This window comes from Ranitomeya imitator, chromosome 2 (assembly GCF_032444005.1).
Source record: "Ranitomeya imitator isolate aRanImi1 chromosome 2, aRanImi1.pri, whole genome shotgun sequence".
Classification (NCBI taxonomy): Eukaryota; Metazoa; Chordata; class Amphibia; order Anura; family Dendrobatidae; genus Ranitomeya; species Ranitomeya imitator.
The window spans coordinates 361,837,785-361,958,593 of record NC_091283.1 but is presented as its reverse complement, the minus strand read 5'-3'; the positions used below and the strand labels follow the sequence as shown (position 1 = coordinate 361,958,593).

The window sequence follows — 120,809 nt, the reverse complement described above, 5'->3', positions numbered from 1 at the left end:
AGTTCTGGGTTCGCGTGCGCCGGATGTGACTTCAGCGCACTTTCGTTTTGCGGCCTGGGGGTCCGCGCTGGAATGCACGCTGTCTCCTGTGTCCCATGAGGTCAGTGGCCACCAGGGGGAATCGCCGACAGGATAGGGTCGTCTCAAGCCTCCTTGTGGACCGAAGGGGGAGGAGCACATGATATCGCTGGGGACCTCGATACCTTCATATCCTGGTCTGGGCCTCCAGGTAAGACGCTGTCCCCCTGTCTCTCTGTGACTGTATACAGCTTGACCAGGGACGGCGACAAACCCTCTGCTTCATCTGCAGATCCCAGCATTCACCCTCCTGCCGTGAGTAGCTGGGCTGGTCCATTTAATGTTCAGGCATGTTTGAATGGGTTACTTAGTATACCTCTCTCTCTTCTAGGGAGAAAAGGTCTCTGCCCCAAAAAGTAAACCTAGCCGCAAGTGTTGTGTTTGTGGCTCCCGACTTCCCTCCGCCTATAAGAAGACCCTGTGTCAACCCTGTACGGATGATATATTACGTGCTGAAGAGCCCTCCCTCCTGGACAGCTTTAAAAGCTTGATTAAACAGGAGGCACAATCCTCTATGGCGGCCTTCTCCCAACCTCAAGTGTTGTATCCTCCACCTCCTAAAAAGAGGAAGATGGCCCCAGTTAATACTGATTCGGGTGGGTTCCATTCCTCTGAGGCAGACGATAATTGGGAGAATGAGGGCTCCACATCCACCCCTAAAGCTGATGGGAAAAATTATTACTTTTCCTCTGAGGATATGGATGAGCTGGTCTCCATAGTAAGAAGCACCATGGGGGTTGAGGAAGTGGAGGAAAAACATTCCGTGCAGGATGTAATGTTTGGGGGCCTGAAACCCAAGCCTAAAAAAGGGTTCCCTATACATGAAAATGTTCAGAATCTCATTTTCCAGGAGTGGGCTTACCCAGAGAAGGGCCTTAGTGTCCCTTCAGACTTTAAAAAACAGTTTCCCTTAGAGGGTGATAATTCTATTTGGGAGGTTCCCAAAGTGGACGTTCAGGTCTCTAAAGTCACCAAAAAGACGTCTCTCCCATTTGAGGACTCTTCTCAATTAAAAGATCCAATGGATCGAAAAATAGAGAGCCACCTAAAGAAGTCCTGGGAGTCCTGTTGTGAATTCTGTGGCAGAGCTCCCTCCTGTGGTCACAAGTGGTACTTCGGCTGATTCTCTCTGTGAGCTTCCGTTGGTGGAGGAAAGTGGTACTGCGGCTTCTGAGTTTCCTTCCTCAGGTGATGTGGTGAAGTCGTTAGGTGCTGCTCTATTTAACTCCACCTAGTGCTTTGATCCTGGCCTCCAGTCAATGTTCTAGTATTGGACCTGTTTCCTCCTGGATCGTTCCTGTGGCCTGCTGCTCTGCATAGCTAAGTTCTGCTTTGCTATTTTGTTTGCTGTTTTTTTCTGTCCAGCTTGTCTATTTGTTTTTTCCTGCTGGCTGGAAGCTCTGGGACGCAGAGGGTGTACCTCCGTGCCGTTAGTTCGGTACGGAGGGTCTTTTTGCCCCCTTTGCGTGGTTTTTGTAGGGTTTTGTGTTGACCGCAAAGTTACCTTTCCTATCCTCGCTCTGTTCAGAAAGTCGGGCCTCACTTTGCTAAATCTATTTCATCTCTACGTTTGTCTTTTCATCTTAACTCACAGTCATTATATGTGGGGGCTGCCTTTTCCTTTGGGGTATTTCTCTGAGGCAAGGTAGGCTTATTTTCTATCTTCAGGCTAGCTAGTTTCTCAGGCTGTGCCGAGTTGCATAGGGAGCGTTAGGCGCAATCCACGGCTGCCTCTAGTGTGGTTGGAGAGGATTAGGGATTGCGGTCAGCAGAGTTCCCACGTCTCAGAGCTCGTTCAATGTTTTTGGGTTATTGTCAGGTCACTGTATGTGCTCTGACCTCTATGACCATTGTGGTACTGAATTACCTTATCATAACAGTACTGGAGGCCCAAAGTACTAATGATTCTCAATAGAGGGAAAAAAGAAGTTCTGAGACCATTTTTTTTTCTCTGCACTGTGTTTTGCCTTTTTTTTCCCCTAGACATTTGGGTGGTTCAGGACACAGGTGTAGCGATGGACATTAAAGGTCTGTCTTCATGTGTGGATCAGCTCACGGCAAGAGTACAAAATATTCAAGACTTTGTGGTTCAGAATTCTATGTTAGAACCGAGAATTCCTATTCCTGATTTGTTTTTTGGAGATAGAACTAAATTTCTGAGTTTCAAAAATAATTGTAAACTATTTCTGGCTTTGAAACCTCGCTCCTCTGGTGACCCAGTTCAACAAGTTAGGATCATTATTTCTTTTTTACGTGGCGACCCTCAGGACTGGGCATTTTCTCTTGCGTCAGGAGATCCTGCATTAAGTAATATCGATGCGTTTTTCCTGGCTCTCGGATTGCTGTACGATGAACCTAATTCAATGGATCAGGCAGAGAAAAATTTTCTGGCTCTGTGTCAGGGTCAGGATGAGATAGAGGTATATTGTCAGAAATTTAGAAAGTGGTCCGTACTCACTCAATGGAATGAAGGTGCGCTCGCAGCTATTTTCAGAAAGGGTCTCTCTGAAGCCCTTAAGGATGTCATGGTGGGATTTCCTATGCCTGCTGGTCTGAATGAGTCTATGTCTTTGGCCATTCAGATCGGTCGACGCTTGCGTGAGCGTAAATCTGTGCACCATTTGGCGGTATTACCTGAGCTTAAACCTGAGCCTATGCAGTGCGATAGGACTTTGACCAGAGTTGAACGGCAAGAACACAGACGTCTGAATGGACTGTGTTTCCACTGTGGTGATTCCACTCATGCTATCTCTGATTGTCCTAAGCGCACTAAGCGGTTCGCTAGGTCTGCCACCATTGGTACAGTACAGTCAAAATTTCTTCTGTCCGTTACCTTGATCTGCTCTTTGTCATCGTATTCTGTCATGGCATTTGTGGATTCAGGCGCTGCCCTGAATTTAATGGACTTGGAGTATGCTAGGCGTTGTGGGTTTTTCTTGGAACCCTTGCAGTGTCCTATTCCATTGAGAGGAATTGATGCTACGCCTTTGGCCAAGAATAAGCCTCAGTACTGGACCCAGCTGACCATGTGCATGGCTCCTGCACATCAGGAGGATATTCGCTTTCTGGTGTTGCATAATCTGCATGATGTGGTCGTGTTGGGGTTGCCATGGCTACAAGTCCATAATCCAGTATTTGATTGGAAATCCATGTCTGTGTCCAGCTGGGGTTGTCAGGGGGTACATGGTGATGTCCCATTTCTGACTATTTCGTCATCCACCCCTTCTGAGGTTCCAGAGTTCTTGTCTGATTACTGGGATGTATTTGATGAGCCCAAGTCCGATACCCTACCTCCGCATAGGGATTGTGATTGTGCTATCGATTTGATTCCTGGTAGTAAATTCCCAAAAGGTCGACTGTTTAATTTATCTGTGCCTGAGCACGCCGCTATGCGGAGTTATGTGAAGGAGTCCTTGGAGAAGGGGCATATTCGCCCGTCATCGTCGCCATTGGGGGCAGGGTTCTTTTTTGTAGCCAAGAAGGATGGTTCGCTGAGACCTTGTATAGATTACCGCCTTCTAAATAAGATCACTGTTAAATTTCAGTACCCCTTGCCGTTGTTATCTGATTTGTTTGCTCGGATTAAGGGGGCTAGTTGGTTCACCAAGATAGATCTTCGTGGTGCGTATAATCTTGTGCGTATTAAGCGAGGCGATGAATGGAAAACTGCATTTAATATGCCCGAGGGCCATTTTGAGTATCTAGTAATGCCATTCGGACTTGCCAATGCTCCATCAGTGTTTCAGTCATTTATGCATGACATCTTCCGAGAGTACCTGGATAAATTCCTGATTGTTTACTTGGATGACATTTTGATCTTCTCGGATGATTGGGAGTCTCATGTGAAGCAGGTCAGAACGGTGTTTCAGGTCCTGCTTGCTAATTCTTTGTTTGTAAAGGGATCAAAGTGTCTCTTTGGTGTTCAGAAGGTTTCATTTTTGGGGTTCATCTTTTCCCCTTCTACTATCGAGATGGACCCTGTTAAGGTCCAAGCCATCCATGATTGGACTCAGCCGACATCGCTGAAAAGTCTGCAAAAGTTCCTGGGCTTTGCTAATTTTTATCGTCGCTTCATCTGCAATTTTTCTAGTATTGCTAAACCATTGACCGATTTGACCAAGAAGGGTGCTGATGTGGTCAATTGGTCTTCTGCTGCTGTGGAAGCTTTTCAAGAGTTGAAGCGTCGTTTTTCTTCTGCCCCTGTGTTGTGTCAACCAGATGTTTCGCTTCCGTTCCAGGTCGAGGTTGATGCTTCTGAGATTGGAGCAGGGGCTGTTTTGTCGCAGAGAAGTTCTGATTGCTCGGTGATGAAACCATGCGCCTTCTTTTCCAGGAAGTTTTCACCTGCTGAGTGAAATTATGATGTGGGCAATCGAGAGTTGCTGGCCATGAAGTGGGCATTCGAGGAGTGGCGTCATTGGCTTGAAGGAGCTAAGCATCGCGTGGTGGTCTTGACTGATCATAAGAACTTGACTTATCTCGAGTCTGCCAAGCGGTTGAATCCTAGACAGGCTTGTTGGTCGCTGTTTTTTGCCCGTTTTGACTTTGTGATTTCGTACCTTCCGGGCTCTAAAAATGTGAAGGCGGATGCTCTGTCTAGGAGTTTTGTGCCCGACTCTCCGGGTTTATCTGAGCCGGCGGGTATCCTCAAAGAGGGAGTAATTGTGTCTGCCATCTCCCCTGATTTACGGCGGGTGCTGCAAAAATTTCAGGCTAATAAACCTGATCGTTGCCCAGCGGAGAAACTGTTTGTCCCTGATAGGTGGACAAATAAAGTTATCTCTGAGGTTCATTGTTCGGTGTTGGCTGGTCATCCTGGAATCTTTGGTACCAGAGAGTTAGTGGCTAGATCCTTTTGGTGGCCATCTCTGTCGCGGGATGTGCGTTCTTTTGTGCAGTCCTGTGGGATTTGTGCTCGGGCTAAGCCCTGCTGTTCTCGTGCCAGTGGGTTGCTTTTGCCCTTGCCGGTCCCGAAGAGGCCTTGGACACATATCTCTATGGATTTTATTTCAGATCTTCCCGTCTCTCAAAAGATGTCAGTCATTTGGGTGGTCTGTGATCGCTTCTCTAAGATGGTCCATTTGGTACCCTTGTCTAAATTACCTTCCTCCTCTGATTTGGTGCCATTGTTCTTCCAGCATGTGGTTCGTTTACATGGCATTCCAGAGAATATCGTTTCTGACAGAGGTTCCCAGTTTGTTTCGAGGTTTTGGCGAGCCTTTTGTGGTAGGATGGGCATTGACTTGTCTTTTTCCTCGGCTTTCCATCCTCAGACTAATGGCCAAACCGAACGAACCAATCAGACCTTGGAAACATATCTGAGATGCTTTGTTTCTGCTGCTCAGCAAAAAAGACTGGGTGTCTTTTTTGCCTTTGGCTGAGTTCGCCCTTAATGATCGGGCCAGCTCGGCTACCTTGGTTTCGCCCTTTTTCTGCAACTCTGGGTTCCATCCTCGTTTCTCTTCAGGGCAGGTTGAGTCTTCGGACTGTCCTGGTGTGGATACTGTGGTGGACAGGTTGCAGCAGATTTGGACTCATGTAGTGGACAATTTGACCTTGTCCCAGGAGAAGGCTCAACGTTTCGCTAATCGCAGACGCTGTGTGGGTCCCCGACTTCGTGTTGGGGATTTGGTTTGGTTATCTTCTCGTCATATTCCTATGAAGGTTTCCTCTCCTAAGTTTAAACCTCGTTTCATTGGTCTGTATAGGATTTCTGAGGTTCTTAATCCTGTGTCTTTTCGTCTGACCCTTCCAGATTCTTTTTCCATACATAACGTATTCCATAGGTCATTGTTGCGGAGATACGTGGCACCTATGGTTCCATCTGTTGATCCTCCTGCCCCGGTTTTGGTGGAGGGGGAGTTGGAGTATATTGTGGAGAAGATTTTGGATTCTCGTGTTTCAAGACGGAAACTCCAGTATCTGGTTAAATGGAAGGGTTATGCTCAGGAAGATAATTCCTGAGTCTTTGCCTCTGATGTCCATGCTCCCGATCTTGTTCGTGCCTTTCATGTGGCTCATCCTGGTCGTCCTGGGGGCTCTGGTGAGGGTTCGGTGACCCCTCCTCAAGGAGGGGTACTGTTGTGAATTCTGTGGCAGAGCTCCCTCCTGTGGTCACAAGTGGTACTTCGGCTGATTCTCTCTGTGAGCTTCCGTTGGTGGAGGAAAGTGGTACTGCGGCTTCTGAGTTTCCTTCCTCAGGTGATGTGGTGAAGTCGTTAGGTGCTGCTCTATTTAACTCCACCTAGTGCTTTGATCCTGGCCTCCAGTCAATGTTCTAGTATTGGACCTGTTTCCTCCTGGATCGTTCCTGTGGCCTGCTGCTCTGCATAGCTAAGTTCTGCTTTGCTATTTTGTTTGCTGTTTTTTTCTGTCCAGCTTGTCTATTTGTTTTTTCCTGCTGGCTGGAAGCTCTGGGACGCAGAGGGTGTACCTCCGTGCCGTTAGTTCGGTACGGAGGGTCTTTTTGCCCCCTTTGCGTGGTTTTTGTAGGGTTTTGTGTTGACCGCAAAGTTACCTTTCCTATCCTCGCTCTGTTCAGAAAGTCGGGCCTCACTTTGCTAAATCTATTTCATCTCTACGTTTGTCTTTTCATCTTAACTCACAGTCATTATATGTGGGGGCTGCCTTTTCCTTTGGGGTATTTCTCTGAGGCAAGGTAGGCTTATTTTCTATCTTCAGGCTAGCTAGTTTCTCAGGCTGTGCCGAGTTGCATAGGGAGCGTTAGGCGCAATCCACGGCTGCCTCTAGTGTGGTTGGAGAGGATTAGGGATTGCGGTCAGCAGAGTTCCCACGTCTCAGAGCTCGTTCAATGTTTTTGGGTTATTGTCAGGTCACTGTATGTGCTCTGACCTCTATGACCATTGTGGTACTGAATTACCTTATCATAACAGAGTCCTCTACAAATCTTTTTAAAGCAAATATTGCTTCTACTTGCTTTGCCAGGGCCCTGGTCCTCTGGCTTCGCAAATTAGAGGAACATCTCTCCCTGGGTACTTCCAGAGAGGAAATCCTAGACTCCCTTCCCCTTCTTCAAAAGGCTTTGGGATTCTTAGCTGATGCTTCAGGAGAGTCCGTTCTAGTGGCCACACGGTCTCTAGTTCTCTCGAACTCAGCCAGGAGAGCTCTCTGTCAGAAATCTTGGGGAGGCGACATTACCTCTAAAACCAAACTCTGCGCCATCCCCTTTCAGGGTCACCATGTGTTCGGGCCAATACTGGATGACATCCTGGATAAGGCCTCTGATAGGAAGAAATCAGTTCCTGGACAAAAGGTTACTAGAAAGCGTTTTTTTTTCTTCCCCCTCGTGAACAGTCCTCCCAGAAGGACTTTAGGGGAAAAGGTAAAACGGGTCGTTGGAGCTACCCGAAAGGGGGTAGAGGCAGGAATATCCTTGTGCCTCAACAGCAACAGACTCAGGACAAACAGTGACTCTTCGGTTGGGAGCCGGCTCTCACGGTTTCTCACCAAATGGCAGTCCATATCCACGAATCAGTGGATCCTCCACACATTACAATTCGGGCTGAAATTGGAATTCGAGAGCCCCCCATTGCCTGACAGTTACCCAAGAACAACCCCCAGACCTCCTCGACTCCTTTCTCCTTCAAATCCAGGATTTTCATAGGGGTCAGGATGTGGTTGGTTTTGCCCTCATTTTGTTCAAACCCTTCCAACGAGAAGGAGGAAAACTTCCATACCCTGGACGTCCGCAGGGTAGTTCTCCATTACCTGGAGCAGTCCAAGACTTGGAGAGTCGACCAGAATCTATTTATCCAGTTCTCAGGACAGAATAAAGGGAAAAAAGCGGCTAAGAGCACGATTGCAAGCTGGATAAAACAAGCCTTCTGCCTTGCATATTCGGCAAAAGATCTCCCTCCGCCGATCTTGCTGAAAGCCCGTTCTACCCGGTCGGTTTCCACGTCATGGGCACCAAGAGGGAACACCTCATCAGAACAGATATGCAGAGCCGCCACATGGTCTTCTGTTCATACCTTCACCAGACATTACAGGCTAAATTTCGACAGGGATCTGATCTTCGGCAGACGTGTTCTACAGGCCGTGGTCCCTCCCTAAAGAAATTAACATTGGTATATCTCCAAGGTGACTGTCGTGGAAGGTGACTAGAGAAAATAGAATTAGACTTACCGGTAATTCGGTTTCTAGGAACCTTCCACGATAGCCCTAATTTCCCTCCCTATCTAATATTCACTGGGTGATTCCTGCACTTTAGTGGTAACTATTCACGCTACTATGGCCAGAAAAAACACTGGAGATAGCAGGAAGGGGAGGGTTATTTAACCGCTTTGTGTTCCTGTCCCCCATTAGGGCGGGGAGACATCCTCCAAGGTGACTGTCGGAGAACGTTCCTAGAAACCAAATTACCGGTAAGTCTAATTCTATTTTCAGCCTGTTTAACATGGCCTATGTATGTGACCAAAAGAAGAGATGCCTTGTCTTGCTGGGGTGTAAGGGGGTTGAAATAGTCTTTGTCAGATGGCACCATCCATCGTTGTATGAGCCAAAGTGGATTTCATGGGAGACGACCAAGGAAGACACTGTTGTTGGAAAAAAAAAATCAGAAAAAGCCAAACTGGAATTTTCCAAACTACACGTTGACAAGCCACAAAGCTTCTGGAAGAATGTCCTATGGACAGATGAGACAAAAATGGAAATTTTTGGCAAGGAACATCAGTTCTATGTTCGCATATGGAAAAATGAAGCATATCAAGAAAAGAACACTGTCCCTACTGTGAAACATGGAGAAGGCTCTGCTATGTTCTGGGGCTGCTTTGCTGCATATGTCACAGGGTGTCTAGAATCTGTGCAGGGTACAATGAAATCTCAAGACTATCAAGGGATTCTAGAGAGAAATGTGCTGCCTAGAGTTAGAAAGCTTGGTCTCATTTGCAGGTCATGGGTCTTGCAACAGGATAATGACCCAAAAACACACAGCTAAAAACACCCAAGAATGGCTAAGAGGAAAACATTGGACTATTCTGAATTGGCCTTCTATGAGCCCTGACCTAAATCCTATTGAGCTTCTTTGGAGAGAGCTGAAACATGCCGTCTGGAAAAGGCAAAAGGAGAACTGGAGCAGTTTGCTCTTGAGGAGTGGGCCAAAATACCTGTCGAGAGGTGCAGAAGTCTCTGACAGTTACAGGAATCGTTTGATTACAGTAATTGTCTCAAAATTTTGTGCAACAAAATATTAAGTTAAGGGTATCATCATTTCTGTCTAGGCCTATTTCATGAGTTTTATTTTTTTTTTAAATTCTGTGGAAGCATGGTTGAAAAACAATGTCTGACTTTTATTTGATCATGTTCATAGTTTTTTTTTATTTATTTTTACTTTTTATTTATTATTGCAAGTTATTTCTGTGACCTTTGTGGGTTTTTCTGTCATTAAATGAGGGGTACCAACAATTTTGACCACGTGTGCATATATGTATAGTTTTCTTCGCCCTGGGAATTGGACCAGATGGAATGATGATTTCTAGAGCAATGACGTTTTCTTTGATTTGAAAAAGACCAATACATTTTGGCAAATTGATAGCTAGACATTGTTCTGATTGCCTCAGGATAGGTGCTTTAGTATTTCCTTTGGAGACTGTACTAAAGAAGTTCTTTCACAGTCACTATCTGTGTATGCTCTAGTTTTTTTTTTTTTTAAACAATAAATTTTTATTGAAAGTTTTCGGTTTACATTTACGTGATAATCAAGATAATCAAAAAAAAAATCAGGATAAGTCTTTACATACAATCTGAACAATAGTGCATGTGGTTAACTGACATGCAATCATACAACCTAACCAAAGTAAGGGAAAGGGGGAGTGGGGGAGGGGAGCCCGAGTAAAGAGGTGTATAACGTCTAAAGGGTTTGGTAGGTTATTCTGAATCCGACTGAATGTAGTTAGTTGGGTATAGTACCGGTGTGGCAAAAGGGGTATGGTTGGTGTATTCCGCCCAGGGGAGCCATATTTTCTCGAATTTTCCAACTTTGTCCATTAGTATAGCCGACAATTTCTCATTGATCATGTACCAGGTGAGGCGTGTTTTGACTGCGGAAAAGTCTAAGTTTGGTTTTTTCCATGCCAAAGCAATGATTTGTTTCGCTGCTAAAAATATAAATGAGATAAGGGATCGGGTATGATTAGGGATGTTGGGGATGCGCTTGTTAAGTAGTGCCTCCCATGGGTTTTTTTTAAGGTTAATGTTCGCTATGGAAAAAACCAAATGGTATATCCTAATCCAGAACCTTCTGACAATCGGGCAAAGCCACCATATATGGAACATGTCTCCTGTTGAATTGCAACCTCTGAAGCAATTTGGGGAGTGGTTAGCCACAGCTTTAGCTACTCTAGCGGGGGTCAGATACCATCGGGTTAACACTTTGTAGTTGGTTTCTAACATAAGTGTGTTTAACATTCCTCCAGTAGATGAGGACCAAATTTGGGACCATTCCGAGTCTGTCAGGGTAGATCCGATGTCCGACTCCCAACGAACGGTATATTTCAAACAATGCCTATGGGAAGGGGCATTAATGTATGAGTAGAGGAGAGAAATAATCCCCGAGGCATGTGGGTTTTGACGACACTTTTGTTCAAAAGGGGTCATGGAGTAAGGAGGGGTAGAATTTTTTAATAAGGAGTTGGCAAAGTTTTTTAATTGTAAGTATCGAAAGATTTCTCCGGAGGGGAAGTGGTACTTTTCCTGTAGAGCCGCGAATGGGATTATCCCATCAATATTGAACAGCTGGTGAACCCTGGTTATGCCGGCTTCGACCCATCTATAAAAACTTTTGATAGATCCCACGCCTGGGGGGAATAGGGTATTACCCCAAATGGGAGCGAGGGGTAAAAAGGGTGAGATCAGTTGTGAGGAATATTTTAAAGTGTCCCAGATTGTAAGAGAATGCTTTATAATGGGGTTCGAGATATGTTTGCGTTGAGTTGGGAGGATCCATAGTACTGTGTCTAGAGTACTGGGTTGCATTTCGAATGCTTCCAGGGATAGCCATAATGGGGGTTCGTTATAAGCATGGTATAAAGTCAGTTGGCCTAATTGAGCTGCGCGGTAATATTTCAAGAGGTTGGGGACTCCCAAACCCCCTTTTAGGCGATGGCGGTATAAAGTAGCCTTGTTAACTCTCGGGATGCCTCCTCTCCATACGAAGGTGTCTATAGACCTTTGGGCCATTTTAAGGAAGTGTGAGGGGATAGGTATAGGCAGAACGCGAAATAGATAGAGCAATTTAGGGAGGATTGTCATTTTTAGCGCACGTACTCGGCCCAACCAAGAGAGATGTAGTTTCTCCCATGATTGGAGCAGAAGGCGAAGTTTCCGGAGCATAGGAGGATAATTAGCCGCATAAAGGGAGTCTAGGTTAGCTGTTAGTTTAATCCCCAAATAGTCCAAATGGTCAGTGGCCCATTGGAACGGAAAGTTGTGCTGAAGTAGTGAAACAGTAGGTCGCGAAAGGGATATGTTCATAGCGTAGGATTTGCTGGTGTTTAAGTGGAGGCCGGATATAGTTTCGAAGCTTTCTAGGGTATGTAAGAGGGCCGGCAAGGAAGTCTTAGGGGACGACAAAAGCAAAAGCATGTCGTCAGCAAATAAAAGAAGTTTATGAGAAACTGACGCCACTTCCACTCCCTGAACTTCAGAATTAAGGCGCATATGAATAGCTAAAGGTTCAAGCGCCAAAAGAAACAACAGGGGTGAAAGGGGACATCCCTGCCTGGTTCCCCTACTAATAGGGAAATACGTGGAGGAAAAGCCATTATAACGTACGTAGGCCGAAGGGGAGCTATAGAGAGCGTAAATCCAAGAGAGAAAGTGGTCGGGAAACTTCCATCTCCGCAGCACCGCAAACAAATATGGCCATGAGATAGAGTCAAAGGCTTTCTTGAAGTCTAATGACAGTAGCATACTTGGTATGTCACGGTGTTTGCAGAGGTGCAACAGATGGGAGACCCTCCGTATATTGTCTGAAGCTTGTCTCCGAGGGACAAAACCCACTTGATCTTTGTGGATTAGGGTACCCAGGCCAGAGTTCAGTCTTTGGGATAATATTTTGGCTAAAATTTTGAGATCTATGTTGATAAGGGATATTGGTCTATAATTAGACCAGAGTAGGTGGTCTGTGTTGGGTTTAGGTATCATAGATATTGCAGCAATTAGAGAGGCTGCACCTGGCTTATTGCCTTCTCTCAAAGAGTTAAAGTAATTAGTGAGGTGGGGGATCAGAATTGGAGCATATTTCTTATAGTAGAGGGCCGTAAAACCATCGGGGCCTGGTTTTTTATTGGTTTTCAAGTGTTGAATGGCTAGTTCGATTTCACTTGGCGTTACGGCTTGGTTAAGGAGTTCAATCAAATCGGAGCTAAGAGCTGGAAGGGGAATAGAGTCTAAAAATGTCTCTATCGTTTCTGAATTCGAGGTAATTGGGGCCTTGTACAGCTGCCTAAGTTTTTGTTGGAAAAAGTGGGAAATTTGTTGTGGATTAGATGTGATACCAGCAGGTGTGCGTATTCGAATAGGGGGCCTGGGTAAGGGTAGGCATTTTAAGCGTCGAACTAAATTAGAGTTATTTTTATTATTGAGAGCGTAGAAGCGTTGCTGTGACCATCGTATGGCCCGGTCTGCGATCTCAGTGAGACTAAGATCTAATTCAGTGCGAGCATGGAGAAAGTCGCGATACGTAGTTGGTGAAGGAGTGCTTTTCATCTGAGACTCTAAGGCTGACACCCTGCCCTCCAGTTCAGCTATCCTCGCGTTCCTGTCTTTTTTCTTGCGGGAGGCCTCTTGAATGCAGAGACCTCTAAGCACTGCTTTATGTGCTTCCCAAAGGGAGATTGGCGATGTAGCTGAATGTTGATTCAAGGAGAAATAATCATCAATGTGATTTTTCAGCCTTTGAGAAATATCGGGATAAGAGAGCAGTGAGTCATTCAGAGCCCAGTTGAATGAACGGGGCCGTGGGTGGAGCGTCGAGCATGTGAGGAGATTTGGGGAGTGATCCGACCAGGGTGTAGAAAGAATGGATATATTAGAGATGTTTGGGAGGAAGGATGGGTTAGCGAATATGTGGTCGATTCTAGTGTGCACTAAGTGGCGTGCGGAGAAGTACGTGTAGTCTCTATTGGAGGGGTGGATCTCCCTCCATAAGTCCACCCAGTGGTGTTGGGCGAGAATCTTATTAAGAGCGGTTGAATCCGCAGAAGGGTAAGGCTGCGGGGGATTAGAGGAATGGGGACTTGAGGATTTATCGAGGCTAGCTTTCAGTATGCAATTGGAGTCTCCACATAGTATTGTGGTGCCTTGGGCATGTTCGGAGACTAATTCCAATAACTGGGAAAAGAAGGCAGCTTGGTGGGAGTTGGGAGCATAATAGGAGACTAAAGTGACCAGTTCATCTGATATCAAACCTGTCACCATGATATAGCGTCCTTCCTTATCAGCCACTGACGACTTAAAAACGAAGGGGACAGATTTTTTAAAACAGACCGCGACTCCTTTGGTTTTATTTGGGGCGTTCGCCATGTAGAAAAGTGGATACGAAGTGGACATAAATTTGGGGTAGGAGCTGGTTGAGAAGTGCGTCTCTTGGAGGCAAACCACATCTGCCTGTTGGGATCTATAATAACGAAAGGCCTTAGTGCGTTTGTGAGGGGAATTTAGGCCCCTCACATTGTGTGATAGGATCGTTAATGGCATGATAGATGGTTGTTGAATTTGCTTATGTTGGCAGTAAGTTTTGGGTCGTTGGCGGAGTTAGAGAAATTATTGTTAGGTGGACCAAATTGGTAGAGTGTACTCGGGCGAGTAGTAGGGATGGAAGGGAGGGCAGGTTGAACAATAACTATGATTAGGAAAGGGTAGGAAGAACTCGTTGGGAAGGGGGGGTGGGACTGTTGTTGGCTAAGCACATAGTGCGAAGCATCAGTGTACAAGGACACTGTGGGGTCATGAGGGTCCGCTAGGGGGCACAATGAAACATATTTAAATGTCGTGAAGAACGGGAGTGAGAACGAGATAGTGGGTTAAGTTAAACTGGAAATTCAATTTCACAGGCTAGGAGTGGGCTTTTCATAGTGCCGGGGGAATTAGGGATAGAGGGCGTAGTGCGAGACCTGAAAATAACCATTATATTAAACATAGTTAATTAACGCCTTAATATGGTCTAGTGAAATATTTGAAACCTGGCTGCCCATTTAAAAGGCCTGACAGAATTCTACAACTTAACACGCTATAAAGAGGAGAAAAGAGAAAAAAAAAAAAAAAAAAAAAACACTATGAAAACTCGTGTAATAAACATAGTCACTTGTCTGAAGTGAAGAGCAAGTCAAATGGCGTTGTCAGTCTGGAAGTTCGGTTGAAGCGAAAGCTGTAACGGCTTCTGTAGGGTAGGTAGTGGAGCTGTACGCTCCAAGAACGCCTGTAACAATAAACTGAAAAAGAACACATATGAACTATTTGTTCCATTGAACATTATAAAGTATAGGCTAGCGTGTTGTATCCGGGACTACGCTATGAGGTTGTCCTGAAGAGAAGCCTATGGAGTAGTATAGGCACGAACTAAAGTTAGTGGATATCCAGCACGTCATGGGGGAGCCGGAGGATCACGTGGTCTGGGACGGAGGGTCGCAGGTTGGGGCCTCGAGGAAGAAGGTGGGGGGGATGATGGGAGGTCCATGAGTTGTAGTTTAGACAAGCAACGGCTCGCTCCTTCAGGGGAGAGAACTGTATGGACCATATCGAGATGAGAGAAGATCAGTTTAAATGGGAAGCCCCAGCGGTACTTGATGTTGTTGGAGCGTAGGACCTCCAGGTATGGTTTCATAGCACGTCTTTTGGCGATGGTAGTAGGGGCCAAGTCGGAGAACAGTTCATATGAGTGGCCTTGGAATACCAGCGGTGACGAATTTCTTGCTGCCTGTAAGAGCTGTTCCTTGGTTTTGTAATGATGTAATTTAAGGATGATATCCCTTGGTGGACCTTCCGGTTTGCGTTTGCTCAGGGCTCTATGAATTCGGTCCATTTCTAGGCGCTCTATAGGGATTCCTGGTATTAGTTCTTGAAAGAGAGCCGTCGCCGTGGACTGGAGATCGGTGATTGTTTCGGGTATGCCCCTGATTCTGATGTTGCACCTGCGGGCTCGATTTTCGAAATCCTCCAGTCTGTTGTTGAGGGTGTGAATTTCGTCGTGTAGCATCTCGATGTCTTTCTCGTGAGTAGCAAGGGTTGTGTGGGTAGCGTCCATTTTGTCCTCCAGGTCAGAGGTACGGGAACCGAGTTCTCTGATCTCCTTGGTTAAATCCTTGGTCAATTTTTCTGACATTTTGAGTAATTCTGAGTGTAAAATTGATTGAAACTGTGATAGTAAGGCAGATTGATCTGAGGTTGAGGTATTAGGGGTCTTGGTTGTTAAAGCTGGAATCATTTCAGAGTCCGCACCCTCAGGTATAGACGAGTTAGAGGATTCTGACTGGGAGAAGGGGCCAGAAGACATATCGCCGTCCAGATCTGTTAAAGCGGCAAATCTGTTGCTGGGTTGTTTTGAGCTGGCTCTGCGTGCTTTAGGCATGAGGGCGAGTTGAGTAGGAAAGGGCCTCCGTGGTGCTTATCCCGTTCAAGGAAAGAGGGTCAGTAGGAGGGCATATTGCAGTGCGACCCCTAGCGGATATAGGGGGGGCACTTTAAGGCATTACAAAAGTCTTAAGGTGTATTATAAGCTGGGCTTATTTGGGGTGGAGACTGCGATGGAAGGGTTGGTATGATGGTATATAGCCGAGAGGATGATTTTTAAAGTAATCCTCATAATGTGCACGGAATTAGAGCTCAACATGGACACTAGGTGTCGCTATTGTATCAGTGAAGACGGTTGGTGACCAGCTGAGTCTTTTTTGTGTATTATAGAATGTATCACCAGTTCTTAGATTGAGCACTAGGTGTCACCAAACGTCTTTCTTCTAGGGCACCCTCTTTATCCCACTGTATATGACACTTTAGTGGAATGCAGACAGAATTAGCCTAGCGTGCCAGAGTATACTTGTATAGCTCAATGTAGCTATGGAGCCTGCAGGCTCAGCAAAACAGTGCACTGTAAAGTCAGTAAATTGTTGCAATTATGACCCCAGGGGAGAGGAGGGTCAGGGAAGCAAGGCTGAGAACCAAAAGAGTCCAGCATACAGTATACAGTATCTCTGTTCAATGCACTCCCTTCCTCTCTGCAGCGTAATGAGAGATAACAGTAGCCCCAGCGATAGGAGACAACAGAAACTCAGCAGGGTGAAAGATAAGTTGGATCTCTAGCAGGTTTATCCTCGGTGCAGGCTGAGGGAGCAGAGGGGAGGAGCACAGACAATAATGCAGACTAATGCAGACGCTGGGAGCCGGCCAGTGTTTATGTAGTTAATGAGGGAGCAAGGGTCCCCGTCTCTCAGGGCACTCAGGGCACACACTGCACATTCCCCCTCTCATACCTCCAGGATTTCCAGCTAGTCCGTCCAGAGCCAAGTACCAGCACTCCGAGTCCCTCTCCTTCCAGGTGCACTGTTAGAAAATGGCTGCCGCCTCATGCAGACACTGCTCTCCACCAAGGTATCTCTGAATTAAATCCAGCTGCGGCCGTGATACCGACCTCCTCAGAAGCCGGATGCCTCCAGGTGCCCAGGGGAGCCCAGCGATACCGGTACCAGAACTCTCTGGGTAATATAGCTGCGGGTTATGGTTCAGGGTAATCAGAGCTCCAGCCAGGCACGTCTTTCCTGCTCCACTACAAAGCCTGTGTATGCTCTAGTTTTGATTATACTGACATGGCCCGGTGTCATAGAAATATTAAAAATCTCTGAAGTCACTTCCATCCCCCTTCTTTTTTCTCACACCAATTTACTGTAAGAGTAACAGAAGACCCAATACCAAACTCTTCTTCCTGCTTCCCTCTCCCATTTGCACAAGAAAACAGGAGCTAGCAATCTAAAGCTGCCTTTATGTAAAATGGAAGTGTACAAAGAGATATGAACCATCTTAAAGGGAACCTGTCACCCCCCCCCCAGGGCCTATTAAAGCAAAAGAGCCACCTTCAGCAGCACTAAGGCTTCATTCTATGAAGGTGGCTCTTATGTTTATTAATCCTAAGAACGCTGAAATAATGACTTTTATAAATTTCCCGCCATACCTCTATTGAGTCAGGGAGGTATGTTTTCTCCCCCTGACTCAACCGCCTCGCAGCCGTCCATCATCCCCCTCTGTCCTCCGGGAACCGCCTCATCTCTTTGTGATAACGTCAATGATGCCTGCGCTCTGCAATCAGTTCTCCGGCATTGAAGATAGTGCCGAAGTCTCGCGAGACTTCACAAATCTCGCGAGAAATCGACACTATCTTCAGTGGAGCACGGTGACCCGCTTCACTGCGCAGGTGCCAGATTCCCAGCCCCGCAGTGTGAATACATCATAACACACTGCGGGGCGGGATCTGGGGCCTCCACTACACGCAGGTGCGATATCCTTACATAGCCTGATGTAAGTTCCCGGGCAGGAAATTGCAGAGCGCAGGCGCCGGTGACGTCACGATAATGAGAGGAGGCGGCGCCCGGAGGACAGACGGGGATGATGGACGCCTCTGAGGCAGTTAAGTCAGGGGGAGAAAACATACCTCCTTGACTCAATAGAGGTAAGGCAGGAAATTTATAAAAGTCATTATTTCAATGTTCCTAGGGATAATAAACATAAGAGCCACCTTCACAGAATGCAGCCTTAGTGTTGCTGAAGGTGGCTTTTTTTTACTTTAATAGGCCCTGGGGGGTGACAGACTCCCTTTAATTAAAATACTTGGAGTCCTTTTTATGCCCAGGTGACTGAAAGAGAATGCATATTGTGCATAGACAAATAGTACAGATTGAACAAATAGTTTAGAGAGGAAAAGGCTTTTTAAGTTTTGAGAGGACTGGAAGGAATATTTCACACCCTTTAGAAATAGTCATGGTTGCCCAGCAAGCACATAAACAGGACAGTGGAAACCCTTTTGTCTTCAAGAAATGCATGTTGGATTCAGGTGACACTGGTTTCCTGCAGGAGGAAATGTTACAGTAAGCTAGCTCAGATAGTATGTGTCCGAAAGAAAATATAGATTACGGGAATTTGTAGAAATCCGATATTAATGAGACATACATTTTCAGCGTTGGGTCTAACCATGGAAAAAGATACATATTTTCTCGTAACTATAACCCCTGCCAATACACCCTAAATCCATAGGGGCCAGATAACTGTCAACAGTTATGCCATGTTTGGTCTCTAAAGGTACCTTCACACATAACGATATTGTTAACGATATCGTTACATTTTGTGACGTAGCAACGATATCGTTAATGAAATCGTTATGTGTGACAGCGACCAACGATCAGGCCCCTGCTGGGAGATCGTTGGTCGCTGAACAAAGTCCAGAACTTTATTTCGTCGCTGGATCTCCCGTGGACATCGCTGGATCGGCGTGTGTGACACCGATCCAGCGATGTCTTCACTGGTAACCAGGGTAAACATCGGGTAACTAAGCGCAGGGCCGCGCTTAGTAACCCGATGTTTACCCTGGTTACCATCCTAAAAGTAAAAAAACAAACACTACATACTTACCTACCACTGTCTGTCCCCGGCGCTCTGCTCTGCACTCCTCCTGTACTGGCTGTGAGCGTCGGTCAGCCGGGAAGCAGAGCGGTGACGTCACCGCTCTGCTTTCCGGCCGCTGTGCTCACACAGACAGTACAGGAGGAGTGCAGAGAAGCAGAGCGCCGGGGACAGACAGCGTTAGGTAAGTATGTACTGTTTGTTTTTTTACTTTTAGGATGGTAACCAGGGTAAACATCGGGTTACTAAGCGCGGCCCTGCGCTTAGTTACCCGATGTTTACCCTGGTTACCGGCATCGTTGGTCGCTGGAGAGCGGTCTGTGTGACAGCTCTCCAGCGACCAAACAGCGACGCTGCAGCGATCCGGATCGTTGTCGGTATCGCTGCAGCGTCGCTTAATGTGAAGGGGCCTTAAGTAAAATCTTGATAAAAAAAAATGTGTCACCAATCTCGAACTTCTGCGATCTTCCGGTGAGGAGTTATCACATAAGTTGGGATTTCATAAAATCCTGAAGAACTGAGAACAGCCTACAACCCTGTCCACGTGATGTCATCATGGAGAGGGTATGTGGTTGAGACTCGGGCTGATAAAAGATCAAGCCAAATTATTATCTGGTTCCTGTAGAGACATGCACATTGTGTATGCATGAATCCTGTTTACTGAACTGCCCCAAGGGAAGCGCTCTTCTTTAGCTACACTGAATCGTCTCTGCGATTGGTGTAGCAAGTTCTCTTTTTAATCCCTTTTATTTTCTATGACTGTATATGCTGTAGTTTTGTCCCCTTTGTAAAATCTTTTGTATATTTTTCATAAACACTGACCCCCTTTGGATTAAATATAAAATGCAAAAGTTATGTTCCTTTTATTCTATGAACCACGCTTCGATGCCATACGCTCCCTATCAGGCATCCAATCAGCCCGTATAAACAATTAGTGGTGGCGGCGAGTAGTCTGGGGTTATCATTGAGTTAGCGGTAACCGTATGGGGGGTGTATACATACAGTGGGGCAAAAAAGTATTTAGTCAGTCAGCAATAGTGCAAGTTCCACCACTTAAAAAGATGAGTGGCGTCTGTAATTTACATCATAGGTAGACCTCAACTATGGGAGACAAACTGAGAAAAAAAAATCCAGAAAATCACATTGTCTGTTTTTTTTAACATTTTATTTGCATATTATGGTGGAAAATAAGTATTTGGTCAGAAACAAACAATCAAGATTTCTGGCTCTCACAGACCTGTAACTTCTTCTTTAAGAGTCTCCTCTTTCCTCCACTCATTACCTGTAGTAATGGCACCTGTTTAAACTTGTTATCAGTATAAAAAGAGACCTGTGTACACCCTCAAACAGTCTGACTCCAAACTCCACTATGGTGAAGACCAAAGAGCTGTCAAAGGATACCAGAAACAAAATTGTAGCCCTGCACCAGGCTGGGAAGACTGAATCTGCAATAGCCAACCAGCTTGGAGTGAAGAAATCAACAGTGGGAGCAATAATTAGAAAATGGAAGACATACAAGACCACTCATAATCTCCCTCGATCTGGGGCTCCACGCAAAATCCCACCCCGTGGGGTCAGAATGATCACAAGAACGGTGAGCAAAAATCCCAGAACCACGCGGGGGGACCTAGTGAATGAACTGCAGAGAGCTGGGTCCAATGTAACAAGGCCTACCATAAGTAACACACTACGCCACCATGGACTCAGATCCTGCAGTGCCAGACGTGTCCCACAGCTTAAGCCAGTACATGTCCGGGCCTGTCTGAAGTTTGCTAGAGAGCATTTGGATGATCCAGAGGAGTTTTGGGAGAATGTCCTATGGTCTGATGAAACCAAACTGGAACTGTTTGGTAGAAACACAGCTTGTCGTGTTTGGAGGAAAATTATACTGAGTTGCATCCATCAAACACCATACCTACTGTAAAGCATGGTGGTGGAAACATCATGCTTTGGGGCTGTTTCTCTGCAAAGGGGCCAGGACGACTGATCCGGGTACATGAAAGAATGAATGGGGCCATGTATCGTGAGATTTTGAGTGCAAACCTCCTTCCATCAGCAAGGGCATTGAAGATGAAACGTGGCTGGGTCTTTCAACATGACAATGATCCAAAGCACACCGCCAAGGCAACAAAGGAGTGGCTTCGTAAGAAGCATTTCAAGGTCCTGGAGTGGCCTAGCCAGTCTCCAGATCTCAACCCTATAGAAAACCTTTGGAGGGAGTTGAAAGTCCGTGTTGCCAAGCGAAAAGCCAAAAACATCACTGCTCTAGAGGAGATCTGCATGGAGGAATGGGCCAACATACCAACAACAGTGTGTGGCAACCTTGTGAAGACTTACAGAAAACGTTTGACCTCTGTCATTGCCAACAAAGGATATATTACAAAGTATTGAGATGAAATTTTGTTTCTGACCAAATACTTATTTTCCACCATAATATGCAAATAAAATGTTAAAAAAACAGACAATGTGATTTTCTGGATTTTTTTTTCTCAGTTTGTCTCCCATAGTTGAGGTCTACCTATGATGTAAATTACAGACGCCTCTCATCTTTTTAAGTGGTGGAACTTGCACTATTGCTGACTGACTAAATACTTTTTTGCCCCACTGTATATTCCATGTGTCTGGAATTCGGAGGTGTATATACCATACCCTCACTGTTAGTTTCCCCATAACTCGCAAGTTAGTGCAAATAGTTTGCGGCCTCCTCTGTTATTCATTGGCTAATTTGTAATAGTCTGGACGATAAGAGGCAGCAGAGAGCTGTTCAATAGAAAGATCACAGCTGGTCTCCCGGCCTGTGATATTGTGAATTTGTCTGATAATATCTTGACATGGGGCTATATCTGTCCTAAACTATGTCATGCAAAGTCTGATATACATTTGTGTACTTTTTTTTCCATCTTTTACTATCTGTACTGTGTCTGTTATTAGGAGAGGGTATATATTTTGGTTACAAGGGACACCAACTAAACTAGGTTGCATTACGGCTAGATAAAAGGGATTACTAGGGAGTTGATAGGTCTAGCCATACCACTGCCTGGCCAACGATACTAACCCTAACCATATTACTCACATATATATTTTTTGTCTGCTATGTGTTTCTAAAATTGTGAATCGTTAATACTTTTAAAATATGAATAAAAGTTAATTTTTAGAGGTCTATTTTTCTTTGGTTGTTGTCCACTTTATCAGGAATTATTTCCCTATCTATGAACTGGTGTGTAATTCTGGGGCAGAGAAGTCACAGCTGCTAAAAGGCACAGTACTCCCACAGGTGGGGATGCAAAGTACACACAGCAGCTTTTTGATATAGTACTACCACAGATAGGGGTGCAGAGTTCACATAGCGACTTTTTGGGACAGTACTCCCACATATTTTGGTGCAGAGTACTTACAGCGGCATAACCCCTTCATGAAATGTGCCGTACTAGTACTGTGCATGTCATGTCTTCCCCTGTGATGTATGCTCCAGCACTGAGCCCACATCTTTTCCGTCACAAAAAAGCTGACATGTGCCCAAAACAGCCGCAGGTGGATCGTTAAATGCCGCTGTCAAACTCAGCATTTTTGAATAGTCACTCCACTTGCGGCGGATACCGCGTGGCTCTCGTGTCTCTTCCTCTCCCGCTAGCCGGACTGACCTACCATACAAAATTGTTTTCTGTGCAATTTTTCCAGTAAAACTTACATTTTGATGCGAATCAGTCAATTCTTATCGGGGTTCCACTATATATACCATTCATGCTACATTTAGCACACTGATGAAAGTCCATTGCAAACCGAAACGTTTGTGGTTACTGTATGTATATTAAATACCCCCCTTTTTTGCATCACATTGGAGTGTGCTAGTTGTAACTATTCCTGGAACTTCCTGTGAGACGCCTAGAATGGATTAGGCGGACGCCTGTGAAGATTGGACAAGTCCGGTGAGTGAACGTAGTTACTCTCTCCTGACATCAATGCTTTTTTAGGCATTCCCACAGACATAAACAGTGTAGGGATATTAATGAGTAACAGGTAGATTAGTTTAGATAGCTACACGGTGGTAGATGCTGGTAAATGTATTATTGCACATGTTGGCTATAGCGGGTGGCGGGTAAGAATTATTAATGTGTACTGTCCATCAGGGAAGGAAAAAAAAAAGAGCTACTGGCTCTAATGGAAGAAAATAAGTTTGTTTCTCCCAGGCAAAATGCTTTCAGTTTTAGTTGGGGGCTTTAATTGCATTAAAGAAGGGAATTGTGAAATAACTGGTAAAGAGTTATCCAATTTTATTTGTGATTTCACCCTTCTAGTGCTGCTGTTCTGGAATTTGGCATCCCACCATTGCTGACATACCATGGTGATAGGGGTGGTATTGTATCTAGAAAAGATAAAATGTTATTTTCCAAAAATATGATGTGTATGAATTTTGAACAAAATGTTGTACCTTTTTCTGATCATGAGTGTTTGAGAGTTGTATTTAGTGCGAGTGATGACCGTGTGTATTGGGGTGGGGTATTGAAGTTGAATGTAGGATTTTTAGAAGATGAGGATGTGATAAATTAATTGAAAACAAAGTATAAAGAGCGGAGAAAGTGGAAGGAATTTTGCATGTATGCTTTGACTTGTGGCACTGGGTTAAAGTGTGTTGCAAAACATTCTTTAAAAAATGGGGCTATAAAAAAAAAGCTGCAATTTATTGGAGCAGATTTAATTATTTAAACAGGCCGATAGGCTGGTTAAGAAAGTGTGGAGCAAGTGGGATGGATGTGTCTGATTTGTGGGTTCAGACGAAGATTGAATTAAAGCGTGTTATGGATGAAAATGGGAAAGAAATAATTTATCGTACCAAAATAGAACATTAATGTTGAGTGAGTATACTCGTTGCTCGGGTGACCTCCGAGTATTTGTTAGTGTTCGGAGATTTAGTTTTTGTCACCTCAGCTGCATGATTTACAGCTACTAGCCTGCTTGAATAAATGTGGGGATTCCTTAGCAACCAGGCAACCCCCACATGTACTTAGGCTGGCTATTAGCTGTAAATCATTCAGCTGAGGGGACGAAAACTAAATCTCCAAACACTAACAAATACTCTGAGGTCACCCGAGCATGCTCGGGAAAACCAGAGCAACGAGCATACTCGCTCATCACTATAGAATATCTTGAGAAAAATAAGAAGTGCACAGGGTTCTTTTTTAAGAAAATGAATAGAATGAAGGTTGATATGAATAAAGTCCTGGATAGGAACAGATTATGTGTGTCAGGTGAGAATGTGATAAAGGAGGTGAATAGCTTCTATAGCAAGTTATATGTTAAAAAATGGATTGATCCTGGTCTTGTTACAGAAGTGCTAAATAGGTTAGAGAATAAGTTGGGTAATGGAGGATGTGATATTTTGAATAAGGATGTGATTATGGATAAAGTGGAAAATGTGATGAAAAAGTAAGACATCAGGTTAAGATGGATTTCTGGTAGAATTCTATGTGAAACCATGGGATTTTCTGGGTGCTGATTTGACTGAGATATATAAGTATATGTGGGAGAATGTAAGTTGTGTGAATCTATGAAGGAGGGTGTGGTTGTGCTTGTGTATAAGAAAGGAGAGAGAAAATATTTAGCAAATTGGAGACCTATAACATTGTTGAATTCCGATTACAAAATCTACATCAAATTGTTGGCGAATCATGTGGGAGGTGATGGGTTGTATTGTAGATGAGGTTTAAGTGTGTAGGAGTATGAGTGATATCTTGTTATTATTGAGGGATTTGATTGGAGACTGCACAGTGAGGAAATAGAAGTGTATTGTTCTTGCAATTGATTTTGAGATAGTGTTTGATAGGGTTTTGCATGTGTTTTTGTTTAAAGCTCTGGAGAGAATGGGATTTCCTAAAAAATTGAAAATGGGATAATGTCTTTGTATGGTCGCTTGTCAAGTGAGTTTCTTATTAACGGGTGGCTGAGTGAGAAAGTTAATATTATGTCTGGTGTAAGGCAGGGGTGTCCCATGTTCCCTCTCTTGTATGTGTGCTTGAACCTTTGTTATCTTTGATGTGACGTGACAAAATGATGCAAGGATTGTTGGTACCTGGGAATGGTGGTAAGCATGTGAAAGTTCTTGGATAAATTGATGATGTTGTGGCTGTGAGTGAAAGTGTTACGGCTATGAGTAGGGTTAAGTTGCTTTGGATTTTTTCTGTGGCGTGTCTGGCTTAAGCGTGAATTGGAATAAATGTAGTTTTAAATGTTTTGGGGGTAAGAGGGATATAGTGTGAGGAGGGTGCTATCAAAGTGCTGGGAGTAGTATTTACTAAGGATTTGGAAGGTAATGAGACCTGGGAGGAGTGTGGATTGCTTATAGAATATAAGATACGTTCTTGGTGCCTGAGAGACTTGACCTTGACTTGCAAAATTTTGATCATAAAAGCAGAGATGGAAAAAATATGTAGGAATGAGGTAGAGTGCAATATTGTGGGGTTCCGAGGGAATGAAGTTTCGGTTTCACGGAAGCAAAAGGATATTGTATGGACGGCTTTGCACAATATTTTGCCTGTGAGAGTTTCAGAAGAGACGAAATCTGATGAGAACGGACATGGTGGATGTGAGACTGTATGGGATACGATGTGGGACTGTGATTATGCATTGTGTGGAAGAGTGTAGGTGGTTTGTGTAAGAAGTTAGAGCTTGTTTAGAGTTTATGGGATGTGAGGAACTTAGGACTTTTCAAAGAGAGGCATGTACCTGTGAATGAGTGTTAGGTCAGAGTCACACTACCATACAACACGGCCTAGTGCTATGCGAAAAAACATCACATAGCACTTGGCCCAGTGTTAATCTATGGAGCAGCTCACATCTGCGATTATTTTCTCATGCCGAATCAGCATGCGAGAACAATCGCAGCATGCTGTGACTGGTACCGAGACTCGACTCATTCACACCCATGTGAGTCTATGGATGCGAGTGACACAATGCACATCACTCGTATATCATCTGAGTGTGGAGCGATAAACATTGACGCCGGCAGCGGAGGAGATGAAGAAATTACTTTCTCCGCCTCCACTGTGCTCCGATCCTCTCTGTGTGAGAGGATGACACTTGGCTCCCGCTTGCAGCAGAGCAGGAGCCGAGGGTCATTAGCATCTTGCATCGGATGCTATCCGCTAGTGTAACTCCAGCCTTAGGCTGATACTTTCTACATTATTCTTGATTTATAAGTTAGACAGCAAAGGCGGTGGTGGCTCTAACGCAGAGGGTGTTTGCAAGTTTAAAAAATGGCAGCAACTGATCAAATATCAGTGAGTTAATTGATCTTTAGCGATAGTCTTTTTTTTCCAAGAGATGTGCGAATTGGTGCAAGGAATGTGCGAAGCCAAGTGTGTGCCGTGTGTGCGATGCATGCATTTGAAGACCTTGTTCAGTGACTTTATCCTTGACTTGCCAACAGCTATTCTCCTATTGCCTTCCAGTGCAGTTTACAACTTCCAGTTCGTCGCCGTCCATCTCAGATGTGTCCCGGTCATACCTGATGGTGGTCAATGTCTTTAAATTCTTTTCATGGAGTAGGTAGTGCCATGTTCGAGCTCTGCTCCGCACACGTCATACACGTGGCTCCGCTCCATACACATCATATGCACTCTTCTCCACTCCCTACACCTCGTACACACGGCTCCGCTCTGTACACCTCGTACATATGTGTTGTGAATTCTGTTATCGAACTCCCTCCTGTGGTCATGAATGGTACTTCGGCGAGTTCTGTCCATGGACTCCCTCTGGTGGCTGTGAGTGGAGCTGCTGCTTCTGAGGTTCCTTCCACAGGTGACGTAGTTTATTCTTTGGCTGGCTGCTCTATTTAACTCCACTTAGATCGTTACTCCATGCCAGCTGTCAATGTTCTTGTACTGGTTCAGTTCGCTCTTGGATCTTTCTGGTGACCTGTCTACTCCAGCAGAAGCTAAGTCCCTGCTAGTTAATTATTTGTTCATTGTTTCCTTGTCTAGCTAGCTATCATGATTTTGCCTTGCTAGCTGGAAGCTCTGGGATGCAGAGTGGCACCTCCGCACCGTGAGTCGGTGCGGAGGTCTTTTTGCACACTCTGCCTGGTTTTTTTTGTAGTTTTTTGTGCTGACCGCAAAGATACCTTTCCTATCCTCTGTCTGTTTAGTAAGTCTGGCCTCCCTTTGCTGAAACCTGTTTCATTTCTGTGTTTGTGACTTTCATCTTAACTCACAGTCAATATATGTGGGGGGCTGCCTTTTCCTTTGGGGAATTTCTCTGAGGCAAGGTAGGCTTTATTTTCTATCTCTAGGGCTAGTTAGCTCTTAGGCTGTGAAGAAGCGTCTAGGCAGAGTTAGGTACGCTCCACGGCTATTTCTAGTTGTGTGATAGGATTAGGGGTTGCGGTCAGCAGAGCTCCCACTTCCCAGAGCTTGTCCTATGTGAGTTTAACCATCAGGTCGTTCCGGGTGCTCCTAACCACCAGGTCCATAACAGTACAGCTGGCCCAAAGTATTAATGCATCTCAATAGAGGGATAAGAGAAGTTCTGAGACCATTTTTTTTTCTCTGCAGTGTGTTTTGTCTTTCTTTTCCCCTTAACCTCTGGGTGGTTCAGGACACAGGTGTAGCTATGGACATTCAAGGTCTGTCCTCTTGTGTAGATCATCTCACTGCAAGGGTACAAAACATTCAAGATTTTGTGGTTCAGAATCCGATGTTAGAGCCTAGAATTCCAATTCCTGATTTGTATTCTGGGGATAGATCTAAGTTCCTGAATTTCAAAAATAATTGTAAACTGTTTCTGGCTTTGAAACCCCGCTCCTCTGGTGACCCCGTTCAACAAGTAAAAATTATTATTTCTTTGTTGCGTGGTGACCCTCAAGACTGGGCATTTTCCCTTGCGCCAGGAGATCCTACATTGCGTGATGTAGATGCATTTTTTCTGGCGCTTGGATTGCTTTATGATGAGCCCAAATCCAGTGCCCTACCTCCTCATAGGGATTGCGATTGTGCTATTAATTTGATTCCGGGTAGTAAGTTTCCTAAGGGCCGACTGTTTAATTTATCTGTGCCAGAGCACGCCGCTATGCGGAGTTATATAAATGAATCCTTGGAGAAAGGTCATATTCGCCCGTCGTCATCACCGTTGGGAGCAGGGTTCTTTTTTGTGGCCAAGAAGGATCGTTCTTTGAGACCTTGTATTGATTACCGCCTTCTTAATAAGATCACAGTCAAATTTCAGTACCCTTTGCCTCTGTTGTCTGATTTGTTTGCTCGGATTAAGGGGGCTAGTTGGTTCACCAAGATAGATCTTCGAGGGGCGTATAATCTTGTGCGAATTAAACAGGGCGATGAATGGAAAACAGCATTTAATACGGCCCGACGGCCATTTTGAGTACCTGGTTATGCCATTCGGGCTTTCTTGTTATGACCTGGTGGTCAGGACAATAATGGACCTGGTGGTTAAGAGCACACGGAATGACCTGATAGTTACTGATAATAAGGACGAGCTCTGGGACGTGGGAACTCTGCTGACCGCAATCCCTAAACCTATCAAACACACTAGAAATAGCCGTGGATTGCGCCTAACGCTCCCTATGCAACTCGGCACAGCCTAAGAAACTAGCTAGCCCTGAAGATAGAAAAATAAAGCCTACCTTGCCTCAGAGAAATTCCCCAAAGGAAAAGGCAGCCCCCCACATATAATGACTGTGAGTAAAGATGAAAATACAAACACAGAGATGAAATAGATTTAGGAAAGTGAGGCCCGACTTACTGAACAGACCGAGGATAGGAAAGGTTACTTTGCGGTCAGCGCAAAAACCTACAAAAAGACCACGCAGAGGGCGCAAAAAGACCCTCCGCACCGACTCATGGTGCGGAGGCGCTCCCTCTGCGTCCCAGAGCTTCCAGCAAGCAAGACAACAAATTAAATAGCAAGCTGGACAGAAAAATAGCAAACAAAGAAATACAAGCTGGAACTTAGCTTCTGATGGGAAGACAGGTCACAAGAACGATCCAGGAGTGAACAGACCAATACTGGAACATTGACAGGTGGCATGGAGCAAAGATCTAAGTGGAGTTAAATAGAGCAGCAGCTAAGGAATTAACCTCGTCACCTGTGAAACTCAGAAACACCCACCAGAGGAAGTCCATGGACAGAACCAGCCGAAGTACCATTCATGACCACAGGAGGGAGCCCGACAACAGAATTCACAACACTTTCTAATGCTCCATCTGTGTTTCAGTCCTTTATGCATGACATCTTCCGAAAGAACCTGGATAGATTCATGATTGTATATTTGGATGATATTTTGGTCTTTTCGGATGATTGGGAGTCTCATGTGAAGCAGGTCAGAATGGTGTTCCAGGTCCTTCGTGCGAATTCCTTGTTTGTGAAGGGGTCAAAATGTCTCTTTGGAGTTCAGAAGGTTTCATTTTTGGGTTTCATTTCTTCCCCTTCTACTATCGAGATGGACCCTGTTAAAGTTCAGGCCATTTATGATTGGACTCAGCCGACATCTGTGAAGAGCCTGCAGAAGTTCCTGGGCCTTGCTAATTTTTACCGTTGCTTCATCGCTAATTTTTCTAGTGTTGCTAAACCGTTGACTGACTTGACCAAGAAAGGTGCTGATGTGGTCAATTGGTCCTCTGCGGCTGTAGAGGCTTTTCAGGAGTTGAAGCGTCGTTTTTCTTCTGCCCCTGTGTTGTGCCAGCCAGATGTTTCGCTCCCGTTTCAGGTCGAGGTTGATGCTTCTGAGATTGGGGCAGGGGCTGTTTTGTCGCAAAGAAGTTCTGATGGCTCGGTGATGAAACCATGTGCCTTCTTTTCTAGAAAATTCTCGCCTGCTGACCGCAATTATGATGTTGGCAATCGAGAGTTGTTGGCCATGAAGTGGGCATTCGAGGAATGGCGACATTGGCTTGAAGGAGCCAAGCATCGCGTGGTGGTCTTGACGGATCACAAGAATTTGACTTATCTCGAGTCTGCCAAACGGTTGAATCCTAGACAGGCTCGATGGTCGCTGTTTTTCTCCCGTTTTGATTTTGTGGTTTCGTACCTTCCGGGCTCTAAGAATGTGAAGGCTGATGCCCTGTCAAGGAGTTTTGTGCCTGACTCTCTGGGTGTTCCTGAGCCGGCGGGTATTCTCAAAGAGGGGGTAATTTTGTCTGCCATCTCCCCTGATTTGCGGCGGGTGCTGCAGAAGTTTCAGGCTGATAGACCTGACCGTTGTCCAGCGGAGAAACTGTTTGTCCCTGATAGATGGACTAGTAGAGTTATCTCTGAGGTTCATTGTTCGGTGTTGGCTGGTAATCCTGGAATCTTTGGTACCAGAGATTTGGTGGCTAGATCCTTTTGGTGGCCTTCTTTGTCACGGGATGTGCGTTCTTTTGTGCAGTCCTGTGGGACTTGTGCTCGGGCTAAGCCCTGCTGTTCTCGTGCCAGTGGGTTGCTTTTGCCCTTGCCGGTCCCGAAGAGGCCTTGGACGCATATTTCCATGGATTTTATTTCAGATCTCCCTGTCTCTCAAAGGATGTCGGTCATTTGGGTGGTTTGTGATCGCTTCTCTAAGATGGTCCATTTGGTACCCTTGTCTAAATTGCCTTCCTCCTCTGATTTGGTGCCATTGTTTTTCCAGCATGTGGTTCGTTTGCATGGCATTCCGGAGAACATCGTCTCGGACAGAGGTTCCCAGTTCGTTTCGAGGTTTTGGCGGTCCTTTTGTGCTAAGATGGGCATTGATTTGTCTTTTTCTTCGGCTTTTCATCCTCAGACAAATGGCTAAACCAAACGAACTAATCAAACTTTGGAAACATATCTGAGATGGTTTGTTTCTGCTGATCAGGATGATTGGGTGTCCTTCTTGCCTTTGGCTGAGTTCGCCCTTAATAATCAGGCCAGCTTGGCTATTTTGGTTTCGCCGTTTTTCTGTAATTCTGGTTTCCATCCTCGTTTCTCTTCAGGGCAGGTTGAGCCTTCGGACTGTCCTGGTGTGGCTACTGTGGTGGACAGGTTGCAGCAGATTTGGACTCATGTGGTGGACAATTTGACATTGTTCCAGGAGAAGGCTCAACGTTTCGCTAACCGCCGGCGCTGTGTTGGTCCCCGACTTCGTGTTGGGGATTTGGTTTGGTTGTCGTCTCGTTATGTTCCTATGAAGGTTTCCTCTTCTAAGTTTAAGCCTCGTTTCATTGGTCCGTATAAGATTTCTGAAGTTCTCAATCCTGTGTCATTTCGTTTGGCCCTTCCAGCTTCTTTTGCCATCCATAATGTGTTCCATAGGTCGTTATTGCGGAGATACGTGGCGCCTATGGTTCCCTCCGTTGATCCTCCTGCCCCGGTGTTGGTCGAGGGGGAGTTGGAGTATGTGGTGGAGAAGATTTTGGATTCTCGTATTTCGAGACGGAAACTCCAGTACCTGGTCAAGTGGAAGGGTTATGGTCAGGAAGATAATTCCTGGGTTTTTGCCTCTGATGTTCATGCTGCCGATCTGGTTCGTGCCTTTCATTTGGCTCGTCCTGATCGGCCTGGGGGCTGTGGTGAGGGTTTGGTGACCCCTCCTCAAGGGGGGGTACTGTTGTGAATTCTGTTATCGAACTCCCTCCTGTGGTTATGAATAGTACTTCGGCGAGTTCTGTCCATGGACTCCCTCTGGTGGCTGTGAGTGGAGCTGCTGCTTCTGAGGTTCCTTCCACAGGTGACGTAGTTTATTCTTTGGCTGGCTGCTCTATTTAACTCCTCTTAGATCGTTACTCCATGCCAGCTGTCAATGTTCTTGTACTGGTTCAGTTCGCTCTTGGATCTTTCTGGTGACCTGTCTACTCCAGCAGAAGCTAAGTCCCTGCTAGTTAATTATTTGTTCATTGTTTCCTTGTCCAGCTAGCTATCATGATTTTGCCTTGCTAGCTGGAAGCTCTGGGATGCAGAGTGGCACCTCCGCACCGTGAGTTGGTGCGGAGGTCTTTTTGCACACTCTGCGTGGTTTTTTTGTAGTTTTTTGTGCTGACCGCAAAGATACCTTTCCTATTTTCTGTCTGTTTAGTAAGTCTGGCCTCCCTTTGCTGAAAACTGTTTCATTTCTGTGTTTGTGACTTTCATCTTAACTCACAGTCAATATATGTGGGGGGCTGCCTTTTCCTTTGGGGAATTTCTCTGAGGCAAGGTAGGCTTTATTTTCTATCTCTAGGGCAAGTTAGCTCTTAGGCTGTGAAAAGGCGTCTAGGCAGAGTTAGGTACACTCCACGGCTATTTCTAGTTGTGTGATAGGATTAGGGGTTGCTGTCAGCAGAGCTCCCACTTCCCAGAGCTTGTCCTGTGTGAGTTTAACCATCAGGTCGTTCCGGGTGCTCCTAACCACCAGGTCCATAACACATATGGCTCCGCTCTGTACACCCCGTACACACACAGCTCCGCTCTGTACACCCCGTACACACATGGCTCTGCTCTATACACCTCGTACACACGCGGCTCCGCTCCATACACCTCATACCCAGGCGGCTCCGCTCTATACACCTCATACACACGGCTCCGCTCCGTACACCTCATACACACACGGCTCCACGCTGTACACCCCATACACACACGGCTCCGCTCTGTACACCCCATACACACATGGCTCTGCTCTATACATCTCATACGCATGGCTCCGCTCCGTACACCTCATACACACACACGGCTCCGCTCTGTACAGCCAGTACACACATGGCTCTGCTCTATACACCTCGTACACAGGCGGCTCCCCTCTGTACACCTCGTACACACACGGCTCCACTCCGTACACCCCAAAAACACATGGCTCTGCTCTATACACCTCGTACACAGGCGGCTCTGCTCCGTACACCTCGTACACACACGACTCCGCTCTGTACACCCCGAAAACACATGGCTCTGCTCTATACACCTCGTACACAGGCGGCTCTGCTCCGTACACCTCGTACACATACGGCTCTGCTACATCCACCCTGTAACCCCCTCCTGACCCCATACAGAAACTTCCCCTCATCCAGCACCATGACAACCAGCACAGCAGAGTCCTGCATATACTGAGGCCCCTGATCATGTGACCCCTGACTCCTCCCCTCCTGTGACCTCATCACAGGTCCTGTGCGCACAGAACAGCCATATATGTGGTGTGCGGCTCTGCAGGTGGAGGTAGGTGCTGGAGATTCCCCATTACTGGGCGGAGGCAGTAACCCCTTCAGTACTGAGACCATTTTGATGCTTTTTTTGTTGTCACTTTAAAACAATCATAATGGTTGTTTCCTTTTCCCCTGATAGATACATACCACCCATGTATAAAGACAGGAACGAAACACAAATTCCTCACGTAGTACAATATAGTGATGGGTAGTTCATGAGTGAGTAGTTCAAAATGAACTAATCTTCAGAGTGAACTAGTTCACCATCCTGACAGAGATTAGTTCATTATGAACTAAACAGCAAGTGGGAGGAGACAGAGAGTGATCCCTCACACAGCTCCTCACACTGAAGATCCCTGGTCTCACACTTGCTCTTTATAGCTCCTGATGCTGGAAAAGAAGGTAGTAAAACACTATACCACACATCAAATAGTAAATACAAATATAATAGTAATAATAAAAACTGAAATTGTACAGTAGATAGACACAGCTCATGTGTGTATGAGAGACAGTGTTTCAGTGGTGTGGTTCATGCCCCTCACCAGTCTTTGTGATAAGATCAGCCTCCTGTAGAGGATCAGCCTCCTGTAGAGGATCAGCCTCCTGTGGAGGATCAGCCTCCTGTAGAGGATCAGCCTTCTGGAGAGGATCAGCCTTCTGGAGAGGATCAGCCTCCTGGAGAGGATCAGCCTCCTGTAGAGGATCAGCCTCCTGTAGAGGATCAGCCTTCTGGAGAGGATCAGACTCCTGGAGAGGATCAGCCTCCTGGAGAGGATCAGCCTCCTGTAGAGGCTCAGCCTTCTGGAGAGGATCAGCCTCCTGGAGAGGATCAGCCTCCTGGAGAGGATCAGCCTCCTGTAGAGGATCAGGCTCCTGTAGAGGATCAGACTCCTGTAGAGGATCAGCCTCCTGGAGAGGATCAGCCTCCAGGAGAGGATCAGATTCCTGGAGAGGGTCAGCCTCCTGGAGAGGGTCAGCCTCCTGGAGAGGATCAGCCTCCTGCAGAGGATCAGCCTACTGTAGCCTAGAAGATCAGTCTTGCTAAAATCTTTACCACTGGCTCCTGTTCTATTATCAGGATGCTGAACGGCTTCTCCGCTCCCTCATACACAATCATTATGAGTCAGTACTCTACACACTAATACAGGGGGAACTGCTGCTGGGCTCAGTGAGATGCATCACGTTGAACTAGGCTGTCCTGAGTCATTCTTAACAGAACATCTAGTTCAGCAGTTCATATAGTTCATTTAGTTCACAGGTCACATGACATGATGCATTTCCTATCAGCTCCTCACAGGATAGGGTGGAGAATTATCAGGCTGTCTAATAGGAAGATTTTCTTTGCCCCATAGCAACCAATCACATGTCAGCTTTCTGATACTGCAGTAGTGCAGTGCAGTGTTCTGGCAAGTGAAATCTGAGCTGTGATTGGTTGCTATGGGCAGCAAATGATCCATTTACTGTGCGGCAGCTTGGTAAATCTGTAGCTCTGTGTAGTTTCACCACATCTCTTCCTTTTGCAACCTATTGCAGTGGTGTGAAATGAATACTGTCTGCTCAGTGCTCAATACCAAAGACTGCAAGTGACCATAATGTGTGCAGATAATACACTGAAGAGAAAGAGAAGCCAGGTATGGAATCATTTCACACTTAGTGGAGATCAGAAGAAAGCAAAATGTTCCTACTGCTCAAATGTGATAAGTGTAGCTTGCGGTTCTGTGGGTAATCTGTCTGCCATTTAAATAGTAAGCATCCAACAATGTCCACTACTAGGAGTGAACCCCAACAACCAATCCCCACACTGTCTCATACACCATGTGAAGATGATGTTCAAGACAATCCACTGGAACCACCACAAGGCACAAGTGCAACTACAGATGTAAATCAAGTTGCTGCAATATGTTCCTCAGCTGTACAAACTATCCAAAAGCAACAAACTACCATAGGTAGCTACTTCAGCAGCAATAGACCATTGTCTGTAAGGCGATCCAAACAGTTGGATGAGCAGCTGCTAAAATTTATTATTATGGGTTTCCACTCATTTAGTATTGTGGAGGAGAAAGAGTTCAAAACACTAGTACATACACTGTGTCCAGGATATAATCCTCCCACAAGGAAAACCGTGTCTAGCAGTTTGCTATTGCATCCATACAATAGCACTTTAGAGAGAGTGCGATTTCATTTGCAAGACTCTGATGCAGTTTGCTTAACTACAGACTCATGGACCTCATTAAATAACCAAAGTTATATTGCTGTCACAGCTCATTTCATCAATACAGCATGTGAGCTATGTTCGGTGCTGTTAGAATGCCTTGAAATGCAGGAAAGGCACAGTTCTGAAAATCTTTGCAGGCGATTGAAGGACACAGTCCGTGAATGGGGGTTGGAAAATAAAGTGGTGGCTGTTGTCACAGACAATGCAGCTAATATTGTGGCAGGTGGCAGGATGTCCAACTGGCGACATCTACCATGTTTTGCGCATTATGTTAACTTGGTTGTTCAGGCTGGAATTTCTGTTAATGGCATTAACAGCATTATTAATAAGATTAAAGGTATTGTAGAATTTTTCAAAAGAAGTTCACATGGCCTTTCGAAATTACATGATACCCAAAAACAAATGGGATTACCAGCACTGAAGCTCACCCAAGATATCCCTACTAGGTGGAACTCAACTTCTGACTTGATATCCAGAATGGTCAAAATAAAGGATGCAGTAGTTGCCACCTTGGCTATGCTACACACAGAACTCAGTATGCTGACATCACATGAGTGGACTGTTGCACAAAAAGCAATAGACGTGTTGCAGATTTTTCAAGAAATCACAGTAGAAGTCAGTTCTGAAAAATCTGTGCCCAGATCAAAAGTGATATTATTTGTCAAAATAATGAACAGGAAAATGGAGTCATTGCAGAGGGATTCAACAATTCCAGCAGAAATACAGTCAATGGTCACAACGCTAAAGACACAACTTGCAACACAATTCCGGGACCTGGAAGACAACGAACTTAACAATCAGGCAACACTTTTAGACCCAAGATTTAAAAAGTACGGGTTTTCAGATAATGCTAAATTTAACCTGGCTTATGAAAATCTAAAGCGAAAAGTATGTGGTATGAGAATTGCTGATGAAAGTCCAGCAATATCTGTGGAAGAAGCACAGACATCACAATCTACCTCAAGCTTATGGGAGGATTTCGATACAGAAGTGAGAAATGTCATTACAGTGCAGAATCCAGTGGCAGCGGGAATTATAGAACTGGACAAATATATGCAACAGCCCATTTTACAGAGGAAGGCAGATCCCCTACTTTGGTGGAATGAAAGAAAAGCCATTTATCCAAGACTTTTTCAACTGGCAAAGTGGCGACTGTGTATTATGGCCTCCTCTGTTCCCTGTGAGAGAATATTTTCAAAAGCCGGACAAGTTGTCACTGAGAGAAGAAACAGACTCAAAACTTCCAAAGTTGGACAAATCCTCTTCTTGAATCAGAATATGAACCTATAGTTATTGAAGCAATTATATATAGGATGTAGCTTTTGTTCTACCTTTATGTTTCTGTTCTCTGGGATTCTTGATATTAAATTTAATATTTAACATAGGTGTTACTGTTTTTCTGCTAGGTGGCTTGTAGTAAATTACCTATATAGTGACAAATTAATATGTTAGCTACTATACTGTACCTGTGGGCAGATTGATTTGCTCTGAGGTCAAATGATAACATTTAGGATCTCAGAGCTCACCACTCAGACATAAATATAGTTAAACAGGGTAGTATTGTGTAACAAAATAGGTATTTGCATTGCGGGTACCCAGTAAAGTTTCAGGGGTTGTTTGAGATTAAAAAAATGTGTGCAAACTGTAAAGCGCTGCGGAATATGTTAGCGCTATATAAAAAATAAAGATTATTATTTTCTATATAGGGGGGGGGTTAAAAGCAAAAAATATATTGCACTTACCATGGTCCCTGCAGCACTCAATCTGGCAACTGCTGTTCCTAACATCTGGCTTTATCTGGAACAACACATCAAAGCAGGGCCTTGCCAAAAGGTTAGACTCTGTGGCCATTGTTTTGCTGAGTAGGCAGGTCTTTCTGAGACAGGTTGTCCTGGATGCAACTAGAGGAGCTATGGGGGACTGGGGTCAGCAAGTTAAGTTTATTTTTTTAGCCACACCAACATTCATAACATTTTTAAATCCAGGCTGACCCCTTTAAAAGGGGTATGTGAAATCTGTATATTAATGGCCTACACCCAATAGGCCACCAATATCTGATCAGAAGGGCCAATAGGCTGAAAGAAAATGTTCTCAAATCAACTGGAGAATGATGAAAGTTATACATTAAAAAAAAAGTAATATCCAGTGCTTATCAGCTGCTGTATGCCGGGAGTCATGTAATCTTCCCAGTCTGACACTGAGCTCCTGCTGTGGGACACACAGCAGCTGAGCAGCACTGGGAGGTTTGAATATTTCACAAAGAAAAAAAAAGAAATTACTAACTTGAATAAATAACTTTTGAATTTTTTTTCTCCAGACTGAGTACCCCTTTAACAAGAGTTTGTTATGTAATGATCAGATGTATTAACTATTTCTGATCATTTTAACAAAACTATAACTCATCCCAGGAGCCACAGCTCCTGTGTAACAAACTAGAACTGATCCATCTCTTCTCAGCAGAATCCAGAGAAATACTGAACTAAATGAACTAATCTTTTGAACTAATCTTTTCAGTGAACTAGTTCATGGTGAACTAATCACCAAAATGAACTAGATTTCCCATCACTAGTACAATGCCTCCTTTTTGCCCCCCCCCCCCCCCCCCCACAGTATAATGTTCCCCCAGTCCCACCTTCCCCTTACACACATTATGATGGGGATTTATTATGATGGAATATAGGCTGAACTGGATGGACAAATGTCTTTTTTCGGCCTTACTAACTATGTTACTATGTAAGTTGCCCCCCACAATATGGCACCTTCCACCTCCTAATATATAACCCCTCCCTTCCCCCACTCCTGGTGCAGATACAGATGACCCCCGGGACACAGCACCGACCTCCTGGATCAGTTTCCCAAGGCTGGAGATGTGGCCCCGGGGCCGGTGCTATAGATGTATGAGGGGCTGTTATCTGCGGTGTGAGCTGTACATGTAATGGAGACATTCTGGAGACAGATTATTCCAGCAGTAGAACTTTTTCTCTTCAGTGAATGTAGCTGGATTTTACCTTGTTTTCTCTTTATAATTTAATGACCCCGTTCTAGGACCTCATTGTTAGGCCTCGGCTGTCATGGCGATTTATTGGGATGTGTCTATGGGGAACACAGGACTCCCCCTCTCTGTGCCCCAGATTTAATGGGGGATGCTCTCTGCCTCTGTCTTCTGCCTCAGATACAATAATGGATGTTGTCTCTGTTACCTCAGATATATAGACGATGTCTTCTCTCTGTCTTCATCAAGAATGTAGAATGTTCTTTCTCTCTTCCTAAAACTGTGATCTTTATTTTTTACTTGAAAGCATTTTTAAATATGAAAATACTGTCACTTCCAAACAGAAAACTGGTGTGTACAGGTGCAAACTAGGAGTAGCCGTTTCTATATGTAACTAAAGTAGCACTCTGTAACACTATAGCATGTAAACATGAACTATATGAACTATGAGTTGCATTACTGCTCTAGAAAATAGGAAAAAATGAAGATACTTAGAGCATAATTTGGCCAATTCATGCATGCCCAGCAGCCATGGCAAGGCAATTTCTTTGTTGGGAACCTATCCTAATGTGTATCCTGAAGCCTACATTTATATGGGTAGGTAGGATCCTGCTGTAATTAAGATCACCACAGACTGATGGGTGGAGTGCTCAGTCAGAGAGCCTATCCTATATATAAATAGCAAAAGACTGACCTTGAAAGCTGTTTTAGACCCTCATTAGTGCGATCATACAACATACAAGCCTCTGATTGCTCCGGTGATGCCCTGTACTACTGTAGTGCGGGGTATTATCCCTGCCTGTCAGTGTAAAGGTACCTTCACACATAACGATATCGTTAACGATATCGTTGCTTTTTGTGACGTAGCAACGATATCGTTAAGGAAATCGTTCTGTGTGACAGCGACCAACGATCAGGCCCCTGCTAGGAGATCGTTGGTCGCTGAGGAAAGTCCAGAACTTTATTTTGTCGCTGGACTCCCTGCAGACATCGCTGGATCGGCGTGTGTGACACCGATCCAGCGATGTCTTCACTGGTAACCAGGGTAAACATCGGTAAGCGTCGGTCAGCCGGAAAGCAGAGCGGTGACGTCACCGCTCTGCTTTCCGGCCGCTGTGCTCACAGCCAGTGCAGGAGGAGTGCAGAGAAGCAGAGCGCCGGGGACAGACAGCGGTAGGTAAGTATGTAGTGTTTGTTTTTTTTACTTTTACGCTGGTAACCAGGGTAAACATCGGGTTACTAAGCGCGGCCCTGCGCTTAGTAACCCGATGTTTACCCTGGTTACCCGGGGACCTCGGGATCGTTGGTCGCTGGAGAGCTGTCTGTGTGACAGCTCTCCAGCGACCAAACAGCGACGCTGCAGCGATCGACATCGTTGTCGGTATCGCTGCAGCGTCGCTGAGTGTGAAGGTACCTTAATACTAATGGCTCCATACACATGAGATAACTGTCAGCCTAATTAACATACGGACAGCTTTCTCTCCCAAGTCCCTCATACACATAACCGTTCTACTCGGCAGGGATTACCTGTGGTCTCTTTGAGAGAGTCATTGGCAGACACCTCTAAGGGAGACTTATCTCCCGTAAGTACAAACAGGTTGTGAAATTCTGCATGCCAGATCCTTCTCTCACCTGACATCACCTGCAGTTCCAGCCTACTCTAGTCTAATGTGTAAGGGAGCCTTAAGAGTTTACGTAAACAGAATGTTGTAAAATAATAAAAAAAAAAACACCACCACTGTTTGGGTCCCTGCTCAGTCCCAAAGAACTTGCGATTTCGACAACAAATCAGTTGCCAAAGTCATAGCTAATATAGTCAGTGCTTGGGAGCATTGAGAAATGTCTTAGCAATTCAATTTATTTTTCAGTCCATGGGAGACAAAAAGAGAATACAATATCCACAAGTTCTATCTGCTGATATGTTTTCCCTTATTATCTACAGTAATTGTATTATTACGTGGGAGTTTTTTTTATAATGTTACATAATCTCATCTTCTCCCCATTCAGGTCCCTACAATATCAAATCCTCTCAGTGGAGATCTTCTAAATAAGAGAAGTTTCCTGATTAAGCCATCAAGGATGGATGGGGACAGGGACAAGGACAACATGGTGGAGAGGATATTACACCTCACCCTAGAGATCCTCTTCCGGCTTACTGGAGAGGTGAGAGATTCTGGTGACGTCACATTACATCATTCTTATCTATGGGAATAACAGATGGACAGAACTGGAGAGGTGAGGACTCTGGAAATGTCTGTAGTGAGATTTATTAATGTGTCTGTCCATAACCAGGATTACACAGTAGTGAAGAAGACCTCTAGTGAGCGCTGTCAGGCCCCTGTGTCTGAGGGATGGGGAAGACCCCAGAGCCCAATCATGGGCCCTCCACTTCACCCCATGCTACATGAGGATATCAATGACAAGAAGATCCTAGAATTCACCTACAAGATTATTGAGCTGCTGACTGGAGAGGTGACACTGCTGGGAATGCTGGAACATTACAAAGAAACGCAATGAAGGGATCAGGGGATGACCGTTTCATTGTATGTGTCAGGTTCCTGTAAGGTGTCAGGATGTCGCCGTCTATTTCTCCATGGAGGAGTGGGAGTATTTAGAAGGACACACAGATCTGTACAAGGAAGTCATGATGCAGGTTCCCCAGCCCCTCACATCACCAGGTAATATACAGGACTAAATACACATGACCTATATTTGTATGTAAAGAAGTAATTCAGTCCCTGTATGTTTCCTCCAGATCTATTTAGTAAGAGGACAACACCAAAGAGATGTCCCCAACTTCTTCTTCCACAGAACTGTAAACAAGAAGATCCTAATGTTCCTCAGGATCATCAGGTAGATGGAGAGAAGGAGTCATGAGATCTCCCCTATGATGTGTAAACGGCTGTGAAGGTCTTGTGCTCAGTCTTGTTTTATCCACCAGCATTATAAGTTTTATACTTGTGTAATGAGAACGGTGGAGATGGCAGGATTAGAGCTGATCATAGATGTGACTTCTCCATCTGTCTGTGACATTTACAATATTTGTTTCAGGGTGACGATCTGACCCATTTTAGTGCTACAGAGACATATGTGAGGGGTGATGAGCAGTGTAAAGAAGAGATTCCTACAAATAAATGCTCAGGTGAGTTGTAACTACTAGTTGCAGAGAAGTCACAGAATATTCTCTCTGAGAAACACGTGATGGTGTCTCCGCAGCTTTTCTACATGCATTTGCATATTTCCCATAAGGGATGGGAGCAGTGTTCCGGATCACTGCGTTGAGAAACACGTGATGGTGTCTCCGCGGTGTTGGATGTTTTGATCTCCCCGAGGTCATTCATCCTTATGTTTATAGTCCTTTTACTAGGCACTGCTCCTAATAGCCAGTTTCCTACTCCACACTGATTAGGGGCAAATACCCCGAAACAGCTGTCTGTGGATGGATACCATGTTTTGGCATAGATGGTTTTCCTTTTTGGATGCTGCCCTTCCCGTGGTTGTTCCTTCCCGGTGAAAGACCTGGCTATTTATTGCTTGCGTTGAGAAACACGTGATGGTGTTTCCGTGGCTTTTCCACATGCATTTGAATATTTCCCATAAGGGATGGGGGTAGTGTTCTGGATCACTGCGTTGAGAAACACGTGATGGTGTCTCTGCGGTGTTGGATGTTTTGATCTCTCCGAGGTCATTCATCCTTATGTTTATAGTCCTTTTACTAGGCACTGCTCCTAATAGCCAGTTTCCTACTCCTCACTGATGAGGGGCAAATACCCCGAAACAGCTGTCTGTGGATGGATACTATGTTTTGGCATAGGTGGTTTTCCTTTTTGGATGCTGCCCTTCCCGTGGTTGTTCCTTCCCGGTGAAAGACCTGGCTATTTATTGCTTGTGTTGAGAAACACGTGATGGTGTCTCCGCGGCTTTTCTACATGCATTTGCATATTTCCCATAAGGGATGGAGGCAGTGTTCTGGATCACTGCGTTGAGAAACACGTGATGGTGTCTCCGCGGTGTTGTATGTTTTGATCTCCCCGAGGTCATTCATCCTTATGTTTACAGATTATTCTCTGTCATAACCAGCCATATCACATTCACGTGATCATTAGAGATGAGCGAACCTGAACTGTAGATACAGGGGTTCATACGGACGCCTGTGGTCTGGTGCTGATCTCCAAACACAAACTTCTGTGGAAAGTCTGTGGTACTGTTCAAGCCTGGAGGCCTAATAAAGTTTGGCTGCCCTACAGTCTTTCAACAATCTACTAACTTTTAGGCTGTGAGCACTTCTGGAACCATCACAACCATGCAAAGTATTGTCATGGCTGTGATTGGTCGGTGCATCACATGAAGCAGCCTATGTAATCGCCGGATTATGGGTCGCACCTCCATTGTATTCTGAGCCTGTTACCCGCACTGAGTCTTGTGCAGAGTGCCGAAATACAGCCTTGCACAGAGTGCGATAATATAGCCTTGTGCAGGGTGCTGTAATACAGCCTGGTGCAGGATGCCGTAATACAGGCTGGTGCAGGGTGCCGAAATACAGGCTGGTACAGGGTGCCTTTTTGCTTTTTTTTTTTTTTTTTTTAACTAGGGAAGGCCTCAATACCTTGACTGTTATGGCTGGCAATCAGGCAACACAGCGTGCAGTAATCAGCGCACATACAGAGATCTGGCAATAACCAAAAACAATAGGACGAGCTCTGAGACGTGGAATCTCTGTAGACTGCAGTACCTGATCTATCCTCACACAACTATAAGCAGCAGTGGATTGCGCCTATCACTACCTATGCAACTCGGCACTGCCTGAGGAGCTGACTAGCCTGAAGATAGAAATACAAGCCTGACTTACCTCAGAGAAATACCCCAAAGGAATAGGCAGCCCCCCACATATAATGACTGTTAGCAAGATGAAAAGACAAACGTAGGAATGAAATAGATTCAGCAAAGTGAGGCCCGATATTCTAGACAGAGCGAGGATAGCAAAGAGAACTATGCAGTCTACAAAAAACCCTAAAACGAAAACCACGCAAAGGGGCAAAAAGACCCACCGTGCCGAACTAACAGCACGGCGGTGCACCCCTTTGCTTCTCAGAGCTTCCAGCAAAAGTTAATAGCAAGCTGGACAGAAAAAACAGAAAACAAACTAGAAGCACTTATCTAGCAGAGCAGCAGGCCCAAGGAAAGATGCAGTAGCTCAGATCCAACACTGAACATTGACAAGGAGCAAGGAAGACAGACTCAGGTGGAGCTAAATAGCAAGGCAGCCAACGAGCTCACCAAAACACCTGAGGGAGGAAGCCCAGAGACTGCAATACCACTTGTGACCACAGAAGTGAACTCAGCCACAGAATTCACAACACTTGACAATGGCAAATAGATCAAACAGACTAACTTTAGAATCTCTCCTTTGTTCAGCACACTTCCCTCTTGTAGGTAATTCACACTCTGCTCTGCCCTTCTATTCTTTAGGAGGAACATGAAGCTAATTGATGTCCATTTAAGCAGTTGAGGTCTTAAGGCCCCTTCACATTAAGCGACGCTGCAGCGATACCGACAACGATCCGAATCGCTGCAGCGTCGCTGTTTGGTCGCTGGAGAGCTGTCACACAGACCGCTCTCCAGCGACCAACGATGCCGGTAACCAGGGTAAACATCGGGTAACTAAGCGCAGGGCCGCGCTTAGTAACCCGATGTTTACCCTGGTTACCATGCTAAAAGTAAAAAAAAACAAACACTAGATACTTACCTACAGCTGTCTGTCCTCCAACGCTGCGCTCTGCTTCTCTGCTCTCCTCCTGTACTGTCTGGGAGCCGGAAAGCAGAGCGGTGACGTCACCGCTCTGCTTTCCGGCTCACAGCCAGTACAGGAGGAGTGCAGAGCGCAGCGCTGGAGGACAGACGGCTGTAGGTAAGTATGTACTGTTTGTTTTTTTTTACTTTTAGCATGGTAACCAGGGTAAACATCGGGTTACTAAGCGCGGCCCTGCGCTTAGTTACCCGATGTTTACCCTGGTTACCAGTGAAGACATCGCTGGATCGGTGTCACACACGCCGATCCAGCGATGTCTCCAGGGAGTCCAGCGACGAAATAAAGTTCTGGACTTTATTCAGCGACCAACGATCTCCCAGCAGGGGCCTGATCGTTGGTCGCTGTCACACATAACGATTTCATTAACGATATCGTTGCTACGTCACAAATAGCAACGATATCGTTAACAATATCGTTATGTGTGAAGGTACCTTTAGGTGCAATCTATTAGTCTGTGGTTATTGCTATCTCTGCATCTGCAGGCACCACTAGTGACTGCTAAATCAGGATATCTAGTCTGTACAAGAACTGGAAGGTTCAGTGGCAGTTTTTTTTAGAGTATAACCTATTTTCCAGAGTGAGTTGCTACACAAGCATAACAGTTTATTTTTGAACATACCTGAACATTGCCAAATTAAAAATATCCTTAATTTTCATTAAGTATGCAGTTTAATAAGATACTGATACCAGATAAAATAGTTAATAAATAGTATTTACCATATTTCTAATTTAGGTCGGCAGCTTTTTCCCAACATCCCATTTTATTTTTTAAACATTCTTTATTTATTTATTTTTAGGATGATAAGATTTACAAGTTTAGCAACAATTTTTTTATGTTCAATGAAATTTATAAAACCTATTTTTTTTGGGGGGGGTGGGGATCACTTTTGAATTTACTTTTAGGGGCCTAGATTTTAGATAGAATCAGGAAGTCAGAGAAAATACAAAATCAGAAGACATAAGTACTCTAAATGAGCCAGGATCAAATACACAAAATGGGAGCTGGGCACAGAGGACTGAACCAGAGGAGAACAAGGCTATATGTGTCAGCTTTCGGCAATATGCTTCGAGTTGTAATAGGGTGTGGTGCTTTCCATTTGACAGAGAGCTGATTATTCAAGCTGGACTGCACACACACCCCTGTTGTCTGAGTGGATGGTAGTACTGGTCCCTGCCACCCTATTGTTAGTGGCGAGTGCAGAATGAATGACGGCGGCAACTGGTGGCAGGGGCAGAACACGAGAGCAGTAGAAAACTCGATAAATTGTAACAATCAGTGAATTAATGTATAGGCGTAGCGACTATTTTGACACCTGAATGAGTGGCTTGTTTTTTACAGAATTAGAAAAAGGTTTTATTAGTATCAGTTTCGTCTACATATCATTTTTTGGTGACTTTTTATTGCAAAATTTGGGAGGCAGAATGAACAAACAGTTGAACATCATGCTCCTCTTGTTCATGCTGAGGCCTTTAATTAGACTGTGGATTGTCATTGTCTTAGTGAATAATTCAATTTTGCTACATCACTTCCCATTTCTATGGACAGTTTGAGTAGCAATGTTCAAAAATATGAATTTCAAGGATATTTTATTCAAAAATGATGAATGGTTTTATTCTTGGCAGATGACTGTACCAGAAGATCAGAGGGACAACTGACATCTTCAGTTTTTAAGTCAGATCTTGAGCTCACACAGGATAGAATTGAAGTGAATGACATTACTTCAGATATATCATCATGCCTTCTCAGCAAAAAACTATCATCTGATCCTTTGAAACCTGTCCTATCTTCTGATTCATTACAGACTTCTAAGAAATATAAAAGTCAGAAAAGACGCATTAAAAAACGAACTGCTCTTAAGCCAATTACACATTCAGAATATGGAAGTAGTCTTCCCCTCAAAACCTCTCTTGTTAAACATCAAAAAATTCACACAGAGAAGAGATTTTCTTGTTCCAAATGTGGGAGACATTTTAACCGGAAAGCAGAACTTGTAAGGCATGAAAGAATTCACACTGGGGAGAAGCCATATTCATGTTCAGAATGTGGAAAATGTTTTAACCGGAAATGGATTCTTGCGAGTCACCATAGAACTCACACAGGGGAGAAGCCATATTCATGTTCAGTATGTGGAAAGTGTTTTGGACATAAATCATATCATGTTACACACCAGAGAACTCACAAAGGGGAAAAGTCTTTTTTATGTTCAGAATGTGGAAAATGTTTTGTACGGAAATCATCGCTTGATATACATCAAAGAACTCACACTGGGGAGAAGCCTTTTTCATGTTCAGAATGTGGAAAATGTTTTGCAAGGAAATCAAATTTTGTTAGGCATCGGAGAACTCACACTGGGGAGAAACCTTTTTCATGTTCAGAATGTGGAAAATGTTTTGCAAGGAAATCAAATGTTGTTAGACATCGGAGAACTCACACTGGGTAGAAGCTTTTTTTCTGTTCAGAATGTGGGAAATAGTTTAATCCTAAATCACATGTTATATACCAGAGAACCCATACAGGGTAGAAGCCTTTTGTCTAACACTTTTATTAAAGGACACAAGAGACTATGGGGTGTTAAAGAAATAGTTAAAATCTGCTTTGTCCTGAAATATGATAAAATAACCTTTTTAGAAAGTAACCTTTGTCCCATATGTGGTTATGGCTATGTGGTTACCATCTGTGTCTACATGCACATTTTTGTGGACTGATATCCTCAATATCCTCGATGTCCTTTCCCATTTCCCAGAAACTGTTAGGGACCATGATTGTTTTTTCTGTGGTTATTCTTTGATATGGGATGTTATAGGATGGCCGCCCAAATTCCTCCTTGTTTCTTTCAACTATTGTACAAGGTCAACTCTACATATAGGAAATTCCAATGGTAAGCATACTATCCAAGCCCATTTTCCTCAGGCAAGCAATGTGCAACACTCCATATCATAGATAACCATACAGATCATGCAGCAATTGAAGCAGCATATAGATCGAGTGTCATTAAACAAACAAAAAATTAAATGCAAAAATATTTGATTTCAACAAATAGAAATTTAAGCTTACAAAAGCAAAATTATATTAAAAGGGGTGCCTCAAACCATAGAACATAAAAGATCTGTTTATAATCACAAGACAGCGTATGGGTATCTATACAATGGTGTCCTATTACTGCAGCTGTTCTCCCCATTTGTGTTCTATGGTTTGAGGCACCCCTTTTAATATCATTTTGTTTTTGTATACCGTACTTAAATTTATATTTGCTGAAATCAAATATCTTTGCATTTTATTTTTTGTTTGACACTCTTGATTTATATGCTGCTTTGATTGCTGCATGATCTGTATGGTTGTATAGGAAATTCCCCCAGATCCCTACATGTAATCCTTCTTGTGTCCCAGGATGTGTTTGACAAGTTATTGTATAACTTATATTTCTGCCACGATACTGTGACACGTCCCTATTTTCTATGATCTAACTCCTATAAAAGATGAGCATATCCAAGAATAAACGAGACTATTCAAACAGACAACTGCTTGGGTGTCTTGCTGTTTTATTCTTCATAGCTTGGGTACCCAAGACATATAGAATACCTGAGGATTGGAAATAAAGGAAGAGATCTCGTCGCTAACAGGTGTGTATGCTGCTGCCACTTAGAGGCTGACACTAGGAAAAAAAATAGCTCCTCCTTAGCAGGATACACTCACCAATTGGCTCGAAGCTAATCAGTTTTAACTTCGTCAGCAGGAGTCGGACACCGGTCTGCTCTCAGATTCGTTTCTACCTTAGGGACACGTTATGTGTTATTAATTTTCTACCTTTTTCTTTCAGGCTCAATTTCTGAGTAATAGCAATAGAGTGTAATATCTCACTCTGATTTCTCACCTGGAGACTGAGATAACAGGATGTTCCACATCATACTCTCTTGTGTCTACATGGCAGGACCATACCCCCCAATGCATCTAGTGCGACTCGAGGTATCCCTAAGGATGCTCCTTTGCAACTAACTCCAGCCCAATTGTCCACCATAGCGAGATTGTGCTGGTGGCAAGGCGCACCATTTCCAGTGTCCCGTAACAGACCGAGGGAATACTGTGAAGAAGGAGTCGGGATTGCGATAGGCAGGTACCTCTCCTTCTCCTGGTCTTTGCAGCAAAAGAAGTAAAAAAAAAAAGAAGAGCAATAGGGGGGCTCCTGGCTTACTCTAACTCCCTTCCTCTGGGTCCTGATTCATTCCATAGGACTCACTTCCTCTACTTTGTGCTAGCAGCCTCCCGTGACCTTGGTTCTTTTCTTCCAGCCGAACGCTTACCCAAGGCCTACTTTTCACAGCTACACCCTCTACCTTTCCCTCAGTGCACGCTATCTCCGGCCACGCCTTTTGCTCGGCGGCCGATCCTCACTTTACTTCATCAGAGGTGATTCCTCACATGCTTTGTTCCCGGACTCCGCCTCTTCACCTCTGCTCAGGGTCACTTCCACACCTGCAGAACTATCGCTCCCCACCTGTGGCCATTCCAGGATTGCCTCGAGACCTCACTCCTTGTCACAGCGCTCTTCGGAACTTGTAGACTCTCTGTCTTTTGGGCTCACAGGCTCAGAACTCCTCAGTAGCTCTCTCAGTACACCCTATGTCTATCCTAGGGAAACTCGCTCTTGCCCATTCCCTCCTATTATTCTTCACTTTGCCTGTTTCTCCTGTAAGAAAAAATTGCCCTTAGGTCAGCAATCGGCCCTCTTCCCTGACTGCAGCCTTCCTAGAATGCAGACCTCTCCCAGGAGCCCCCTCACTGCCCAGGAAGAGAGTGCACTCTCTCACGCTTGAGTCAGATGGCACAATATCTAAGTCTGTCGCGGATCTAACCAAGGCTTCCCAGACCCTAGTTTCAGTTCTTGAGCGTAAGCAGGAAACCCTACTGCTACATACGTTCTTTGGGACATATTGAAATCGACGCCATATTCTCTTCTTCATAGCAGATCACATGCGACGTTGAGGGATCAGTCTCATTTGTCTCCCTCTGGGCCCTCCTTCACATCCTCCAGGATGGCCTCTGTCTCCCGCTCATCTTTCCCTGGGCCCCATGCAGCTCTGGGATCTGAATTCCACTCTAAGTCGGATTTAGACCTTGATTCCAAGCAAAGATCCAAATTGCGGGACATGATGGACAGACTTATTCTTGCTATAAATCCGACTGTCAACGTCAAGGTTTGAGACCCCCTTCCCACAGCACAAACAGTCTCTTTCAACAATGTGAAACGCCCAACTTGGGTTTTCTCAAACCATAAGGAGTTTGACAAAGTTTTTTCACACGAGTGGGAAACACCCAGAAAAGCACTTTCAGAGAAAGAGACGAATGGATATCTTGTATCACTTCCCTCCTGAGCTGCTCAAATCCTGGACTGAGTCTCTCATAGTGGTTTCTTCTGGTTTCCCTGATGTCCCAAATACGATCCTTCCTCTTTCGGACGGCGCCTCTCTCAGTGACCTTTCAGACATATATAAATCGAATCGCTATCAAAGTCTGCCTTTGAGAGGGTGAGTGCACTTTCCCTGCCTTTGCCTCCACCTGGGTCTCCAAGTCAGTCTCCACCTGGGATAAGTTGCTTTGTCAGAGCATCCTTTCCGAGGGCACCTTCCGAAGAATTGGCTCATCTAATTGCCTATGCGGGTAAATACCTTCTCACAGCATATCTTGACACCGATGGCTGCTCATCGCTAGTTTCCAGCAACATCGTGGCCTGGGATGCAGACGGGTCTACAGCTGTTGAGAACCAGACTGGACCAAATCAACTCGGATGTTACCAGTGTGAAGAGTGCCTCTGTTCCCAAACAGAGACCAAAACATCCAACAGCTAGGAAATGCACCCTGCTTCTTTCACCAATTTTCTTACTCTGGGACTTCTAACTACCGGGACTGCTCCCCCACACAGCTAGATTAGATGAGACCCTCCTTGAAGCCAGTTACCTCCTGGTGGCCATCAAAGCAAACCCTGCCAATCCAGGTCAAATATATTCCTTTACATAACCAAGCACACCCAACTGGGCACTCTCCCAGGGTGGGCAGCCATCTCCTCCTATTCAAGAAAAGACGGCTGCCCTCAATATTCAGGGATGCATGGCTTTCAGTAGTCGGCGCTGCCTGGTTCAGAGAATTCGTCTCCATCGATTACAAAATAGAGGGCTCATCTCTCCCTCACTATCGCTTCTTCAAATCCTGGCCCCCAAGGGATCCTTTGCTGTTATCCATTTTTTTAAAGCAATTTCCTTCCTCCAGTCAGGCATCATCGTTCCTGTTCCCTCTAAGAAAAGCTTTTCAGGTTTCTACTCAAACCTTTTGTGGTCCCAAAAAAGGATGGTTCTGTCCGTCCTATACCAGAACTACCGAACAAGTGCAGCTCCACCGCTGCAGGACGGCATCTAAGACGCCTACTTTCACATCCCAATCTGTGCATATCACTAAGGTTCCCTTGGCTTTGTAGTTCAGGATTATCACTTTCAATTTATGGTACTCCCATTCGGCCTAGCGTTTGCTCCCAAAGTCTTCACGAAAATCATGGCTGCTGTTGTGGCTCTTCTTCACCCAAAAGGAATTCCAGTCATCCCCTATCTGGATGATCTGTTGAATAAAGCCCTGTTCTATCGGGACTGCTGCGAAAGTCTTTATCTGACAATCGACACACTCTCACGTGGTTTGTCTCATCAACATGGCAAAGTCATCTCTAATCCAGGTCCAGCGCCTAGTTTTCTTTGGCATAATCTTCGATACCTCAAGCGCCAAAGTTCTTCCCTATGAAAAGTCTCCTCCCTCCTCTCAGGCACCCATCGCCCTGTGAGCTTCAGACCTGCATGAGTGTTCTAGACAAGATGGTAGCTGCCATGGTAGCGGTTACCTTTGCAAAGTTTCGCCCTTGACTCCTTTAGTTGGTACTTCTGTCACATTGTGACAAGAAGATTTTATCACTGGACTGTCCCGTTCTCCTTCACCACAAGTAAGACTTGGGCTGTTGGCACTTCACTCACCTCATTTGCCGCTGGATATCCTTCCTCCCACTACACTAGCAGATTGTGACAATCGATACCAGCCTCCTTGTTTGGGGAGCAGACTTTCAACACTTTACAGTCCAAGGCCATTGGAAACCTTGGTAGTCCTCACTCCCCATCAACATTTTGGAGCTGAGGGCTATCTATCTTACTCACAGGCACTGGCAGGTCCTTCTAGTGAGCCGACCTGTGCACATCCAATCCCACAATGCCAAAGCCATGCTTTACATTAATCATCAGGGCATAACATGAAGCAGATCGGTCATGTCTGAAGTTTCTCAAATTCTGGCCTGGGCCAAAAAGAGGGTGCCTGCTGGTCTCAGCAGTTCACATTTCTGGAGTGGAAAATTAGGTCGCTGACTTTCTAAGTTACCAGGGCATCTCTTCAGGAAAGTGGTCCTTGAACCCATTGGTGTACAGCAGGGCCGGACTGGCCATTGGGCAATTCTGGCAAATGCCAGAAGGGCCTGTCTGGTCGTGGGCCACATGAGTCTGGACTATAACATGCCCTTAGATCCTTTTTCTTTCCGGGGTTGTTCCGGGTACTTACTATTGTCTTCTATTCCTGGCCAGTGTGCGCACCGCGCATGCGCTGCTTCGCGCGGTGGTGGGTGGCGCTCGGCTCTGATGTACGCGTCTCCATAGTCGCGGGTCCGGTCACATGACCGGATGACGTGACGTGGTGACGCGTGTCGGGAGCGCCGCTCTCCTCGGCGCGTCGCAACATGGCGGGGGCGCGCCATGCACGGCTGAGGACTATTCTACGGCTACACATACCACTACATAAGGGGATCACGGACATGCCTACTTACCTCCTGACGAAGCCACAGGCGTGGTGAAACGCACGTCGAGGTGATTCAGTGCGGGTCGGACACTTGGGCCAACATGACCGCAGGTAATATATACTATCTGCTGCTCTAAGGTCCTAGCATGTACCTTTCTGATTATATCGGCTTAGGGGTTTGGTGCAACAATAATACTAATACTGTGGACTGAGCACCATTTGTTGCTCTATAGCCATTGGATATACTTTTTTGGTGATATTGGCCGATGGGCGCAGTGCAATATTTATGGCAGCATATTGAGTGGATAGGCGCTTCTTATGCCACCCACTGATACTTACTACTACCTACCGCCCGGACACTAGGACTAGAGCTTTGAGATATATATTGATAGTATCCTGTGTGACGTCTTGGGTCTATGTTTTGCCATGGTGTTCTATTCCCGCTATGTCTCTTTCTCTGCTGACATCTATTTATAGGTGGTTTTTTCCATCTGGCATGTACTCTCTTTCTCATGTGGATTACTATATTCAAATGATTTTGTATTGTTATTTTAACGAATAAATGATGTTTATAATGGAAACTTCACCTCCGATTGTTTCTCTATTGGTACACACATTGTCTGCTATGTTGTTAACAGAATCGGTGTTCTCAAGACACCCATACTGTTAAGAGGTGTGACAAAGCACAAAGTGCCAGCAGGCCATAGGGAACATTAGAAATATTGGTCTTGTAGTAGATCTTGCTTCCTCCACCCAGGGTAATCTTACTAATGTATCTCATCTGGTGCTTGGGGATGGGGACCGCATGGGTCTGTGTGATTTCAAAGGGCTGAATTTGAACCCCAGTCCGTACCTGGTGTACAGGCAGATCTGTCAATGGTGTGGCACACCTGACATTGACCTAAGGATGAACAACAAGGTTCCCCATTTCATGTCCAAGTCTTGCGACCTCCTTGTGATCATCTGTACTGGTTCTTCTGGGGTCGCAGTTTCACCTTCCATACCTTTTTCCACCTTTGCCACCAATCCCCAAACTCTTCAAGAAATTCAAGATGGACGGAATGCCAGTTATCCTTGGGGATCCTGATAGGTCTAGTAGATTGTGGTACCCAGAAGTGGTCGATCTCATCGCAGACGTTTCGTGTAACTTTCGTATCATCCAGTCCTCCTTTCCCAGTTCTTCAATTTAACGGCATAGCTGTTGAAGCTGCAGTACTAAAAGACCATGACTAAAGTAAGAAAACCCTCATCTTCTCCAGTCTACCATTGCTCTTGGAAAGCCTTTTTTGCAGGTGCGAGGCCAACCAGGTGGCCCCCATGTCCTTCTCAATCCTTTACCTTCTGGCCTGGATTCTTCTCAAGTCAGAACTTTCTTACAAGGAGTTGCTCATTCCTTTCCTTCCTATCATCCTCTCGTGGATGGGATCTGGGATCTCAACCTGGTTCTGAATGCTCTTCAATGTTCCCCCTTTGAACCTCTTTGAGATGTATCTGAGCTGGGTCCCTTACCTGCCGGACCTTATTTTTTGTTTTTCACCAATACAAGGTGGTGCTCCGTCCTGTTCCTTTTTTTCTTCAGAAGGTGGTTTCCCCCTCTCGTTTTTCCACTCTTATGTCCTTCTCCATCTCATCCTCGGGAGCAGTCTCTCCACAAGTTTGATCTCGTCAGAGCTCTATGTCTCTATCTTTCCAGAATGTCATCTTTCAGACGCACCAACTGTTTAAGGCTCCCGAGGGTCATCGCAGAGTTCTCCAGCCTCCACGGCCACAATTTCCTGCTAGATCCGTTCTGCCATCCTGGAAGCTTATCGAGCACAGTATAGGCTGCCCCACCCAGTCTCAAGGCTCACTCCACACATGCAGTGGGAGCTTCCTGAGCTGTTCGTCATCAGGCTTCTGCTTTGTAACTCTGCGAGGCTGAAACATGGTTCTGTGTACACACCTTCTCGAAGTTCTACTGTGTGCATACCTATGCCTCGGCTGATGTGAGCCTAGGAAGGAATGTTCTGCTAGCAGCAGTTGCCCGGACCTAGACCTGTTTTGGATGTTCTTCCATTCTGTTTTCTCTCCCTTGGGACTGCTTTAGGACGTCCCATGGTCACCTGTGTCTCTCAATGAAGCATTAGAGAAAAGATTGATTTTGGGTACTTACCGTAATATCCCTTTCTCAGAATCTTCATTGGGGTACACAGTTCCTGCCTCTGTTGTATATACAGCTGTGGCAAAAATTAAGAGACCACTGCACAGTTTTATAAAAATCAGCTTCTCTACATGTCTTGACAGCCATTCCATTCCAGTGTCAGTTGAATTCCAACCAGAGTACACCTCATTCTACAGTACTTTATGTGCTTCTGATTATCTGAGTGACATCTTACTCGAATGTCACTCAGCAACCGCAGGATGACATAAAGTGACCAACAAAAGGAATGGCAGCTGGCGTGAAGTGCACGGCAAGAACAGTTCAGAACAGGCTCCTAGAGGTAGGAATTAAGTCATGTAAAGCTAGAAAAAAGCCGTTCATCAATGAGAAGCAAAGGAGAGCCAGGCTGAAGTTTGCCAAAGACCATAAGGATTGGACCATAGAGGACTGGAGTAAGGTAACCTTCTCTGATGAGTCTAATTTTCAGCTTTGCCTAACACCTGGTCATCTAATTGTTAGACGGAGACCTGGAGAGGCGTACAAGCCACAGTGTCTTGCACCCTATCAGGAAACATGACGTAATATTATAATTATTGTTCGATCGCACACTGAGCTCTGCTACATCGTTTAGTTTTGCAGACACACAATGCAGCTTTGATCCTCCTCACAATACCTCCTTCTCTCTCTCTCTCCACCTACATGTGTAATCCTATACTCCTTCCCCCCTCCCTCAGGAATGTGTGTTTGATTCCCTAACCCCCTTCCTCCTGCTTGCAGCTGGGAAAACTGAAAGTAAAAAGCTCTGAAACACGTGTTTCCTTTGTCCTAGTACAGGGTTCATTTAGGATCAAAATATAACGGCGCCGAAGAGCCATAGAAACACGAAACTTACCCTTTTGAATGGACACCGGCAGAACCATACTTCGGTGAATTCTCTAAGCTCAGGGACTGGCAGAATCCAAGTAGTGGATTACTGCTTAACCGAGGCACATAGCCTCATCATTCAACATCTATCATGTAATTACTCCTAACAGGTTCTGATCTCATATGTGTCTTGTTTAAATTATAATAACGTTGTACCTTTTAGTAGTGGACTGTTTCGCCTAATTTTTTTTCTCATATTTATTTCAAGTCTATACTACACTTAAAATTCATGGGGATATTTATCACACTGTTGCTTTATGTTTAAAATGCAATATTGGAGATTTTTTGCATGGATTTAAATGAATGTCACTTTCGTGCTGAGAAAAATGGTAATGGTGTCGTCCTTCTATGGGTTTCCCAGCCCGAGATATGAAAATTAATAAGATGTTAGTAGGTTTTCAGTCCTTTGGAAATGGGAGTGCATCCCATAGCTCCACCCACTCAGTGAGGTCATTAACAGGGGGTATAAGATATTGGACCTCATTTTAGGAGTATCTTTTTGCCCAGGGAGTCAGCTGAGAGAGGCTCTGCAAATCTGATCTGATGCCATGGGATGTGTCGCCCTTCCCCCGCCACATGGCATCCATGATATGAGAGAACTGTGTTTTTTCAACTTCAATCCTTTTTATTTTGTAATCGTTCGGTACATACTATAATTGTCTCATCTTGTTATATTGTTTTTATATACTTTTGTAAACACTGCCTATTTATTTTTGGAGTAAAAGCTATAATATTTACTAGCTTTGTTTTCCTTGCTCTAAAATCTACCCCCAATGTCCTCTGAAGTAAATCACGCTACTGATTGGGTTGGCTCCTGACCTGCTATTAATCATAGTAATAGGAGCTGGTGGCAGCGGAGCATACTGAGCTGGGTGGGCAAAACTGGAAGCGACAGATGGCATTTGATAATTATAATTCCTGCCTGAGCGGGAGTAGGTATATTGCCCTCGCTGCAGTGGGCCCAGTAGCCAGTACATAACAAGGCAGCCTTTCTGGTGACTAGTTATCCTAGGTGCAGTTCCCTGACAGACCTGAGGGTAAGGGGGGCACCAGAGAGCTGCCAGTTCCAAACCGGACCTGGAAGTAAGATATAAATAAAACCCTGAAGAAAGAACTGGAGCAACCACACCCCCCCGGTTCATGACACACCCACTGTGAAATTTGGTGGAGGATAGGTGATAATCTGGGGATGCTTCAGCAGGGCTGGAATTGGGCAGGTTAATCTTTGCAAAGGATGTATGAATCAAGCCGCATACAAGGTTATCCTGGAAAAACAGTTGATTCCTTCTGCTCACGCAATGTTCCCCAACTCTGTGGACTGTTTTTTTCAGCAAAACAATGCATCATGCCACACAGCTAGGTCAATCAATGGTGTGGATGAAGGACCACCACATCAATTCCCTGTCATGGCCAGACCAATCTCCAGAGCTGAACCCCATTGAAAACCTCTGGAATGTAATCAAGAGGAAGATGGATAGTCACAAGACATCAAACAAAGAAGAACTGCTTAAATTTTTGTACCTGGAGTGGCATAAGGTCACCCAAAAGCAGCATGAAAGACTGGTGGACAGCATGCCAAGACGCATGAAAGCTGTGATTAAAAATCATGGTTATTCCACAAAATATTGATTTCTGAACTCTTCCTGAGTTGAAACATTGGTATTGTTGTTTCTAAATTATTATGAACTTGTTTTTTTACATTATTTGAGGTCTGCAAGCAATGCATTTTTTTGTTATTTTGACCATTTCTCATTTTCAGAAAATAAATACAAAATTTATTGCTTGGAACTTCGGAGATATGTTGTTAGTAGTTTATAGAATAAAAGAACAATTTACATTGTTCTCAAAAATATACCTGTAAAGACAAAAATCAGACAAACTGAAAATGTTGCAGTGGTCTCTTAATTTTTGCCAGAGCTGTATGTTGGCGCTTGTTTAAGTTCTTGTTTCTTGTTGTTTCTCCAACTACTTTCTCACTAATGAGTAGCTTTGTGCCAGTTGGTGAGTGTGCCCTGCTGAGGAGGAGCTTTTTTTTGTCTAGTGTCATCCTAATGGCAGCAGCATACACCTCTTGGTATCCTGTCTCCCCCAATGAAGACTCCGAGAAAAGGATCTTACAATAAGTACCCCCAAATTCTCTTTTTCATGTTCAGAGTGTGCGAAATGTTTTAATCGAAAATGGTACCTTCTTCAAAATCATAAATCCCACACGGGGAGAAGCCATTATCATATCTAGAATGTGAAAAATGAATTACTAGAAAACATTTTATTAAACAAAAACAAAAAATCACACACAGGGAAAAACTATGTATTTTATTGACAAATTACATAGTAACATAGTAACATAGTTAGTAAGGCCGAAAAAAGACATTTGTCCATCCAGTTCAGCCTATATTCCATCATAATAAATACCCAGATCTACGTCCTTCTACAGAACCTAATAATTGTATGATACAATATTGTTCTGCTCCAGGAAGACATCCAGGCCTCTCTTGAACCCCTCGACTGAGTTCGCCATCACCACCTCCTCAGGCAAGCAATTCCAGATTCTCACTGCCCTAACAGTAAAGAATCCTCTTCTATGTTGGTGGAAAAACCTTCTCTCCTCCAGACGCAAAGAATGCCCCCTTGTGCCCGTCACCTTCCTTGGTATAAACAGATCCTCAGCGAGATATTTGTATTGTCCCCTTATATACTTATACATGGTTATTAGATCGCCCCTCAGTCGTCTTTTTTCTAGACTAAATAATCCTAATTTCGCTAATCTATCTGGGTATTGTAGTTCTCCCATCCCCTTTATTAATTTTGTTGCCCTCCTTTGTACTCTCTCAAGTTCCATTATATCCTTCCTGAGCACCGGTGCCCAAAACTGGACACAGTACTCCATGTGCGGTCTAACTAGGGATTTGTACAGAGGCAGTATAATGCTCTCATCATGTGTATCCAGACCTCTTTTAATGCACCCCATGATCCTGTTTGCCTTGGCAGCTGCTGCCTGGCACTGGCTGCTCCAGGTAAGTTTATCATTAACTAGGATCCCCAAGTCCTTCTCCCTGTCAGATTTACCCAGTGGTTTCCCGTTCAGTGTGTAATGGTGATATTGATTCCCTCTTCCCATGTGTATAACCTTACATTTATCATTGTTAAACCTCATCTGCCACCTTTCAGCCCAAGTTTCCAACTTATCCAGATCCATCTGTAGCAGAATACTATCTTCTCTTGTATTAACTGCTTTACATAGTTTTGTATCATCTGCAAATATCGATATTTTACTGTGTAAACCTTTTACCAGATCATTAATGAATATGTTGAAGAGAACAGGTCCCAATACTGACCCCTGCGGTACCCCACTGGTCACAGCGACCCAGTTAGAGACTATACCATTTATAACCACCCTCTGCTTTCTATCACTAAGCCAGTTACTAACCCATTTACACACATGTTCCCCCAGACCAAGCATTCTCATTTTGTGTACCAACCTCTTGTGCGGCACGGTATCAAACGCTTTTGAAAAATCGAGATATACCACGTCCAATGACTCACCGTGGTCCAGCCTATAGCTTACCTCTTCATAAAAACTGATTAGATTGGTTTGACAGGAGCGATTTCTCATAAACCCATGCTGATATGGAGTTAAACAGTTATTCTCATTGAGATAATCCAGAATAACATCCCTTAGAAACCCTTCAAATATTTTACCAACAATAGAGGTTAGACTTACTGGCCTATAATTTCCAGGTTCACTTTTAGAGCCCTTTTTGAATATTGGCACCACATTTGCTATGCGCCAGTCCTGCGGAACAGACCCTGTCGCTATAGAGTCACTAAAAATAAGAAATAATGGTTTATCTATTACATTACTTAGTTCTCTTAGTACTCGTGGGTGTATGCCATCCGGACCCGGAGATTTATCTATTTTAATCTTATTTAGCCGGTTTCGCACCTCTTCTTGGGTTAGATTGGTGACCCTTAATATATGGTTTTCATTGTTTCTTGGGATTTCACCTAGCATTTCATTTTCCACCGTGAATACCGTGGAGAAGAAGGTGTTTATTGTACAAAAAGCATATACCATACAGTTGTATAATTAAACTAGAAGGGGAAGTTACTTTAGAACTTGCTGTATTTTCTGGACTATAAGACAGAATTTTAACAAAAAATTATTGCTAATAAGTGAAAGCCTCCTATAGTCTGGAAACAAGAAAGCTGAGACGGCGTCCTTCTCGATCACTGAGAGAACTGCTCTCCTCCTGCTTCATACTGATCTGAGTGATAGTGTACAGCAGCAGAGAAATAGAATCAGGACCTGCATGGAGGCTACTCGTCCTAAGTGAGCAGCTGAAGCTCCTTCCCCTCGACTAGCACAGCACCAGGACCTTTCACTTGACCTGGAAGAAACTGCAAAATGAGTTAATGTATACACAGTGTATGTGAATCCAAATGTGCCTATGTGGTAGAGCTCTGTATATGTAAATGTGCAGATGTCACAGATTTGTGTAGTTACTTTCATGTAATAGAATATTGCGGTTTATTTTCTTATGTGCATTAAAGATTTCACATGGTTTTATATACAGTTATGCTCAAAAGTTGACATACCCTGACAGAATTTTTGCTTTCTTTGCCTTTTTCTGGAGAATATGAATGATAACACCAAAACTTTTTCTCCACTCATGGTTAGTGGTTGGGTGAAGCCATTTACTGTCAAACTACCGTGCTTTCTCTTTTTAACTCATTATGACAACCCATAACATCCAAATGACCTTGATGAAAAGTTTACGTACCCTGGTGATTTTGGCCTGATAACATGCCCAGAAGTTGATACAAATGGGTTTGAATGGCTACTAAAGGTAACATCCTCACCTGTGACAAATGCCAGGAAAATTGTTCAGGATGCAAAGAAAAACCCACAAATAACATCAGTTGAAATACTGGACTCTCTGAAAACTAGCAGTGTGGCTGTTTCAAGATGCACAATAAGGAGGCACTTGAAGAAAAATGGGCTGCGTTGTCAATCCTCCCTCTTTTGTAGACTTTTGGCTTTTTTCCTCCACACAAGGTATTTGATCACATTTTTTTTATAAATTTACATTTTTTTTGTCCAATAGTAATATTAGAGCTATTAGATATTTTTTAAAGTGGAAATGTCAATAAAATGTCTACAATCCCCTTTTTCCTTCTCCCACTCCCATGTACAGAAATATTAAGTCTACAGCAACATAAAATATTTTATACAGAAGAATAGCGCTATCTCCATAATTCGCTGAACAATGACATATAGATCAGACAAGGTCCTCATATTTAGGCAGTTTCTATTCTCAATCGCTCTTTATATGAACAAGATCAATAAGTCTCATTATACTGAGTAGAGAAGCTCCGGGGACAAAGACCCCGTCTTGTACTAACACACTGGTGGTCAGGCCCTGAGAATCCAGCTATGGGGCCCGGATTCTCTCATTTTTGTCTCTGGCATTTCTTTTAGAATAAATCACTTTCTCATACAGTCCTGTAGTAATTACCATGTTTATCATGTTTTGTAGGAAGGTTCGCCTGAATCCATCTAAATTATATTAATTTAAAGTCATGGTGTTGGCACCCTTGAAGTTGTTCCAGAAAATGAAGTATTTCTCCCAGAAAATTATTGAAATTGAAACGTTTTGTTATACACATATATTTCCTTTGTGTGTATTGGAACAACACAAGAAAACTGAGAAAAATAGGAAAATTTTACATAATTTCACACAAACCCCCCAAAATGGACCATACAAAATTGTTGGCACCCTCATCTTAACATTTGGTTGCATACCCTCTTATATTTGAAGTATGCCTTCTCCCAGAAGCAATTTTAAGATATATCCACAGGTGTTCAATGGGATTAAGATCCAGACTCATTGCTGACCACTTCAGAACTCTCCACCTCTGTATTTCCATCCATTGTTTGGGTGTTTCTTGAAATATGTTTGGGGTCATTGGCCTGCTAGAAGACCCATGACCTAGGACACAAACCCAGCTTTCTGACACATTGTGTTCAAAAAATGTTCAGATTTCATGATGCCTTGCACACAGTCAAAGCTCCCAGTACCAGAGTTAGCAAAAAAACCTCAAAACATATTTGAACCTCCACCATATTTGACTGTGGGTACTGTGTTCTTTTATTTGTAGGCCTCTTTCCATTTATGGTAAATAGTAGAACGATGTACTTCACAAAAAGCTCTATCTTCTAGTATCATCTGTCCACGAGGTGCTTTCCCAGAAGGATTTTGACTTACATGCATTTTTGAAAATTTCAGTCTAGCTTTTTATGTCTCTATGTCAGCAGTGAGGTCCTTCTGGGTGTCCTGCAATAGCATTTAATTTCATTCAAATGTCGATGGATAGTTCGAGCTGACCTTGAGCACGCAGGACAACTTGAATTTCTTCTTTGGAATTTGATTGAGGCTGCTGATCCACCATCCGGACTATTATTATTATTATACATTTTTATAGCGCCATTTATTCCATGGCGCTTTACATGTGAATACGAGGCAAATATAGACAAATACATTAAACATGAGCAGATAACAGGCACACGGGTACATAAGGAGGGAGGACCTATCCATTTTTTCTTTGGTGTCCATGTCCAGGGAAATTCGCTTCAGTTCCATGTCTTGTAAATTTCTTGATTATGTGTGCGTCATGGACAAAGGAACATCAAGATCTCTGAAGATCGACTCACAACCTTGAGATTATTTTTTAACAATTTTGGTTCTCAAGTCCTCAGACAATTCTCTTTTCCTCTTTCTGTTCTCCATGTTAGTGTGGCACACACAGACATATAATGCAAAGATTTAGTCAACTTCTTCCCTTTTAATCTGGCTTCGGGTTTTTTTCATATTGTGCACACCTGTGACTTGCCGCAGGTGAATTTGAATGAGCATCACATGCCTGAACCAAAGTTGTTTATCCACAGTTTTGGAAAGCTGACAATTGTGTTGGCCCATTTTGTGGGTTTTGTGAGAAATTATGTAAATTTACCTTTTTTTTCTCTCTTTTTTTTCTGGTGTTCCAATGAGGGAGAGTGCAGGGCATATTTAGTATAGGGGTAGCTGTGAACTGCCCTTGTTAGGGCAGGAGTTTTGGGGATAGATTACTGCTAGCCCCATAAGGACTTACAAGGTATTTTCCGTCCCACCATTTGCCTGATGAATCGTTGGTGATCCAGGACTATGTTCCCCTCTACATAACCACTGGAATCTGTGAGATTGTTCCAATTTATCAATTCAGTCTCAAAAGCTGTTTATTTAATATATGGATTAATATTGGTGGTGTTAATTTCTGCCATTAATATTTTCTATATTTTCAGCTAGGGTTACAGTGTCACGTTATTGGTGGCCAGTCTCCATTCATAGAGTACAAGTTTCAAACTATCGTCACTATACCCTGTTCTATATAGATTTTGTTTTCAGCTACTGCAGGAGGAATCTATTTTATCCTAAGGGAGTTATTTTTTCTGGTCTGATAAGATATTGACTTCTATCGACAGTAATATAACCCCTTTTCGTTTGTTTGACTAAGGGTGGCACATTTTAATACTTATATTAAAAGTTATATTTTGATTCTCGCTTCATGCTGTATATTGCAATTCCTCTTTGGTGAGATCTATATGTAATTTAATTTGATGGTTTTGTTCCATCATAGCTTTTTTTAATAGTAAGTGGGGAAACAGATTAGGGATTGGACAAGGTTATACATGTCCGCTGTGTCCAAAGCGCTGCCGTCTATTGAATGCAGGTGAATCCACATGTGTTCACTGAACCGTGCGGATTCACGGCATCCAAAACATTCTATATGTGAAATTTCTCTTGAAACTTCACCTTCTTGTCTGTAGAAACGCATCCTCTTACAATTTCAGCAGAGTGGATGGGATTTCTAGAATACTCATGCACACTTGGCTTTTTGTACACTGTGTAAAATGACCTGCAGTGCAATTTTTGAAACCCGCAACATGTAAATCTTGCTGGAACTGTGAGTTTTCTGTGCACATTTTCCCCATAGAATTGTATTAGATGCGGAAAATCCACAGGATAAAAAATGCATATGTAATTTTAGTGTGAGAACTTTGTGAAAATGCAACATAAAATGCATGTAATCGACAAATCACTCTAACAGTATAGTTCTGTCATATACAAGTATATGGAAGTGTCAAAAATAAAGCTTTATTTATAACATGACAAAAACCAAAACTGCAATAAAAATATGTAACCTAATGGGAGCAGAAAATCTACACCATCAAAAACTCACCAAATCCTCATTGTGAACACACAGCCTTAGGGTCAGGGCGCAGAATGCCTTAGTCATGTGCAGTGAGCTGGCATATATGCGCTCAGCCTCACCAAGGTTATCGGCAACACTCTCCCATGTACCAGTACTCCTTCCCCTGGTCTTGACATGGCAGGTACCAGTCCAAAGTGCCACTCCTGCCCCCCCCCCCCCTCGGTCATGACATGGCAGGCACCAGTCCAGAGCACCACTTCTGCCCCCGGCCACGACATGGTATGTACAAGACCAGAGCACCACTTCTCTCCCTGGCCTTGACATGGCATGCACCAGTCCAGAGTGCCACTTAGTCATGTGCAGTGAGCCGATGTGTACATGCCCCAGCCTCACCAAGCTTATCGGCAACACTCTCACCCATGCACAGTCAAGAGTACCACTCTTGCCCCTAGCCATGACATGGCAGGCACCAGTCCAGAGCGCCACTCCTGCCCCTAGTCATGACATGGAAGGCACCAGTCCAAAGCGCCACTCCTGCCCCCAGTCATGACATGGAAGGCACCAGTCCAAAGTGCCACTCCTGCCCCCAGTCATGACATGGCAGGCACCAGCCCAGAGCGCCACTCCTGCCCCCGGTCATGACATGGCAGGCACTAGTCCAAAGTGCCACTGCTGCTACCGGTCATGACATGGCAGGCATCAGACCAGAGCACCACTTCTGGCCATGACATGGCATGCATCAGTCCAAAGCACCACTTAGTCATGTGCAGTGAGCTGACGTGTACCCATCCCAGCCTCCCCAAGGTTATTGGCAACACTCTCACCCATTCACCAGTCAAGAGCACCACTCCTGCCCCCAGCCATGACAAAGCAGGCTCCAGTCAGAGTGCCACTCCTGCCACCGGTCATGACATGGCAGGCACCAGTCCAAAGTGCCAGTGATGCTCCCGGTCATGACATGTCAGGCACCAGTCCAGAGCGCCAATCCTGCCCCCGGCCATGACATGGCATGCACCAGACCAGGGCGCCACTTCTGCCCCCAGTCATGACATAATAATAATTTTATTTCTATAGCGCCAACATATTCCGCAGCAGTTTACATTTTAGAACAATAATCACATAAAACACATACCAAGAGGAGTCAGGGCCCTGCTTGCAAGCTTACAATCTATGAGGAAATACGGGAGACTCGAAAGGTGGATGGTAATAATGGCTTTGGTTGTTCTGACCAGCCATAATGTAAGAAATCAGATGTTCATGTAATGCTGGATGAACTGGTTAGCCAGAATATGAAAAACTACAGACACAGAGGGTTATTAAATGCATAAAGTGTGTTAGAACATGATACGGGGAACCTGGTTATGGTAAAAATATTGAATGGGCAACACAGGGATAGTTAAATTAATGTGTTGAGGCAGTAAGCTAGTCTAAAGAAATGTATTTTTAGGACACGCTTAAAACTGTGGGTATTGGGGATTAATCGAATTATCCTGGGTAGTTCATTCCAAAAAATTGGCACAGCACGTGAAAAGTCTTGGAGATGGGAGTGGGAGGTTCTGATATTGAGGATGTTAACATCAGGTCATTACCAAATCGGAGGGCACTGGTAGGGTGGTAGACTGAGACGAGGGAGGAGATGTAGGGTGGTGCTGAACCATGGAGTGCTTTGTGGGTGAGAGTGATAAGTTTATATTGAAATCTGGAGTGGATGGGTAATCAGTGCAATGACTGGCACAAGGTAGAGGCATCGTAGCGGTTGGTGAAGAATATGATCCTGGCTGCAGCATTCAGGACAGATTGGAGACGGGAGAGTTTGGTAAGAAGGAGACTGATTAGTAGAGAGTTACAATAGTCCAGACGAGAATGAATAAAGGCAACAGTGAGTTTTTGCAGAATCGAAAGTAAGAAAAGGTCAAATTCTAGAAATAGTTTTGAGGTGCAGATAACAAGAGCGAGCCAGTGGAACCACACACGGAAATGGCAATGTCGGGCGTAGGTAGGTTAGTAGAGGGAGAAAACAAAAGTTCAGTTTTTGAAAGGTTCAGTTTCAGATATAGGGAGGACATGATGTTTGACAGCGGTAGACAATCACTGGTGTTTTGTAACAATACAGGCATGATGTCAGGAGTAGAGGTGTATAATTGGGTGTCATCAGCATAGTGATGGTTAAGGAAACCAAATCTACTGATTGTTTGACCAATAGGGGCAGTATACAAGGAGAAGAGGAGGGGGCCTAAGACTGATCCTTGAGGAACCCCAACAGTAAGGGGAAGATGAGAGGAGGAGAAGCCAGCAAAAGATACAGTGAAGAAGCAGTCAGAGAGGTAGGAGGAGAACCAAGAGAGAATGGTGTCCTTGAGACCAATAAAGCGGAGCATACTGAGGAGGAGCTGATGATCCACAGTATCGAATGCTGCGGAGAGATCCAAGAGAATTAGCATGGAGTAGTGACCAATAGATTTAGCGGTTAGCAGATCATTAGAGACTTTAGTGGGGGCATTTTCAGTAGAGTGTAAAGAGCGGAAACCAGATTGTAGAGGGTCGAGAAGAGAGTTATCTGAGAGATAGCGGATAAGACGGGAGTGGACCAGGCGCTCGAGGAGTTTAGAGATGAAGGGAAAATTAGACACAGGTCTATAGTTAGCAGCACAATTTTGGTCGAGGGATGGTTTCTTAAGTAATGGGTGTATGATGGCATGCTTAAACGAGGAGGGAAAGATGATACCGGAAGAGAGAGAGGTTGAATATTTTTGTTAAACGAGAGGTGACAGCAGGGGAAAAGGACTGGAGGAGATGTGACGGAATGGGGTCACTGGTGCAAGTGGTTGGGCGAGAACATGCAAGGAGCCTGATTACTTCCTCTTCTGAGACTGGTTCAAAGTCAGAAAGTGGGGGAGGGATGACAGTGCATGGTATGAGGGGATTGGGAGAGAATTTCCAGTCAGCACATGGCAGACACCAGTCCAGAGTGCCAGTCATGTGCACGGAGCCAACATGTATGCGCCACAGCCTCTCACCCATGCACAAGTCCAGGGCGCCAGTTCTGCTCCGGTCATGACATGGTTCTGTACACCTCGTACACACATGGCTCTGCTCTGTATACCTTGTACACACACGACTCCACTCTGTACACCTCGTACACATGCGGCTTTGCTCTGTACACACTCAGCTCTACACCGCACACCTCGTACACACGCAGCTCCGCTCCGTACACCTTGTACACACGCGACTCTGCTCCATACACCTCGTACACACATGACTCTGCTCCATACACCTCGTACACACGACTCTGCTCCGTACACCTCGTACACACATGACTCTGCTCCGTACACCTTGAACACACAGGACTCCGCTCTGTACACACACAGCTCCACTCTGCACACCTCGTACACACGCGGCTCCGCTCCGTGCACCTCATACACACATGGCTCCACTCCTTACACCTCGTACACACGCTGCTCCGCTCCGTACACCTTGTACACACGGCTCCGCTCCGTACCCCCCATACACGCGGCTCCGCTCCGTACACCTTGTACACACGCAACTCTGTACACCCCATACACACCCGGCTCTGCTACATCCACCCTGTAAACCCTTCCTGACCCCACACATAAACTTCCCCTCATCCAGCACCATGACAACCAGCACAGCAGAGTCCTGCATACACTGAGGCCCCTGATCATGTGACCCCTGACTCCTCCCCTCCTGTGACCTCATCACAGGTCCTGTGCGCACAGAGCAGCCATATATGTGGTGTGCGGCTCTGCAGGTGGAGGTAGGTGCTGGAGATTCCCCATTACTGGGCGGGGACAGGGGGCAGTAACCCCTTCAGTGCTGAGACTATTTTGTTGCTTTTCTGTTCCTTCTTTATATGATTTCTGACGTTTTGCTCCTTTTCCTCTAAGGCTGGGTTCACATTGCGTTAACGCGGCATAACGCATTACTGCCGCCATTGAATCCAATGTCGGATGCATCGCTAGCGCACGCCCACAATGGGCGATGTGCCGTCATTGAGTGACGGACCCCGAGACGCGGACTGCAGCGTTTTCCAGGTCCGTCACCACTAGCGCAGATAGAGCTAGCGGATGCTCTACCTGCGCTAGCGTGCTGCCATACTGGCACTTGCGTTAACAGCAGCCCGTTAACGTATGTGTTGAACGGGCTACTGTTAACGCAATGTGAACCCGGCCTTATAGATACATATGGCCCATATTGCTCCCATAGTACATTTCCCCTTTCTTGCCCCCACACGGTATAATGCTCCCACCTCATAAGTGTTAGGCTTTGTGCACACGTTGAGTAAATGGATGCAGAAATTTCTTCATCTCTTGGCAGGAAAAACGCAACTGAGAAAATGTGTTTTTGATGTGTTTTTTGGGTGAGTTCTAAACACACAGAAAATTGACAAGCAGCAGATTGTTTTCTGCACCAAATCTGCAAGTCAAAAATACATAAATCTCATTGACTTTGCTGGCATCAGGATTGCTTCAGATTTTGTTAGCAAATCTGCACGGCAAAAAAACACCAAATCTGCAACGTGTGCACAAGCCCTTACAGGAATGACAGAAGGACACATCAGGCCCTGCACTATAATTTTGGCCACGCCCATGACCACACCCCTTTGTCATCCAAAGGCGGATGCAGTGAGGGACATTCGGCAGACGCTGGGGACAGCAAGATGCAGGAGAAATCAGGTCCCGTCCCTCTGAAGGATCAGGCTGGGGGATCAGGCTCCTCATACAAGTCTATAGTGAAAAAAAGCACCAAAACCGCCATACCTCTCACACACTGTATAATGTTCCCACAGTACTGCCATCCCTCCACACACATTATACACACGTAGTCAAAATTGTTGGTACCCCTCGTTTAATGACAGAAAAACCCACAATGGTCACAGAAATAACTTGAATCTGACAAAAGTAATAATAAATTCAAAAATTCTATGAAAATGAACAAATGAAAGTCAGACATTGCTTTTCAATCATTCTTCCCATAATTAAAAAAAAAATAAAAAATACTCATGAAATAGGCCTGGACAGAAATGATGATACCCCTGAAAATAATGTGACAAAAGGGACATGTTAAATCAAGGTCTGTCCACTAATGATCATCACAGATGTCTACAATCTTGGGATCAGTGAGTGGGCCTGTATATAGGGCTACAGATACTCACTGTGCTGTTTGGTGACATGGTGTGTATCACACTCAACATGGACCACAGGAAGCGAAGTAAAGAGTTGTCTCAGGAGACTAGAAAGAAAATTATAGACAAAGATGTTAAAGGTAAAAGTTAAAAGACCATCTCCAAGCAGCTTGATGTATAGAGAAAGGACCTAGGGTCAAATATGAGCAGTGTGTCATTACGTGAGTGTCCTAAATGCTAAACGAAACCGTATGATCAGGACAAAAAAGAGGAAGGGCGACAGAGAAACAGGATTGAATTTTTGTGAGGAAAATGTTACACATGATCAAGGAAACATTTGAGAAGATCTATATCCACTATCTACTGCATATAATCTTCCCAAATTAATATTCAGTAAAAGTTTATTTTTGAATGGTGGTATTCTTGGCAAACCAGTGTCTTCTGTTACATGCAGCTTGCATAGGCGTAAAGTCCTCTATGCACAAGTCCACACACCCAGCCAGGACCCCCATCTTCATGTAACATGCCTGGTCATGGGTGATGAGTACCTCGCCAACGGCTACCATCCCGGGCCATGTTACACTTGACGTAGTCAACAGGATTATGTCTTGTAGTTAGAAGAGCAAAGTGATGTCAGAATACTCAAGTTACCTGGACAATGGCCACCGTTAAGTGGTTTAAGATAGCACCAAACGTTGGCACAGTAATGGCATTATTGGCACAGAAGGAAGAAAACCGATGGGAGTGTCAGAACTGGAAGTGACAGCGTACAGTGAGGAGTGGCCGCTGTAGTAAAACGAAAGAGGAAGGAAAAAGCCCTCCCAGCCATGTTTGTCTAAAGAAAATGGGTGGAGGAAATGGAGAAACAGAGCCAAAGAGACCCCCCCCCCCCCGCCCCCCAGTGAAAGGTGGAACAGTAATGCCAACTGGCAATAGAGATGGCACCACTAGTCTGCTAGAAGTTGAGGAGAACATGGTATGGCTGGGTGACTGATTTGAGAGTTATGAAGGTGAGCGAAACCCTGGTGTTGTGTCTTTCGTCCGACGGAATAATAAAGGTCACAGTCCACTTTGGGAGTTGTTGGGCCTTGTGAGGCTTGGGGCTGAAGGATGACTTAATGGAGGGAGTGATCTCTTCCCTAGCCTGCGGAATGCCAGTGCCAACTGAGAAGGTGCCATCCCATGAGGTTACAGCTCCTGTATTATGCTACGCGGTGGACAGAAGAGTTAGAGGCTTGTGGCCTGAAGGCAAGGGAAGTTCGGGTGGCTGTGTGGAGCAGGTCACCAAGTTCACTGTGGATGAATTGGAGACAGGTCAAGAAGGAAGACCTGTGATGAGAGAGAAAATGAAGTTGAAAGCTGGAGAAGGCCGCATTGTGTTAGCTAACCCAAAAGTCGGAAAAGTTCAAGGTTCCTGGGTGCCACAGTCCAGAGGGTCTGGGACTGACATATATCCTGGACTTCCCTATGTTCTTAGATATGAATGGCTGAAGTAATTTCACCCCTTCACCCCCGGAGCTTTTTTCGGTTTTGCATTTACGTTTTTCGCTACCCTCCTTTCCAGAGCCATAACTTTTTTATTTTGTCAATATGGCCATTTGAGGGCTTATTTTTTGCGGAACGAGTTGTACTTTTGAATGACACCATTTGTTTTACCATGTCGTGTACTGTAAAACATGAAACAAATTCCAAGTGCGGTGAAATTGCAAAAAAAATGCAATCCCACACTTGTTTTTTGTTTTGTCTTTTTTGCTAGGATCACTAAATGCTAAAACTGACCAGCTATTATGATTCTCCAGATCATTACGAGTTCATAGACATCAAACATTTCTAGGTTCTTTTTTATCTAAGTGGTGAAGAAAGTGCCAAACTTTGCTAATAAATGTAAAAGAAATTGTGCAATTTTCCGATACCCATAGTGTCTCCATTTTTCATAATTTCAGGTTGGCTGAGGGCTTATTTTTTGCGCAACGAGCTGACGTTTTTAATGATACCATTTTGGTGGAGATACGTTTTTTTGATCGCCCGATATTGCATTTGAATGCAATATTTTTTTTAATTTTACTTTTTTAATATTTTTAAAAACATTTTTTTTACTTTTGCTATGCTTTAATAGTCTCCATAGGAGACTAGAAGCTGGCACAACTTGATTGGGTCAGCTACATAGAGGCGATGTTCAGATCACCTCTATGTAGCTGAATTGCTAACTTGCTATGAGAGCCGACCAATGGGTGGTGCTCATAGCAATCCGACACTGACAACCATTGAGGTCTCAAGGAGACCTCTGGTTGTCATACCGATGAGCCGATGACCCCCGATCATCATCAGGGGGTCACCTGTACGCGTATTTCTGGCCCGATGGCTGGAAGCGTGATTTAAATGCCTCTGTCAGAGAGTGGCATTTAACTAGTTGATAGCAGCGGGTGGATCGCGATTCCACCCGTGGCTATTACAATCACATGTCAGCTGTTCAAAACAGCTGACATGTCCCAGAAAAGATGTGGGCTCACTGCCGGAGCCCACATCAAAGCGGAGGATGCCGACATCAGTGTACTACTATGCCTCATGTCGGTAAGGGGTAAACCCTCCCACCTCCTTCTGAGTTAAGAGACGTTGCAGCTGCTGGAGGGTCCTATACCAGTAGACAAAGTCTGAATCTAATCCAGGAGGAACATCATCCCTATTTGACTATATGTGTACCTGTCTTGTGGGTAGGAGTGGAGTAAAAGAAATGTGACCTCGTCCTTAGGACTATTGGGAGACAACAGACTCTGCCTGTGGTGAAAAGGGCTGCCCTTAAAGGTAAAGACTTTTGATAGTTTGGGGGCTCATATTCAGAGATGACAAATTATCCCTAGGGACTGGTGTTGAGTTAGGAGAAAACAAAAAGCATTTGATGGTCGTACGTTCCAGGGCTTAACCGGGTAGGACAGGCTCTGTGTCTCAAGGGACTTTATCTAGTGATATGAGTTATGTGCAGGAGAGCACTGGTGTTTTTGCAGGTACGGCATGGCCGAGGACATGCCGTAAAGGAAACTGGCCTAGACAAGACAGGATACGTGAGACGAATCGAGTGCCCCTGGGAGGAGTTCCAGAGAATCAGTAGAAAAGAAGGTAAGTACCAGCCATACTGGCACCTTAGTTCTCCTTGGGCCTGTGTCACACTTGCACTGCTGCCGGCACTTGGGACCGCAGTGTACGGCTGCATGAATTTCTATGCAGCTGAACGTTTTGTCTCCGAACTGCCGGTGGCAGTTTCGGGTATTGAGGTGAGAGACTCGCGTGAGTTTCTTGCATTACAGTTGCAAGGGTGACACCGGCCTAAGAGCGAAAAAAGGATGCGGAACTGCTGGTTGAGCAAAGGACTCTTGCAAACTGAACTGTGGTGTTAAGTTGAGTTGTGGGTCAGGGTCGGACTGGGGTGTCTGGGGCCCACAGGTGGAATGGACCCTAGGGACCCACACTACAGCTATATGCAAAAATCTGTAAGCTCTTATCCCCATTATAGTGGAGCATCAACTGTAAGACACAGGCGGCTCCTGCACATCTACTGTGCACCACCATAACTGGGATGCACAATTACGGTAGTTTACATTAAAGGGCATCTTTGGTTGAAACAAGTTATCACTGATCCATGGGCTCCACAGGATAGGTGATCACTTAGGTCCGAACATTGGAAACTGCACCAATCGGAAAAATGAGGAAGTTTTATCGCTGATAGGACACTTATCACTGTTTTAAAAGGCAGCAGCAGGTGAGATGTCTGAACACAACTCCATTCATTTTTTGGGGGGCTTCCAGAAAAAAACAGTGAATGAATGGATCAGTGATCAAGTCGGACATGCCATTCCAGTCTAATGGGGATAAAAGTTCCACATTCTGCTGATTGGGTCCAAGCAGTCTGTCCCCAACTAATCCATACGTCATCACTTATCCTGTGGAGAGGTGATTACTTTTTTTCAGAGGCGAACCCCTGTAAGTGCATCTCTGCCTCTGTGTTCCAAGTATCTAATCTCTAATGGAAATAATTAGGAATCTTCTCCTAATTAATGTCAGAGAGAACAAATGACCACCATACACATCACAATCCAGTATACCAAGACCATTTTATACCACATACAGGAAGAAATACCACCACACCATGACCAGACCCAATAGTGAACGAATAATACCACATACAAGAAACAAATATGCCACAACATGAACAGACCACATAATGACCAAATAATACGACATACAGGGGATAAATACCACCACACCGTGACCAGACCACAAATTGCCACCATATAATGACCAAATACTACAATACTGCTCATGAATACAAATCACAATACTAACAACACTGTTATTACCACCAGTGACATAAGAGCTCTGTATATACTGTCAGTGTACTGTATAAGTAATAAAGTGATCATTAGTGACATTATACACAGGAGATCTGTATATAGTGTCAGTGTACAGGTAATACAGTGATCACCAGTGACATTATACACAGGAGCTCTGTATATAGTGTTAGTATACAAGTAATACAGTGATCGTCAGTGACATTATTCACAGGAACTCTGCACACAGTATATAGTGTGTGTGTGTACATGTAATACACTGACACACCAGTGACGTCTATAGTTGAAGTCCTTCATCTTCGCTTTTTTTCTTCATACAGTACAGACCGCCATCACTTCTTCCAGCGAGGACTCGTCTCTGCAAAAAATAACACACAATCATCAATAGCTGATCGCTTCTAGAGCACATTCCCCACTATTTCTATACTACATCAGATGAAGAAAAAAAGCTTCATAGTGCCGCCCTGCACAGTCACAGTGCCCCCCCTTTGTTCCCTCCATGGAAAACCGTTTCTTAAAAGTAAATTATATTACAGTAGAAATAATGTCCCTAATTGGACCCTATTATGCTCCCCATTTGTGACCATAAACTAATATAGCATGTTCCTCATTCTGGCCCCTCAAACAGTAATTAAATCCCTCATCCTGGCCCTCTTTATTTAATAATGTCGCCCAGCCTGGCCCCCTATGTTACTTGTCCAACCTGAGCCCCAGATATCCATCCTGCCTCCCCATATGTCCCTTGTCCTGCCCCCATATATTTTTCCTGGACCCCCATATATTCATCCTCGTCCCTTTTCCTTGCCCCCTCCCCCATAAATCCATCCTGGTTTCCTTATATATCCATCCTGGACCTACATATATATGCATCAAGTGTTCAGACCCTTTGCTCATACACAGTTATTTAAGTCACATGCGGTCCATTTCCTTGTGATCCTCCTTGAGATGGTTCTACTCCTTCATTGGAGTCCAGGTGTGTTTAATTAAACTGGTAGGACTTGATTTGGAAAGACGCACACCTGTCTATATAAGACCTCACTGCTCATAGTGCATGTCAGACCAAATGAGAATTATGAGGTCAAAGGAACTGGACAAGGAGCTCAGAAACAGAATTGTGGCAAGGCACAGATCTGGCCAAGGTTGCAAAAAAAGAAGAGCCTTGGTGAGAGAGGTAAAGAAGAACCCCAAGATCACTGTGGCTGAGCTCCACAGATGCAGTAGAGAGATGAGAGAAACTTCCACAAAGTCAACTATCACTGCAGCCCTCCACCAGTCTGGCCTTTATGGCAGAGTGGCCCGACGGAAGCCTCTCCTCAGTGCAAGACATATGAAAGCCCGCATAGAGTTTGCTAAAAAACACATGAAGGACTTCCAGACTATGAAAAATAAGGTTATCTGGTCTGATGAGATGAAGATAGAACTTTTTGGTGATAATTCTAAGCGGTATGTGTGGAGAAAACCAGGCACTGCTCATCACCTGCCCACTACAATCCCAACAGTGAAACATGGTTGTGGCAGCATCATGCTATGGGGGTGTTCAATGGGCAATTGAAGGAAACATGAATACAGCCAACTACAGAGATATCCTGGATGAAAACCCCTTCCAGAGTGGTCTGGAGCTCAGACTTGGCTGAAGGTTCACCTTCCAACAAGACAATGACCCTAAGCACACAGGTAAAATAACAATGGAGTGGCTTCACAACTTTGTGACCATTCTTGACTGGCCCAGCCAGTGCTTTGACCTAAACCCAATTGAGCATCTCTGGAGAGACCTGAAGATGGCTGTCTACCAACTTTCACCATCCAACCTGATGGAACTGGAGGGGATCTGCATGAAAGAATGGCAGAAGATCCCCAAATCCAGGTGTGAAAAACTTGTTGCATTATTCCCAAGAAGACTCATGGCTGTACTAGCTCAAAAGGTGCTCAATACTGAGCAAAGGGTCTGAATACTTATGACCATGTGATATTTCAGTTTTCTTTTTTAATACATTTGCAAAAATTTCTACATTTCTGGGTTTTTTTCAGTCAAGATGGGGTGCAGAGTGTACATTAATGAGAAAAAAAATTAACCTTTTTGAATTTACCAAATTACTGCAATGAAACAAAGAGTAAAAAATTTAAAGAGGTCTGAATACTTTTTGTACCCACTGTATATCCATCCTGGCTACCCCATATATTTCCATCCTGGTCCCTTGTCCTGCCACCCCATATATCCATCGTGACCCCCCATATAAATCCATCCTGGATCCCCCACATATATGCATCCTGAATCCCCCACATATATGCATCCTGGTCTCTTGTCCTATCCTCCCATATATCCATTCATATGAATCCACCCTGGCTCCCAAATATATCCATCTTAGCCCCCATATATATGTATACGTGTCCATCCTGGCCCCTCATATGTATCCATCCTGGCCCCCATATGTGTCCATCCTGGTCCCTTGTCCTGCCCCCATATATCCATCCTGGCCCCACCATATATGCATCCTGGCCCCCCATATATATGCATCCTGGTCCCTTGTCCTGCCCCCATATATCTATGCTCCCCCCTCCATATATATGCATCCTGGCTCCCCATATATATGCATCTTGGCCCCCCATATATATGCACCCTGGCTCCACCATATATCCATCCTGGCCCCCGATATGTATCCATCCTAGCCCCCCATATATATGCATCCTGGTCCTTTGGACTGTCCCCACATTTATCCATCCTGGCCCCCCATATATATGCATATGTCCTGACCCGTCATATGGTTCTATCCTGGTCCTTTGTCCTGCCCCCCATATATCCATCCTGGCCCCTTGTCTTGGCTTCATGCACAGGGAGAGAAAAAAATATATTCCTCTCACCTGCCTGCGCTTCCACTCCGGGTCGCGTCTTCCTCCTCTGCAGGTTCAGCGCGCACATAGTAAAATGTGAATGTGTGCACCTGTCACATGCAGCGCATGACACTGATGTCATACGCCGGTGATGACAGGCGCACACTTGACAGTATCGATTGGGGTGTGCGACGCGGCGAATCAGGTAATGAACGCGTGCGTGTGCCCCTGCACATACGCTGTCTGCACTTTTAAAGGACCAGTGCCCCTAAAAAACGCAGACTTTTTGTTTTCCTTTTTTCTTCTTCTCCTCCTCTCCTTATTACCACAGCCAAGGGCCCACCGGGTATTTCCCTGATACCCTGCCAGGCCAGTCCGTTCCTGGTTCTGGTGAAGTAGTGAGGAACAGTGAAGACATAGGACAAGTAAATCGAGAGAAGAGAAAAAGGACTGAATTTGTGTGAGGAAAATGTTACGTACGATCACTGAAATGTTTGAGAATACATGTACATTCTATCTACTGCATATAACCTTCCCAGAGTTAATGTTCAGTAAAAGTTTATTTTTGAATGGTGGTCTCTCTCACTGAACTGTGAAACATCTGGTTCTGCACATTACAGCACCATTTCCCCACACATGTGTTCCCATAGTACCAACATATCGTACCATCCACGTCATTGGTTTTAAAAATAAATCCTCCTTTATCCCCATTCTTCATTCAGGTAAATATGAACCCGACACATACCAGTGACCTCCTGCATCAGATTCCCAAGGCTGGGAATTATGGATCTGGGTTGGTTGGCATGTGCCAAAGATGTATGAGGGGCTCAATCTCTGTTTTTCTTTCTTTTTTCTTATAAAATAGATGCTTTTTTCGGTTATCTGAAAAATAAGGAAGATGCTTTCTCTATAGCTTCATCAATAATGGAGAATGTTCTCTTTCTCTCTTGTTAAAACTGGCATTTTATTTTTCTCTTAAAAGCTTTTTTAGACTTTTTTTTGTCCGACAATCCTCATTAGTGCAATTTGTAAGCAGGTTGCAGGATAAAATGACGCAAGGGAGGCAGAGCAAGGGTAAACAGTATAACAATTTAATTGGAACAATAAAGGAACTCCTCGCAGGAAGACAATAGTTAAATTGAGAACAGAAATTATAATGTAACAACAGTCTAGTTATTAAACTTATTACTCAAAGGTAGGTGATCCGTTGGGGGTTGTAGTACTGGCAGCGGCCAGTGTAGTGTCCTCTGATGCGGTCCCACAATTAACGGTACAACTTCTGGAGGCAACGGGCAGTCTCCGGTTTTGCCCATTGAGCCCCTATTCCATAAGGCTGCGCAGCCAAAGTAAAGGGGGCTGCAGAAATCCCGGTGTCAAGTGGGGGTTGATGTGCGCTGGCCGGCAGAGGGAACTGCAACTCAGTGTCCTGTAGCCGGCCTACTTTTTTCTGCATGAGCGCGGTCCTACGTTTAGTCAGGCGCATGACACTCTCCACGCTCCCTGTCCCGCTGGAGTGCTCAGGAGATGTCTGTGAGATCTTTTGGAACACTTGGAGTGGACCCGCAGAGCCACGACAACGAACCTCCCAAAGGTGAGCTGACCAGGTAGACCACCCCCTATACAGGAAGCGTTAGGGGCAGACCTAAGGGAGACTATTGCCACAGAAGCTGGAACCCGGAGACAGATAGTAGGAGGTATAAAATGGAGAAGCTGGGTGTAGGACGAACAGAGCGGGGTAAGATGAAATACAGTTTGGTAAGAGCTGAGGACAGGCGAGACCAAAGGAGCACTGGGAGGGGGAAGACACAAAGGAAGCAGGACAGGACCGAGACACCAGACTAACAGAGTACGGAGCGGACACTGGGAAGACTGGACGAGGAGACAAGGAAGCCTGGGAATGGCAGAGAAGCTGAACTGGCTGGACAGAGCGGAGACTCAGAACAGGCAGTGCAAAGACAAAGGTGGACCTGAGTCATAGAAGCACAAATGACAGGCAAGGAGCAGAGGAAGGAATGGCCTTAAATACATGGAGTGCTGAAGGACTTCCGGGTCATGGTCCTCCAGGATCACAGAGAGGAGATACAGAGCGCCTGTAAATCAGAAAGAGGAAGTGCTGGAGAGGGCGGTACGCACGCGCACCCGACAAGAACCAGGGAGCGGAGAAGAATGAAGGAGAGGATGCGCGCCTGCAGGAGAAGCGCGCCGCAGTGGGTAAGTATTAGCAGGAGGTCCCAGCAGCAGGTACGGCCGCAGAAGGAGTGGCGGTGACAATGTCGGCTGCAGTACATCGTATTATTACATTGGATTATTTCTGATGTTACAACGACTCATCTTCTCTCCCCACTCAGATTCCAACAATATCAGATCCTATCAGTGGAGATCTTATTTCTGATTTACTCATCGAGGATGAACAGGGACAGGATGACAGAAAGGCTATTACATCTCACCCTAGAGATCCTCTTCCGGATTACTGGAGAGGTGAGAGATTCTGATGACGTCACATTACATCATTCTTATCTATGGGAATAACAGATGGACTAAACTGGAGAGGTGAGGACTCTAGAGATGTCTATAGGGAGATTTATTAATGTGTCTATCCATAACCAGGATTACACAGTAGTGAAGAAGACCTCTAGTGAGCACTGTCATACCCCTGTGTCTGAGAGATGGGGAAGACCTCTGAGCCCAATCAAGGGGCCTCCATCTCACCCCATGGTACATGAGGACATCATTGACCAAAAGATCCTAGAACTCACCTTCAAGATGATTGAGCTGCTGACTGGAGAGGTGACACTGCTGGGAATGCTGGGACATTATACAGTAACGCTATGAAGGGATCAGAGGGATGACTGTATCATTGTATGTGTCAGGTTCCTATAAGGTGTCAGGACATCGCTGTCTATTTTTCCATGGAGGAGTGGGAGTATTTAGAAGCACACAAGTATCTGTACAAGGACATTATGGGGGTTCCCCAGCCCCTCACATCACCAGGTAATAGACAGGACTAAATACACACGGTCTATAATTATCTGTATGTAAAGAATGAATTCAGTCCCTGTATGTGTTTCCTCCAGATCTTTCCGGTAAGAGGACAACACCAGAGAGATGTCTCCGTCCTCTTTTTCTACAAGACTGTAAACAAGAAAATCCCAATGTTCCTCAGGATCATCAGGTAGACTGAGAGAAGGTGTTTTGAGATCTCCCCTATTATGTGTAGACTGCTGGGAAGGTCTTGTTTTATCCATCAGAATTATACAGTGGCTTGCAAAAGTTTGGGCACCCCTGGTCAGAATTACTGATATTGAGAACAGTTAAGCAAGTTGAACATTAAATTCTCTCTAAGAGGCCTAAAGTTAAAGATGACACATTTCCTTTATGTTTTAAGCAAACAAATATATATATGTTACTGTAAAAGTCAGAAGGACGGTAAAACCTAGGATTTAAAGGTCAATCTGGACATTCACCGAGGCCGTCGGTAAAAGCTCAAAATGAAAAGTAAAATTGGACTTTTACCGGTGAAGTCTTGGTAAATGTTAACATTTCTCAAAAGCGTAGCTGCTTTTTTCTTGCCATAATACAAATTCTAACAGTCTATTCAGTAGGACTATCAGCTGTGTATCCACCAGACTTCTGCTCAACACAACTGATGGTCCAAACCCCATTTATAAGGCAAGAAATCCCACTTATTAAACCTGACAGGGCACACCTGTTAGTCATCTTTCACATCTTATTTTTTTAGTCAGATAACTTTTTCTTAAAGTTTTTTTCCTTTTTTTAACAATACAGCAATCACAAACAAAAACAAACTCCCCTCCCACCTCCACCTTTCCCCATGACTCACAATCCTGAAACGTCAGTGGCTGGTTGAAAGATGCATGAGTCTCTCTGGATCCCAGAAACTCACTCAGCTTTTATGCACACACACTGATTACAAACAAACAGGTCACAGGTGAGGATGTTACCTTTAGTAGCCAGTCAAACTCATTTGTATCAACTTCTGTGCATGTTATCAGACTGAAATCACCAGGGTATGTAAACTTTTGATGAGGTTCATTTGGATGTTTTGGGCTGTCATTATTATTTAAAAAGAGAAAACACAGTAGTTTGACAATAAATGTCTTCATCCAACTACTATGAGTGGAGAAAACGTTTTGGTGTTATCATTCATATTCTCTGAAAAAAGGCCAAGAAAGCAAAAATTCTTCCAGGGTATGTAAACTTTTGAGCACAACTGTACATATAACAGACCATCATATACAATCAAAGATACAGAACATGTTGATACATAAAAAGAAAAAGAATCGGCAAACAGAAAACTTCCAGCAAAATCGCCCTTTTGTTTCTTCTTAAATCAGACATTGATCTCATAACGCAATATTAAGCATTACACAATAATATTACTGGAAGCCAGGGCAAGAGATGGATGAGACATCGAAGAACCCAACCAGTTTCAGCCTGGTAAGGATAATATGGACATTCCATGACAATTTCTCCACACCTCCCATATTTTGTAATATTCATGCATAGAGCTTAGGTTTTTCAATACATCTTAGTAGTGCTCATCCAGCCAATCTTGGTGGTGCGCCATCCAGCTATTGCAATAATTTTCCTAATTTGATACAAAATGCTTTTAATCGCCACCCTTACATTTTCGTCTTCCGTTATCTCATCAACAAAGCCCATGATGCATACCATAGGTTTATGCAAATTGCCTCTTCAGAGATGAAGAGGACTAGAACTCTAGTGCCACCTATTGGAGGTAGCAATCCTAACAGTCAATGTCGACCCTTTAACGAGCCTTGTCACATGACTTAGGATAATAGCCAAACCAGAATCATAGAAACCATAGGTTTAAGGATCTTACGTTTAAGCACATTATCAACGTAGTTTAAGGCTTGATTCCAGAAATTCCCAATAGCACCACATTACCAGAACATGTGTATAATACTGTATCTGCTGGATCAATCCTCCACCTTGGGCACAAGTCATATGGTCTCGCCCCAATTTTGTACAGAAATGTGGGAGTTCTATATACCCAATGTGGTAAATACAGCTGTAACAGCATTTGGGCCTCACTGGTGGACAAGTGGGGAGCCTTTGAAATAATATCTTCCCACTGGTAAGGATCAATTACGGTACCCCAATATCCTGTTCCCACATCTAATTTTTAACGGATGACTGGATATGAATTTAGAGAGCGGAGTATTTTATATAGTCTGGAAATGGCTCCTGCTATACAATTTTGATTTGATACTATGGAATACACCAAATGATTATTAATTCTGAGTGGAGAGAGAGAGCCTCTTGCGAAAACTAAGCATGACGTAGCCAGATACTGGAAAAAGTTTTTATGGGGAAGAAGAAATTTATCTCTAAGCTGCTGAAAGCTGTTAAATACCCCATCAGACTGTAGTTGGGCGAGAAACAGAACTCCAGTATTTTCCCCGAGTTATAATCATAAGAACTATTGTTGAGAGTTTATTCTTGGTCCTTCCTTGATAACCCACCTCAAGGAAGAACATAACTGGAAGTTCTCCTGTATGTTCTTGAAGTATGGACACCCTAGAGCCCTGAAGCAGCTTGAGCTGCTGCAATTGTGAGGCCAAGAAATACAATCACGGATTATGGCTAGCTGTACCCCCCTCTTTTCCCATTTGTAATGTACCACATTTAATTTGTACTATACCTTTCCAGATCAGTTCCCTAAAAATAGGTTGGAATTTGTATAAGGGGACCCATATTGGGGTATTATGAATTACTGTACATAAAGCAAGAGCGGTTATCAAAACCATTTTGACTAAATTTGTGCGATCAATCACTGAGAGAGGTAGCTTGCACCAGGTTTTATTTATTTTTTCTGGAATTGAGTAAACAACAGGTCCAGATTCAGGGCTATAAAAGATCTAACATTAGCGGAAATTTGAATGCCCAAATATTTAAACTCTTTCCCAACACTCAACCATGCCTGGCCCATCCTGGACATCTGAGAAAGTTTATTCACCGGCATGAGAATAGATTTTTCCCTGTTAATTTGTAGCACTGAAAAATTCACCAAAATCATCAATCATCGATATAGCATTTATTAACTAGTCCTCCGTATCGCCAAAACATAAAAGGAAATTGTCTACATGTAGCCAGGGCCATATTTGCCACTAGGCACTTGAGGGCACGCGCCCAGGGCGGGACGATGCGGGGGGGCACCTGAGCAAGGTTTTTTTTTTTTTAATTTTTTTTATTTATTTAAGTCCTGGGTCACCTCCCGAACGACCACCCCCCAGCCCCCCCGGCCGGACCCACGCCCGCCTGCCTGCCTGCCCACCCGCCTCCCTACCTGCCTCCCACCCTCCTTGAAGACGTCATACTCCCCCTGCTCCAGCGATGCCTGGTCTCAGCTTCTGCAGCTCGTTTTGAGTGAGCGGTCACGTGGTACCGCTCATTAAGGTCATGAATATGTGCATATTCATGACCTTAATGAGCGGTACCACATGACCGCTCACTCAGAAAGAAGGTGCTGCGCCGGGAGTCGGGACAGAGCCAGAGGGAGGTTTGGCACTGCCACGCGGTGTGGGAAAGGTGAGTATGAGGGACGGGGGGATGAAGTAGGATGGTAAGCTGAGCCATGCGAGATGGGAGCTGGGAGGTTGAGAGATAAGCCATGCATACAGGGGGAGGAATATGAGCCATGCATACAGGAGGGGGGGAATATGAGCCATGCATACAGGGCGGGGAATATGAGCCATGCATACAGGGGGGCAATATGAGCCATGCATAGAGGGGGGCAATATGAGCCATGCATACAGGGGGGAATATGAGCCATGCATGCAGGGGGGAATATGAGCCATGCATGCAGGGGGGAGGAATATGAGCCATGCATACAGGGGGTGAATATGAGCCATGCATATAGGTGTGGGGGAATATGAGCCATGCATAAGGGAGGGAGATGAGCAATGCATACAGGAGGGGGGATATGAGCCATGCATACAGGATGGGGGGGAGATGAGCCATGCATACAAGGTGGGAGGGGGGCATTATACAGTATGGAGCATCATGTGTGGCCTGTTGTGAATTCTGTTTTCGGGCTCCCTCCTGTGGTCATGAATGGTACTTCGGCTGGTTCTGTTCATGGACTTTCTCTGATGCCTGTGGGTGTTTCTGAGTTTCCTTCTACAGGTGACGAGGCTAATTCGTTAGTGGGCTGCTCTATTTAACTCCACTTGGATCCTTGTCCGATGCCAGCTGTCAATGTTGTAGCATTGGTCTAGTTCGCTCCTGGATCTTCCTGGTTACCTGTTTCCTCCAGCAGAAGCTAAGTTTTGCTTTGCTTTTTTCTTGTTTGCTATTTTTTCTGTCCAGCATGCTTATGTGAATATTTCCTTGCTTGCTGGAAGCTCTGGGACGCAGAGGGGCGCCTCCGCTCCGTTAGTCGGTGTGGAAGGTATTTTTCCCTGCACTCTCTGTGTGGCTTTTGTAGGGTTTTTTGCTGACTGCAAAGTGACCTTTCCTATCTTCTGTCTGTTTAGTAAATCGGGCCTCTCTTTGCTAAATCTATTTCATCTCTGTGTTTGTGATTTCATCTTACTCACAGTCAATATATGTGGGGGGCTGCCTTTTCCTTTGGGGAATTTTCTCTGAGGCAAGATAGGCTTATTTTTCCTATCTCTAGGGCTAGCTAGTTCTGAGGCTGTGACGAGCCGCCTAGGTCATGATAGGAGCGCTCCACGGCTATTTCTAGTGTGCGTGATAGGATTAGGGATTGCGGTCAGCAGAGGTTCCACTTCCCAGAGCTTGTCCTGTATTAATGTGCTATCAGGTCTTTTCTGGTGCTCTAATTACCAGGTCCACTATTTGCCCTAACCACCAGATCATAACAGTGGCCATTATACAGTATGGAGCATCATGTGTGGCCATTATACAGTATGGAGCATCATGTGTGGCCATTATACAGTATTGAGAATCATGTGGGGCCATTATACAGTATGGAACATCATGTGGGGTCATTATACAGTATGGAGCATCATGTGTGGTCATTATACAGTATGGAGCATCATGTGGGGCCGTTATACAGTATTGAGCATCATGTGTGGCCGTTATACAGTATTGAGCATAATGTGTGGCCATTATACAGTATGGAGCATCATGTGTGGCCAATGGCCATTATACAGTATTGAGCATCATGTGTGGCCATTATACAGTATGGAGCATCATGTGTGGCCATTATACAGTATTGAGCATCATGTGTGGCCATTATAAACTATGGAGCATCATGTGTGGCCATTATACAGTATTGAGCATCATGTGGGATCATTATACAGTATGGAGAACTGTGTGTGGCCATTATACAGTATGGAGCATCATGTGTGGCCATTATACATTATTGAGCATCATGTGTGGCCGTTATACAGTATTGAGCATCATGTGTGGCCATTCTACAGTATGGAGCATCATGTGTGGCCGTTATACAGTATGCATCATGGAGAAATAGTTGGCGCACCACAATAATTTCAAATAAATAAGTGTTGGGGGTGCAAAGAAATGGCTAATAAACAGAGCAAATAGTCAACAAGAAAAAGAAAGCCACTATAATATATGCACACCACCAAAAGTTAGAATAAGTCAAACAAGCTTTTATTGGTAACATATAAAAACAATTAAAACCATACACACTCAACTCCCTCCATATACGTGTTCCCAACACTACCCAATACACAATACTTCCATATAGTAGTGGAAAACATGCATCAAATGGGCTCTCCCTCCGTTGCCCTTCACTCTCTGGCCGCCCAGTTCTTGCCATCTTTTCAATATTTTTTGAGCCTTCGGTCTGGATCACCATTTAGCTGCTGCAGCATGTTCCCTTCTTATGTCCAGGACGGGTTACAGCCGTATCTTTCCATCTGGGGGTAATCATTTGGCCGTATTCTTTTGTGCCCTACATATCATATACTAGGGGGACTATTTGCTGTGGGTGTGCTGCAGCCTGACAGCGTTTTGTTATTGACAGGTATTTCTTTGATCAGGACAGGGTGGAATTGCCAGTAATTACTTATATGTGTATACTATTGATTATCTGCTATATTTGATGGATGTTGAGATCATTTAATCTTCAACTTGCTTAACTATTCACAATAGCAGTAATTTTAGTGCCCAAACTTTTACATGCCACTGTATATTTTATGCCTGTGTAATGAGAACGGTGGAGATGGCAGAATTAGAGCTGATTATAGATGTGACTTCTCCATCTGTCTGTGACTTGTACAATATTTGTTTCAGGGTGAAGATCTGACCCATATTAATACTATAGAGACATATGTGAGGGGTGATGAGCGATGTAAAGAGGAGATTCCTACATATGACTTCTCAAGTGAGTAGTAACCACTATTTGCAGAGAGGTCACAGATTTTTTTCATTCACTAGCTGACACTGCTTTATTGGTGGTCTTGTCTGGTCATATAACAATTAAAGGTAAAAGCATTTACATAAGAACTTGTACTTAAGTCTCCCATTATGGAATCTACGAGGCCAGAAAATAAAAATTCCCCCTAATTAGTAGAGTAAATTAAATTTAATAATTTGTATTCTTGGCCAAATGTGAATTTCTGTACAATAACAGCAGAGTTTCCTTTTATTTTGACTCCTTGGTTTTTCTGAGAAAAGATCTGTCTAACTTCAAAGAAGTTCATGATAAACTTCATGAAAAACATTACACTTTGTCATTATATGTCTCAAAGTTGTGCTTGGTTGATGGGTCTAATGATTCCTTGTCATGTTTTCGATCCTAAGGGAAAAATAATCTCTCCTACAATGTAGTGCACAAATACTTTCTCTAACTTTCTAGCCAGGACATATAGGAGCTCCAATGGTTCCATCATAAGTGAGTGTAAATCTGGTCTAATATCTCTGAGAGAAGCGCATTTGACAAAAAATATTGTCCCTACGATAGTTTAGATTGCTGAGATCTACCAGGTCACATAATATAAAAACCCAGAGATGTCACAGTTTTTGTTTACAGTAGTTATTGCACAAGATCCTCTCATTTAATCACTTTCTACCTTTCCAGTTTTGTTCCTAACCAGGCCCCATATTTCACATCTGACATGAGTCACTTTATGTAGTTGTGAGGGAGCACCAGGGCCGTAGTCGTGGCTGAGACTTATGGCCCTTGCGCACCCTGGTCTCCCACCATATACAAACAATGAGCTTCTGTCAATGTACTTGCCTCTCCGCTCTCTGCACCTTCAGGGTCTTCTCTGAGCTGCTGAAGACCCCCTCCATATGATTGCGTCAGTGTAGTGTTCCAAGCAATTCACTACTTCCATTTTCACTGTACTCTTCCCTACTCTTTCCAGTGGGTGTCCAGGTCCTACAGTTCCATCCGGTACTGCAGCATTTTCCCTGTTCAGCTTCACTATGTTCAGGCATTCCCTCGTCCGCTTCGCACCAGACAAGAGGGCATCTGCACATGAAATAAACTGCCACATGCTGAGCGACCTGCGTCCCTGTACTGCTTTGGCTTTGGCTATAGTGTCTGTTCCCACTGCTGTTGTCGCTGCTCCCCTTCTGGCCCCCTGGCCCTTGATGGTTGGGCTTGTTACTTTGAACATTGTGGGGCCCACTGTGTTGCCCCGGGCTCTAGAGCCCTACAGGATTGCCTGGGCTCTCTAGCCCTCCTGGCCTGTCTGAGCTCCCTGGCTCCACTAGAATTCATAAAACGCACAGTTATCCAATATACCAAAACAAGAGTCTGTTTTCCTATAATACCTTTGCCGCCGCATAAGAGTTCTTTCTCTTGTGCAGGTACCACCTACAGTACAACAAATAGCTGTCCCATCCATCGGAATCGAACATATATACAATAAAATGATCCATCTGTCAGATCAACAGTCCTTGAGAGAAAACAGTCCGGACCCGCCCTTTAGGTCTTCGGCCCTTGGGAAAGAAGTTCCCCCTTCCTTTGTGTGAGGAACGGCCCGTAAAAAAAACCACATGTGTGCTACACACTCAACAGCCACATACAGTCCGCTTTTCTTTTTTTTTAAGTCCACAGACAAGTTCATCTTTTTCTCCATGCCTAGCATTGCCCTCTAAAAGTATGCGTGCTGCGTGTCTCAAAAATAGTCTGTTGCCTCAGTAGCACAGTTGATTCCACAGTTCCAGGGTCCATTACTCTATGTAGACAAAGTCCTGCCATCCTGCAGAAGGAAAATAAACAGTACAATGGGGAAAAAAATAACGCTCAACTGTGGCCTGTACTGGCAACACTGCACCCAACGTTCTGGTGCTCCTTTTAACGGCGGCAGTTAAGGGTACTTAAACCACAGCGCCATTAATTAACGGCGCTGTGTAAAAACTGAATAGTGCCCCCCAGAGTCTGATTTTCTCTGGGGTCTCGGTTGCCGGGGGTAGCCGAGACCCCAGAGAACATGATTCGGGTTTTTTTTTACCGACCCCCGTGTTGCGATCGCCGGTAATTAACCATTTACCGGCGGTCGCAAAAAAAAACAAAACGCGATTTCACATTTAATTTCTCTGTCCTCCGATGTGATCGCACATCAGAGGACAGATAAATGGGGTCCCCGATAGCCCCCCGATACTCACCTGTCTCCCCCAGTGCTCCTCGTGGCTCCCGATGGGCGCCGCCATCTTTTTCCGGCAAAATAATGGCGGGCGCATGCGCAGTGCGCCCGCCGGCCGGCACCCGTAAGATCTTTGGGGTCTCGGCTGCCAGGGGTAGCCAAGACCCCAAAGAACATGATCAGGGTCGGTTTTTACCAACCCCTGTTTTGCGATCGCCGGTAATTAACTGTTTACCGGCGGTTGCAAAAAAAAAACATCTGCATTCTCTGTCCTCTGATGTGATCGCACATCAGAGGACAGAGAAAAAGGGGGATTTAGGGACCCTGTTATTCTTACCGGTGTCCCTGGATCCTCCTGCGTCCCCTCCTGCCCGCCGGCTTCTTCATCGGGAAAGAAAATGGCGGGCGCATGCGCAGTGCGCCCGCCTTGATCTGCCGGCCGGCAGCTAGAGGAGTTGGGGCTAAAATTAGGGTTAGGGTTGGGGCTAAATTTAGGGTTAGGGTTGGGGCTAAATTTAGGGTTAGGGCTAGGGTTAGGCTTCTTTCACTCTTGCGTCGGTATGGGGCCGTCGCAATGCGTCGGCCCGACGTACCGACGCACGTTGTGAAAATTGTGCACAACGTGTGCAGCGGATTCAGTTTTTCAATGCATCTGCTGCCCAGTCTATGTCCTGGGGAGGAGGGGACAGAGTTACGGCCACGCATGCGCGGTCAGAAATGGCGGATGCGACGTACAAAAAAAGGTTACATTGAACTTTTTTTTGTGACGACGGTCCGCCAAAACACAACGGATCCAGTGCACAACGGACACAACGTGTGGCCATCTGTCGGCAATACAAGTCTATGGGCAAAAAAGACATCCTGCGGGCATATTTGCAGGATCCGTTTTTTTATCCAAAACGACGGATTGTGACGGATGCCACACGACGCAAGTGTGAAAGTAGCCTTAGGGCTAGGGTTAGAGTTGGGGCTAAAGTTAGGGTTAGGGTTGGGGCTAAATTTAGGGTTAGGGTTGGGGCTAAAGTTAGGGTTAGGGTTAGGGTTGGGGCTAAAGTTAGGGCTAGGGTTAGGATTGGGGCTAAAATTGGGGCTAGGGTTGCGGCTAAAGTTAGGGTTAGGGTTTGGATTAGGGTTGGTATTAGGGTTAGGGTTGACATTAGAGTTACGCTTGGGATTAGGGTTAGGTTTGGGATTAGGGTTAAGATTAGGGTTGGGATTAGGGTTTGGGGTGTATTGGGATCAGGGTTAGGTTTGAGGTTAGGGTTGAGATTAGGATTAGGGGTGTGTTGGATTTAGGGTTTTGATTAGCGTTATGGTTAGGGTTGAGATTAGGGTTTTGGGATTAGGGTTGTGATTATCGTTAGGGTTGTGATTAGGATTATGGATCGGGTTTGGATTAGGGTTAGCGGTGTGTTGGGGTTAGGGTTGGAGTTAGAATTGGGGGGTTTCCGCTGTTTAGGTACATCAGGGGGTCTCCAAACACGACAGCCAATATTGCGCTCAAAAAGCCAAATGGTGCTCCCTCCCTTCTGAGCTCTGCAGGGCGCCCAAACAGTGGTTTACCCCCACATATGGGGCATCAGCGTACTCAGGATAAATTGGACAACAACTTTTGGGGTCCAATTTCTCCTGTTACCCTTATGAAAATAAAAACTTGGGGGCTAAAAAATCTTTTTTTGTGGAAAAAAAAAATATTTTTTATTTTTACGACTCTGCATTATAAACTTCTGTGAAGCAATTGGGCATTCAAAGTTCTCACCACACATCTAGATAAATTCCGTGGGGGGTCTAGTTTCCAAAATGCAGTCACTTGTGGGGGGTTTCTACTGTTTAGGTACATCAGGGGCTCTGCAAATGCAACATAACACCCGCAGACCATTCTATCAAAGTCTGCATTCCAAAACGGTGCTCCTTCCCTTCCGAGCTCTGCCGTGCGCCCAACCAGTGGTTTACCCCCACATATGGGGTACCAGCATACTCAGGACAAATTGGACAACAACTTTTGGGGTCCAATTTCTCTTGTTACCCTTGTGAAAATAAAAACTTAGGGGCTAAAATATGTTTTGTGGAATTTTTTATTTTTTTATTTTCATGACTCTGCATTATAAACTTCTGTGAAGAACTTGGGCATTCAAATTTCTCGACTTTCTATACCTATCTCTTATAGGGAGTAGATAGGAGACCAGGGATAGTCATAGTACGAGCGGGGGCGCCATTCTCGATTTTTCTTAAAGTGCCAACCTCCGCACCTAGGTAGGATCAGCGCGTAGATATTCTGTATAGCCTGTAGGGACATTTTCACCTACATCTATTCACCCTTACAGTTGCTTCTTTATATCACAAATTGCTGCGTTACACATCTATTAGGCTATTTGTATTCTACCAGTGTATATTTAGGTTATCTATAGGGCATTATAGTCCTTTTCTTTTGAGGACTGTATATATTGGATTGGGGTTTTTTGTAGGTTTTTATACTTACTTTTTCTATTTTTGGTCATTTAATAAAGTATATATCTTTTTATGGGGGTTTTTTCTAGTTGTTAAACATTCAAATTTCTCACCACACATCTAGATAAGTTCCATGGGGGGTCTAGTTTCCAAAAAGGGGTCACTTGTGGGGGTTTCTACTGTTTAGGGACATCAGGGGCTCTCCAAACGTGACATAGCGTCCGATCTCAATTCCAGCCAATTCTACATTGAAAAAGTAAAACGGCACTCCTTCTCTTTCAAGCTCTGCAGTGCGCCCAAACAGTGGTTTACCCCCACATATGGGGTATCGACGTACTCAGGAGAAATTGCACAACAACTTTGGTGGTCGAATTTCTCCTGTTACCCTTGTGAAAATAAAAATTTTGGGGAAAAAAGATCATTTTTGTAGAAAAAATTTGATTTTTTTATTTTCACGGCTCTTGTTATGATCAGGTGACCTTGGAGCAGCATGAAAACTTTCACTGGAGTAGGTGGTAACTATACTGACCGCAAACCCTGATCTGATCACCGCAACTAGAAGTAGCCGTGGGGTGTGACTAACAAAACCTAGACACCTCGACACAGCCGGAGAACTAAATACCCCTAAAGATGGAAATAGGAATACTATCTTGCCTCAGAGCAGATCCCCAAAGGATAGGCAGCCCCCCACAAATAATGACTGTGAGTAGTAGAGGAAAAGACACACGCAGGCAGAAAACAGGAATAGCAAAAGAGGCCACTTCTAGCTAAATAGGAAAGGACAGGACAGGATACTAAGCGGTCAGTATTAAAATCCTTCCAAAAATATCCACTGCAGAAAATCCAAAAAACTCCACCACCTAACTAAAGGTGTGGAGCGTATATCTGCAACTCCAGAGAATCCAACCAGACTGAGAAAACACTGACACAGTCTAAGCTGGACAATAGAAAAACAAATGAATAGCACTGAAATATAAGCACACTGCATGTGTGCCACAGAAAAAGAAACAGACACTTATCTTTGCTGAACTGGCAGCTAAGCAGGAGAGGCCAGGAGAGATCCAACACTTCCCAAGAAACATTGACAACTGACCAGGACTAAAGTGTCCTGCAAACCTAAATACCCCAGTCAGAATTGCAATCATCAGATACACCTGTCCAAGACTGCAGCCCAGGGATAACTGCATTACCATTTATAACCACCGGAGGGAGCCCAAAAGCAGAATTCACAACAGTACCCCCCCTTGAGGAGGGGTCACCGAACCCTCACCAGAGCCCCCAGGCCGATCAGGATGAGCCAGATGAAAGGTACGAACCAAATCAGCGGCATGGACATCAGAGGCAAAAACCCAAGCCATAACCCTTCCATTTGACAAGGTACTGAAGCTTCCGCCTCGAAAAACGGGAATCCAAAATCTTCTCAACAACATATTCCAACTCCCCATCAACCAACACAGGGGCCGGAGGATCAACAGAGGGAACAACGGGCTCCACATATTTCCGCAATAAAGATCTATGAAAGATATTATGGATAGCAAAAGAGGCCGGAAGCACCAATCGAAAAGACACCGGATTAATAATCTCAGAAATCTTATAAGGACCAATAAACCGAGGCTTAAACTTAGGAGAAGAAACCTTCATAGGAACATGACGGGAAGACAACCAGACCAGATCCCCAACCCGAAGCCGGGAACCAACACACCGACGACGGTTAGCAAAACGTTGAGCCTCCTCCTGAGACAATACCAAATTGTCCACCACATGAGCCCAAATCTGCTGCAACCTGTCAACCATAGAATCCACACCAGGACAGTCAGAAGGCTCAACCTGCCCAGAAGAAAAACGAGGATGAAAACCAAAATTACAAAAGAAAGGCGAAACCAAAGTAGCCGAACTAGCCCGATTATTAAGGGCAAACTTGGTCAATGGCAAAAAAGCCACCCAATCATCCTGATCAGCAGACACAAAGCATCTCAAATAAGTCTCCAAAGTCTGATTAGTTCGCTCGGTCTGGCCATTTGTCTGAGGATGAAATGCAGAAGAAAAAGACAAACCAATGCCCAGCTTAGCACAACAGGCCCGCCAAAACCTTGTAACAAACTGGGAACCTCTGTCGGACACAATATTCTCCGGAATACCATGCAAACGGACCACATGCTGAAAAAACAACGGAACCAAATCCGAAGAGGAAGGTAATTTAGGCAAAGGCACCAAATGAACCATCTTAGAGAATCGGTCACAAACAACCCAGATAACCGACATCCTCTGGGAAACAGTTAGATCGGAAATAAAATCCATAGAAATATGCGTCCAGGGCCTCTCAGGGACCGGCAATGGCAAAAGCAACCCACTAGCATGGGAGCAACAAGGCTTGGCCCGCGCACAAATCCCACAGGACTGCACAAAAGAACGCACATCACGCGACAAAGAAGGCCACCAAAAGGACCTACCAACCAAGTCTCTGGAACCAAAATGCCAGGATGACCAGCCAACACGGAACTGTGAACCTCAGAAATCATTCTACTAGTCCATCTGTCAGGAACAAACAGTTTCCCCACAGGACAGCTTTCAGGTTTGTCAGCCTGAAATTCCTGAAGAACCTGTCGTAAATCAGGGGAAATGGCGGAAAGGACCAGCCCTTCTTTCAGAATACCGACCGGTTCCAAGACCTCAGGATAATCAGGCAAAAAACTCCTAGAGAGGGCATCAGCCTTAATATTCTTAGAACCCGGAAGGTACGAGACCACAAAATCAAAACGGGAAAAAAACAAGGACCATCGAGCCTGTCTAGGATTCAGCCGTTTGGCAGACTCGAGGTAAATCAAATTCTTATGATCGGTCAAGACCACAATACGGTGCTTAGCTCCCTCAAGCCAATGTCGCCACTCCTCAAACGCCCACTTCATAGCCAACAACTCCCGATTGCCGACATCTTAATTGCGTTCAGCAGGCGAAAACTTACGGAAAAAGAAGGCACACGGTTTCATTAAGGAACCAACAGGATCCCTCTGAGACAAAACGGCCCCTGCCCCAATCTCAGAAGCGTCAACCTCAACCTGAAATGGAAAAGAAACATCCGGTTGGCGCAACACCGGAGCAGAAGTAAATCGACGTTTAAGTTCCTGAAAGGCAGAGACAGCCGCAGAGGACCAATTCACCACATCAGCGCCTTTCTTCGTCAAATCGGTCAAGGGTTTAACCACGCTGGAAAAATTAGCAATGAAACGGCGATAAAAATTTGCAAAACCCAAAAATTTCTGAAGACTCTTCACGGATGTAGGCTGAATCCAATGATGAATGGCCTGAACCTTAACCGGATCCATCTCTATAGATGAGGGAGAAAAAATAAAGCCCAAAAAAGAAACCTTCTGCACCCCAAAAAGACACTTAGACCCTTTCACAAACAAGGCATTGTCACGAAGGATCTGAAATACCATCCTGACCTGTTGCACATGAGACTCCCAATCATCGGAAAAAATCAAAATATCGTCCAAATATACAATCAAGAATTTATCAAGATAATTCCGGAAGATATCATGCATGAAGGACTGAAAAACAGATGGAGCATTAGAGAGTCCGAATGGCATCACAAGGTATTCAAAATGGTCTTCGGCGTGTTAAACGCAGTTTTCCATTCATCACCCTGCTTAATACGAACAAGATTATATGCCCCCCGAAGGTCAATCTTAGTAAACCAACTAGCTCCCTTAATCCTAGCAAACAAATCGGAAAGCAAAGGTAAAGGATATTGAAACTTGACCGTGATCTTATTCAAGAGGCGATAATCAATACAGGGTCTTAAGGAACCATCTTTTTTGGCAACAAAAAAGAACCCAGCTCCCAACAGTGAAGAAGATGGTCGAATATGCCCTTTCTCCAAAGACTCCTTAATATAGTTCCACATGGCGGTATGTTCAGGTACAGACAGGTTGAAAAATCGACCCTTAGGAAACTTACAGCCTGGAATCAAGTCAATAGCACAATCGCAGTCCCTGTGCGGTGGAAGGAAACTGGACTTGGGCTCATCGAATACATCCTGAAAATCAGACAAAAACTCTGGAATTTCAGAAGAGGAAGAAGAGGCGATTGACATCAAAGGAACCTCATTATGAACCCCCTGACAACCCCAACTAGTCACAGACATGGACTTCCAATCCAAAACAGGATTATGTACCTGCAACCACGGAAAACCCAGCACGATAGCATCATGCAAATTATGCAACACCAGAAATCGACAATCTTCCTGATGGGCTGGCGCCATGCGCATGGTCACCTGTGTCCAAAACTGGGGTTTATTTTTAGCCAAGGGTGTAGTATCAATGCCCCTTAACGGAATAGGGTTCTGCAAAGGCTGCAAGGGAAAACCACAACACCTAGCAAACTCAAAGTCCATTAAGTTCAAGGCAGCGCCTGAATCCACAAACGCCATGACAGAAAATGATGACAATGAGCAGATCAAGGACACAGATAACAGAAATTTAGGTTGTACAGTACTGATGGTAAATGAACTGGCGATCCTCTTTGTCCGCTTAGGGCAGACAGCAATGACATGAGAAGCGTCGCCACAATAATAACACAACCTATTTTGACGTCTGAAACCTTGTCGTTCCGTTCTAAACAGAATCCTATCACACTGCATGGGCTCGGGAATTTGCTCTGAGGATAACGCCACAGCGCGCACAGTTCTGCGCTCCCGCAAGCGCCGGTCAATCTGAATGGCCAGAGACATAGAATCACTCAGACCGGATGGCGTGGGAAACCCTACCATAACATCTTTAAAGGATTCAGAAAGACCCTTTATGAAAATTGCCGCCAAAGCATCATCATTCCATTTAGTCAACACAAACCATTTTCTGAATTTCTGACAATACAATTCAGCCGCCTCTTGACCCTGAGACAGGGCCAACAAGGTCTTTTCAGCTTGTTCCACAGAATTAGGTTCATCATATAATAATCCTAACGCCTGAAAGAAGGAGTCTACATTAAGCAAAGCCGGATTCCCAGTTTCCAGGGAAAATGCCCAATCCTGCGGGTCGCCACGCAGCAGGGAGATGACGATTTTAACCTGCTGAATGGAATCACCGGAGGATCGAGGTCTCAAAGCAAAAAACAGTTTACAGTTGTTTTTAAAACTCAAAAATTTGGACCTGTCACCAAAAAACAAACAGGAGTAGGAATCTTCGGTTCTAAAACAGGAGTCTGAACAATGTAATCAGAAATAGCCTGTACTCTAGCAGCAAGCTGGTCTACACGAGAAGCTAATTCCTGAACATTCATGCTAGCACAGGGCTCTTCAGCCACCCAGAGATAAAGAGGGAGGAGTAGACAAAGTAGACTGAAGAAAAAAAATGGCTCAAGACCTTTCTTCCCTTCTTCTGAGATGCATTTAACTGATTTTTGGCCAGTTGTACTGTTCTGATCAGGTGACCTTGGAGCAGCATGAAAACTTTCACTGGAGTAGGTGGTAACTATACTGACCGCAAACCCTGATCTTATCACCGCAACTAGAAGTAGCCGTGGGGTGTGCCTAACAAAACCTAGACACCTCGACACAGCCGGAGAACTAAATACCCCTAAAGATGGAAATAGGAATACTATCTTGCCTCAGAGCAGATCCCCAAAGGATAGGCAGCCCCCCACAAATAATGACTGTGAGTAGTAGAGGAAAAGACACACGCAGGCAGAAAACAGGAATAGCAAAAGAGGCTACTTCTAGCTAAATAGGAAAGGACAGGACAGGATACTAAGCGGTCAGTATTAAAATCCTTCCAAAAATATCCACTGCAGAAAATCCAAAAAACTCCACCACCTAACTAAAGGTGTGGAACGTATATCTGCAACTCCAGAGAATCCAACCAGACTGAGAAAACACTGACACAGTCTAAGCTGGACAATAGAAAAACAAATGAATAGCACTGAAATATAAGCACACTGCATGTGTGCCACAGAAAAAGAAACAGACACTTATCTTTGCTGAACTGGCAGCTAAGCAGGAGAGGCCAGGAGAGATCCAACACTTCCCAAGAAACATTGACAACTGGCCAGGACTAAAGAGTCCTGTAAACCTAAATGCCCCAGTCAGAATTGCAATCATCAGATACACCTGTCCAAGACTGCAGCCCAGGGATAACTGCATTACCATTTACAACCACCGGAGGGAGCCCAAAAGCAGAATTCACAACAGGCTCTATGTTATAAACTTCTGTGAAGCACCTGGGGGTTTAAAGTACTCACCACACATCTAGATAAGTTCCTTAAGGGGTCTAGTTTCCAAAATGGTGTCACTTGTGGGAGGTTTCCAAACAGTGGTTTACCCCAATATATGGGGTATCAGTGTATTCAGGAGAAATTGCACAACAAAATTTATGGTTAAATTTCTGTTGTTACACTTGTGAAAATTTAAAAAAATGGTTCTGAAGTAAAATGTTTGCAAAAAAAAGTTAAATGTTCATTTTTTCCTTCCACATTGTTTCAGTTCCTGTGAACTACGTAAATGGTTAATAAACTTTTTGAATGTGGTTTTGAGCACCTTGAGGGGTGCAGTTTTTAGAATGGTGTCACACTTGGTTATATTCTTTCATATAGACCCCTCAAAATGACTTCAAATGTGATGTGGTCCCTAAAAAAAAAAATGGTGTTGTAAAAATGAGAAATTGCTGGTCAACTTTTAACCCTTATAACTCCCTAACAAAAAAAAAATTGTTTCCAAAATTGTGCTGATGTAAAGTAGACAGGTGGGAAATGTTATTTATTAACTATTTTTCATGACATATCTCTCTGATTTAAGGGCATAAAAATACAAATTTTGAAAATTGCAAAAATTTTAAAAATTTTCGCCATACTTCCGTTTTTTTCATAAATAATTGCAAGTAATATCGAAGAAATTTTACCACTAACATGAAGTACAATATGTCATGAAAAAACAATCTCAGAATCAGCGGGATCCGTTAAAGCGTTCCAGAGTTATAACCTCATAAAGTGACAGTGGTCAGAATTGTAAAAATTTGCTCGGTCATTAAGTACCAAATTGGCTCTGTCACTAAGGGGTTAAAATTCTTAAGCAACCAATTATCATATGTTTTTTGGGGGGAACAAATTACTTTTGGAGTTACTTTCAGGGCCTATATTTTAGAAAATAGCACTCCTCATAGTTTCAAAAACCACTTTCAGGAAATTGAACCCTTTAGGTCAGTGGTCCCCAACTCCAGGCCTCGAGGGCCGCCAACAGTGCAGGTTTTCAGGATTTCCTTAGTATTGCACAGGGGTTCAATACTAAGGAAATCCTGAAAACCTGCTCTGTTGGCGGCCCTCGAGGTCTGGAGTTGGGGACCACTGCTTTAGGTGTATCACAATAAATGTTGATGTAGTCCCAATTATTTAATTTTTACAATGTGAAATAGAAAAAAATGGCCTTCACAATATATTTTTAAGCTTCACCTAAATAGGAATATTTTATACTATTTGGACACATGGCAGGGCTCAGAAGAAAAGGGGCTCCATTTGGCTTTGAGAATGTAGATTGTGTTGGAATAGTTGCAGGACCATTTGCAGATCATCTAAGTTGCCAGAACAGCAGAACACAATAGAAAACCACAAAACAATTACTCAATTTCAATTTCCCCTCAGTGAATTCATCTTCAGTAGTAGTGACTATTTTTAATCCACAGGTATTCTCTGGAAACTAGCACACAGTGAATGTTGGATAACAAAAATTGCAGATGTGCCATTTTAGAACCCAATAAGCGGTGCGCAGCTTGTGCATCTGGAGACACGCACACTGTAAATGTTTAAGTGTGTTCTTCCCATTACTGCAATGCTAAACATGTGGACGCTAACGGTTTTTAGGCACACTGTAAGGCTCAGGAGTCAGGAGCGATGAGGGCATTTGGCTTTGGGAACACAAGTTTTGCTGGATGGGGTTATGGAAGCCATGTTACTTTTCAACATCTACTCTTAAGGTACCGTCACACTGAACGATATCGCTAGCGATCCGTAATGTTGCAGCGTCCTGGATAGCAATATCGTTCAGTTTGACACGCAGCAGCGATCAGGATCCTGCTGTGATGTCGTTGGTCGCTGCAGAAAGTCCAGAACTTTATTTCGTCACTGGACTCCCTGCAGACATCGCTGAATCGGCGTGTGTGATGCCGATTCAGCGATGTCTTCACTGGTAACCAGGGTAAACATCGGGTTACTAAGCGCAGGGCCGCGCTAAGTAACCGATGTTTACCCTGGTTACCAGCGTAAAAGTTAAAAAAAAAAAAAAACACTACATACTTACATTCCGCTGTCTGTCCCCCGCTGTGCTTCTCTGCACTGGCTGTGAGCGCCGGCCAGCCGGAAAGCACAGCGGTGACGTCACCGCTCTGCTTTCCGGCCGCTGTGCTCACAGCCAGTGCAGGAAAGCACAGCGCCGGGGACAGACAGCGGAAGGTAAGTATGTAGTGTTTGTTTTTTTTACTTTTACGATGGTAACCAGGGTAAACATCGGGTTACTAAGCGCGGCCCTGCGCTTAGTAACCCGATGTTTACCCTGGTTACCGGCATCGTTGGTCGCTGGAGAGCTGTCTGTGTGACAGCTCTCCAGCGACCAAACAGCGACGCTGCAGCGATCGACATCGTTGTTGGTATCGCTGCAGCGTCGCTGAATGTGAAGGTACCTTTAGATTTTTAACTGATTTTGTCTTTGTAAGTAATTGAATTTTTCTACATAACTTTCCCTTTTTTGGGGTATTTTAGAAATGTTATAAATATATAATTCATCATAATGTATTTTAAAATAATCTTTATTCTTGGCAGATGACTTTAACAGGATATCAAAGGGACAATCTGCATTTTCAATTTTTCAATCAAATGACCTTGATATCAATCAAGATGTAACTGACATCTGTGCAACTATTTCAGATATACCATCATCCCTTCACAGCAAAGATCTATCATTTGATCGTTTTCAACAGGTCCTGTCTTCTGACTCATCACAGACTATAAATAAAAATAAAAGTCACAAAAGAGGTGTTAAATATCAAAGTGCTGTGACCGCAAACAATGAATATTCAAGTTTAGAAACGTCTTTTGTTACACACCAAAAAATTCACATAGAGGAGAAAAGATTTTCTCCTTCAGAGTGTGGAAAATATTTTAATAAGAAATTAGAGCAAGTTAGACAAAAAAGAGCTCACACAGACGAGAAGTCATATTCATGTTCAGAATGTGGTAAATGTTTTGCATATAATTCACATTTTGTTACACATCAGAGAACTCACACAGGAGAGAAGCCATTTTCATGTTCAGAATGTGAGAAATGTTTTGCAAAGAAATCAGAATTTGTTAGACATCAGAGAAGTCACACGGGGGAGAAACCATTTGCATGTTCAGAATGTGAGAAATGTTTTGCAGATAAATCATATCTTATTTCACATCAGAAATGTCACACAGGGAATAAGCCATATTCATGTTCAGAATGTGGGAAATATTTTGCATATAAATCACGTCTTGCTAAACATCAGAGAACTCATACAGGTGAGAAGCCATTTTCATGTCCAGAATGTGGGAAATGTTTTGCAGATAAATCAATTTTTGTTACACATCAGAGAATTCACACAGGGGAGAAACCATTTGCATGTTCAGAGTGTGAGAAATGTTTTTCAGATAAATCATATCTTGTTTCACATCATAGAAGTCACACAGGAGAGAAGCCATATTCATGTTCAGAATGTGAGAAATATTTTACCAATAAATGGAGTCTTACTAAACATCAAATATCTCACAAAGGGAGAAGCCATTCTCATACCCAGAAGATGTGAAATATTTTACTCAAAAATCATATTTCATTGACCACAAAGGAAAACTCACACAGGACGTGTGTGGCTGGTCAGACGAAGGCTGTTTCACATATATAAAACGCTTCTACAGCTCTGTTTACCATATATTTTTGACAAACTACAAAAAAACACATAAAGAGTCAAAGTAATGACAAGTGAATGAGAAAACAAGTTAGAACTTACATTTGAATTAAAGCATCTGCAATTATTAATACACATCTGTTATCTAAATAGCAAATTAAATGCAATATTCCATCTGCATTGAATATTTATCAGTTACATATTTATACATCCACTGCTTGGACAAGATCATTGCTGCACCTCCCCTTAAACTTCCCAAAAAATACCCCAGCATTCCAAATTGAGATTTGAAGAAATGTTGGGTAAGATCTGTAAAATATCAGGTCTACTGCAACATCACATATTTTATACAGAAGAACAGATCTATCACCATTGTTCTCCGTACAAGGACATAGAGATCAGACAAAGTCCTCATATTTAGGCAGTTTCTAATCTCAAACGCTGTTGAACAAGATTAGAGTCTCATTATACCAAATAGAGAAGCTCCAAGGACAAAGACCCCTAACACGCTGTAGACCAGGCCCTGAGTATACAACCATGGTTCCCAGATTATCTTATTTTTGACTTTGGCGTTTCTTTTAGAATAAATCCCTTTCTCATACAGTCCTGTAATAATGATTTTGTTAATCACATTTTGTAGGAGAGTTCATCCATCTAAATGTTATCAATTTTTGTGCAAGACACAATAAACGTCCTACTACAGTTTTACCATGTGTGTCCGGTGTCTGTTCTTCTATATTTCCTAATAAAAAACCTTGTTGTCTCCAAACAAACCTGCCGAGTATGATTATACAGTTAACTTTACTCCATAAGATCCCTGTTTTGTGCACCAAAGGTGTGTCAGACCTGAATATATTGATAAAACATCTATGAGGGAGGTTTAATTCCTCCCAAAGAGGAAGGAGAGAGAGGGCAGAACACAGATGAATAGGTGTAGTTGGTCAGAGACCGCCAACACCTCCTGATATTGGACTAAATGGAAGGAGATGTTATCAAGGGCCTGGCAGATACTAGAAGCCAGGCGCATGCCATGCCCCTTAATATGTGATGTAATCTCCCAGAAGGGAGGGGAAACACAAAAGAGCAGCTTCACCATCACTGTGTATAGCAGATATTGTCATGATTAAAAATAGTGCTATGGATATCAGCTCTATAGGTTATAAAGATTTGTCCAGGGGAATACTGGTAGATCCAGTGTCCCGAAGTCCCTGGACCCCCTCCCTGATGTCATTTACGTCCCCCCAGGTCACATTCCTTCAATGTAACAGTCATTACATTTTGTGCATTACTCACCACTGGCAGGGGAGTAGTCAGCATGTTGAGATTGCTCTGTTCCCACTCGGCTGATGCAGTGTGAACCAGTTCTTGGCTTTAGGTTACGACATTGGCCCAGTGGCACACCAACCCTGCTCCTAGGTTGTTTCCCAGCAACACATCTGCTGGTGAGTGCCACATTACTCCTACATCCACCATTCCATGACTGTGACCCCAGTCTAAATGTAGTCGGGCCCTCCGATTGTTCAGAGATTCTCCTCCAGCTACTTTGACTAACATCCGGCTGCTGGGAACAATACATTGGTCTGGTACTAGATGTTCTTTGATCAATGTAACAGAGGCTCCGGAGTCATGGAGCCCTGCAGCCTTCACGCCCTCTACCCAGATGGGCTGCAGATGCTGGTTCATGGTCACTGAGGTGTCCAGTCTAGTCTGAGACACTTGTCCTTGTACCACATATGCCTCTTCCTCTTCTGGTCGGGGTAGTGGGATCCTCTCTCCTTCAGCATTCCAGCCCCATTGTAGCACAGTGTTCACTGGCTGGGGTCATGGATGATGTGGGATAGAAAGTTCCTGGCATTCCCTGGCAAAGTATCCCATACGTCCACAGTTATGGCAGATTAACCCTCCTTGCCCCGATGTGGGCTGCACTGGGGGGCTTGGGAAACCTCCCCCTCTTTGTACAGTCCGAAATCCCCTCCGTTCCTCCTCTTGCCAATCCATGGGTCTCGCTGGCCTCCATGCAAACTCCAGTTTGCGACTTGCTGGGGCTATACTTTCATGTAGCCCAGGTCGATTAGCAGACCAATCATCAGCCAATCTTGCAGCCTCATCCAGGCTGAGTGGTTTTCTATCCACCACCCTGTTGTGAATTCTGCTTTTGGGTTCCCTCCAGTGGTTGTAGGTGGTAATGCAGTTGTCCCTGAGTTGCAGTCCTGGTCAGGTGTATCTGCTGATTGCAGCTCTGACTGGGGTATTTAGGTGTGCAGGATTCATTAGTCCTTGCCAGTTGTCCATGGTTCTGGGAGGTTTTGGATCTTTGTCTGGTTCCTTCTGCCTTGCTGCCATTTCAGCAAAGATAAGTGTCTGGTTTTTGTTTCTGTGGCACACATGCTGTGTGCTTAATAATTCTGTGCTATTCATTTGTTTTCTCTTGTCCAGCTTAGATTGTGTCAGTGTTTTCTCAGTCTTGCTGGATTCTCTGGAGTTGCAGATATACGCTCCACATCTTTAGTTAGATGGTGGAGTTTTTTGTATTTTCTGCTGTGGATATTTTTGGAAGGGTTTTAATACTTACTGCTTAGTATTCTGTCCTACCCATTCCTATTTTAGCTAGAGTGACCTCTTTTGCTAAATCCTGTTTCCTGCCTGCGTGTGTCTTTTCCTCTACTACTCACAGTCAATATTTGTGGGGGGCTGCCTATCCTTTGGGGTTCTGCTCTGAGGCAAGGTAGAATTCCTATTTCCATCTATAGGGGTATTTAGTCCTTCGGCTGTGTCGAGGTGTCTAGGATTTGTTAGGCACACCCCACGGCCATTATAGTTTCCACCAACTCCAGAGAAAGTTCCATGCGGCTCCAAGGTCACCGGATCATAACACCACCTGTTCTTTTAAGTCTCCTGGGAGCTTGGGCATACATTTTCCAGCATAAATATATCCAAGACATGTTCTGCTTCCTCAGCCCCCAGTCCTTCTTTCCCCGGGTGCATGCCCTATATAGAGAGTTAGCAAACTTCCGATGTTTGTGTGCATCGGGCTTGTCAGTCTCCCGAAACTTCCTCCGGTAGATTTCCGGCATGATGGCATGCCTCTCTAGTAATGTGCTGTGAATGGTAGAGTAACATCTCTGGTCCCCCGAAGACAAGTTAGTAAAAGCTTCTCTTGCTTTTCCAGTCAGGCAAATGCTCAAAAATCTAGGCCATTCACTGACTGACACCTCATGTAGTAGGCAGAGGTTCTCAAATAACCTGGAAATGTTCATCAATATCTAAGGTGTCCTCATTGAATGGTGGTATATGCCAGTACCTAAAAGATGGGGGCCCATCTCTCCTATAATCCACTGTCCTCTGTGCTGGGGCGGGTGGGGGTACTGTTACACGCACACCCAGATATTTGCTTAACACTGAAGCCCGCTCTATCTCCATGGCCCACTCTCCTAGAGCATCTGCATCAGCTCAGTCAGTCAATCTGGATGTCGGCCCTAAGCTGTGGTCCCTCCTCATGTTGTTCACAGTTTCAGTCCAAGCATTGTACAGTATTAGGGTTGTCCTCCGGCAACCACTCTAGCTCTCTCTGAGCAAAGCGCTCTCTGCTCCTCCTTCTTGAGCCTCTTGTAGATGGAGTTTCTCATCTCTTCTGCCAAGTCACAACTCAGTAACTTTCCCTAGTATGCTGTCCAGAGATAGGTGCCCACCAGCTGCCACCACTTGTGAAGCTGTGAGGTTGTGGGTTGTAATAATCACCTAGGTAGGTTAATGATGCAACTATTTTTATTCCATAAATCCATGGGTGTACAACAAATCCATGTAGATGGCCAACATACAATGTCCTCATTCCGCAAGTTCCCAATCTGAGATCTCCAAAACTCCATAGTTCATCCATCCATCCCAGCTTGGATCCTCTTCCATGAAGTTCCTAAAAAAACTGCCTGATTTAAGCCCATGTGTCTCTTTATCTCTCTTCTTTAAACATTATTCTTTAGTTCACGGAACAAAGCATATCCCACCACCTGCATGTGAGACCCCCTGTGGTGACGGCTCCCCTGGGTCTACTATGTCCATCCACACAATAGGTCTAGGCTGGTAGAACAATAGATTGATAGGCTGATTGCTTTACATTTACCCTTAGCAGTCTGCTATAGCCTTAAGGTACCGTTACACTAAACGACTTACCAATGATCACGACCAGCGATACGACCTGGCCGTGATCGTTGGTAAGTCGTTGTGTGGTCGCTGGGGAGCTGTCACACAGACAGCTCTCTCCAGCGACCAACGATCAGGGGAAAGACTTCGGCATCGTTGAAACTGTCTTCACCGATGCCGAAGTCCCCCTGCAGCACCCGGGTAACCAGGGTAAACATCGGGTTACTAAGTGCAGGGCCGCGCTTAGTAACCCGATATTTACCCTGGTTACCATTGTAAAAGTAAAAAAAAAAACAGTACATACTCACATTCCGATGTCTGTCACGTCCCCCGCCGTCAGCTTCCCGCACTGATTGTGTCAGCGCCGGCCGTAAAGCAGGGCACAGCGGTGACGTCACCGCTATGCTCTGCTTTACGGCCGGCGCTGACAGTCAGTGCAGGAAAGCTGACGGCGGGGGACGTGACAGACATCGGAATGTGAGTATGTACTGTTTTTTTTTTTAACTTTTACAATGGTAACCAGGGTAAATATCGGGTTACTAAGCGCGGCCCTGCGCTTAGTAACCCGATATTTACCCTGGTTACAAGTGAACACATCGCTGGATCGGCATCACACGCCGATCCAGCGATGACAGCGGGTGATCAGCGACCAAAAAAAGGTCCTGACCATTCCCCAACGACCAACGATCTCCCAGCAGGGGCCTGATCGTTGGTCGCTGTCACACATAACGAGATCGTTAGCGGGATCGTTGCTACGTCACAAAAAGCGTGACTTTGCAACGATATCGTTAACGAAATCGTTATGTGTGAAGGTACCTTTACTATAGCAGTAAGTTTCTATAGCCTTACTATAGTAGTAAGTCCCTATAGCCTTAGCTATACATAACATCTAGCCTGCTCCTCTTCCTCTGCTTAGTGTCAGGGAATGTAAACATTGATTCCTGAGGATGAACTGAAAAGCAAGCAAATCTCTAATAAAACACAGCCAGAAAATATCTTAATAAAACACAACAAAACTGGTGCTCCGTGCTGGAAAAAGTCTCTGTCACGTAGAGGTGTGGACTCTGCTCTACGTCCATTTGTCCTATAGTCTTTAGTAAGCGGCCATAGCCTCACAGTCTGCTGGGAATTGCCAATGGTTTAAAGGGACTCTGTCACCTGAATTTGGAGGGAACAATCTTCAGCCATAGGGGCGGGGTTTTCGGGTGTTTGATTCACCCTTTCCTTACCCGCTGGCTGCATGCTGGCTGCAATATTGGATTGAAGTTCATTCTCTGTCCTCCATAGTACACGCCTGCGCAAGGCAAGATTGCCTTGTGCAGGCATGTACTATGGAGGACACCAACCTGCCCCCGTGTCTCCATTCTGCCACCTGTCTCCATTCTTCCCCTCGTGTCTCCATTCTGCACCGTCTCCATTCTGCCCCTTGACTCCATTCTGCTCCCTTGTCTCCATTCTGCTCCCTTGTCTCCAATCCTGCCCAGTGTCTCCAATCCTGCCACCTGTCTCCATTTTGCCACCTGTCTCCATTCTTCCCCATGTCTCCATTCTGCCCCGTGTCTCCATTCTGCCACCTGTCTCCATTCTTCCCCTCATGTCTCCATTTTCCTATCCTGCCTCCATGTGATCTCCCCATCCTGCCCTATGATCCTGCCCCATCTGTCCCATGATCCTTCCTCATCTGTCTCCATCGTATCCATCCTACTCCATGATCCTACACCATCTGTCTCCACCCTGCCCCATGATCCTACCCCATCTGTCTCCATCCTGCCCCATCTGTCTCCATCCTGTGTCTCCATTCTTGCCCCGTGTCTCCAATCCTGCCCCGTGTCTACATTCTGCCACCTGTCTCCATTCTTCCCCCTTGTCTCCAATCTGCCCCTTGAATCAATTCTGCCCCCGTGTCTCCAATCTGCCCCCTTGTCTCCATCCGGCCCCCTCTATAAGGGTATACCTTGACGATTGGTGGAGCAGCTTAGTATACATTTTTTTGCAAAAAAACGTATCAACTAAATACCCTGTTTTTTTTTCCATCTTTTGACAAGCACTTGCTTATTACTGTGATTTTTTTTTTACAACAGAGTATTTTTGACCTCACTGTGCTCTTTTGTGTTTTCAAGTTTTTTGGTACTGTGAACAGGTTCCTACAGACTTGTTCAATGTGCAAGTAGCCCATGTGTTTTTGGTTCTATAATTGTTCTCTTGTTTCTATAAGACTGGGGAGTCCATCACTCCTCTGTGGGTCATTTACATTTAAGCTGTTCCATCCTCATGCCCACATGGATATTCCTTTTCTGAACCCAGTTTATACAGGTACTATACAGATGATCAGGTTTTAAATACATCAGATAGGGATTATATACATTAGATAGGACTGCTCTATAAGGGTATACCTTGACGATTGGTGGAGCAGCTTAGTATACATTTTTTGCAAAAAAACGTATCAACTAAATACCGTGTTTTTTCCATCTTTTGACAAGCACTTGCTTATTACTGTGATTTTTTTTTTTACAACAGAGTATTTTTGACCTCACTGTGCTCTTTTGTGTTTTCACCTTACCAAATTTGTTGCTGAAGTGATCAATGACCAGTCAAATTTTGAAAAGTCAGCCAAAGTTGGGGTCTTCTCGGGGTAAACACTGTGCATTATTGATTAAATTCAATAATTTCTGAATGGCCTGAAAGCAATTTGGGGTCATAGCCATGGCGAAAACTGGAGTGTTATATAAAACATCAACAACCCAATATTGCTGAACTTGTGGCTTCTTCACTATCCCTATGTGAAGTACAAGGCTCCAAAACTTCATAATTACTCCTAAGGAGATCCAGTTAACAAAGGATGAATTGGGATTTTGTGCTAAAAATTGTTGGGCATACAAACTTGTCTGTGCGACCACGAGGTTTTCAAAATCCTCAGCGAAAAAGACTTTGAAAAGTTAATTTCAGTGAGGGTGGTAATGTGAAATTGGATTCCTGATTGGGCCACAAAATCAGGAACCTGAGGCACAAAATCTTTGGGGGTGGGGGGGCAGGTCAGCGGTTGCAGGACGCATGCAGGTGGTGCAAAACGGTGGGGGGGCAGGAGACAGGAAAGATAAAAGTACTGGCAATAAGAAAGTACGGATGCCAATCATTAAAGTTCATCACCAATCAGTGACCGATGGCTGCAGGACGCTTGCACTGAGATGTTGCAAAAGAAAAAAACTGCCAAAAATCGAGCGATCAAGTACTTATCTGCGCTCAGCAGCAGAAGGTGGGTTGGGGAAGGAGTTAGGAAGAGGGGGGGAAACAGAGGATAGAGAGATGTGTGGATTAAAAGAAGTAAGGGACAGGAACAGATCAGGAAGTCTTGTGTCTTTAATCAGCTTCAGCAGCAGAACTGCTGGCACAGGCTATAGTAGTCTATAACACGACAAGGCCCGGCAGATCGGCAGCAGAATAGAGTGACTGCACACAGTTGGAACAAGGTGATGCAGAGCAGTCAGACTTGTTCCTGCTCACTGGTGCAGTCATACATAAGGATTGTAGCTGTGGGGCGGTAGTGAATCCCCCTGTGGCGATGATGGTCACATAATGGCCATGACGTACCCATACGTCAAAGGTCAGGAACCCCTTCCCAACTGTGATGTATGGGTACTTCAAAGGTCAAGGGGTTAAAGACATCTGCACTGACATTCCCAGTCTATGGAGCAATCAAAAGGAAATGAACATATTTCCTAGGATGAATCGATAATTGGGCCAGGATGCTGTATGGCCCTAATAACTCAGGGTAACCCACACTTGGAGGCAAAACAACAAATCATACAGCTGAGCTACAAGCTCCATCTTCATCATTCAGTGTCTGTAGGAGCCGAGGATCATTTGCTGCACATAGCGGTATAGATTACAGTAAACCTTATAAGCTAAGGATGGCCACACCCTTCTACCAAGTCACACAACAACAAAAAAATAGAAATTAAAATCATTCTTTAGTGTAAAAAAAAATTGATTTTTTTTTCAATTCTCTGCCTCATACACATCACACGTGCACCTGTAAAAGGACGGGACTTCCTCCACAAAATCAATAAAACTTATAGTTATCAATGGAGGAACTCTCCTTACACCTCTATTGAGATATACTAAATATGCCTCAACGTTATCTTTTCCTTATACTATATACTGAGACAAAACAGTGTAACAATAAAGGATATTTATTACATACACATAAGTCTGCAGTCTACACCATACATTTTAATTACTTTTTATTATTATTATAGCGCCATTTATTCCATGGTGCTTTACATGTGAGGAGGGGTATACATATATATTTATACCCAAGCTGGCGACTATAAATATATCTAATATATACGGATACTACAACTCTAATATAATAATATCGCTACAGTATACAGTGATATCCCAACAATATCACACAGTAATAACCCACAATATCCAGTAATATCAGAACAATATCACACGGTAAAAACCCACAATTTACTGCCTGGATTACCCAAATCACACATGCGATATCAGCCCTCCCAATGTATAGCTTACTATCCCTAAGGCCTAAGAGGTTACAGATTATACTCAGCCATGTGGGTCCATCATCATTCCAGGAAGCAGGCAAAGCAAAAGAGACCAGAGCCACATGATCTTATCCCTTTTATGTGACCAGCTAAAAGAGGTGTGTCCAGCCCCAGGTGTGTGGGGATGATGTTACAGTATATTGTCCACTAAGATATATCCCCTCAGTCCTAAATGAAACTTGTTTTTCCAGCACATGGCAGCTTTGTTTTACAGCAAGCTGGAGGAGGGGGCTTCTGGGAACACATGTGGGAGAATTATATCACTAAACACATCTCTACGTAAAGATGTACATTTTGGGGCACTTCCCTTCTACAGCACCCCTGCCCCAGACAGATTGCGCATGCACCTCTGCCCCAGGCATATCGCATGTGCACCTCTGCCCCAGACACATCGCACGCGCAGCTCTGCCCCAGACACATTGCACGCGCAGCTCTGCCCCATACACATTGCACGCACACCTTTGCCCAAAACACATCGCACGCGCACCTTTGCCCCAGACACATCGCATGCGCACCTTTGCCCCAGACACATCGCACGCACACCTCAGCCCCAGACACATTGCACACGCACCTTTGCCCAAGATACATCGCACGTGCACTTCTGCCCCAGACACATCGCATGCGCACCTCTGCTCCAGACACATCGCACGCACACCTCTGCCCCAGACACATCGCACGCGCACCTCTGCCCCAGACACATTGCACGTGCACCTCTGCCCCACGCATGCCTTTTCCCCTGTACACATCACAAATGCACAGTTCCACCCCAAACACATTGTGCACACTCATGGTTCAGCCTCATACACACATGGTCCTGCCCTCCTACACACCGTGCACACAAGGCTAACTACAAAACACACAGATCCGCCCCATACATGTTGTATTCACAGGACTCCACACCTGTCACACATGGGTCCACCCTGCATACATCTGTAAGGGGACAGCAGGCATGTAGGATGCAGTAACGAAATGTAGTCAGAGCAAGGGTTATCAGTTGATTTCATTCTACAGTGGATTCCCCATGCAGGGAGAAGTAGAGGGAAATTTTCTGAATACAAATTACTGTAATTTGGAACGCGGTAGTAAAACAAGTAACTGAGACAATACGTTCAGAGGAAATAGACTTATCAATCTGACGCAGTCCTCAGTGTATTCCCTGGTTGCAGACAGTGGCACCAAGGCAATGACGCAGTAGAAATTCGGTGTTGTCCTGGAGAGGATGGCATCCTGGGTCCTGGAGAAGATGGAGTCTTGGGTCCTGTCGTGGCCATGTTTCCTTGTGGTCCTGATGCCAGCTTTGGGTCCAGAAGGAGAAGGAATACACAAGGCAATGTCTCTGTCCTGCACGGCAGTTTCCCCTATCAGGGGTCTCTTTAGAAGCTTAACAGGATAAAGTTCACTATGGTTGGTACGACTCTCCGGTCTGCATGGTCGCGAGGCTATGTCCCATATATGGGCCCTTTGTCTCACAGTCAGTGGTGTCAGCGATATCAGAACAAGGCTCTGACAACAGTCTCCGTTTATCACCCTCTGGCCTTCAATCCTTAGGCCTGCTCTCTCACGATACTCTGCGTTAGGAGCACCTACACTGATCTCTTGAACACTGCACATACCAGCCATAACTGTCAGATTATTCGCACACTGGAATTCCCTCAGCTTAGCCACGCCCCCTTTTCTCAACTGCCTAGAATAGCCAGGGCCTTAAGCTTTCCCCTCTGCAACATAGGTGACAGCCCCATTGGTTCCGGGCCCATCACAGAGGAAGCACGCCTAGCTGGGCTCTTCTCCTTACATTCCCCCTCTCTTTGTAGACTATTTTGTACTGGTATTTGGCCATTCTAGCCACCCAGCGCTGTTCCAGGGCCCCTAACTTCGCATTCTCCAGGTGAGCCAGTGGGTTGTTGTCAGTGCGCCCAGAACCTCAGTCCAGGATAGGTATTCCGCAAACTTCTCTTCTGTCATAGCCCATACTAGTGCCAACAATTCTAGTTTGAATGAGCTGTAGTCTGGATTCCGTTCAGAGTCATGGAGGGAACGACCGCATAGGCAATCACCCTCTCTTTCCCATCTTGGATCTGCGACAATATGGCTCTGAGCTCATGTAAGCTCCCATCCGTATGGACAATGAAAGGTTGAGAAAAGTCAGCGTAGGCCAGGACCGGGACTTCTGTCAGAGCCATTTTCAAGGCTTGGAACGCTCTCTCCTGACACTCTCCCCACTGAATTTTCCTATTCTTTGCTCCTGATGGCACTCCTTTCAAAAGTTCTAGCAATGGATTCGCAATGTGAGTGAAGGCTTTCACGAACCGCCGATAGTACTGAAACACTCTCTTTTGTGGTCCATGTGGGCTCCACTGTTTCAGGAACATGTTAGGAGACTCATAAATAAGAAGACTTCCAAACTCCCTGAGTACATTCATTCCCAGTGTGTCGGTATGTCCATGCGTGAGGTCGCCTGCAGTTAACACCACTCCCTTGCGGTCCAGGTCTTTGCCCCAGACCTTAATCTACATCCATGCCACCGCTGTGACCGGGATAGGTAGTTGAATGGCGGCCATCAACTTGATCACTGGCCCCCACTAAGGCCTCATGGCTTCTGGGAAGTGTCTTTTAAGTACGTCTCAGGCATCATGGTTACTTGAGAGCCCATATCTACCAGGTAGCGTACGGCCCGTCCATCTATTTCAGCCCATACTAATGGACACACTGACACTAAATTGGTGGGACTATTGGTTCTCCTTTTGGACTGTTCTGGCTCCGGGCGGCGCTGTAGTGGCTGCCCCCGTTGTGGGCAGACCCGGACTACATATCCTAGTTCTCCACAGTGGTAACAAGTTGGGGGCTCTTCCCGACAAGATACTCTTACACCCCGTCACGGTTCTGAGAATGTTCTGCTTCTGGGTGTACTTAACAAGGTCACCTTCCTTTTAGTATCGGTCAGATCTTCCCTCATGGATTGGATCTCTTTCCGTAAATCTTCCACCCATTCTAGTTCAGCAATTAAATTTAAGGCCACCTCTCCACTCCAGACCTTCACCGCCGGGACTGTCACCCCCTGCTCCTGTTCACGCGTGCGCCTCTCTTCCCACCTCTGCAAAGGTCATGTGTGGGTTTGAGCGCAGGCGTTCCCGCAGGGCCTGCTTTATCAGCGTGTGACAATAATGTAAAAAATGACAAATGGTTTTCCTTATTAATTTACATGCCTTTCTAGAACTTTCTGCTCTCCCTTGCTTCTTTACACACAACCTGTAACTCTACACCCCCCCTCCTCCAAACCAGGAATGTTAATTAGGAAGGAATTCCTTTGTCCAAAAGAAGCACTTGCTTTCCTTTGTATATATGGGAGATAGTAAAAGGGCATATCTCGGGCCCAATCAATGGTAGAAAAATGATTGATACATATTTGGAATGTGATTTAATAGAGTTTCACAACGGGGCCTCTTGCGGGAGTCTGGCCCCAAGAGAACCAGAGAAACGGATTTCTCCTGAACCATGTAGACCACGTTTGGAGTCAATAGAAAGCAAATTTTAATATAAGAGGAATGAAGGGTGTGCTGTGACTCTGCCATGTTCTCAAGCTAAGATATGATAATTATAGTATTGCTGGTAAAATCTGTAACTGTGAGCTAGGGGAGGGCGCAGGCAAACCAGCCCCTTTAGTGATGTCACAAGACTGCAGGCATAAGTTACTGCACCAATCCCAGCCTTCATTCTTACCTGGGATTTCACTACGGGAAGACCTCCTGATGCACTGGGATATTTGGTTCCGCCTACCAGCATGGTTAGCTGAAATGATCTAAGCAAATTTGAGTTTTATCTTTCTTTTATCCATGTTTTTTATAATTGCTGTACATACTTTAAATTGTCTCATATTGTAAAATCTTGATATACCTTTTATAAACACTGCCTAATCTTTTTATGGAGTAAAAGTTATAATATTTACTAGTCTCGTTCCCTTGCTCTAAAACGTACCCTAAGTCTTCTGAAGTTAATTACGCTACTAATTTGTGTTGGCTCAAACCCCTCTCTGTGAGAAATCTGTGCTGGTGGCAACGAAGTGTGTTCTGGGCTAGGTGGGTGCCGCTGGCAGCAACGGAACAGGGTTTTATAAGCTATTGTCTGGCTGCGACCTGAGCATTTATAATTCCCTCGCTGCAGCGTGCCTGCTAGCCAGTCCACAGTGAAGCGGCCCGTCCGGCGACTAATTATCCCTGGTGTAGTTCCCTGACTGACCTGAGGGTAAGGGGGGCACCAGAGAGCTGCAAGCTCAGAAGCGGAACTGGAAAGTGGGATATACATAAATCCCTGCAGTTCATGACATTGTAGCAGCAGTGGGATAACTAAAATAAGCCCCTGCAGTAAATTGATAGGTCAACAGCCTCGTTTGTGTTTTCATCACATTGTAGCAGTGGAGGGATAACTAAGATAAGCTCCCCTGCACATGTGATAGCTGTGTGCTGGCCAAAGGTCACCCCTGATCAGTGACATATTGGTGGCAGCACTGTGGGATTCGTGACACAACGCATCTCTCATTCCGGTCACTAACTGGTCTCGTAACACCACGTCAGTCGGTCCTACTCCTAAGCCGTCTTTTCTGACTATGGCAGTGTGAATTTCTTGCAATACGTTCATATACTGTGTCACCATCTCCCCCTCTCTTTGAACCCGACTAAATAGCCGCTTGCGCAATTCCCCTACATCTGTGGGGTCCCCGTGAGTCTCCTCCAATATTTGCAACACTTTGTCAAGGTTATCCCATTCACGGAGGGCCGCAACATAAGTGAATCCCTCGCCTCCCCCTCCAATGCCATCACGGCGAACTCTGGCTGCAAGGAGGGGACCATAGCGTGCACTCTCATCATTCCTTTTATGCGTTCAGTCCAGCTCCATAACATGGTGTTATTCCCATTAAATTTCAGAAGATTGTTTAGCATTGCCCCCAGAGAGATACTGGAACTAGGGCCCTCCCCAGGTGCTTGTGGAGCGCCCCGCTAGGGCCGTGGGGTACTTGGTACCGGGTCCTGAGTTTCACAGGGGAATGTCACGGTGGCTGCGACCCGGTCCGTGGCCCTAGGCGTCCATGTAATAGGGAAAGGTCTTTAAAGGGAATAAAGTTTATGTTCGTGATGCCACCTGTGGTGTTCGGTCAGTGGGGACTGACGCTGCTTTAAGGGGTCCACTGGGGTGATGTTAAGGCAGCTAGATGGTACAACTTCCCACAGGTGAAGTGTTTCCCCAGGGCTCCTGTGTTGTAGATGGAAGATGGTGAGGAGTGCAGTAAAGAACGAGAACACAAGGTTGCAGTCTCTTTACCTTGGTTTACTGAAGACTTCAGCATCCACAGTCCAGAGCACCAGATCACAGGGCAGGCAGGGTCTGGCTGGCTTGAAGGCAAGTTAGGAGTCCCCTTACCCAGGTGGAAATCAAAATCCTTCCTCTAGCGCCGTGGTGGTGTAGTCCATTACTGCCTAACCCCTTCACGACATGCCACGTACTAGTACGCCGCATGTCATGTCTCCCCCTTTGATGTGGGCTCCGGCACTGAGCCTACATCAAAGTCGCGACATGTCAGCTGTTATGTACAGCTGACATGTGCGCGCAATAGCGGCAGGTGGAATCATGATCCACCTGCCGCTTTTAACCTGTTAAATGCCGCTGTCAAACCCTGACAGCGGCATTTACAGTGGGGCAAAAAAGTATTTAGTCAGTCAGCAATAGTGCAAGTTCCACCACTAAAAAAGATGAGAGGCGTCTGTAATTTACATCATAGGTAGACCTCAACTATGAGAGAGAAACTGAGAAAAAAAAATCCAGAAAATCACATTGTCTGTTTTTTTAACATTTTATTTGCATATTATGGTGGAAAATAAGTATTTGGTCAGAAACAAAATTTCATCTCAATACTTTGTAATATATCCTTTGTTGGCAATGACAGAGGTCAAACGTTTTCTGTAAGTCTTCACAAGGTTGCCACACACTGTTGTTGGTATGTTGGCCCATTCCTCTATGCAGATCTCCTCTAGAGCAGTGATGTTTTTGGCTTTTCGCCTGGCAACACGGACTTTCAACTCCCTCCAAAGGTTTTCTATAGGGTTGAGATCTGGAGACTGGCTAGGCCACTCCAGGACCTTGAAATGCTTCTTACGAAGCCACTCCTTCGTTGCCCTGGCGGTGTGCTTTGGATCATTGTCATGTTGAAAGACCCAGCCACGTTTCATCTTCAATACCCTTGCTGAAGGAAGGAGGTTTGCACTCAAAATCTCACGATACATGGCCCCATTCATTCTTTCATGTACCCGGATCAGTCGTCCTGGCCCCTTTGCAGAGAAACAGCCCCAAAGCATGATGTTTCCACCACCATGCTTTACAGTAGGTATGGTGTTTGATGGATGCAACTCAGTATTCTTTTTCCTCCAAACACGACAAGTTGTGTTTCTACCAAACAGTTCCAGTTTGGTTTCATCAGACCATAGGACATTCTCCCAAAACTCCTCTGGATCATCCAAATGCTCTCTAGCAAACTTCAGACGGGCCCGGACATGTACTGGCTTAAGCAGTGGGACACGTCTGGCACTGCAGGATCTGAGTCCATGGCGGCGTAGTGTGTTACTTATGGTAGGCCTTGTTACATTGGTCCCAGCTCTCTGCAGTTCATTCACTAGGTCCCCCCGCGTGGTTCTGGAATTTTTGCTCACCGTTCTTGTGATCATTCTGACCCCACGGGGTGGGATTTTGCGTGGAGCCCCAGATCGAGGGAGATTATCAGTGGTCTTGTATGTCTTCCATTTTCTAATTATTGCTCCCACTGTTGATTTCTTCACTCCAAGCTGGTTGGCTATTGCAGATTCAGTCTTCCCAGCCTGGTGCAGGGCTACAATTTTGTTTCTGGTGTCCTTTGACAGCTCTTTGGTCTTCACCATAGTGGAGTTTGGAGTCAGACTGTTTGAGGGTGTGCACAGGTGTCTTTTTATACTGATAACAAGTTTAAACAGGTGCCATTACTACAGGTAATGAGTGGAGGAAAGAGGAGACTCTTAAAGAAGAAGTTACAGGTCTGTGAGAGCCAGAAATCTTGATTGTTTGTTTCTGACCAAATACTTATTTTCCACCATAATATGCAAAAAAAATGTTAAAAAAACAGACAATGTGATTTTCTGGATTTTTTTTTCTCAGTTTGTCTCCCATAGTTGAGGTCTACCTGTGATGTAAATTACAGACGCCTCTCATCTTTTTAAGTGGTGGAACTTGCACTATTGCTGACTGACTAAATACTTTTTTGCCCCACTGTAACTACCGCTTCCGGCCGCACGGCCGGAAATGAGCGTATCTCTGATCCCCGTCACATGATCGGGGGTCAGCGATGCGTCAGGATAGTAACCATAGAGGTCCTTGAGACCTCTATGGTTTCTGATGCCGGCCTGCTGTGAGCGCCACCCTGTGGTCGGCGCTCATAGCAAGCCTGCAATTCAGCTACATAGCAGCGATCTGATGATCGCTGCTATGTAGCTGACCCGATCGAGTTGTGCCAGCTTCTAGCCTCCCATGGAGGCTATAGAAGCATGGCAAAAGTTAAAAAAAGTTTTAAAAAATATGAAAAAAATAAAAAAATATTAAAGTTTAAATCTCCCCCCTTTCGCCCCATCCAAAATAAAATAATTTAAAAAAAAACCTACACATATTTGTTATCGCCACATTCAGAATCGCCCGATCTATCAAATAAAAGTATTAACCTGATCGCTAAACAGTGTAGCGAGGAAAAAATTAGAAACAGCAGAATTAAGTTTTTTAGGTCGCCGCAACATTGCATTAAAATGCAATATCGGGCGATCAAAAGAACGTATCTGCACAAAAGTGGTATCATTAAAAACGTCAGCTCGGCACGCAAAAAATAAGCCCTCATTTGATCCCAGATCACGAACAATGTTTTGAATTTTTTTTCACCACTTAGATAAAAAATAACCTAGACATGTTAGGTGTCTATGAACCCGTAATGACCTGGAGAATAATAATTGCATAAGTCCCACGGATAGGATAGGACATAGCCCGTATGACTGGTGGCTTGAGGCTGTTTATAGGGACTCTAGCATTCTCTGGCCTCTGAGGGGTGCCACCGTGCCTCCTGGGTATTAGGTTGGACAGGTAACAGAGTTCAGCTGTCCTGCTGGTCTCTGATGTAAGTCATAGAGGTCATTACAACCTCGGTGTTCCGGCTACCGGTCTCTGCGCCTAAGAAGGAGGCAGCCTGCTCGGGGCTGATCTCCCCCTGATATCTTCTCCTGTGCTTTGCTCTCCTGCACGTTCACTGCAATCAATTCGGCTTTCTGAATGTCTCTTTCCGGGAACTGCTGCACTGCGGCTACACAGCTCTGTAAAATCTTCTTCTCTGCCTCAGACTGATCCAGTCTGTTTCCTGGCAAGAACTCACTGACTGGAGCTCTGTCAGGAACTAACTCACTTTCCCTACAGACTACCAGTTATATATATGGGGAGTCACCTAGCAAGTAAGATCAAAACCTCCCCCTGGTGGCCTGGAGTGTGAATGTGTTGCATGTTTGTGGTACCTGGTTGCAGTTATCCCTTCTTGCCTTCAAGCGTAACATCACTCTCCCTAAGAGGAAAACAATGCTACTGTGACGACCAGGACCCTGGGGTGCCACAATTGGTCTGCCACATTCGTACGTGTAGACTGCATCCTGCAAACTACGCTAAGTGTAAGGAGACAGCAGGCACGTAGAATGCAGTAGCGGAACGTAGTCAGAGCAAGGGTTATCAGGGGATTTAATTCTACAGTGGATACTCCTCGCAGGGATAAATAGAGGGAAATTTTCTGAATACAAATTACTGTAACTTGAAACACGGTAGTAAATAAGTAACTGAGACAATACGTTCAGAGGAAATAGATTTATCAATCCGACGCAGTCCTCAGTGTATTCCTTGGGTGCAAACAGTGGCGCCAAGGCAATGGCGCAGTAGAAATTCGGCGCTATCCTGGAGAGGATGGCGTACTGGGTCCTGGAGAAGATGGAGTGTTGGGTCCTGTCATGGCCATGTTTCCTTGTGGTCCTGATGCCGGCTTTGGGTCGGAAAGAGAAGGAATACACAAGGCAATGTCTCTGTCCTGCACGGTGGTTTCCGCTATGTGGGGTCTGCGTGGGCGCGAAGCTATGTCCCGTACTCGGGCCCTATGTCTCACAGTCAGCGGTGTTAACAGTGTTAGTGGTATCAGCGATATCGGTACAAGGCTCTGACAACAGTCTCCGTTTATCACCCTCTGGCCTTCAAGTCTTAGGCCTGCTCTCTCACGATACTCTGCGTTAGGAGCACCTACACTGACCTCTTGGGCACTGCACGTACCTGCCGTAACTGTCAGATTACTCGCACACTGCAATTCCTCAAATTAGCCACGCCCCCTTTACTCAACTGCCGTGAATGGTCCAGGGCCTTAAGTTTTCCCCTCTGCAACATAGGTGACAGCCCCAATGGTTCCAGACCCGTCACAGAGGAAGCACGCCTAGCTGGGTTCTTCTCCTTACACATCGTACACACACACGGCTCCACCTCGTACGCGTCATAGACGCATGGTTACGCTCACGTCATACACACATGGCTCAGCTCCATACACATGTTGCTCCTCTCCCCACAACTCATACACAAGACTCCTCTGTACACCCCGTACACACACAGCTCATCTCCACACAACTCGTACACACGGCGCCGATCTGTACACCCCGTACACACGTGGCTCCGCTCCGCACAACTTATACACACACAGCTCTGCTCCATGCACTTCGTACACACGTGTCTCCACTCTGCACACCTCATACACACGGCTCCGCTCCATACACATACGGCTCCACTCTGTATACCCCGCATACCCCGTACACATGGCTCCGGTCTGTACACCCCACACACATGTGGCTCCGCTCCGTACACACGGCTCCGGGTTGTACACCCCATACACATGTGGATCTGTTCTGCACAACTCATACACACACAGCTCCGCTTCGTACACTTTGTACACATGTCTCCACTCTGTGCACCTCGCACAGCCGTGGCTCCGCTCTGTACACCTCGTACACACGCTGCTCCGCTCCGTACACATGCGGCTCTGCTCCGTACACCTCGTACACACACGGCTCTGCTCCGTACACCTAGTACACACGCAGCTCCGCTCCGTACACCCACGGCTCCACTCCGTACACCTCGTATACACGCGGCTCCGCTCTGTAAACCTCGCACACATGTGGCTCCGCTCCATGCACCTCATACACACATGGCTCCGCTCCATACACCTCGTACACACATGGCTCCGCTCTGTACACCTCGTACACACATGGCTCCGCTCTGTACACCTTGCACACATGCGGCTAAGCTCCGTACACCTCGTACACACGTGGCTCCGCAAAACTCATACACACATATCTCCGCTCCCTGCACTTCGTACACACACATCTCCACTCTGCGCATTTTGCACACGCGGCTCCGCTCCATACACCTCGTACACATGCTGCTCCACTCCGTACACCTCGTACACACACGGCTCTGCTCTGTACACCTCGTACACACACAGCTCTGCTCCGTACACCTCGTACACATGCGACTCTGCTCCGTACACCTCGTACACACGCGGCTCTGCTCCGTACACATGCGGCTCTGCTCCGTACACCTCGTACACACACGGCTCTGCTCCGTACACCTCGTACACACACAGCTCTGCTCCGTACACCTCGTACACACACGGCTCTGCTCCGTACACCTCGTACACACATGGCTCCGCTCCGTACACCTCATAAACACGCAGCTCTGCTCTGTACACAGGCTCTGCTACATCCACCCTGTAAACCCCTCCTGACCCCACACATAAACTTCCCCTCATCCAGCACCATGACAACCAGCACAGCAGAGTCCTGCATACACTGAGGCCCCTGATCATGTGACCCCTGACTCCTCCCCTCCTGTGACCTCATCACAGGTCCTGTGCGCACAGAACAGCCATATATAGTGTGTGGCTCTGCAGGTGGAGGTAGGTGCTGGAGATTCCCCATTACGGGGGGCGGGGGGGCATTAACCCCTTCAGTGCTGAGACCATTTTGATGCTTTTTATGTTACTTCTTTATATGACTCCTGACCTTTTTTTTTCATTTTCTTCTGATACATATGACTCAACTATAAAAGACAGGAAGCATGGAAATGTAATGTCCACACACAGTATAATGTTCCCACAGTACCGCCATCCCCCCCACACACACAGTATAATGTTCCCACAGTACCGCATAGCTCCCAACCGTCCCTCATTGTGCGGGACTGTCCCGGTTTTGATGCTTTCCCCCGCTGTCCAGCACAGGACGGTCTGCTTCCCGCAGAGAGCAGGAGAAGCAGCTAACACGCCCCCTTGTGTTAAGCCACGCCCCTTCCCGTGCAGTCTGTTTTTCTCCACTCCCAGTGTGCGAGGTACAGCTCAGAGGGAGAGGGGAGATTTTTGAGGTACGTGTCACGCCCCCTTGTGTTAGGCCACGCCCCTTCCCGTATGTTCCTGACTGAGTCTCGGTACAGAACTTCAGAGAGGGGACACTTCTGTTCTTTGAGGTACATAAGTTACAACACAGTCACCACCTCCAGGGCTTATCTGCCAAACACAGCCCTGGGTGCCGCAGTAAGCATCAGACCAGTGGACTGCTGAGCTAATCATGCCTGGCTAGTAAACTAATCGTGCGTGGAATGAGTGGGGCTGAGCAGGGTGGGATGGAAACACTCACAGCCTCCTCTGTTACTGGCCTCTGCTGCTGTGATTGCAGATCGACGTATCAGGTATGGAGAAGTCTGTGCAGTTAGCCGTGTGTGTATGAGGTGTATGGAGCGGAGCCGTGTGTGTATGAGGTGTATGGAGCGGAGCCGTGTGTGTATGAGGTGTATGGAGCGGAGCCGTGTGTGTATGAGGTGTATGGAGCGGAGCCGTGTGTGTATGAGGTGTATGGAGCGGAGCCGTGTGTGTATGAGGTGTATGGAGCCGAGCCGTGTGTGTATGGAGTGGAGCTGAATGTATACGAGGTGTATGGAGCCGAGCCGTGTGTGTATGGAGTGGAGCTGAATGTGTACGAGGTGTATGGAGCGGAGCTGAATGTGTAGGAGGTGTATGGAGTGGAGCTGAATGTGTACGAGGTATATGGAGCGGAGCTGAATGTGTACGAGGTGTATGGAGCGGAGCTGTGTGTGTACGAGGTGTATGGAGCGGAGCTGAATGTGTACAAGGTGTATGGAGCGGAGCCGCGTGTGTATGAGGTGTATGTAGCGGAGCTGAATGTGTACGAGGTGTATGGAGTGGAGCTGAATGTGTACGAGGTGTATGGAGCGGAGCCGTGTGTGTATGAGGTATATGGAGAGGAGCCGTGTGTGCAAAGTGTACGGAGCGCAGCCGTGTGTGTAGGAGTAGCTAAATGTGGCCATTATACGGTACGAAGTATCATGTGCGGCCAATATACAGTATGGAGCATCATGTGCGGTCATTATACAGTATGGAGCATCATGTGCGGTCAATATACAGTATGGAGCATCATGTGCGGTCAATATACAGAATGGAGCATCATGTGCGGTCATTATACAGTATGGAGCATCATGTGCGGTCATTATACAGTATGGAGCATCATGTGCGGTCATTATACAGTATGGGGCATCATGTGCGCTCAATATACAGTATTGAGCGCACATGTGCAGTCATTATACAATATGGAGCATCATGTGTGGCGTTGCACGCCACAGACTTTGGCCCTCTTTCCCATCTTGAAAAGTTGGGAGGTATGGTACCAACATCCCCCACATACAGTGTAATGTTCCCCCAGTACCGCCATCCCCAGACACACATTATGATAGTACAAGTTGCCCCCCACAATATGGCACCACCCACCCATCTCCTAAT

General features: G+C 45.0%; 1 protein-coding gene across 2 annotated transcripts; it reads left to right on the top strand.

The window, feature by feature from the left end:
• Positions 1–40,031: 40,031 nt before the first annotated feature.
• On the top strand, positions 40,032–99,910 carry LOC138663854 (oocyte zinc finger protein XlCOF22-like). Of its 2 annotated transcripts, XM_069750207.1 has the most exons (7): positions 40,032–40,183; positions 40,313–40,492; positions 40,575–40,698; positions 40,776–40,873; positions 41,072–41,162; positions 45,453–46,247; positions 98,710–99,910. In XM_069750207.1, the coding sequence occupies exons 1-7, from the start codon at positions 40,100–40,102 to the stop codon at positions 99,093–99,095; spliced, it is 1,758 nt and encodes a 585-aa protein (XP_069606308.1). In that variant the 5' UTR covers positions 40,032–40,099; the 3' UTR covers positions 99,096–99,910. The 2 variants fall into 2 exon arrangements, with proteins under 2 accessions (XP_069606308.1, XP_069606307.1); XM_069750206.1 differs by lacking the exons at positions 40,032–40,183; positions 40,313–40,492; positions 40,575–40,698; ... (1 more) ...; positions 41,072–41,162; positions 45,453–46,247 and adding exons at positions 76,925–77,749; positions 77,879–78,058; positions 78,142–78,262; positions 78,346–78,443; positions 84,542–84,632 and having other exon boundaries at positions 98,092–99,910.
• The last annotated feature ends 20,899 nt before the right edge of the window (positions 99,911–120,809 follow it).

Bases quoted from the DNA above. Each gene is read 5' to 3' on its own strand.
- LOC138663854 (XM_069750207.1), top strand. From the start codon at position 40,100: ATGGATGGGGACAGGGACAAGGACAACATGGTGGAGAGGATATTACAC. The intron at 40,493-40,574 runs GTGACACTGCTG...TGTATGTGTCAG, and splicing joins TTGAGCTGCTGACTGGAGAG to GTTCCTGTAAGGTGTCAGGA. The intron at 40,699-40,775 runs GTAATATACAGG...TGTTTCCTCCAG, and splicing joins CCAGCCCCTCACATCACCAG to ATCTATTTAGTAAGAGGACA.